Source organism: Bos javanicus, chromosome 7 (assembly GCF_032452875.1).
Source record: "Bos javanicus breed banteng chromosome 7, ARS-OSU_banteng_1.0, whole genome shotgun sequence".
NCBI lineage: Eukaryota > Metazoa > Chordata > Mammalia > Artiodactyla > Bovidae > Bos > Bos javanicus.
Genome location: NC_083874.1, coordinates 11,577,274 through 11,721,452, shown reverse-complemented (window position 1 = coordinate 11,721,452; position 144,179 = coordinate 11,577,274). Strand labels below are relative to the sequence as shown.

The following is a 144,179-nucleotide window of genomic DNA, read 5'->3' as shown; positions in this document are numbered from 1 at the left end:
AGCAGAAATATACAGCTCAGTGGCGTTAAGGACAGTCTTACACTTTCTGCCTCTATGACTCTGACTAATTTAGAGATCATATAAGCGGAATCATACAGTATTAGTCCTTTTGTATTTATTTCACTCAGTGTAATATCCTCAAGATTCATCCATGTCATGGCATGTGTCAGAATTTCCTTCCCTTTTAAGGCTGAATTAATACTTTACTACATGTATGCATCACATTTTTAAATCCACTCACCCATCGGTAAACACTTAGGCTGCTTCCACCTTTTGATTATTGTGGATAGTGCTGCGAGGAACATGGTATACAAACATCTCTTCAAGACCCAGATTTCAATTCTTATGGGTATATACTCGTAAGCACCAAAGAATTGATGCTTCCAAAGTGTGGTGCTGGAGAAGACTCTTGAGAATCCCTTGGACAGGAAGGAGAACAAACCAGTCAATCCTAAAGGACATCAACCCTGAATATTCATTGGAAGGACTGAAGCTGAAGCTCCAATACTTTGGCCACCTGATGCAAAGAGCTGACTTACTGGAAAAGACCCCAATGCTGGGAAAGATTGAGGGCAGGAGAAGAAGGGGGTGACAGAAGATGAGATGGTTGGATGACATCATCAACTCTATGGACATGAATCGGGCAAACTCCAGGAGATGGGGGAACCTGGCATACTGCAGTCCATGGGGTTGCAAAGAGTCGGACATGACTGAGCAACTGAACAACACAGCAACCAATGGTAATTCATTTAATGACTCTTGCTTCTTGGTTAACTCCTTTGCTCTAGTTCTCTATGCCTCTCACTCAGCACCCACAGTTACCAGAGATTGCCCTCTGCCCACTGGATAAAGTCAAAAGCCTTGATTTTATTTCTGTGTACCTGATCATTATCTTGCTGCATCCTTCTTGAACCATAAATTCTAGCCCAGAGATGTTGGTTGCCCATTAGAGTCTCCAGAACCTACCTTCTGAGAGTCTGTTTCGTTAGGTCGGCAGCATGGTCCTGGCATTGGCATTTTATTTTTTAAGATCCCCAGAACTTCAGATGAGCAGGCTTCTTGGAGAAGCATAGGCAGCTGTGCTCAGCCACTTTCCATTCCTCTAGTACTTAAGATCTGGAGAAGAAAACGGCAACCCACTCCAGTAATCTTGCCTGGAAAATCCCAAGGACAGAGAAGCCTGGCAGGGCGACAGTCCATGGGGTTGTAGAGTTGGACACGCTGAGCACAGCACAGCCGCAGCAGTTCCAAAGATGTATCGTACCTCTAGGCCTTTGGGTACCAATTTCCCTTCACCCTGGAAACCCGCTCTCTCCCTGAGTGTCTGATATGCACCAACCCATATCAAGAATCACACACTGGGACTTCCCTGGTGGTCCAGGGGTTAAGAATCTGCCTGCCAATGCAGGGGACATGGGTTCAGTCCCTGGCCTGGGAAGACTCCATCTGCCATGAAGCAGCTAAGGTTGGGTGCCACCGCTCCTGAAGCCCATGCAGCCTAAAGGCTGGGCTCTGCAATAAGAGAAGCTACCACAATGAGAAGCCCTTGAGCTGCAGGGAAGCACAGCCCCCACTGAGCCTAACTAGAGAAGGCCTGTGCACAGCAATGAAGACCCAGCTCAGCCAAAAATTAATGAATGAATGAATTTTAAAAAGAACCCCACACTTTATAAATTCTTTTCTAATAGTTCTCAAAAGAACCAACCAGTCGCCCCTGGAGTCCCTGTGTATCCCTATCTCACCATGGCTGCTTGCTCCGTCTAGAACGTAAGACTCCTGAGAGGACAGCTTGCGGCTTATCTTTTGCAGCCCCCTCCATCGGAACAGTTGCAGGCAAACAGGAGCCCCTCAGCCCAAAGTCACCTTATTAGCATACCAAAAGCACCCATCACTCTGAAGATCCCAGGGGTTTTAGAAGCTGTATTCTGGAACTGGGGACAAAGCCCAGATATTTTTTATTAATATGCCATGGGTTGAGGACCTCGTTCCAGCCCCAGAATGCAGCCATTCCTAAAATCCGACCTTATTTCAGTCCCTGGATACAAGCACTGAAGCCTTATTTTAAAGTTATCTGAATCAATAAAATTCACCAGTACCACCACTCTTTTTTTTTTAACCTGAGTCAGTTTGCATTGTGTTTCCACCTCTTACAACTAAAAGAATGATATGCTGTTTAGTCACTCAGCTGTGTTTGACTCTTTGCGGCCCCATGGATTGTAGCCCACAAGAGTCCTCTGTCCATGGGGATTCCCTAAGTAAGAATACTGGAGTGGGTTCCCATGCCCTCCTCCAGGGAATTTTTCCAACCCAGGGATTGAACCCTGGTATCCCGCATTGCGGGTGGATTCTTTACCATCTGAGCCACCAGGGATGCCCATGAATACTGGAGTGGGTAGCCTATTCCTTCTCCAGGGGATCTTCCCGACCCAGGAATCGAACCAGGGTCTGCTGCATTGCAGGCAGATTCTTTCCCAGCTGAGGTACCAGGGAAGCCTGAAAAAATGATAACTCTGGGTTTTCCTATCCATCTGGAATGCCCTCCCCAAGACCAACACATTTATCAGCCTAACAAACTTTAGCTGACCACTCAACGTTTCCTCCACTGGGTAAGCTTCCATGATTCCACAGAGCAAAGCTAGGGGGTTCCCACTGCACTCTGCATGTTCCCCACTGCAGCATTTGTCTGACACCGAGATGACTGTTGATCTGTGTTTCAGCCGCACTAGACTGCTCACTCTTGGCAAGAAAATATGAGGGCCTTTTTACGTTTATGTTCACAGTGCTGACCCCAGCGGCACCCAGTAAATAGCTGTTGTGTTGAATGAACAAGTAAATGAATGATTAAATAGTAAAAGTGTCACCTTCCTCTGACAATGGATTTATTTTTATAAAGGGAAAGAAAAACAAAGGCCGGATGGTGGCTTCAGGGCTCAGGCTTGCATTCTCTCCCCCAATTAAATAGCAGGCAAGGTGTGTGGGAAGGGAACAGAGGGACTGCGGAGACAGGCAGATAAAGGAGTGGGTGGCTCTTGCCAGCAGCCGGCCTTTCTTTCATCTTCTGCTGTGTGTCCAGCCTTGGCCCCCCGTGCCCACCTGCCAGGCTCAGCTCCTCTGGATCCCCAGAAACAATGAGAAATAATTTGTCTGAGGAGGGGGCGGGGGAGATCAGATGGAAAAAGGGAGGAAGATGTGTCTATTTCATTCCAGCTGGCTCCAACTCTCCACCACTGCTCCCTGAGCTAGCCAAATGCATCTTCTAATTTAGTTCATTCTTCTCTTCCCAGCCACTGGTAACAGACCCACACAGAATACTGTTGGAATTCAAGCACCCTTCCTCCCTATGAAAAGGAAAAGGGAGAAGGCACGCAAAAGAGAAATGGATGGAGGAAGAAAAGAAGGGAAAAGATAAAGGAGAAATGATCATGCTGCTGCTGCTGCTAAGTCGCTTCAGTCGTGTCCGACTCTGTGTGACCCCATAGACGGCAGCCCACCAGGCTCCCCCGTCCCTGGGATTCTCCAGGCAAGAACACTGGAATGGGTTGCCATTTCCTTCTCCAATGCATGAAAGTGAAAAGTGAAAGTGAAGTCGCTCAGTCGTGTCCGACTCTTAGGGACCCCATGGACTGCAGCCTACCAGGCTCCTCCATCCATGGGATTTTCCAGGCAAGAGTACTGGAGTGGGGTGCCATTGTCAGAGAACTAGATCTCACACTCTGCAACTAAAGAACCCGCATGCTGCAACAAAGACCCAGTACGGCCATATAAATAAAAATAGCTTTTTAAAAAAAGAATTGATATAAGCAAGGCACTCAGACCAGTGTCCAGCATACAGTAAGAACAACGAAAACACTTGCTATTATTGTCATAAGTCAATCAAATACAGGAAAGTTTCATAAAAATGTTTTTAGTTACAATTATAGCTGGGAAAATGACAATTGTCTATGGCAAAGAGTAAGAACACAGTGGGGGTTTCCATGTATTGAAGTTCAAAGATAGGTCAACTTAACCAATAGTAATAGAATAGAATAATGGGAGGCACTGGGAAGGGGCATTGAGGAGGCTTGCAGGGGCAGGGTTGTTCTACATCTGGATCGGAGTATGTTGGCATTGTTATACACCTTGGTAAAGATTAGAAATATCATATATTAATGCACATATATGGAATCTAGAAAAACGGTCCTGATGAACCTTGCAGGGCAGGAAGAGAGACAGACACAGAAGACAGACTTGTGGACACAACGGGGGAAGGAGAGGGTGGGACAAACGGAAAGAGTGGCGTTGGCATGTATACACTACCATGCGTGAACAGCTAATGGGACACTGCACAACGCAGGGGACTCAGCTCGGTACCCTGCGATGGCCAGAAGGGGTGGGATGGGGGGAGAGTGGGCGGGGGGCCCAAGACGGAGGCACATATGTGTACATATGGCTGATTCACATTGTTATATGGCAGATACTAACAGCACTGTAAAGCAACCATCCTCCAACTAAAAATAACAAAGAATTCAAGAAGCTATGAAGTTAAAGTATATATGCTTTGCACATTTCATTTTTTAAAAGACTTGTTCAATGCAATGACTAACTAAACAAACAAGTAAGTAAATAATAAGTAAGGGTGACGCTCAAGCTGGTTGCGGGCTGCTACTGGGAATTATGAGGGGCTAAAGCCCTAGGTTCAACCATGGCCCCAGGTTGCTAGTCCCGAGGAGGAATGAGTTAGTGCATCTTTGTCAGCTCCTTTTGCCATGGCAACAGGATGGCAGAGCACTGAGAGACACTGGCCTCAGCACTTTTTAATCTGAGAGCTTTGAAGAAAGGCTCTGAGTCGGGGGAGGAAAAGGAGAACATGGAAGAACTGGCTGGCAAGATGCTGGGGTGGTGGAAAAAAATGCTTCCAAGGCAAAAAGGATGAAGAACCAGCTTTTCTGGGCTCTGGATGCATTGCCTGGCAGGCTGGAGACATTCCCACCCATACCTGCTTCCTCTAGAGAAAAGAGTCAGGATGTTTAAGCTTCACCAGCAACTTCCCCTTCCCCCCACAGAAAATGATAATAGAGCTCACTTTAAAAAATATTTTTAAGCCCTCTAAAGAATATTTAGCCAGAAAGTGTTCCCAAGAAAACTGGGTACAAATACTAGGTCAACCTAACTAAAAAAATGCATGCGTATTTTGGGGCCCTGTGACTGTCTGGTTGGCAGCCTTGTATCAGGGCAGGTAATTTAGGGTCCAGACATCTAATCCTTAGATGTATCATCTAATCAGAAAAAAAAAAAAGGCAGATTTCTCTACATTTCACTTTTCAGGTGCTGTTATACTAAGATTTCGGGCAGGTAACTTGTTTTGCTCTTGGAAATGAGTCAAAAAGAAAACTTTAGGTTAAGTTAGGGAGGAAGACGTGATTATGAACACGATGCTATCCACCAGCGAACTGTGCACTTTACAAAAAAAGGTTGTCACGTTTTCATTCTCCATCAGTCACCTTTGCAGAAGAGATTAGTCATATTCACCAATCTCCTAGCATGAAGATGGACTACATTTCCCAGCTACCCTTGTGATTCAGTGTGGTCAAATGACCAGTGAAATGCATTCTGGACCTTAAGGAAAAGGACATCTCTTCCCATTTAGCTGTCACCTTTGGTGAGCCAGCAAATGACAATACCTAGAGGATGATGCTATCTAGGCTTGGGTTCCCCAAAAGGAGACCCTGAGACAAGGTTTCAAATGTAAATATTTATTTGTGAAGTGATCCCAGAAAAAAATACAGCAAGGGAGTGGGAAAGTAAGGCAGAGTAGGGGAGGCAGCCAGTTATCACCATGGGTGCCTGAGATTCAATCCTGCTAGAGTGCTAGAAGGCAGCAGAGAACACACACTTCAAAGCCATCCCATGCAAGGGGGAGGGAGTTGTATTTATCCACCAAGCCTCAGTGGTCATTGGCGGGAGTTGCTCCCTGGAGAGGGGAAGTTCTCCAGCACTTTAAGCTTACCTTACTTGTACACCCAGTGAGCTCCAGCTACCAGGAAAAGCTCTCAGACAAAGAGGTGCAGGTGCTGTCTGTTGAGAATGGTAATTGCAGGTGCAAAAGTGCCGGGGAGTTACGGGTGAAGCATCAGTTGCATCTACTCAATGGCAGAACCAGAAAATAGAAGGAACCTGGCCCCTGAATGATTGCCTGGAGCAGAGCCACACCACCAATCCAGTCTACAACAAAAGAGAGGATTAAACTCCTACCCTCTTTAAGTCACTGAATTAGTACTGGCCTCTTTGTTACAGCAGCCTTGCCTAACCTTATATTTGCCTTCTTTACATTGAGCTTGGGAGCTAAGAGATAAGATAAGAGCTTCAGAGATAAGAGCACCCAACGCTGAGGACCTGTGGTTTTCAGCAAATTTTGAAATTGTTTCAAAATTTTTGTTTGAAATTGTTTCAAAATTTTTGCATTGTTTCAGCAAATTTTCATAAGAACCCTAAGCCAGCTGCTATTGGACATCCCACCCATGACATCGCCCCTGGTGAGTTTTAAGAGAGGGAAGACAGACAGAAGTGCTGGGTGGCTAACATCCTGAGAAGTAATTAATGTCCTCAACCAACACCAGATGGGAACTGGTAGATAAATATGCTAGCTCTATCTCTACTTAAGCGGGATGACTCTGAAGAGCATGCTGTCTGCTGCCTCATGGAGGTCGCTGTTGGAACAGAGCCCCAGTTCCCACAGTGGTAACTGGTTTGATAACACCACCCACCAGCTAGTTCCTCTCCCTGTTTCCCTCCCCCTTTCTCTCCTAGTGTTTCCTGGGATCACCTTCCACATAAGATGTGCACTTAATTTTTTGCGATCTTTTTTTTAACCGACAAAGGTCCAGATAGTTAAAGCCATGGTTTTTCCAGTAGTCACTTACGGATATGAGAGTTGGACCATAAAGAAGGCTGAGCGCCACACAATTGATGCTTTTGAACTGTGGTGTTGAAGAGGCTCTTGAGAGTCCCTGGGACTGCAAGGAGATCCAACCAGTCCATCCTAAAGGAAATCAACTCTGAATATTCATTGGAAGGACTGATGCTGAAGCTGAAGCTCTAATACTTTGGCCACCTGATGCAAAGAGCCAGCTCATTGGAAAAGACCCTGATGCTGGGAAAGATTGAAGGCAGGAGGAGAAGGGGACAACACAGGATGAGATGGTTGGATGGCATCACTGACTCAATGGACATGAGTTTGAGCAAACTCCGGGAGATGGTAAAGGACAGGGAAGCCTGGCACACTGTAGTCCATGGGGTGGCAGAGTCAGACACAACTGAGCAACTGACCGACAACATGCAACATGTGGAAACTTGTTTCCCCCACCAAGGATCGAACCTGCATCCCTTGCATTGGAAGCACGGAGTCTTAACCACTGGACCACCAGAGAAGTCCTGCACTTGAATTCTTATCTTGGGATCTGCCTCCGGAGACCCCAAACTCAGCCAGAGGAGGAATTATTATCACCTCCAACTTACAGACCTGGAAACATAAAAAGCTCAAGGCCATTCCAGGTGACACAGTAAGGAGGTAACATGGATGAGCGCAAGATTCCACCTTTTAACCACATCACTGTCCAACAAGCTGCACCCCTCCAAAAGGGAGTACTCTTCTTGCAAGCTCATCGTGGGGGAAACCAGGCTCACCATCTTTTCCCCCCACAAACTTGGTTACTCTCCAGGCTTTAAATTTCAATTGGACAAACGTTTGTTGAGCACTCACAAAATGGCCATGTATGCACCGAAGCCACTGATAACTGATTTGTGGATCGCTGCTCTTAAATAGCTCAAGGTCTAATTGGGAAGTTAGTGTTTAAAAGAAGAAATCCCCAACTGGGAGGATATAATCGCAATTGTTGTTCACCCTTTGGGCTGTTACAACTGTGAAATACTTTTATTCCAGTTGATACATAACTACTATTTCTAGTCTCCCTGAGGGCCTACCATCTGCTGTCTGGGAGCTTCCTCCAAGCCATCCTGGACCTCCCCTTACACGAGCATTTAAAGGGGTGATTTCGGTACTTAAAGGAGACCCAGGGCCCTACACTAGGGTTACGAACTCTGACTGACTGACCCCAGTGCCCGATCTGATTATCACAGAGATGAGTCCTTGGTGGGGAAACTCACGTGTCATCAGCTTTATGTGAGCTGGTCAGGTAAGACCTGAGCTAAGTCATTCTGTTTTTATGTTGAACCCAAAAGACAATAGCCTAGAATGCATATGGGATTCTTAGGGAGATGATGAAAATGTTCTGGAATTAGATGTTAGTGATGGTTGAACAACCTTATGAATATTCTAAAAAGGCACTGAATTAAACACTTTAAAGGGGTGGATTTTATGGATGTGAATTCAAGAAAGTTGTTATTTAAACTCAGACTGAGAAAAACAAATACTGTAGGATATCACTTGTATATGAAATCTAAAAAAAATAATACAAATGAATGTATATGCAAAGCAAAAACAGACTCACAGATATGGAAAACAACTTGTGTTTACCAAAAGGGAGAGGTAAGAGGGAAAGGCAAAAGAGGTGCATGGGATTAACAGATACAAACTATTATGTATAAATATATACATAAACATATATGATATAGACATACATGTCTATAAACATATGATATATCTATATAAACAAATAGATAAACAACAAGGATATATTGCATAGCACAGGAATTAATAGCCATTATCTTGTCATAACTTATAATGGAATACAATCTGCAAAAATACTGAAACACTCTGCTGTACACCTGAAACTAATATAATATTGTAAATCACATTTTAAAAGCTGTTATTTAAAAGAAAGAAGGAGGGAGGAAGTTAGAAGGGAAGGGAGAGAATGAAGGAGGGAGGAAAGAAAGAAGTTAAGTGTTAGTCACTCAGTCACATCCAACTCTTTGTGACCCCATGGACTGTAGCCAGCTAAGCTCATCTGTCTGTGGAATTCTCCAGGCAAGAATAATGGAGTGGATTGCCATTCCCTTCTCTGGGGGATCTTCCCAACTCAGGGATCGAACCTGGGTCTCCTGCATTGCAGGCAGATTCTTGACTGTCTGAGCCACCAGGGCAGCCCTAAAAGGAAAAGTTGTTGTTGTTCAGTTGCTCAGTTGTGTCCAACTCTTTGCAAACCCATGGACACCCTGGCAACGCGCCAGGCCTCCCTGTCCCTCATTGTCTCCCAGAGTTTGCCCAAGTTCATATCCATTGCACTGGTGATGCCATCCAGCCATCTCATCCTCTGACACCCTCTTCTCCTTTTTCCATCAATCTTTCCCAGCGTCAGGGTCTTTTCCAGTGAGTCAATTGTTTGCATCAGATGACCAAAATGCTGGAACTTCAGCTTCAGCGTCAGTCCTTCCAATGAGTATTCAGGGTTGATTTCCCTTAAGATTGATTGGTTTGGTCTCCTTTCTGTCCAAGGGACTCTCAGAAGTCTTCTCCAGCACCACAGTTCAAAGGCATCAATTCTTCAGTGCTCTGCCTTCTTTACGGTCCAGCTCTCACAACCATATGTGACCAGTGGGAAAACCAAAGCCTTGACAATACAGACTTTCGTCAGCAGAGTAATGTCTCTGCTTTTTAACATATTGTCTAGGTTTGCCATAGCTTCCCTGCCAAGAAGCAATTGTCTTCTGATTTCACGGCTGCAGTCACCATCCGCAGTGATTTTAGAGCCCAAGAAGAGGAAATCTGCCACTACTTCTACCTTTTCCCCTTCTATTTGCCATGAAGTAATGGGGCCAGATGCCATGATGTTCGTTTTTTTAATATTTAGTTTTAAGCCGGCTCTTTCACTCTCCTCCTTCACCCTCATCAAGAGGCTCTTTAGTTCCTCTTGGCTTTCTGCCTTTAGAGTGGTATCATCTGCTTATCTGAGGTTGTTGATGGCTTCCCTGGTGGCTCAGAGGATAAAGCATCTGCCTGCAATGCAGGAGGCCTGGGTTCGATCCCTGGGTTGGGAAGATCCCCTGGAGAAGGAAAATGGCAACCCACTCCAGTATTCTTGCCTGGAGAATCCCATGGACAGAGGAGCCTGGTGGGCTACAGTCCATGGGGTCGCAAAGAGTTGGACATGACTGAGCGACTTCACTTCACTTCACCTCACCTTGATTCCAGCTTGTAACTCATCCAGCCCGGCATTTCTTGTGATGTGCTCAGCGTATAGGTTAAATAAACAGGGTGACAGCAGACACATGCCCTAGAGTCTGTGCTCTTCAACAAGAGAAGCCACCGCAATGAGAAGCCTGTGCACCGCAACTACGCTACCTGCCGCAACTAGAGAAAAAAAGCCCATGAAGCAATGAAGACACAGTGACCAAAAACAAAATAAAACTTTAAAAAAACACTAAAAAAAATAAAATGGTGGTATTTTGTTCATGAAGGATTTTTGCATTGATTTTTATGTTTTCAAATATTGCATTAAAATATGTATCTTGAAGACTGAGTTTTTGGGGTGCCTCTTAAATTCTGCATGCAAACCAAATGTCTCACTTGCCTCCCCTTGATCCAGGCAATCATTGTCTGGCATTTTCCATGATTTAAAGTTTGTGGCCAGTGGGTCCTCACCCACCTCTGCATATTCCTTCTCTGCCTTCCAAAGAGACATGTTCAGGCTGAGGAAGCTTAAAGAAACTGGTCTCTTTCTTATCTGCCCCTGCTGCCATCCTGGGGCTTCACCTCTCCCTTCCTCAAGGCTATTCTTTCTGCATCCCTCATTCCCCCTCAAAGATGTTTTGAGAGAGAAGCAAAATGATTAGACAGTGCAAATCAAAACTACAATGAAGTACCACCTCACGCCAGTCAGAATGGCCATCATTAAAAGTCTACAAATAAATGCTGGAGAGGGCGTGGAGAAAAGGGAACCCTCCTACACTGTTGGTGGGAATGTAAAGGGATTCAGCCGCTATGGAGAACAGTATGGAGGTTCCTCAAAAAAATAAAAATAGAGCTACCATATGATCCAGCAATTCCATTCTTGGGCCTATATCCAGACAAAACTCTATTTCAAAAGGATACATGCATCCCTTGTCCGCTGCAGCAGTATTCACAATACCCAAGACATGGAAGCAACCTAAATGTCTATTAATAGCTGAATAGATAAAGATGTGGTGCATGTACACAATGGAATATTACTTGGCCGTGAAAAAGAATGAAACAATGCCATCTGCAGCACCATGGATGGACCTAGAGATTATCATACCAGGTGAAGGAAGTCAGATACAGAAAGACAAATAGCATATGATATCACTTGCATGTGAGATCTAAAATACACACAAATATACACAAACGAACTTACCTTCAAAACAGACTCCCAGACACAGAGAACAGACTTGGTTGTCAAGGGGGAGGGGGTAGGAGAGAGATGGATTGGGAATTTGAGGTTAGCAGATGCAAACTATCATATATAGGATGGATAAACAAGAGGGTCCTTACTGTGTAGCACAGGGAACTGAATTCAATATCTTCTGATAAACCATAAAAAAAGAAAGCAAGTGGCAAGACTGATGCTGTCTCTGTCATCTCTCAAGTTGACCCCCTTGGCAATTTCAGCTCTGCCTTGTTCATCTACTTCTTATGTTTGCTTCTGAGGTGTGAAAGCCACTCTGAAGAAAGCCTTTATCCTTGGTCATTAGTATGTGGGAACCATGGCACTGGCCGTCTTGAGATGCAACGCTTTGGTGACACTTCGACCATTTCAAGACACACCAAAATCCTCCTGGCACATCAACCGTGTGAATGCAAGCCTGCTGAAGGCTGCCTGGGCTGGATCTCTCTGACCTTTCCACTGACCTTCAGCATCTTCCTAAGAACTGGGAGTCCCTGGTGGCTCTGACGATAAAGACTCCACCTGTGATGCAGGAGACCTGGGTCCAATTCCTGGGTCAGGAAGATCCCCTGGAGAAGGAAATGGCAACCCTCTCCAGTATCCTTGCCTGGAGAACTCCACGGAAAGAGGAGACTGGTGGGCTACAGTCCATGGAGTCGCAAAGAGTCAGACACAACTGAGTGACTAACACATACGCAAGAACTGGGGGAAGGGACAGAAGTGCTGGAGAGGAAGAGAAGAGGGAAGCCACTCAGGGGTGTAGGCACCATCCAAAGAGGTTATTTTGGAAACAGCTATTTTATTACCCATTTTTTCTGCACAAAGAAGAAATCTCAAATTACAGGGAAGGTTCAAACTTGACAGATCTAATAGTAGTGACAAGAATAGGAATATGAATAATTAGGGGCTTCCCTGGTGGTTCAGAGGTAAAGAATCCACCTGCCAATGCAGGAGACATGGGTTCGATCTCTGGTCCGGGAAGATCCCACATGCAGTGGAGCAATTAAGCCCATGCACCACCACTATTGAGCCTCTGCTCCAGAGCCCAGGAATCGCAACCACTGAAGCCCGTGTGCCCTAGAGCCTGTGCTCCACAAAAAGAGAAGGCACCGCAGTGAGAAGTCCATGTACTGTAACTAGAGAGCAGCCCCTGCTCGCTGCAGCTACAGAAAAGCCTGCACAGCAATGAAGACCCAGCACAGCCAAAAATAAATCAATAAATAAAAATGTTTTAAAAGATTAAATAGGAAGTACTTTCCTAGTGTTACCTACATACCAGGCACTTTACACATATTAACTCACCTTAACAAGGCAGATGTGATCACCATCCCACCCTACAGATAAGGAAACCCAGGCCCAGAGAGGTGAAGTGACTTGCCCAAAGTCACACAGCTTGTAAGTGGCGGAAGCAGGACTCGAACCCAGACCATTTGGGCCAACTGTCCAGTCTCTGAACTGCTATGTTACAGCTGCCCCCTGACTATTGTGGCTATAACAGTCTTAATGATTACTCTAATGATAATAACATTAATCATCAGGAATATTCATTACTAATAATTATTAGTTGATTCTAATAGCAATGTAACGCTGCCTCATTTGGAGAGAGTTTATTTACTGCACACAAGACACCCAAGCCAGAGTCTTCCCTAGGGTTCTTCTAACAAAACTGGGAGAGAGACTCTCTTGTCCCCATTCTTCAGATGTGGCAATGGGTTCACAGAGGCCAGGGACCTTGCTCAAGACACACAGCCAACCGTCCATCCTGCAGCTGGGCTTGGAGCCACAAAACCCTTGGACCACATCACAATTGCCCACGAAACAAGAAAGATCACACACTATTTTTAATTCTCTGCTCTTCCACTGCACACAGCAGCCTCCCTCTCAGGACAGCTGACATTTCCCCTCCGATGGATGTAGCAGCTCTCATTAGAGTCTTAGCCTTGGTAAGGCACTGAATGAGCCAAGCTGACTCCTTTGGCCATATTTTTAGGCTTTCTTCCACTTGAAAATTCAGAATTTCTGGATCCCTTCAGGGTGGAATCCAGTGCACATTAATGAACTATCTGGGTCACTCAATCAAAACACCAGTCAGAGAGGCAACAAATGAGCACCTGCTGTATGCCAAATGTTGTTCTAGTCTGAGGATACAGCTGTGAACAAAATAAATATCCCTGCCCTCAATGAGCTGATGTTCTAATAAAGAGATAAGGGTTATTGATCAGGCCACAAGTGTGTAAAGATAACTTCAGATATATGTATACATTTATGGGACTTCCCTGGTAGTCCAGTGGTGAGGACTCCATGCTTCCAATTCAGGGTGTTTCAGGTTCGATCCCAGGTCTGGGAACTAAGATCCCACATAGGCACGGGGTGTGGCAAAAAAAAAAAAAAAAAAAACTTTAAACTGGGATCTGAAGGAGATAGAGTGATTACAATTACCATGCCTCAGTTTCCTTATCTGTAAAATGGGACTGACAAGGCACAGTTGTGGGAAACATTGGTGATGGAGCGATGCAAAAGGTTTGGCCCAGTGACCAAAGGCATGACTACAATCCATGTTAAGGTCCTGGGAGCTCTACCCACTTCCTGCCCCAACACCGACTGGGCTCCAAGGCACTGGGATGCACTGGCTGCCTTTTTATTATTATCATTATTACTGGAGTACAATTGCTTTACAATGTTGTGTTAGTTTCTGCTACAACAAAGTGAATCAGCTATTTGTTGTTGTTCAGTTGCCAAGTCATGTCTGACTCTTTGCGACCTCACCGACTGCAGTATGCTAGGCTTCCCTGCCCTCACCACCTCCTGAAGATTGCCCAAGTTCATGTCCATTGAATTGATGATGCCATCCAACCATGTCATCCTCTGTCACCTTCTTCTCCTTCTGCCTTCAATCTTTCCCAGCACATATCCTCTCCCTCTTGAACCTCCCTCCCACCCCTTCATCCCACCCCTTTAGGTCATCACAGAGCACCGAGCTATCTTATGTGGTACTGCCTAGGTAGTCCCTCCTCCAGGCTCCTGCCCTGGCTCACCAGCTTTTTGGTTGGTTAAATTTAGCTCAGGTTACTCTGCGCTGAGTAAATTGCCTCACTGCAAAAAAAGTGGAAGACGACTAAACCTGTTTACAGTGTTTGAAACCCACTCACTAAAATATTTGCAACCATCACAATAATGACTTGGATTTCCATCTTGGTCGTCTCTTGGGAGCTCAGGTTGGTGCAAACCGTCTGTGATACCTGGTACAGGGGTTAAGAGGCTGCACGCTTGCGTCAAGCAGACATGAGTTCGATCCCAGCTCCTGTAACTGACCTGCCCAGCACTAGGGCATTCTGTTTCAGTGCACCTGTAAATGGTACTGATGATTTGTGCCTCATTGATGAAATGTTGGGGGCTGAGCACAACGGCTGGCAGTACTGATGACCAAGGGGCTGCCCAAGTGGCTCAGTGGTAAAGAATCCGCCTGGAGACAGATGCAGGACACGCAGGAGACCCGGGTTCAACCCCTGGGTCAAGAAGATCCCCTGAAGGAGGGAATGGTAACCCACTGCAGTATTCTTGCCTGGGAAATCCCATGGACAGAGGAGCCTGGTGAGTTATACTCCATAGGGTCACAGAGTCGGACACGACTCGGAAACTGAGCACACACGCATAACTGGAGACCAACAGCTCAGTGGTTACAAGGAACAAGAACTGGAGGCAGGCTGCTTGGGCTCAAGCGTCACATGAGCCCTGTGTGATCCAGGGCAAGTGACCTCACCTCTCTTTGCCTCAGAGTTCCCATGTGCAAAACGGGGCCAATGATACTACCTAACTCATGGAGTTGTCGTAAGATTTCTTTTTAAAGAAAACATCATTTATTTATTTTTGGCTGTGCTAGGTCTTCATAGCTGTGCGTAGGCTTCCTCTGCTTGCAGCAAGCGGGGGCTACTCTTTGTTGTGCGAAGGCTTCTCACTGCAGCGGCTTCTCCATAGGCTCTGGGCTCGGGGACTCAGTAGTTGTGGCATGCGAATTCTAGGGTGCGTGCAATTCAGTAGTTGCGACACACAGACACACAGCTCACAGGTTCTAGAGCTCGGGCTCAGTAGCTGGGGCACAGGGCTTAGTTGCTCTGAGGCATGTGAAATCTTCCCAGACCAGAGATCAAACCTGTGTCCCCTGAATTGGCAGGCGGATTCTTGTCTGCTGCACCACCAGGGAAGTCCTAAGATCCTTAAAGTTAATCCTTAGAAAACATTTTGGAAATTGGCCATGCTATACAATTCCAGGGGGCACCACTGCGTATTTAGCTTGTGTAAAGGGTGATCCAGGACTTGTGCAAAGCAGCAGCACATAGCTGCTATTGCTAATGCCTTTATCTGCTAGGATGTTGGTTGTGGGAAAAATTGTCAGTGACTACACTGGGTGTTTTGTATCTGTCACTCACTTTATCCTCCTAGGAACTCTATGAACAGGTGTCATTATTGATCTCCATTTCACAGATTAGGAAACTGAAGCTCAGAGAGGTTGAGTCATCGGTGAATAATCACACAGCTAGGAGTTGATGGATTAGGAATGCACACTCATGCTCATTTCAGGCAGTGGGTCAGAGCCCAGCCATCTAACTAGCTAATTTAGGTGGATTATGCAGTGGTTTAGTTGCTAAGTCATGTCCGACTCTTGAGACCCCATGGACTGTAGCCTGCAGGCTCCTCTGCCCAAGGGATTCTCCAGGCAAGAATACTGGAGTGGGTTGTCATTTCCTTCTCCAGGAGATCTTCCCAACCCAGGAATTCAATCAGGGTCTCCTTCACTGCAGTCAGATTCTTTACCGACTGAGCTATGAGCAAAGCCCTTAGGTGGATTATGGTCAACCATAATTTAAAAAGCTAAGATCATTGGCATCCAGTCCCATCATTTCATGGCAAATAGAAGGGGGAAAAGTGGAAGCAATGACAGATTTTATTTTCTTAGGCTCCAAAATCTCTGCAGACGGTGACTGCAGCCATGAAATTAAAAGATGCTTGTTTTGCCAACAAAGGTCCATATAGTCAAAAGTCCGTATATGATTTTTCCAGTAGTCGTATACTACTGGAAAGTACATGAGAGCCAGACCATAAAGAAGGCTGAGCACCAAAATATGATGCTTTCAAACTGTGCTGGAGAAGACTCTTGAGAGTCCCTTGGACTGCAAAGACATCAAACCAGTCAGTCCTAAAGGAAATCAATTCTATTCATTGGAAGAATTGATGCTGAAGCTGAAACTACAGTATGTTGGCCACCTGATGTGAAGAGCTGACTCACTGGAAAAGACCTGATGCTGGGAAAGATTGAGGGCAAAAGGAGAAAAGGGCGGCAGAGGATGAGATGCTTAGATAGCATCACTGACTCAATGGACATGAGTTTGAACAAACTCTGGGAGATAATGGAGGACAGAGAAACCTGGCATGCTATAGTCCATGGGGCTGCAAAGCATTGGACACAACTTAGTGACTGAATGACAACAACAATGGTCAACCATTGTTAGCAATTGGTTCATGGATGGGTGGCAGGGGACAGCAAGGATCAAAATGACCCAAGGAAAGATTTACAGCGCAGGAGGAGGCTCTGGTAAGGAAGCTTCTTCTTCTAAAGAGAGCATACCAGGAAGCCAGTCTTTCCTTCTTCCTAGATGTAAGCAAGGGCCTTGTTACCTGGGATAACAACCATTGTGCAAACCTGAGGGTAGCCAGCCTGGAAACAAAACCAGCTCTCAGGGAAGGTGAATGCTGAAAGAATAGCAGACAGATAAAACTGGATCCTTGATCAAACTCTGCCTGAAGCCCACATCCCACTAGACCTGTGGCTATGAGAATCAACAAAAGACAATAATAAATACGGGGTTTCCTTCTAGGGTGATGAAAATGTCTTGTGATCGTTGCACAGCATTGTGAATGTACCAAATGCCACTGAATTGCATATTTTTAAGTGACTAGTGGTTCATTTTATATTATATGAATTATACTTCAATTTAAAAAAATGTGAGTTGAGTTTTCTGTTACTCACAGCCAAAACTTCATAACCATGACCCCAAAACTGAGTTTTCCACTATCCTACCCTGAATCCTATGGACATGATTTCCTGTGTCCATATTTCTCAGACTTGTTTGCATTACCAACCTTCAGACTCTGTCTTCCTTATGCTAGCCCATATTCATCTTGTCTTTTTTTTTTCATCTTGTCTTTTATTAGCAAGTCTCTACCTAAAATTCCAGATAGAATTTTTTTTAATTTAAATTTATTTATTTTAATTGGAGGCTAATTACTTTACAATATTGTATTGGTTTTGCCATACATCAACATGAATCTGCCACGGGTGTACCCGTGTTCCCCATCCTAAACCCCCTCCCACCTCCCTCCCTGTACCATCCCTCTGGGTCATCCCAGTGCACCAGCCCCAAGCATCCTGTATCCTGCATCGAACCTGGACTGGCGATTCGTTTCTTATATGATATTATACATGTTTCAATGCCATTCTCCCAAATCATCCCACCCTCTCCCTCTCCCACAGAGTCCAAAAGACTGTTCTATACATCTGTGTCTCTTTTGCTGTCTCACATACAGAGTTATCGTTACCATCTTTCTAAATTCCATATATATGCGTTAGTATACTGTATTGGTGTTTTTCTTTCTGGCTTACTTCAATCTTCAGAAAAATTTAAGAAGAAGGTAGGATGAACTGAGAGAGTAGCATTGATATATATACACTACCATGCGTGAAATAGACAGGTTGTGTGAACCTGCTGTGTAGCCCAGGGAGCTCAGCTGGATGCTCTCCGACAACCTAGAAGGGTGCAGTGTGGGAGGGGGACACAGAGGATGGGGGATGTATGTACACATATAGCTGATTCATGTTGTTGCATAGCAGAAACTAACCAACATCGTAAAGCAATTATGTGCTGTGCGCTGTGCTTAGTCGCTCAGTCATGTCTGACTCTTTGTGACCCCATGGACTACGGCCTGTCAGGCTCCCCTGTTCATGGGAATTCTCCAGGCAAGAATACTGGATTGAGTTGCCATGCCCTCCTCCAAAGGATCTTCCCAACCCAGGGATCAAACCCAGGTCTCCCGCATTGCAAGCAGATTCTTTACCATCTGAGCCAATTATACTCCAAATTAAAGAAAAAAAATTTAAGACCTACATTCCTGGGAAGAAGCTGTGATTTCACTCATTCAATCAGCCTGCTTTTATTATGCAACTACTATATACTTTGCACTGCCAAGGCAATATGAGGGATTCAAAAGAAGTTCCACAAAAGTTCTCATTCTTTATTCATCGATCTGCTCATTCATTCAGAGATAGTGCTGAATACCTACTGACTCCTGGCACGGTTCTAGATGCTGAGAGACAGCAAACAGATAAAAGTCCTACCTAGGGAGGGCCGATGTTCTGGAATGTAAGTGGAGAGAAATGAACAATAAGCAGGATAAATAAGTAAAGTGTATAATAGATTGGGCAAACTGTTCGAGATTTGGGGGACTTCCCTAGTGGTCCACTCCAGTACTCTTGCCTGGAAAATCCCATGGATGGAGGAGCCTGGTAGGCTGCAGTCCATGGGGTTGCTAAGAGTCAGACACGACTGAGTGACTTCACTTTCACTTTCCACTTTCATGCATTGGAGAAGGAAATGGCAACCCACTCCAGTGTTCTTGCCTGGAGAATCCCATGGACGGAGAAGCCTGGTAGGCTGCAGTCCATGGGGTCGCACAGAGTCGGACACGACTGAAGTGACTTAGCAGCAGCAGCGGCAGCTAGTGGTCCAGTGGCTAAGACTCTGTGTTCCCAAAGCCGAGGGCCCCAGTTCAAACCCTGGTCAGAGAACTAGATCCCACGCCACATCTAAAGATTCCTCACACCGCAGCTAGAAGACGCCCCGAAGACGGTTGAAGATCCTGTGTGCCACAACTAAGAACCGGGGCAGCCAAATGAATAAATAAATTAATAAAAATAAATATTTAAAAAAAAAGAACTCTTCTACCTTAATAAAGAGAGAGAGGAAAGAAAAGATATTCAAAGGAATGGGGAATAGGGAAAATGCGTGGGCTCCTATTACAGACAGAGTAGCCGGAAAGGCCTCACTAGAAAGGTGACATCTGAAGAAAGCCTTGAAGGTGAGGGAGGAGCCATGAGAATATCTAGGGGAAAAGCATTTCAAGAAGAGGGAATAGAAACTTCCAAGTCCCAACATTCAAGAAGTTCTTGGTCTCCATGGTAAATGTCTTTTAGAGCCACCATAACGGAGCGCCACAGACCGGGCAACTTACACAGCAGAACTGTATTTCCTTACGGCTCAGGAGGCTGGAAGCCTGAGATCAGTATGTCTGAGGCCTTTCTCCTCGGTTGGCTGCTGGCATCGTCTCCCTGTGTCTTCAAGATCACCTTGCCTCGGGGCATGTCTGTCCTAGGCCCCTCTTCTTAAAAGGATCCCAGTCACGCTGGGGGAGGACCCACCCTAATGACTTCATTTTACATTAATTGCCTCTTTCAAGGCCCCATCTCCAAATTCAGCCACACTCTGAAGTTCTATGGGTTAGAAGTTCAGCATGTAAATTTGGGCGGGTGGGGGGGTGGGGAATATGATTCAGCCCCTAATAGTGAAATAAGACTAACCTATGAAACTGGCCAAAACTCCGCAGCAAACAACCAGCTGTTAAATAGTGATGGAGGGACTGTAAGCATTATGAGCATGAAAAGGAGGCTTCACCCAACCTAAATGTCCGTTGACAGAGGAATGGATAAAGAAGATGTGGTACATATATGCAATGGAATATTACTCAGCCATAAAAAAGAATGAAATGATGCCATCCGAAGAAACATGGATGGATCTAGAGATGATCATATCAAGCGAAGTAAGTCAGACAGGGAAAGGCAAATACCATACGATATCACTTGTATGTGGAATCTAAAATCCGATACAAGTGAGTTTATCTATGAAACAGAAACAGACGTAGAGAACAGAGTTGTGTTTGTGGGGGCAGGGGGCGGGATAAACAGCAGATACACACTCCTGTATGTAAAACAGATAAACAGCAAGGTCCTACTGTATAGCACAGAGAACTACATTCAATGAAAGGGAAAGAAAAGTGAGTCGCTCAGTCGTGTCTGACTCTTTGTGACCCCATGGAGTATACAGTCCATGGAATTCTCCAGCCCGGAATACTGGAGTGGGTAGCTGTTCCTTTCTCCAGTGGATCTTCCTGACCCAGGAATTGGACTGGGATCTCCTGCATTACAGGTGAATTCTTTACCAGCTGAGCTACCAGTTCAGTTCAGTTCACTTCACTTCAGTCGCTCAGTCGTGTCCAACTCTTCGCGACTCTATGGACTGCAGCACACCAGGCTTCCCTGTCCATCACCAACTCCTGGAGTTTACTCAAACTCATGTCCATTGAGTAGGTGATGCCATCCAACCATCTCATCCTCTGTCATACCCTTCTCCTCCCGCCTTCAATCTTTCCCAGCATCAGGGTCTTTTCAAATGAGTCAGCTCTTTGCATCAGGTGGCCAAAGTATTGGAGGTTCAGCTTCAATATTCCAATGAATATTTAAGACTGATCTCCTTTAGGACGGACTGGTTGGATCTCCTTGCAGTCCAAGGGACTCACAAGAGTCTTCTCCAACACCACAGTTCAAAAGCATCAATTCTTCAGTGCTCGGCTTTCTCTGTAGTCCAACTCTCACATCCATACATGACCACTGGAAAAACCATAGCCTTGACAAGATAGACCTTTGTTTGCAAAGTAATGTCTCTGCTTTTCAATATGATATCTAGGTTGGTCATAACTTTCCTTTCAAGGAGTAAGCATCTTTTAATTTCATGGCTGCAGTCACCATCTGCAGTGATTTTGGAGCCCAAAAAAATAGTTTGACACTGTTTCCACTGTTTCCCCACCTATGTGCCATCAAGTGATGGGACCAGATGCCATGATCTTAGTTTTCTGAATGTTGAGCTTTAAGCCAACTTTTTCACTCTCCTCTTTCACTTTCATCAAGAGGCTCTTCACTTTCTGCCATAAGGGTGGTGTCATCTGCATATCTGAGGTTATTGATATTTCTCCTGGTAATCTTGATTCCAGCTTGTGCTTCATCCAGCCCAGCGTTTCTCATGATGTACTCTGCATATAAGTTAAATAAGCAGGGTGACAATATACAGCCTTGACGTACTCTTTTCCCTATTTGGAACCAGTCTGTTGTTCCATGTCCAGTTCTAACTGTTGCTTACTGACCTGCATACAGATTTCTCAAGAGGCAGGTCAGGTGGTCTGGTATTCCCATCAGGGAAACCCTATATTCAATATCCTGTAATAAACCATAATAGAAAAGAATATGAAAAAGAATATACATATATATATATTTATAACTGAATCACTTTGCTGTACCAGAAACCAACACAACATTGTGAATCAACTATACTTCAATTTTCAAGAAAGAAGGCTTCACTGAAACTGTTTTTTAAACAGTGATAGGAAGGAAATGGCAACCCACTCCAGTGTTCTTGCCTGGAGAATCCCAGGGACAGAGGAGCCTAGTGGGCTACTGTCTATGGGGTCGCACAGAGTCGGACAGGACTGAAGCGACTTAGCAGCAGCAGCAGGATTTGGAAAGGAATCAGAAGTGAAGGGAAGGGAAGGTCCGGTGGTAAAGATTTCACCTTCCAATGCAGGGAGTGGGGGTTCAATCCCTGGTCTGGAAGCTAAGATCCCACAGGCCTCCTGGCCAAAATACCAGAACATAAACAACAAAAGGAATATCACAACAGATTCAATAAAGACTTGAAAAATGATCCACATAAAACAAAAATCTTAAGAAGAAAAAGAAACAAAAGGAAGAATGGGGTCATAATAGTAAAGGAGAAACCAGCATGCAATATCTAGGTGATTCACAAATGCTATGACCAAAGGATTGCCCAATTTCACCACTATAACAAAGAATTCCAAGTCCCAGGGACTTAACAAAACAAATGTTTCATTTTTCCCCTGCTTCATTCCCAACAGAGGAGATAGGAGGTTATAACTTGGATCCAGGATGACAGAAGTTCCATCTCATCACGGCAGGAAAAAGGGAATGTGGCATGTCACACGCTGGCTTTTAAAACTCCCACCTAGAAATGACTCAAGTCACTTTCACTTACATCTTACTAACCAGAGCAAGTCATGTGGTCATATCTATCCTCCACATAGAAGAATCAGAGGGCCAGAAATAACACCAATGATAATATTCAGTGAATATCACTAGCGATAAATATCACCAATAACTAGGTTCATCATCACTTCCCTAATTGCTCTTCCCATCAGACTGTAGACTGCTCATGAGTAAGAACCTCATTCAAGTTGACTTTGCAAAGTTAGGTGCTCAATAAATGGTAACAATGGCTATATTGAACCCCCATCCCAATGTCTGGAACAACATAGGAGCAGAGTAAATGTCTGATGATAAATCAAATGCGAAGGTTTGGCAGCAAATGAAAGTGCAGCACACTGAAAAAGTACAAATGATACATGGATGGAGGAGGCAGAAGTTTGACAAAATAGTGAAGAGGTTGGTCCATTCACTGGCACAGAAGTTATGAAGAACAGAACTTGGTGTTGGAAGTGGGGTTCTTCGATACCCACCAATGGTGGATGAGCAAGACATTTCAAAGCAAGAATGGAAAGTGCTCGATGACACACTGATTACCAAAACTGAAAGGAAGAGATGAGTCAAAACCTGACTCCTACATCCTGATGCTCAGTGATTAGGAAAAGAATGTACAGCTCACCCAAGTCCCTCTCCACTCCCATGAGTCAACCATCTGGTTTTCAGCCATTGCTCACCTGGAAATCCCCCACTCGGCCAATACCTGACTCCTTCCCAGTCTCTCTACTTGTCTCTTTGTTGGATCTGACCCTGAGGACCCCATTCTCCTCAAAACACTACCTTCCCTTGCTTTTCGTGATCTGATTGTGATCTCTTTAGCTGGTTCTTCTAGGTAGCATCTATGATCTTTCTTGTTCTGTTCTGGAGTTGATTTCCTGATTTGGGTCTTGATTGTGGAGTCCTTTAGAAAGCTGTGACTAAAGAAGATGGGGTACCTATATACAATGAAATATTATTTAGCCATAAAAAAGGAAATGATGCCATTTGCAGCAATACTAGACCTCGAGATTATCATCCTGAGTGAAGTAAGTCAGAGAAACAAATACCATATGATATTGCTTATATGTGGAATCTTAAAAAAAAAAGGGGGGAAATGAGCTTATTTACAAAACATAAACAGAGTCACAGACATTGAAAACAATCTTATAGTTACTAGGGGTGAGGGGGAAGGATAAACTTGGGGATTGGGACTGACATATACACACTACAAAAAGAATAGGTAAATAATAAGGATCTATTGTATAGCACAGATAACTCTACTCAATACTCTGTAATGACCTATATGGAAAAAAATCTAAAAAAGAGTAGATATAGGTATACGTATAATGCATTCATCTTGCTGTACACCTGGAACTCACATAACATTGTAAATCAACTATACTCCTACAAAAAAATTTTAATAAAAATAAATTTAAAAAGCTGTGACTAATTTCTCGATTATACCTCTCTGAAAGCATTTACTTCACTGGAACAGTCACACAATGTGTGACATAGCCAAAAAAAGAAAAAAGAATGCTTAAAAAAAAAGATCCTGTCCTGATCACATTTCACCCGTCACCCTGTTTTATTGTCACTTATCACTTTCTAAAATTATTCCATTATCTATTTACTTACATATCATCTGTCTCCCCTTAGGGAATTTAAACCCCATCAAAGTAGGGTCTTTGTCTGGTTTGTCCTCTATCTCAAAGTATCCAATGAATACGCGTTGAATGAGTGATTAATGAATAAACATCCACTTCCGTTCTTTTTAATAATAATGGCTATGTCTATAGAGTGCTTACTGGGGACTTCCCTAGTGGCTCAGTAGTAAAGAATACACCTGCCAATACAGGAGACACAGGAGATGCAAGTTTTATCCCTGGGTTGGGAAGATCCCATGGAGGAAAAAATGGCAACCCACTCCAATATTCTTGTCTGAAGAATCCCATTGACAGAGGAGCCTGCTGGGCTACAGTCCACGGCATCACAAAAAGTCAGACATGACTGAGTGACTAAGCATGTATGTACAGTACTTATTATGTGCCAAGAATTTACAGTACTTGTTTGCCAAATGCTTTGCATGTATGAATTCACTCATTTGACACTGTACTACCTCTAGAAGGTAGGTGGTACAATTATCACCCCATGTTACAGTTGGGTAAACTGAGGCACAAGAGGTTGAGCCAGTAGTGCATATACAAGCCCGTGGAGTCTAGATTTGGCACCAGAAGTGGAGTGCTGTTGAACACACTATGATTATAAAGCTGATAAGAAATTGGATCAGAATTTGAACCCAGGCACTCAGGCTCCCAAGCCCATGGGTTTAACCACTATGCTCTCTCCTGTAATTTCTGACAGGTTGCTGGGTAACTCCACCATGATCTTCCCCAGAGTTCCCTCTGAACCTACCTCTTCCTTCACTTCCAAGACGAAGTGGTACTGAACTTGTTTTTAATTCGAGGAGTCTGTGACTTTGGTTGGGAAAAAAAAAAGTCACATCTTAATTTTCACTACCTCTAGCCAAAACTATGAATGGGGGTAACAAATCACAGTCGTATTAACAGTGTTAGCAGCACCTGTGACTCTGTCATAGACAGAAAGTGTCTGTTTATGTTGCATTACAATCACTGTAGGTGTCTTAAAATATCATGGCTTCTCATCACTACTTGAAATTGTTGGGCCTGTCATCAGGTCTTATTTCTCACGGGTTATTAAAGAAGCACATTAGTTACGTATGCAAATCCACCACTTAAAGATATTTTGATAATGAATTTTCAATATAATTGGTCTTATTTGTGTTTGATTTTATGCATTTAAACACAATTCTGGGGACTTCCCTGATGGTCCAGTGGTTAAGACTCTGCACTTCCAAATGCATGGGGTCAAGGGATTGATCCCTGGTTGGGGAACCAAGATCCTGGATGCTGCATGGCATGGCCAAAAAAAAAAAAAAAAATCCACAAATTCTGGGAAAGGGTTCCTGGGCTTCGTTGGACTCCAAAGGGCTCCATCGTGTCCGACTCTTTGCAACCCCTTGGACTATACAGTCCATGGAACTCTCCAGGCCAGAATACTGGAGTGGGTAGCCTTTCCCTTCTCCAGGGGATTTTCCCAACCCGGGGATAGAACCCAGGTCTCCCACATTGCAGGTGGATTCTTTACCAGCTGATCCACAAGGGAAGCCCCCATAGGGCTCCATGACTCAGCAAATGTGAAGGATCTCTGCCCTAGTCAATGATACTGATCCTCCATCTGAAATGTTTCTGGGTCTTTCCAATCTTTGCTCCCCACACTACTGTCCCAGTTCAGATCCACCTTATCTTCACTGTCACAAGGCATCTCCTCCTTCTAGGTCTCCCTCTGGCTCACCTTGCCTTCCAGTTTTACGAACCCTTGGGAAATTAATAACTAGTATCTAGAGTACTAGGTTTTATGGCAGATGCTAAAGAGAGCTCACAAAAACATCCTTGGTCTACCTACATCTTAAGACATAAATACAAGGACAATCAGGAGATTACACATAAAGATGGAATTTTTGCCTCTTCTCATAAAATCAGTAGGTTTAGCCACACTGAGCCATATCCCCATCTGGCATCAACCAGCTTCTTTCAAATGACGACCGTATCCTTGGGGAGGGGGAGAGGGGGCAGGGCTGGAGCTTTCCAACTGGCCACAGGCCTCACCATTCCCTGTTGTCTGGGATGGAAGCTGAGAATTCACTCAAACGTCTCACCTTAAATCAAGCCTGCTCCAATCCTTTGTTACTTGACAACTAAGTCTGGCAATGCTGGTTTACAAAATGTTCTACAAATACTTCCTTATTTAATCCTTATAAAAGCCCCATAGGGCTTCCCAAGTGGTGCTAGTGGTAAAGAACCTGCCTGTCAATGTAGAAGATGTTGAAATGCAGGTTCAATCCCTGAGTCGGGAAGATCCCCTGGAGGACAAAATGGCAACCCACTCCAGTACTCTGGCCTGGAAAATTCCATGAACAGAGGAACCTGGCAGGCTACAGTCTATGGGGCCACAAAGAGTTGGACACGACTGAACACATTACATTAAAATCCCCACAGGATGGAGAGAGTAGCATGGAAACATATACACTTAACATATGTAAGATAGATGGCCAGTGGAAATTTGCTGTATGACTCTCTTCCAACACGGAACATCTTTCTGTTACAGAAAGCTGTGGTCTCCTGCCTCAGAAGAGACAAAAAAGCTTTGAAGTCAACACCTTCCTTGTCTCTTACGAAATACTGAACTCACTGAGGAACTTACATTAGCTGTGCCCAAAGGTCCCCAGATGCCTTGAAGGGTCAGCAAGTAGAAGACCTGGAGGTTGGGGGATTCCCCATGAGCAAAATGTTCCCAAAGAGCAGAAGGATGCATGGAGTATCCAGGGTGGCTAGGCCCTCATGAAAAGTTCTAGGCAACCCCAAAGATCCCTAGGTCCCCAACTTGTCTCAGAAGCCAATGAATCTCCAACTTGAAGGAGTCCTGCATTCTGGGATGTGGGAAGGTCTCAAAGGTAACCAGTGAGGACTGATGATTCAAGGGGCTTCTGGATGCTTTGATACTGCCCCAAGATACCCATGCCCCAAGAGGGAAAAATGATGACTGAGGTTACAGTGTGTGTGTGTGTGTGTGTGTGTGTGTGTTGCTCAGTTGTGTCTGACTCTTTGTGACCCCATGGACTGTAGGCTGTCAGGCTCCTCTGTCCATGAAATTCTCCAGGCAAGAATACTGGAGTGGGTTGCCATTCCCTTCTCCAGCAGATGTTCCTGACCCAGGGACTGAATCTGAATCTCCTTCATTGTAGGCAGATTCTTTACCATCTGAGCCACCAAGGAAGGCCAAGGTTATATTACCTATATCCAAAAATGAAAAAAAAAAATACTGCAGAAGGCAGCTTCTAAGACAGCACCAATGGACTCCACCTGCTTGTTCTCACGGCTCTGCAGAGTTCTCTTTCCTGAAGAGGTTGTTTCTGACCAATGGAATATCTCAGCATTGAGACGATGTCACTTTACTGAAGTTGAGCTGATTTACATTATTGTGCCATCTGCTGTACAGCAAAGTGACTCAGTTTTACACGTGTAGACTGAGCGACTAACACACACTTTATACATTCTTTAATATTCTCTTCCATTATGCTTTATCCCAGGAGACTGGATATAATTCCCTGTACTATACAGCAGGACTTTGTCGTTTATCCATGCTCAATGTAATAGCTTGCATCTACCAACCCCAATTCTAAAGCTGAAACTCCAGTACTTTGGCCACCTCATGCAAAGAGTTGACTCATTGGAAAAGACCCTAACGCTGGGAGGGATTGGGGGCAGGAGGAGAAGGGGACGATAGAGGATGAGATGGCTGGATGGCATCACCGACTCGGTGGACGTGAGTTTGAGTGAACTCCGGGAGTTGGCGATGGACAGGGAGGCCTGGCGTGCTGCGATTCATGGAGCTGCAAAGAGTTGGACACGACTGAGTGACCAAACTGAACTGAACTGAACTGAACCAACCCCAAATTCCCAGTCCATCCTTCTCCCTACCCCATCCCCTTGGCAACCACACATCTGACCTCTACGTCTGTGAGTCTGTTTCTGCTTTGTAGATAAGTTCATTTCTGCCATATTTTAGATTCCACATATAAGTGATATCATATGGTATTTGTCTTTCTCTGTCTGACTTACTTCACTTAGTATGATAATATCTAATTGCATCTGTGTTCCTGCAAATGGCATTATTTTGGTTTTTTTGTGGCTGAGCAGTATTCCATTGTGTGCTTCCCTAGTGGTTCAGACAGTAAAGAATCTGCCTGCAATGAGGAGACCTGGGTTCAATCCCTGGGTCAGGAAGATCCTCTGGAGAAGGAAATGGCAACCCACTCCAGTATCCCCTGCCTGGAGAATTCCATGGACAGAGGAGCCTAGCAGGCTCCAGTCCATGGGATCTCAAAGAGTCTGAGACAACTGGAGTGATAAACACAAGACAACAACAGTATTCCATTGTATCCATGTATCAAAAAGATGTTACTTTTGTAATTAGGCTGCAAAACATTCCAGCTTGTCTTGCTAGCAGACTCTCTATATTGACTTTGACAAAGCAAGCTGCCATATTGGGGATGAGCTGAGGGTGGCCTCTGTCCAACAATTAGGAACTGAGGCCTTTAGTTCAACAGTTTGCAAGGACTGAACATTGCCAACAACCAGGTGTGGCTTGAAGGCAGATCCTTCCCCAGTTGAGCCTTTGAATGAGACCCAACTCTGTCCAACACTCTGATTATAGCCTTGTGAGTGATCCAAAAGCAGAGGGTCCAGTGAGGTAACATGGAGATCCCTGATCCATAAGAACTGTGAGATAATAAACATGTGTTATTTAAAGCCACTACAGGGACTTTCCTGGTGGTCCAATGGTTAAGACTCTGCACTTCCAAGGCACAGGACACAGGTTCGATCTCTGGTCAGGGAACTAAGATCCTGTGCATGCCACATGGCCTGGCCACACACACACACAAAAAGGTCACTAAGTTTGTGGGAATTTGTTACATGGTTTATGGCCATTTGTTACCCAGCGCTAGATAACTAATACAAACACAAGGACTTCAGTTCAGTTCAGTTCAGTCACTCAGTCGCATCCGACTCTTTGCGACCCCATGAATCGCAGCACGCCAGGCCTCCCTGTCCATCACCAACTCCCGGAGTTCACTCAAACTCATGTCCATTGAGTCAGTGATGCCATCCAGCCATCTCATCCTCTATCGTCCCCTTCTCCTCCTGCCCCCAGTCCCTCCCAGCATCAGAGTCTTTTCCAATGAGTCAACTCTTCGCATGAGGTAGCCAAAGTATTGGAGTTTCAGCTTCAGCATCAGTCCTTCCAATGAACGCCCAGGACTGATCTCCTTTAAGATGGACTGGTTGGATCTCCTTGCAGTCCAAGGGACTCTCAAGAGTCTTCTCCAACACCACACTTCAAAAGCATCAATTCTTCGGCACTCAGCTTTCTTCACAGTCCAACTCTTACATCCATACATGACCACTGGAAAAACCATAGCCTTGACTAGACGGACCTTTGTTGGCAAAGCAATGTCTCTGCTTTTGAATATGCTATCTAGGTTGGTCATAACTTCCTTCCAAGGAGTAAGCATCTTTTAATTTCATGGCTGCAATCACCATCTGCAGTGATTTTGGAGCCCCCAAAAATAAAGTCTGACACTGTTTCCACTGTTTCCCCATCTATTTGCCATGAAGTGATGGGACCAGATGCCATGATCTTAGTTTTCTGAATGTTGAGCTTTAAGCCAACTTTTTCACTCTCCTCATTCACTTTTATCAAGAGGCTCTTTAGTTCCTCTTCACTTTCTGCCATAAGGGTGGTGTCATCTGCATATCTGAGGTTATTGATATTTCTCCTGGCAATCTTGATTCTAGCTTGTGCTTCTTCCAGCCCAGCATTTCTCATGATGTACTCTGCATATAAGTTAAATAAGCAGGGTGACAATATACAGCCTTGACGTACTCCTTTCCCTATTTGGAACCAGTCTGTTGTTCCATGTCCAGCTCTAACTGTTGTTTCCTGACCTGCATATAGGTTTCACAAGAGGCAGGTCAGGTGGTCTGGTATTCCCATCTCTTTCAGAATTTTCCACAGTTAATTGTGATCCACACAGTTAAAGGCTTTGCCATAATCAATAAAGCAGAAATAGCTAGCACTTAAATGATGATAACTACAGAGCAGGTCCCATTCTAAGACCTGTCCATGCATTAATTCATTTGAGCTTCACCCAAACCATAGAGGGAAACTGAAGCACAGAGAGGTTAGAGGACTTCCCCAGCAGGTCAAGACCACAGCCAGGACTGGAATCAGCACCACCCCCTCTCCAAACATAAAGGCACTTTCATGCATTCCTGAGTTTGCAAACCCACCTTCTACCTATTCCAGATACCCCTTTGCTCAGACAAAAAAAAAAAAAACCAGCTAAAAATATAGAGATGGGCAAACAGGTCAAATGCACTGTGTAGAAATTCAGAATACTTAATGACCAGCAAGAGGTATCACCCTTGGAATGTAGATTACCAGGAGGCATAGGAGAACCCAGGAAGGGACGTGACTGGAGGTGGAACTGACTCGGGGGCTCCAGACAATAGCTACTAACCAGTACGGTTTTTCCAGTGGTCATGTGTGGGTGTGAGAGTTGGACTGTGAAGAAAGCTGAGCGCCGAAGAATTGATGCTTTTGAACTGTGGTGTTGGAGAAGACTCTTGAGAGTCCCTTGGACTGCAAGGAGATCCAACCAGTCCATTCTAGAGGAGATAGGTCCTGGGTGTTCTTTGGAAGGACTGATGCTGAAGCTGAAACTCCAGTACTTTGGCCACCTCATGCAAAGAGTTGACTCATTGGAAAAGACCCTGATGCTGGGAGGGATTGAGGGCAGGAGGAAAAGGGGACGACAGAGGATGACATGGCTGGATGGCATCACCGACTTGATGGACATGAGTTTGAGTGAACTCCGGGAGTTGGTGATGGACAGGGAGCCCTGGTGTGCTGCAGTTCATAGGGTCGCAAAGAGTCGGACACGACTGAGCGACTGACTGAACTGAACCAGTATGGAACTATGCTAGTATTTGAACAGTCAGCTGTACCAATGTTTCCCAGCTGAACATCTCTACTGAATACACAAAGAGGAGATCACTGAAGCCAAAAGAGTAAGAATCCAAGCCACAAATCAGAGGAGAATAATCCACATTGAGGAATGGATTAGTACACTAGGATTTTTTTTTTTGATCCCCCCAGCAGATTTTTAATTTGCTAGTTGTGTGTAAACCTGGGAGCTTCCTGTGAGTGTATCATGAGCAAAGTGAAGAGTGACGACCCACCCTTTGGTTCTCAAGCGTAATAGCCAATGAGAATCACCTGGAAACTTTCAAACTGCCCATGCTTGGACTCCACCCCAGAGAGAGATTTAATGGGGGTACCACCTGGGTATTGGGAATTTTTAAAAACATTTCAGGTAACCTTTTTTAAAAAATATTTTTTTATTTAGGGCTTCCCAAGGGGATTTCCCAACTGGCTCAGTGGTGAAGAATTTGCCGGCCAAGTCAGGAGACGTGGGTTCTATCACTGGTTCGGATAGATTCCCTTGGAGAAGGGAAAGGAAACCCACTCCAGCATTCTTGCCTGGGAAATCCCACGGACAGAGGAGCCCGGTGGGCTACAGTACATGGGGTCGTAAAGAGTCAGACACGACTTAGTGACTGAATGACAACAACAACATTCATTTATTTATTTGACTGTGCCGGACCCTGCTTGCAGCACACAAGATCTTTTTTTAATTTTTTTTTTAGTTGCAGTATGCAATCTCTTAGTTGTGGCATGTGGGATCTAGTTCCCTCACCAGGGATTGAACCCCTGCATTGGGAGTGTGGAGTCTTAGCTGCTGGACACCAGGCAAGTCCCTTTCCTGGGTAATCTTCATGTGCATTTAAGTTGGAAACTACTTAATGAAATACTTGCTTCTCAAAATGTGCTCCCTGGACCAGCAGTAGCATCACCTGGAAACTTGTAAGAAGTACAGATGCTCAGGCCCCCGAACTGCTGAATCAAAACCTCCAAGTGGGCCCTGCAATACCTGTGGTCTGTTTGTTTGTTTTAATTTATTTATTTGGCTGTGCTGGGTCTTTGTTGCTGTGCATAGGCTTTCTCTGGTTGTGGCGTGCAGGGACTACTCTAGCTGTGATGTGAGGGCTTTTCCTTGCAGTGGCTTCTCCTCTTGCAGAGCATGGGCTGTAGGCCTGAAGGCTCAGTACTTGTGAAACACACGAGCTTAGTTGCTCCATGGCATGTGGGATCTTCTCGGACCAGGGATGGAACCTGTGTCCCCTGCATTTGTGGGCAGATTCTTAACCACTGGACCACCGGGGAAGCCCCATACCTGAGTTTTTTTCACAGTCCCTCTAAAGAGTATGGATGTGAGAGTTGTACCATAAAGAAGGCTAAGTGCTGAAGAATTGATGCTTTCGAATGCTGGTGCTGGAGAAGACTCTTGAGAGTCCCTTGGACAGCAAGGAGATCAAACCAGTCAATCCTAAAGGAAAGAAACCCTGAATATTCATTGGAGGAACTGATGCTGAGGCTGAAGCTCCAATACTTTGGCCATCTGATGCAAAGAGTCGACTCATTGGAAAAGACCCTGATGCTGGGAAAGATTGAAGGCAGGACGAGAAGGGGATGACAGAGGACGAGATGGTTGGATGGCATCACCGACTCAATGGACATGAGTTTGAGCAGACTCCGGGAGATGGTGAAGGACAGCAAAGCCTGGCATGCTGCAGTCCATGGGGTCGCAAAGAGTTGGACACGACTTACTGACTGAACAACAACAAAAGGGTGCTTAGAGCTGTGAAGGCTGCCAGAATTAAAACATTTCTACTGATTATCCTGCAGGACAGCCAAAGCCACACGGATGCACTGTCACCAAAAACCCTTTTCCACCACAAAGAAATCCAAGACTCTGCCATGCTGCTAACCTGCTGAGATCAGCTGGAGTCCAGTACACATACCCAACTCAGGACCGGAGATTTCAGACACAGATCTAAAGAGTTGGCAGCACTTACAGGAACTAATTCATGGCTAAGAAACCAAATCAGCTCTCCAGTATGGCCTCATTTGATGAAACCTCTTTTAAATGGGGACTTCTTATTCAGAAGCAAGAACTGAAGAGTTCCAGAATGTTCCAATAGGCCGATCAATAGGCCCAATGCACAGGCAGGCTCCACACCAATTTGTAAGGAATTTCAACCACACAGCTGCAGAAAAACTCAACACATTCAGGGACTTCCCTGGTGGTGTAGTGCCTGAGACTCCGTGCTCCCAACGCTCAGAGAGGTGGGGTCACTTGTCCAAGGTCACACAGCAAATAGGAGAACCAGAGCATAAATCCAGCCAGGCTAACTCCAGAACCCCTAAGCTGTGTGGGTCTCTTATTCAGCACCCCTTGAGCCAAGATGCAAATTGGAGGAGCTACATGGTGGTCCACAGACTAGAAAGGGGGAAAGACGAGAGTGAATTTTCCTCCAAAACCCTGTGATCTGAGCCCTGCCTCATCAATGCACTCCCGAGACCAGGAACTTTTGTAACCTCCCCCAGCACTCAGAGAGGCTGTGGCATTTGCTCAGGATCACCCAGCTCTAATGGGATGGTCTCAGATTGGAAGGCAGCTCCTTTTGCTTTCCAATCTCTTCTTTGTCCCACATTTGGGGCCCTCCAGAAAAGCAGTACTATTATCGCTCTCATTTTTGGCCAAGGCTCACTAGACACTTTGCTGTTCTTGGTATTTGCACGTGCTTGCTCACCCCAGGACCTTTGCACTGGCTCTTCCCAGACCTGCAGTGATTTTGTCATGGCTGGCCTAAACTTGCCGTCCAATCTCAGCACAGATGTTACCTCATACAGAGCACACACCCACACCCACTGCCCCAAGGATCAGATCTCTCTGGTTATTATCTACAAGTAGGTATTTTCTCCTATGTTAAGACTGCCAGCAACTTGAAGACAGGATTTCTTTTGGTCTTTCTTGTCCACTACTGTGTCCCCAGTGCTATGCCCAGTGCATAGAAGGCAACAATGTTTGTTGTGCTCAGTCGCTCAGTTGTGTCCAACTCTTTGTGACCCCATGAACTGTAGCCCGCCATGGTCCTCTATCCATGGGATTTTCCAGGCAAGAATACTGGAGTGGGTTGCCATTTCCGTCTCCAGGGAATGTTTGTTGAGTGAATAACTAGCCAATCCCGGGGAACCTGAATATCTGTACTGATGCTCTTTCTATGTCTCTGGCTTAGAGAGCTGACCTGAAAATTGCTTAAGATAAGTGAACTCCATTTTCTCTTTAGTTCTCTGCCCAGGGCATTCTCTGGTTCCAAGTCCTGTGTGATTTACTTCAGAGGGTCTGCCTGGAGGAGTCCAGAAAACCTTTAAACAGGCAAGAATAGCCTTCTTGGAAGCCCACAGAACACATTGGCTTTGCAAAGTGGCATTTCAAGGAGATGGTGGAATTATTTTTGAACTGCACTGTTGTTGATCTGCTCTGTGGCTCTGGGCTCATCTGAGGGTTATAAGGCCTGCCCCTATCCAAAGGAGCTTTGAAACATTGGAAATGTTAGAAGGTAAGAAGTTATATCATTTTATCCCAATTTGGCCTTCATCAGGCTCATTCTAGTGGCCAGGATTTAGAGAATGAGTCATGCCTTCAGGATTTTATAGATTTCATTCTGAAACCATCTCAGACTTGACACGATCAAGTTCAACAGATATTGTGTGCCTTCTACCCACAAGCTCTGTGCCAACAATTCCAAAGATTCAAGGATCAATAGAGAAAGGCTTTGCCTCTGTGGATTTGAGTACCTAAAATGCAGGGGGAAACTTAATGATTACACTTCATTCATGCATTCCACTGTGTGCCAAGTGTTTCCAAATTCATGATCATGTAAGGAGAGAAATCAAGAACCTGGGTTCTGGACTTGAACAGATCTGGTTCCAAGGTTGGTTCTGCCCTACTGGATTCATTATTTTTCTTTCTGTGCCTCAGTTGCCTCCTCTGTGAAATGGGTGCTGGGGGAAGGACGTCTTGAGCCCATACCTTAAGCCCGTCAGCCCAAGGCTGGCCTTTTGGCAGTTGTGGGATAAACAGAGACTGGTCCCAGTGTACTGGAGACTGTGGGCAATCACTAGTCTGCTTGTCTGTCTCCTCTTCCAGGCAGACCCCCTTGAGTAGAGCATGCAGAACTTGGAACCAGAGGATGCCCCGGGCAGAGAACTAAAAAAAGAAAATTGGGTTCACTTGTTTTAAGGGGCTTTTGGGTCTCTAAGCCAGAGACATAGAAAGATCATCAATACAGATGTTCAGGTTCCCAAGGATTGATTGGCTATTCACTCAACAAACACCTAATGCAAAGAGCCGACTCATCGGAAAAGACCCTGATGCTGGGAAAGATTGAGGGCAGGAGGAGGAGAAGCGGGTAACAGAGGATGAGATGGTTGGATGGCATCACCAAATCAATGGACAAGAGTTTGAGCAAGCTCCAGGAGATAGTGAAGGACAGGGAAGCCTGATGTGCTGCAGTCCATGGGGTCTCAAAGAGTCAGACATGACTTAGCGACTGAGCAACAACAAACACTGGCCCCTTCTATGCTCTGGGCACTTTCCCAAGCCCTGGGGACACAGTAGTGGACAAGAAAGATCAAAAGAAAACCTGCCCTCAAGTTGCTGGCAGTCTAATAATGTAAGAGAAAATACCTAACGGTAATGAACAGAGTGATGTGATCCCTGGGAGGGGGAGGGGGCAGCTTTACGTGAGGTGACATCTGTGCTGAGATTGGAAGGCAAGCTGGAGCCAGCCATGGCAAAAGCACTGCAGGTCAGGGAAGAGCCAGTGCAAAGGTCCTGAGGTGAGCAGCACTTGCAAACACAGAGAACAGCAAAGTGTCTAGTGAGCCCTGGCCAAAAGTGAGAATAATAATAGTAAAAGCGTAGGCAGAGATGAAGCCGATAGAGCCCCCTGGGTGGAAGCGGTTGCGAGAGCCTGGAGCGAAAGTGCACAGACACCATCAAAAGAGCCTTGCAGGGTTTTAAGGACAGACTTTCGGAGTGATGGTGGCAGAATAAAAGATGGCGGCAGCGGTAAGCAGGATGGTGACTCTGGGAGGATCGCACCAGCTGCTTGGGTTCCAAAGACCCAAGTAGAAAATCTGATAGATCAAAAAGGACGCCATCTCTGGGGGGCAGGGTGGCTTCCCCAGGCCCTCCACCGCTAGCTGCAGCCAAAGCTTCTAATTCAAAGGACAAAAGGAGGGTCTTTCTGCACTAAAACCAGACAGCAGCACTGAAAAAGAAGCTCCCTGGGACCAGACCTATTTTTTTTTTTTAATATCAACTAGGCTAGAATTGTCCAACTGCCTCCCTGAAAAGAGAAGGAAAAAAAAAAAAAAGGTGCTCTGATTCTCAAGCAGGTCTTCTTTAAAGGCCAGGTTTCAGTTTTGATGTCTTCACAACCTGCTGTTCTTTCTTCTTTGTAACTGTGTGTTAACTTAGGCTTCCAGAAGCTTAAAGGCCTACCCTTCTCCAGACCATAGCAAATGGTTATCAAGGCTTACTATACACCTGCACTGTTCTAAACGCTTGCTATCTAATAATGCATTGAATTTCATCTTTGTCAGAAGCCCAAAAGCGGGTGTTACTGTTGTCCCCATTTTACAGATGAGGAAACTGAGGCAAAGCAGAGAATAATCCCAGAGTCAGGGAGGGCCAGAGCTGCGATTTGAACCCCTGCTATCTGGCTCCTCGGAGAAGGCAATGGCAACCCACTCCAGTACTCTCGCCTGGAAAATCCCATGGACGGAGGAGCCTGGTAGGCTGCGGTCCATGGGGTCGCTAGGAGTCGGACACCGACTGAGCAACTTCACTTTCACTTTTCACTTTCATGCATTGGAGAAGGAAATGGAAACCCACTCCAGTGTTCTTGCCTGGAGAATTCCAGGGACGGGGGAGCCTGGTGGGCTGCCGTCTATGGGATCGCACAGAGTCGGACACGACTGAAGTGACTTAGCAGTATCTGGCTCCTAGTCCAGGAATTCAACCACAACCCAGAACAAAGACAGCTGGGCCCCACACTTGACCCCAGGACCCACCTGAAACCTTTTAGCGCTTCTGGAAGCTAATCAAGCCCTGAGTCCTCTCAATGCGTCTTTACCAAGCACTTTGTGTGTGGAAAAGAAATCGCCATATATGGAACGATTGAGTACTAGCTGATGAAAACTGGATTCTTGATTTGGGGCTGTCTTCTCTATGGGGTCGCACAGAGTCGGACACGACTGAAGCGACTTAGCAGCAGCAGCAGTCCATTTCTCAGACCACCAAGAGCAGGAAGGATGAAGCCAGGAAATAGGTACTGTGGAAGGTTCGCGGACCGCTTCCAGCACCTCGCTTCTGTTCTGTGCTCTCCAGACGCGGAAGCCACAGCGCCACCTGGTGGCAGCCGCAAGTGAAAAGGGGTGAACCCAGGGGAGAGTAGGGTCCCCCGGCATCCTTCTCCCCACGCAATGACCAAAGCTGGTTGCTTACAGAACACTTACTCTGTGCCAGGCGCTGTTCCAGCCCAGTCGTGTTCAATTCTTTGCGACCCCCACGGACTCCTGCCAGGCTCCTCTGTCCATGGGACTATCTAGGCAAGAATACTGGAGTGGGTTATCATTCCCTTCTCCAGGGCATCTTTCTGACCCTGGGGATAAAACTGGGCCTCCTGCATTGCAGAAGGATTCTTTATCATCTGAGCCACCAGGGAAGCCCCACAACGAAGATCAAAGAACAGCCAAAATAATAATAATAAATTCACAATAAAAAAATAATAACAGCAAAAATGCCTGCCCTGGATGCTTCATGAGACTGTTATGTGCTTGCAGCCAGATATGAAACTTAGAAATGCTTAGGAAAACAATAGCATGCTGCCCAATCTTATTTATAACAATGGGGATGAGGACTAAATGAGTTAATATAAAGGGCTTGGAACTGTGCCCTGCAGATATTAAGTCCTCCACAAATATTTGTTATCATCGTTATCATCACAGCACGAGTATTATTCATGATACTCTTTGCAGTTTGCTTAGCTCTTCTCTCCCTGCCCTCCATTCTCCCACCCACATCCTCTGTTTGATGATAATGATAATGATGGCTCAGAATTGGCTACTCAGACTACTGTCCACAGTCAACAGCACTGATTCCAGCTGGGAGACTCTTAGAAAGAAACACAGAGTCTCAGGCCCTGGCCCAGATTTGCTGAGTCAGAATCTGCATTTAACAAGACCCTCCAGTTCAGTTCAGTTCAGTCGCTCAGTCGTGTCCGACTCTTTGCGACCCCATGAATCGCAGCATGCCAGGCCTCCCTGTCCATCACCAACTCCCGGAGTTCACCCAGACTCACGTCCATCGAGTCAGTGATGCCATCCAGCCATCTCATCCTCTGTCGTCCCCTTCTCCTGCCCCCAATCCCTCCCAGCATCAGAGTCTTTTTCCAATGAGTCAACTCTTCGCATGAGGTAGCCAAAGTACTGGAGTTTCAGCTTTAGCATCATTCCTTCCAAAAAAATCCCTCTATAGAGGTTCAAAAGTATAGTCAAGTGTGAGAAGAACTAGCCTGGAAATTTCTTCCTGGGGACACTCCCCAGGCTCCTCCCAGACTCTTATACAGCCCCTTTCTGGGCACTCTTCCTGCTTGTCACCATTTGCTTCATGCTGGATTTTCCTGCTGACTGCAGAGTGTCATTTTGGAAAGAGCTGACTGTTGACTGATGCATCCCCAAGGCCCCTCACTGAGCTGAGCATGGTGGTGTCCTAAATACTGGTGGAGGGAGAGAGGGGAGGAAGGCAGGGAGAGGTGAAGGGGTGAGGAAAGGAGATGGGGTGAGTGGAGGGGAGAAGGGAGGAGGGAGGAGGGGAGAGAAGGGAGGAGGGCTGGGATGGAGAGGAGAGGGGAGGAGGGAAGGGTGGAGAGAAGGGAGGAGGGAGGGTGTGGAGAGGAGAAGGGAGGAGGGGATGGATAGGAGGGAGGCAGAGAGAGGGTGCTGTAGTAAAGAAGGACGAAGAGATGTGGGGCTGAGAAAAAGAGATGGAGTGGTAGAGGGAAGAAGGGAGGGAGGAGCCAGCGAGACGAAAGGAGGGAGCAATGAAGGAGAGAAGGGAAAACACAGTGGGAGAGGAGGAGGGGGAGTGAGCCTCTTTGCAATTAACTCTGGGTCTAAGAACCTCCAGAGTGGATCAGGGCCACCCCAGAGAGGACATCTGTGAATGTGTAGAACCAAATACTCAAACTTCCATGTCTGCTATTGTTTCATCTGAAACAAAGCGTTGCACTTTCTTAATCCTGCATGTATGGTGGACCAAATCCACATGTCGGAGCTCAACCTCCGCTCACTCATTCTTATCTGGTGCTTTCACTCAACAGATATTTCCTGAGCACCTGTGAGTGCCAGCCTCAGTCTCAGGTACTGAGGACCCAGACAACCATCCCTTCCGTGGACATTCTATTGCGCAAGACAAACTAGAAACAAGATAAATAACCGTGTTGTGGCAATACACTTCATTTTCCTTCGTGCTCTTGTGCTCAAAGAGCCATGTCTGACTCTTTGTGACCCTATGGACTGTAGCCTGCCAGGCTCCTCTGTCCATGGGATTTTTCAGGCAAGAGTACTAGAGTGCGTTGCTGTGCCTTCCTCCGGGGGACCTTCCTGACCCAGTGATAGAACCCACGTCTCTTACGTCTCCTGCATTGACAAGCAGGTTCTTTACCACTAGCGCCCCCTGGGAAGCCCATAGAATTGTATCATCCAGCAATTCCCATTCTGTGTACAACAGACCCAGAGGAGCTGAAAGTAGAGTCTCAAAGATACAAATATAGGGGACTTCCCTGGTGGCCCAGTGGTTAAGAATCCACCTTAGAGTGCAGGGGACTCGGATTTGATTCCTGGTCAAGAAACTGGCATTCTACATGCCTCAGGGCAGCTGGGCCTGTGTGCTGCAGTTAGGGAAGCCCATATGCCACAACACATGCCTCAACTAAGCCAGATGCAGTCAAATAAATAAACGTTTGAAAAAAAAAGTCTATAGCATTACCATGAGTGTGTGCTCAGTCACTCAGTTGTGTCTGACTCTTCTGAGACCCCATGGACTGTAACCCACCAGGTTCCTCTGTTCATCGGAACTTTCCAGGCAAGAATACTGGAGTCAGGTGCCATTTTCTCTTCCAGGGAATCTTCCCACCTCAGGGATCAAACCTGCCTCTCCTGTAGCTCCTGCACTGGCCGGCATTCTTTACCACTGAGCCACCTAGGAAGCCCATATGATTCAGAATTACCATATGATCCAGCAATTCCCATTCTGTGTACCAGACCCAGTGGAGCTGAAAGCAGGGTCTCAAAGAGAGATATAGATATATACGTATTTTCACAGCAGCATTGTTCATAATCACCAAAAGGCAGAAAGAACCCAAGTGTCCATCAGTGGACGAATGGATAAACAAAATGCAGTTCATTCATACAGTGGAATAGTACTCAGCCTCAAAAAAGAACTAAGTTCTGACACGTGTGACATGGATGAACCTTGAGGACATTATGCTAAAAGGCAAATGCTGTATGATTCCACATATGAGGTCCCCAGAACAGCCACATTCATAGAGACAGAAAGTAGAATGGTGGTTGCCTAAAGAAGGGGGAGAGGGATGGGAGCTAGTACTTAATGGGGACAGAGTTTCAGCTTTGCAAAATGAATAGAGTTCTAGAGATGAATGGCGGTGGTGGCTGCATAAAAATATGAATGTACTGAACGTCACCATTTCAGAGTGGTGAAAATGGCAAATTTTATATTATGTCTATTTCACTACAGTTTGTAAAAAGAGATATGACTACCAAATGTAAGAGACAGACTTTCTCGATTCAAAGAAACTGACTGTAAAAAGACAAGCAGGAAAATCCGAATGTGGACTGTAAATTAGATGACATTTAAAAATCATTGTTAATTTTGTCAGTGTGATAGCAGTAAGAAAATACGTGTGTGCTTTTAAGAGATGTAGATGGAAGTTTGTAAAATCATATGAGGTCTGGAATTTGCTTTAAAGTAGCTCAAAAATAAAGAGAAAAATGGACTTATAAGTCTAAATGCTGATAATTATATTTGGGTAATGGGTATGTGGGGTTCTCTCTACTCTTAGTGTATTTGAATATTTTCAGAATAAGCTCGTGCGTGCGTGCTCAGTCGTGCCCGACTCTTTTCCACCCCGTGGACTGCAGCATTCCAGGCTCCTTTGTCCATGGGATTCTCTAGACAAGAACACTGGAGTGGCTTGCCATTTCCTCCTCCCAGAGATTGAGCTCCATGTCCTGTGTCTCCCGCATTGTTAGGCAGATTCTTTACCACTGTGACACCTGGGAAGCCCTTAAAAGCTCTTACAAAACACAGGATAACTTTCAAAAATTAAAGCCACTTAAAAATGTTTATCTCATTGGTGTTCACCTTTTTAACATTTTGATTTTTGTAGATTTTATAGTGCATGTAATAATTTTAGTGGAATATTTATATAAACACATAAATTAAAATATGTTAATGGAAAGATGTTCAAAATCACTAATTATTAGTGAAATACAAATCAAAACTACAATGAAGTATCACCCCACACTGGTCAGAAATGACCATTATTAAAAAGTCTACAAATAAGAAGTGCCATAGAGGGTGTGGAGAAAGGGGAACCCTCCCACACTGTTGATGGGAATGTGAGGAAGAGCCACTATGGAGAACCATACGGAGGTTCCTCAGTGAACCAGAAACAGAGTTGCCATGTGCTCCAGCAGTGCCACTCCTGGGCGTTTATCTGGGCAAACCCAATTTGAAAAGATACATGCACCCCACGGTTCACAGCAGCACTGTCCACCATAGCCGGAACACGGGACCACCCTCAAACGTCCATCAACAGGGGACTAGATAAAGAAGACATGGTGCACAAATACAGCGGAAGGGCACTCAGCTAGAAAAAGAAAAAGACACTGCCATTTGCAGCAACACTGGTAAACCCAGAGATTGTCATACTGAGTGAAGTAAGTCAAACAAAGACAAATCTAAGATATTGCTTATATGTGGAATCTAAGAAAGGGTACAGATGAACTTATCTACAAAGCAAACAGAGTTACAGATGTAGAGAACAAACTCATGGTTACCAGGGGTAAGGGGGCAAATGATAAATTGGGAGATAGGGATTGACATATATACAATACTATATACATATATATATTAAATAGATAACTAATAAATATCCACTGTATAGCATAAGGAACTCTACTCAACACGCTGTAATGGCCTATACAGGAAAAGAATCTAAAAAAGAGTGGATATATGTATATGCATAACTGATTCACTTTGCCTTACAGCAGAAACTAACACAACACTGCAACTCAACTATACTCCAAGAAAGCTGTGGTACATATACACAATGGAGTATTACTCAGCCATTAAAAAGAATACATTTGAATCAGTTCTAATGAGGTGGATGAAACTGGAGCCTATTATACAGAGTGAAGTAAGCCAGAAAGAAAAACACCAATACAGTATACTAACGCATATATATGGAATTTAGAAAGATGGTAACAATAACCCTGTGTACGAGACAGCAAAAGAGACACTGATGTATAGATCAGTCTTATGGACTCTGTGGGAGAGGGAGAGGGTGGGAAGATTTGGGAGAATGGCATTGAAACATGTATAATACCATGTATGAAACTAGTCGCCAGTCCAGGTTCGATGCACGATACTGGATGCTTGGGGCTGGTGCACTGGGATGACCCAGAGGGATGGTATGGGGAGGGAGGAGGGAGGAGGGTTCAGGATGGGGAACACAGGTATACCTGTGGCGGATTCATTTCGATATTTGGCAAAACTAATACAATATTGTAAAGTTTAAAAATAAAATAAAATTAAAAAAAAATTTTTTTTAATAAAAAAATCCTATAGTTTAAAAAGAAAAGATATATGCACCCCTATGTTTATATCAGCACTATTCACGATGGCCAGGACATGGAGACAACCTACACGTCCATTGACCACTGAATGAATAAACATGTACACATATACAATGGAATATTACTCAGTCGTGAAAAGTGAAATAATGCCAGCACTTGCAGCCACATGAATAGACCTAGAGATGATCACACTAAGTGAATCAACTCAGAAAGAGAAAGACAAATACAATATGATATCACTTACACGTGGGATCTAAAAAAAGACACAAATGAACTTACAAAACAGAAACACACTCAAAGACATAAAGAACAGACCTATGGTTGCCGAGCTGGAGGGGAGGTGAAGAGGGAAGGACTGGGAGTTTGGGATTAGCAGAAGCAAGCTACTGTACACAGAACAGATAAACGACACGGTTCTACTACATGGCACAGGGAACTATGTTCAATATCCTATAATAAACCATAATGGAAAAGAAAAATAGGCAATAAACAACAAAAATAAAGCTGAAAAAATATGTACACGTGCTGAAAATGTGTTGGCTTTGCTGGCAGAGGTAGGCGTTCAGAAGTTTGGAGATTATGGCTAGAAAGATTCTCCAGGACTATTTTATGGTCCCAGAAAGAGACTGGGGGAAAGCGATGGCAAGCTAAGGCAGAAGTTAACCATCCAGTGAGGCTGTGGTAGACGAGACACCTAATCCCATGGTTCTTCTGTCTTTCTCCCTGATGTGATTGACTTTCTTTGTTTTCTGAGTTAGCGGAAAGCAAATCTTTGCCACTTACTATTTGGCAAGTAAAAACTCTTTGGCCAAATGATAAAGAGCTTGAGTTTCAGAGTCTGACAGGCCGGAGTTCGAATCTCAGTTCTGCCACTTTCTAGCAAGTTACTTTGCCTATCCCACCCTCTCTGGTTTCATCTGTAATGTACAGATAATGCAGAATCTACAGCGGACAGAGGTATGACAAGAAGTATCAAGCAGGGCTTCCCTGGTAGCTCAGTGGCAAAGAATCTGCCTGCCAATGCAGGAGACACGGGTTCAATCCCTGATCCGGGGAGATCCCACGGCCGCGGAGCAACTAAGCCTATGCGCCACCACTATTGAGCCTGTACTCTGGCGCCTGGGCACCACAATGACTCAAGCCCATGCACCCTAGAGCCTGTGCTCTGCAACAAGAGAAGCCACAGGAATGAGAAGCCCAAGCACCACGACTCAGGAGTAGCCCTCGCTCACCACAACTAGAGAAAAGCCCACGCAGCAACGAAGACCCAGCACAGCCATAAATACACATTTTTTAAAAAAGTGTCTGGCATACAGTAGGTGGCCAATAAACATTAGCTGTCATTATTGTTAGAAATTATAGTTATCATTTCCCTTGAGCAACGGGTTTTTTAATTCTTTAATTCACTGACACTTTTCCTTATCCCAAAAATCTCTTTTCTGCAGGTCATCTGATATAACTCATTCTAACCCCTTAAAGAAGCTTCGCTGTTTCTTTGAGAGTTAATCAAATTTCTTTTTCAATAAAAAATAAAACAAGAGGAGAATGGAAATAAATGGGAAAAGAGAGGAGAGAGCAGGTGAATCCTAGAGAGGGGATAATGAAAGTGAAAAAGTGAAAGTTGCTCAGTCATGTCTGACTCTTTTCGAACCCATGGACTATACAGTCCATGAAATTCTCTGGGCCAGAATATTGGAGTGGGTAGCTGTTCCCTTCTCCAGGGCATCTTCCCAACCCAGGGATTGAACCCAGGTCTCTGGCATTGCAATCAAATTCTTCATCATCTGAGCCACCAGGGAAGCCCAGAGAGGGGATAATAGAGGAGCGGTATTTAGCGTTGCAGCTGCATTTATTAGATGCACCATTTCCTTGCTGGATCAGACAGTAAAGAATTTGCTTGCAATGCAGGAGACGTGGGTTCAATCCCTGGGTCAGGAAGATCCCCTGGAGAAAGGAATGGCTACCCACTCCAGTATTCTTGCCTGGAGAATTCCTTGGGCAGAGGAACCTGGTGGGCTACAGTGCATGGGATTGCAAAGAGTCAGAAACAACTGAGCAACAAACACTTTAGGGCTTCCCTGGTGGCTCAGTAGGTAAAGAATCCACCTGCAATGCAGATGTGGGTTCAGTGCCTGAGTCAGGAAAATTCCCTGGAGAAGGAAATGGCAACCCACTCCAGTATGTTTGCCTGGGAAATCCCATGGACAGAAGAGCCTGGTGGGTTATACAGTCCATGGGGTCACAAGAGTCAGACAGGACTTAGCGACTAAAACACTGGTTATTTATGAAATATGAAATGATAGGTGGGTGGATGGATGGATGTACTGAGGAATAGAAGGATAGGTAGAGAGATGGAAGACTAGACAGAGATATAGATCAGTGGGTATATGAATGGCATACGATGGGTGAACAAATGGAAGATGGATGGGTGGGTGAGAGGTTGGATGAATAGAAACAGGGAAGGCCAATGGATGAATGAGTGGATGGGAGGAAAGACAGGGAGATGATGAATTGATAGACGCATAAAAAGATGGGTGAGTAAATGGATGGATGGATGGATGGATGGATGGATAGAAATATGTGTAGGTAAAGGGAGGGAGGGGTGGGGAGATGGATAAATGGATAGATGGATAGGAAGATTGCTGCGTGGATGGATGGATGGGTGGATGGATGAATGGAGGATGGACGGTCCAGTAGGAAGGTGGGTGGGCGGGTGGCTAGATGTATGGATGGAGAGGAGCGAATGTCAAAAGGAAGACAGCATGGGCTAAAAAAAACAGTTTGGTTACACCATTTCCTATTATATGTGATGCCCAAACATGCCACCAGATGTCAGTCTAACCTCAGGAAACCATGTCAGAGTCCACACTGGAGCCACCTTTTTCACTTTACCTGAAGCCCTCTGATTCAAAACAAACACTGGCTCATTTTGATAATAATCAAACCAGTCAATCCTAAAGAAAATCAACCCTGAATACTCAGTGGAAGGACTGATGCTTCAGCTAAAGCTCCAAGCTCCATAACTTTGGCCATATGATAAGAAGATCCGACTCATTGGAAAAGACCCTGATGTTGGGAAAGACTGAAGGCAGGAGGAGAAGGAGACGACAGAGAATGAGATGGTTGGATGGCATCACTGATTCAATGGATGGGAGTTTGAGCAAGCTCCGGGAGATAGTGAAGGACAGGGAAGCCTGGTGTGCTGCAGTGCATGGGGTCGAAAAGAGTTGGGACACAACTGAGCAACTGAAAATTTTGATAATACAGTTTTCATTGCATTCTGTAATTATACTTCCCTCATCACTACAGCCAGAACCCAACTGGCATTATAACCCAGTTCCCTATTCAAGGAGACAGAAAATGGGGATGAGGGGCACGAGGTGGGGGAGGCCGGAGCCTAAGCCCAGTGATGAAGTTGCTAGTTTCCAAGAGGTCAGACCTGGAGGTGGGAGGTGGGTGGGAGAAGGGATTTCTGGGGCTACAAGAGTGATTAGCAACCCTGACAGCCTCAGCTCCAATAGCCTTGAGTTCATATTCACATCCCACTTGCCTGCTGTCTGCCCAAGAATCCCCCCAGCTCTAAGCCTTGGCCAAAGCAGCTCTTGAGAAAAAGAGAAAGAAAAAAAGCACCGGCTCTCCCTCCATATGGGGGACTGAACCTTCTTCACACAAACCGCTTTTAATCTTCAAACAGCCTGGAAAGATTTCACTGTGGAGAGCGAGCCCCCGGAGCCATTTCTAACCCCACTCGTCCATCCAACGATGGCTCCCAGGAGAAGACCCACTTTCAGGGTCACTGGCCAAGAGAAAGGGAACCCGGGATCAGAATCACATCCTCCCAAACCCCCACCCCCACTCCCACACCACTTTTCAGGTTTAGACTGAAGCCTTGAGGTAACAGTGTGATTTCCTCTTTCCACCCCTCACCTGCCCACCCCATCCCCCCACCTCACCCCCACCCCCACCCCCGAGAAAGGAGCATTTCTCAGCCTGGTTCGGGAATGTCCATCCCATGGGAAATATTTGCCGACCCCTCTGAGTGGACACTCACAGAGCAGGATCCTGAGCACGCCCTGCCACGCCCACAATTAACCCCTTTGCTGCTGCACCGTGTGTGCCCCGGGGGTTCACCGAAGGGACTCAAGGCAAAGGCTATGCGATCAACTGGTAGGAAAGGAATTGGAGACTTCAGCAACCAGCCATACGAATGGCCCCCCCTCCCCCGCCCCAGAAGCTTGTCAGAAATAGGCGTTTCCTGACCCCAAGAGACCCCGGTTTACTGCTGCTCCCCATCCCGGGATGCTGGGGGTCGGTCGCCCGCCTCGTGCATACTCACTCCCATTCTTTCCTTCTGGCCTGCGGGGTGCTGTGGATTTTGTGCGCCTGGTGGGCCAAGATGACATCGCGGTGGTCGACCACGCCGCCCCGTCGCTTCAGAGGGGGGCCCTCGCAGCTGCCGCCGCTCATCAGGTGGGACCGCGCGTCCGGCGGGACGCGGGCTGTGCCCGCGGGGGCGCCGTCCGGACCTGAGGGGCCCAAGCCGCGGTCGTACAGGGCATCATAGTAACTGCGGGGCGAGAACATGGGGTCCAGGACCCGGGAGGACTTCGACATCCATGGGCCTCACTCAGAAATCCCAGGGTCTTCTGCCTCCAGCCCGGGAGGAAACTAGAGGAGGAGACAGGAGAGAGCAAGAAAGAGGAAGAGTGAGGGAGATGCAGAGACAAGGGCGCTCAGGGGACCAGGACCGCACAGGCGACCAACCTCCTTCACAGGAAGTCAAAAAACACCCCAGGACCGGCCCAACGGGAATTAGTATTTCCTTGGCAACTCAGGCCTGGGAAGCCAGTTCTTAGGAGCTGCCCGGCAACCAAGGCAGCACCGTGGCGCAAAAGACCGCGGAGGCTGTGTCGCAGGACACTCGCTCCACTTCCCAGGTGCCGGCCACCGAGGGCGGTTCTGGTGATTTCTCAGCATCTCAGCGTTCTCTGCAAAATGGGCCGCCAGGAGCCTACTTGTTCACTCTCCTCTGGTCCCTGGATCCTCTGAGCTCCAGAGAGTCACTTAGAAAACTAAAAGGGGGAGTTTATGGGTTGGCTTTAAAACCCACACAGGATATGGCCATCTGTGAGTGAGCCCTGCCCTTTGCCACCTTGGCTGGTTTTTTAAAAAGAGAAAATGGGGACTTCCCTGGGGTGGACACTTCCACTGCAGCGGATGTGGGTTCGATCCCTGGTCTGGGAACTCAGATCCCACATGCTGTGAGGCATAGCCAAAAAAATAAATTTAAAAAATTTTAATAAAAGAGAAAAGGGACAGAGTTCTTGTCCTTTATGAATGCATCAGGTGGTTAAACCCCAGAGGGTCTGAGAGCTGGGAAAAAGCTTTGTCTCCATCTCATTCACTTATTCACTCAACAAACGCCGAGTGAGCAGCCGCTGCATGCAGGTCTTGCGCTGGCTGCCGGGGACACAGTGTGGATGAGACAAACAAATGTCACCCTTATGCTGGAATGGAGGTTCTAGAGGGGGAGGCAGCCTGTGGAGAAAATAAATACCTCATGTGGAGCCTGAGAGTTGAAAAGTGCTGTGGAGGGACTTCCCTGGTGGCCCAGCGGATATGAATCTGCCCTTGAATGTGGGGGGACACCTGTTCGATCCCTGGTCTGGGAAGACTCCACATGCAGCGGAGCCACTAAGCCCATGTGCCCCAACTACTGAACCTGTGCTCTAGAGCCCGGGAGCTGCAAATACCGAGCCCAGTGTCTGCAGCTATGGAGACCCACACACCCAGAGCTCAAGCTCCAAAGCAAGAGAAGCCTCAAACAGCGTGAAGCCCAAGCGCCACAACTAAAGAGTAGCCCCCTGCTTGCCGCAACCAGAGAAAAGCCCAAGCAGCGACGGAGACCCAGCACAGCCATATGAATAAATAAAAATTGTTTAAAGTGCCATGGAGGGCAATTCAGCAGGAGAGGTATATTCATTTGCTGGAGTTGCCGTAACAAAGTACCACATGCAGGGTGCCTTAAACAACAGCAATCTATTTCCTCCCAGTTCTGAAGGCTACAGTTGGAGATCAAGGGGTCAGCAAGGCTGGTTTCTTCGGAGGCCTCTCTCCTTGGCTCGTAGACTGCCGTCTTCTCCCTGTGTCTTCTCATGGTCTCCCCTCGGGGTATGTGTGTGTCTTAATGTCCTTCTAATTTTACTTTGCATGCATGCCTGCTAAACTGCTTCAGTCGTGCCCGACTTCTTGCAACCCTATGGACTGTAGCCCACCAGGCTGCTCTGTCCATGGGATCCCCCAAGCAATACTGGAGTGGGTTGTCATGCGCTCCTCCAGGGAATCTTCCCAACCCAGGGGTCAAACCCGAGTCTCTTACATTTCCTGTATTGGCAGCCGGGTTCTTTACCACTAGCATCATCTGGGAAGCCCCTAATTGCCTCTTTTTTCTTCTCTCATTTTTTTTCTTTTTTCTTTCCCACTCCAAATGATAGGAGAACTTAATTTTAATTAAAAAAAAAATCCTCTTTTTAACCTGGTCCTTTGCCCCACCAATAGAAAGCAGGTTTATTGCTAAAAACAATTCATTTATTTGAGCATATTCTTTTTAGGCAATTTTTACTTTTTCCACCGTCGTAGTACCACTCGGTATTTCTGTCAGTCTTCTCTTCAAACACTTTTTTTTTTCCAGGAGAATCTGCATCACCATCTCTATTTCTGCTTATTTATCCTCTCCCATTAGAAGAACCAGTGTATCTCCCACTTTCAACCTTTTTCTCGTCTTCCATAATTTTTCCCCTATTCAGCCTGAGTCCACCTTTGGAGCGTTCACTTATTTCTTCCACTATCTGGGTCTGGCTTCAGGATAACATCCTATGGAAAAGACTACACCACTTTCACCTAATAAAGATTGCCTCTGACCACCCTGGGTTTGTCCTCGGGCTTCTCTTCTTGCTCACTCATCTCATTTATGGTCACACTCTTCATCAGAGTCCCCTTCATCTTCTGATTTTTTTCATCATCTTTTTAGTAGATTTCTTAGAGTTTATATGACTTTTGAGTCTTTCGGAAAGTGGGAATATAGATTCTGAAGATATTAAAAGCCTTGGGGGAACTTCCCTGGTGGTCTAGTGGTTAAGACTGTCTTCCAAGGTAGGAGGTGTGGGTTCAATCCCTAGTCAGTGAGTTAAAATCCCACATGTTTCGCAACCAAAAATTAAAATAAAATAGTACAGAAGCAATACTGTAACAAATTCAATAAAGACTTTTAAAAAAACATGGTCCACATCAAAAAAAAATTCTTAAAAAAACTAAAAAAAAAGTGAACATAAAAGCCCTGGAGATCTCAGTGAGATGATGTTATAAAAGAGTATTTTATGGGAATTCCCTGGTGGTCCAGTGGTTAGGAATCCACACTTCCTGTACTTCCACTGCAGGAGGCCTGGTTTCCATCCCTGGTTGGGGAACCAAGATCCTGCAAGCTTTGACATGTGGCAAAAAAGAAAAAAAAAGTTTTATAATATTATGCATTTAACTTGATGCTAGAAAAATAGAAGTATCAGTTACAGGAAAGCACAGTGTCTGTGTGAAGGTGTCTGCAGTCTCCAATCCAGGCATCTGGCTTTCTTAAAATACTGCTGGGCAATCTGACACTAGTCATACCCGTGGTGCATATGACCTTCCCAGGTCCTCAAAGTCAAGAGAAACTGAACACCAGCATCCTTGGGCTTTTGACCTGGATCTCCAGCCAGCAGGAGCAGCCAGGCAGTCCAGGGGGCAGACAGCCTCAGCCCACCAGGTTCCTACGGCCCTACAGCACCCACCTCCAGGGTCTACAGGGCATCCCAAGCTGATCAGGCCAAGGCAGGACACGAGGGATTCATGTGGAGGCCTAGCAGGAATGCAGCCAGGGGAGAGGAGCCTTAATTATGTCTGTAAAGGCTCTATCTCCAAATATGGTCCCATGCTGGGACTTCCCTGGCAGTCTTACTGGTTAAGACTTTGCCTTCCAACGCAGGGCAGGGCGGGTTCCATCCCTGGTCAGGGAGCTAAGATCCCACATACCGTGGGGCCAAAAAACCAAAACATAAAACAGAAGCAATATTGTAACAAATTCAATAAAGACTTTAAAAATGGCCCATGTCAAAAGAAAAAAAAAATCTTTAAGAAAAAATACAGTCACATGCTACTGCAGGTTAGAACTGTACCACATGAATTTGGGGGCAGGAGACACAATTCTGCTCACCACAGGATGACAGGAAGTGGTGGGTGGGCTATTGTATTAAATAAGGGTCGGAGATGGCCTCTCTGAGGAAGTGACATCTGAACCTTGAAGCAGTAGCCATGCTGGGTATGAGAGAAGAGCATTCCAGGCAGAGAACAGCATGTGCAAAGGTCCTGAGGCAGGGCTGTGTGTGATTTGCTCAAGGAACAATGAGGAGGCCTGAGTGGCTGTGAGAGGAGAAGCGTAATAGGGTTGAGGGTGGGGAGGTAATGGAGCAGATCACACAGGACCTTGCGGGCCATGGGAAGAAAATTTTTCTTGTTCCTTCTAGGAGTGAGATGGCCCATGGTGTTCAGATCCACAGCTTACCCAACAACATATTTTCAACCCAAACTGAGTTTTTCCACCTAACAGCCCCCCATCACTAGCCTCCCAGTGTCTGTCCAAGAAAAGGAAATCCACAGGAAGGCCAGCCTGAATGACACAGAATTAGGAGCCTAAATCCCATGCATAAACATTGCAAGAGTCACCTCAACACCCAGAGGCGTTAGAAGATGGTGCAAAGAAACGGGAGTGGGAGTGGAGGCTTATCTCCCTGCTGACTATTTCTTCTTGCTCTGCTTGAAGGCTTCCAAGAAGTAAGAACGTTCCCTCTCCTAAGTAAGCCTCTCCTAAGTAGATCAACTCAATATCAGTTTAATGAACGCTGTTTCCCTCCGGGGAGGTTTCTTTTTTCAAATCTTATAACTAATGGAGTTTAATAGGCCTATCTTCATGACGCCTTTAAGGTTCAATTTACTCCCATGAAAACTTACTCTTAATCGCCTACAATCGTGAATTTATAAAGCCTTTTGTGTTTTTCTAAATACATTCCCTTCGCATTGAAAAAAAAAAAAGCCTTTTATTCCTTTTATAAGCACTTATGCCTCAAAGGCATTTTCCTTCCCATTTTATAGAAATAAAACTGAAGACTGGGACTTCCCAGGTGGTCCAGTGGCTAAGACTCCCCGCTCCCAATGCAAGGGGCCTGGGTTTGATCCCTGGTCAGGGAACTAGATCCCACATGCCAGATCTGAAAAAGAAGAGTTTGCATGCTGCAACTAAAAAAGATCCTGCATGTTTCAACTAAGACCTGGTGCAGCCAAAATAAATATATGTGTGTGTATACACACACACACACACACACACACTTTTAAAAAACTAAGGATAAAAGGAAGGTTCAAGTGTCTTGCTACCTGTTCCATTCCTACTTCCTGGAGTCGCCCCTCCCATTCCCCAAAATGTGCTTACTGTGTCAATATTAAAGAAAGAATTCACCACAGGGAACTATATTCACTATTTTTGTGATAACCTATAAGAGAAAAGAATCTGGAAAGGAATAGATATAGACACAGATTATAAAACTGAATCACTGGGCTGTATACCTGAAACTGAGGTAGAAATTGCTAGGCAGTCAGTGTGAGACTGAGACCTCAGTCTTTTTTTCAGTAAACATCTCACTCTACTAACCTAAAGCTATATCCTTTGTTCCAGTTTCCTGACTTTCAGAGGAATGCATCCTTGGTCTGGTAGATCATCAACACCCAGATGCAGGACAGGACAACCATTAACTCCTGGCCCTCTTATCTAAAAGAAAAGCAACATGTAGACCATCAACTTTTGGCCCATATCTGATCCTCTGTGAAATGGCCAGGGCTCGTAAGACAGGGTCACACGATGGTGACTGAAAGTGTGAGACTTAGAAACTGGGGATCAAAAGAAGCCATAAAGATGCCAAGTTAAACACTGTAACCTTTAAACTGATTGGCTAGAAATGACATACGTTAAGGACAAGAGCCAACCAAAAAAGTACAGATCGATACTAGAAAGGATATAATGCTGTTAAGTGCTGTAAGCATTTTAATTATAAATGCTGTAAGTCCCACATTTGGGGGCACTTCAGTGTCTCTCAGTGTCTGTGCTGAGAGCTTTGTTCTTTTCGTCTCTTTAAAATAAATCCTATGTGCTTGCTACTGTGATTGATTGCATGTTTGTTAAGTTCATTCTTCAGCTCTGTGAACATGAATTCAGATTCCTGTTTCAATACTAACACAACATTGAAAATCAATCATACTTTAAAATTTTTGAAAAATGAAAAGAACCTAGCTTACAACTTGGATGTTCCGTGTAGTATCCCCAATGCAACTAAAACCCCAGAGCCAAGGCGTGATGGAAAAAGCTTCAGGCACCTAGAGAAGGGAGGTTTGTACCTGGGAAGATGGGAGACGGAGTGGGAAAGACAAAAACCTAAGGCACAGGCCCAAGTGCCATCTTTTGAGACATCCACCTGCTGGTCCCACAGGCTCAAGACAGAAACCTCCCTTCCCTGCTCCTTCTCTACAGCCCTTTGCTCCCAATATCCCCCATCTCATCACAGGCCTCCCAATTTAACTTGGTGCCCAAATCACATGGTTCTCCCTTTCCCTTCACTCTCTGATTGAAAGCCATCAGCTGGTGCCATCCATTCACCTCCAAAATAGATCCCATATGCAATCACTTTCCTCCATGGCAAAGCCTCCCTCGCTGCTGGCCTGGACTTGGGCAGTTGCCTCTCCTGGGCCAGCTGGCTTTCTCACTCCCCACGTCCAGCCTGCATTCTGCTCTGCAGTCAGTGGGGAAGCTTCTGAAAAGAGCCAGTCACTCTTTTGCTCTTAGAGAAATAAAAGCCACTCCCTACAGGCTGCCCCAACCCCTCCCCTTCCCCCTCTTGCCTCTAAGCTCCAGAGTCACTGGCCTGGCCACTCCTGGTCTCTGCCAAGCTCATTCCATCTTTGCAATTGCTGTTCCCTCTTCCTAGTGGAGCAGCGCTAAACAATTTGCCTGCCAGTGCAGAAGACACAAGAGCTGCAAGAGACACGGGTTCGAACCCTGGGTCTGGAAGACCCCCTGGAGTAGGAAACGGCAACCCACTCTAGTATATCTTGTGTGGAAAATCCCACGGACAGAGGAGACTGGTGGGCTAGAGTCCATGGGGTCACAAAGAGTCGGACATGACTGAGCAAGCATGCAGACAGGCCACTTCCTAGAATGCTCTTCCCCTCGTCTGTGACGGGTCGGCTCCCTCTCATTATTCAGGCTGCGGTCGGATGTAGGCACTCCTCATCACATCCTCCAATGAGGTCTTCCTCGTGGCCTTTTGGTGTCCCCTGTAGGATGTCAGTGTTATGCATACAAGGATCTTGATCTATGTTGCTTGCCACTGGGTCCCTGACAACTTGGGCTTCCCAGGTGGCTCGATGGTAAAGGATGTATGTGCCAACTTGGGTGATGCTGGTTCCATTCCTAGGTCGGGAAGATCTGTAGACCACCAGTCCATAAGGTTGCAAAGAGTCAGACACAACTGAGCGACTGAGCCTGCATGCATTCTGAATGGATGAATGATCTTAAGGATGAGTCTACCCAAGAAAACATCACCAAACACATAGAACACTGCTCCCTGGGGTCTAGGGCAGGGAAGGGATAAATTGTGGTGGGAAAGATTTATTCCAGAGCCAGGCCCATCAGACTCCAGCACACAATCAACTAGCTGTGTGTTCCCCAACATTATTTAATCCTCTGAGTCTCTTTCTCCTGCACAAGGTGGGGATAAGGATAAGTAGTACAGGGAGCCATAGTGAAGGGTCAGTGGGCGCCTGTCAGAGCTCTGATCACAGCGCCAGGCCATGGAAAGCGCTTGGTCAACACTGGCTCTCAGGTTGACATTGTGGCAGGTGGGTGGAGCCTGGAAGCTGGATGGGTCGGGGCAGGGTAGGGGGCGATGGGGACGGCTGCTCAAGCAACACCATGGAGCTCACTCTGCAAAGCCATCACGCGGGCTTCCAACAACAGAGCCCCAGCTGCCCCGTGTGTACACACAAGAAGCAAACACATCCCCAGCCAACGGGCGCTTCCAGCCGGGGGTCCATTCCTGGCGCCTGCGGGGCCTTGTGACCAGGTGTGCTGCTCCCTCTCTGTTTGCTCAACCACAGCACAGAGGAAATGGCAAAGCGCGTGGGGTTTGCATCCCTTAGAAAGCGGCCAGGTTTCACGAACAGACAGTGCAAAGAGATGACAATGGAGGTAAAGCAAATAGAAGAAAAGAAGCGGCATTAAGCCTGAGACCACAAAAAAATCTTACTGTTAATGTAATCAGAACAGGACTTCCTCAAAGCACCAGGTATCGTGTGTATCTATTTCCCTGAATCCAAATTGGAACTGCAGCCGAGATGGGGGTTGACCCCCACTGCCAAGCCTGGACCAGCCTGAGTTGCCATAGCAACCAGATGGCACCTGGAGATGCTCCTGATGAATATAGCTGGTTGAGGAGCTATGGGAGGGGGAGCAGGGAGGCAGGGACTGCAAGGCAGTCTGCGTGGCTTCTGTGCACCACCCCCACTTGGACAGGGACAGTTACATGGCTGTGCTGGGCACCAGGATTCACCATCCATGGGTTAAACAAGTACCAATTAACTCCTGAAGCAGCCTTCTCTCTCCTAAAAATCAGTAAAAGATATGGCCCCTAAAATTAGAGGACTTGAGGCTACCAAAGGGGAAACGTAGAGGGGAGGGGAGGGATAAATTAGGAGTTTGAGAGTAACATACAACACCAGATAATCAACAGGAACCTACTGTATAGAACAGGGATCTATACTCAGTATTTTGTAATAACCTATACAGGAAAAGAATCTGAAAAGGTATTTGGCCACCATACAAAGAGCCGATTCACTGAAAATAGAGCCTGAAGCTGGGAAAGATTGAGGGCAGGAGGAGAAGGGGGGCGACAGAGGACAGATGGTTGGATAGCATCACCGACTCAATAGACGTGAGTTTGAACAAACTCCGGGACATGGTGAAGGACAGAGAAGCCCAGAGTACCACAGGGTCTAAAGAGTCAGACACAGCTTAGTGACTGAAGGACATGTTCCTGAATCACTGTGAAACTGTATCACTTTTCTGCATACCTGAAACTAACATAACATTGTAAATCAATTATACTTCAATTACAAAATTGAAAATAAAATTAAAAGTAGAGAAAAAACATTCTCTAAAGCTTCACGGGCTCCTTAGACCCATTAGAGAAGATGGAAACTCAAAATGCGCACAAGGTCCTTCATTCAGGAAATAAAAATAAGACCAGCCTGGGGGCTGGAATGTAACCTACAAGACTTCAATTTATTCACTGGTGTGGGAGGATGTCTTTTTCTCCCATCTGGGAGGAAAATTTTTAAACTAAAAATGGCCAGTAGTTTCGCTCCTAAGTGCATCTAGCCACTGAAAGTCAGGTTCACAAAGCTCTATTTTTAGTAGGTTAAAACTAGAAGCAACCCAAAGGTCTATTAACAAGAAAATAGGAAGATTGTGGTGTATCCGTATAGTGGAACACTACACATCAATGAAAAAGAAAGCATTACAGGCACCAGCGTGGATGAATCTCACAGAACAACACAGAGGAGGACCCACTGTGTGATTCTACTGATAGGAAGTTCAAAATCTATTCACTGTGTATCTGAAATTCAAATTTAACTACGTGTTCTCTATATTTTTTAATTTGTTTAAACTGACAGCCCACTGAGGGTTAGAAATTCCTTAACTCTTTACGTGGTTCCTGGTAGGAACATAGTATAGCAGATCAGATCAGATCAGTCGCTCAGTCGTGTCCGACTCTTTGCGACCCCATGAATCGCAGCACGCCAGGCCTCCCTGTCCATCACCAACTCACGGAGTTCACTCAGACTCACGTCCATCGAGTCGATGATGCCATCCAGCCATCTCATCCTCTGTCGTCCCCTTCTCCTCCTGCCCCCAATCCCTCCCAGCATCCGAGTCTTTTCCAATGAGTCAACTCTTCACATGAAGTGGCCAAAGTACTGGAGTTTCAGCTTTAGCATCATTCCTTCCAAAGAAATCCCAGGGCTGATCTCCTTCAGAATGGACTGGTTTGATCTCCTTGCAGTCCAAGGGACTCTCAAGAGTCTTCTCCAACACCACAGTTCAAAAGCATCAATTCTTCGGCACTCAGCCTTCTTCACAGTCCAACTCTCACATCCATACATGACCACAGGAAAAAACATAGCCTTGACTAGACGAACCTTTGTTGGCAAAGTAATGTCTCTGCTTTTGAATATGCTATCCAGGTTGGTCATAACTTTCTTTCCAAGGAGTAAGCGTCTTTTAATTTCATGGCTGCAGTCACCATCTGTAGTGATTTTGGAGCCCAGAAAAATAAAGTCTGACACTCTGTGTAAAAATTCATTTGTGCATTTTTCGGCATGTTTGTTGAAATTAAAAGACGCTTGCTCCTTGGAAGAAAAGCTATGACAAACCTAGACGGTGTATTAAAAAGCAGAGATATCCGTGTAGTTAGAGCTATGGTTTTTCCAGTAGTCGTGTACGGATGTGAGAGTTGGACCATAAAGAGGGCTGCTGCTAAGTCACGTCAGTATGTCCAACTCTGTGCGACCCCATAGACGGCAGCCCACCAGGCTGCCCCGTCCCTGGGATTCTCCAGGCAAGAACACTGGAGTGGGTTGATGCGAAGAGCCAACTCATTGGAAAAGACCCTGATGCTGGGAAAGATTGAGGGCAGGAGGAAAAGGGGCAAAAGAGAATAAGATGATTTGATGGCATCACTGAATCAATGGACATGAGTTTAAGCAAACTCCGGGAGATAGTGAAGGACAGGGAAGCCTGGTGTGCAGCAGTCCATAGGGGTCACAAAGAGTCAGACAGGAAGTGACTGAACAACAATACCAACAAATATTTTTAAAGGCAAAATAATCATATTAAATTCACTAAGAGCAAGTAGATATGCCCTTCCTCCCTACAATTAAGCTTTGATTTGGGCAGAAAAAGGGATATTAGCCAAATCTCCCCACCCAAACACAAGCCCCAGAGGAAGTGGGAAATCTACTCCCTTGTGTTATAGATAAGACTGAGGTTCAGAGGTGCAACCACTCACCAAAGGTCCCACGGCATGGAACAAACAGGCCAGGGATACAAATCTAGGTTTCTCGGGGTTCCTAACACCTCTCTCTGAGGTCCAACCCAGAGTCTGACACTAAGCCTTTTTCTTACCAAGAACACTTCTCCCGAAACATAATCTGTAGTAGGCAAGAGTGTGTCCCCCATGATCTTGGCACCTGAGTATGTTATATTACATGGTGAAAGAAACTGGTCCTAGGTTACACACTTTAAAATAGGGAGGATATCCTGGGTTATTCCCGTGGGCCCAAGCTCATCACACAGGTCTTTAAAAGAAGAGGCAGGACATCCCTGGTGGCCTAGGGGTTAAGAATCCACCTGCCAATGCAGGGGACACAGGTTTGTTCCCTGGTCCAGGAAGATTCAGCATACCGAGGGGGAACTGAGCCTGTGAGCCATAACTACTGAGGCTGCACTCTAGAGCCCACGCTCCCCAACAGGAGAAACCGCCACAGTGAGAAGCCCAAGCATTGCAACCAGAGAGTAGCCCCCCACTCACCACAACTCAAACAAAAGCAGTAATGAAGATCCAGCTGAAAATAAATTAAATTTTTTTAAAAAGTAAAAGAGGTCAGAGTTTCAGAAGTAGCAGAGAAGCTCCCTCGCTGCGATGTATTGAAAGTCAGCCCTCAACACCAGGCTGAAAATAAACCGAAAAAAAAAAAAAAGAGAGAGAGACAGAGACAGAGAAAAGGGAAAAAAAAGAAAAGAAAAAAAGTAAGAGGGAGGCAGAAGAATAGGCCAGCAATGCAACAGAAGATGAGGCAGGAGAGATTTGAAGCATGGGAGAGAGAGGGACTTGACCCTGGGTCATTACTTCTGAGATGAAGGAGCCACAGGCCAAGGAATGCTGGTACTCTCAAGAAGCTAAGAACAACGTCCAGCTGCCAGCCAGCAAGGAAACAGAACCCCAGGTCAGTTGCAAGAGCTTGAAGCCAACTTCTGCCAACAGCCTGAATGAACAAGGAAACAGACTCTCCCTAGTGTCCAGAAAAGCACGCAGCCCACCAACACCTTGACTGCAACCCAGTCAAGCCTATCAGACCTCCAACCCATGGAAACGGCATGCTGTTGGTAAGCCACTCAATTTGTGGTAATTAGATATGGCAGCATAGAAAAAATACTACACAATCCCATATGTGTACAAAAAGAACTGTACAAGCATTTGTTAAAAAAAAAAAAAAAGTGAGATTTTAAAAAAAAGGAAATTCCCTGCCAGTCCACTGGTTAGGACTCCATGCTTCCACTGCAGGGGCCAAGGTTCAATCCCTGGTCAGGGAACTAAGATCCGCCATGTCACGTGGCTTAGCCAAAAAAAAGTGAAATTATATATATATATATACACACATATGTGGGTGCTCCCCAGGTGGTACAATGGTAAAGAATCCACCTGCCAATGCAGAAGACATAGAGACTCTGGTTCAATCACTGAGACAGGAAGATCCCCTGGAAGAGGGCATGCCAATCCACACCAGTGTTCTTGCCTGGAGAATGCCATGGATGGAGGAGCCCGGTGGGTCAGCTACAGTCCATGGGGTCACAAAGAGTCGGGCCCAACTGACCACACATATACATATATATACAGATATTCACATATACACATAGTTGTCTATATAGACACATACATATATGTTTTATGTATGTGTATATACATAAAAGTCTGAATTTTTTTGCACTTAATATTATATCTTAAACAACATTCTACACCAGTTCCTATAGTTTTCCACGAACCCATAGAATTTATCTAGTGTGGACATCTGGATCTTTTCATTTTTTCTATTCCTCAAAATGTTATAGCCATCATTTTATATATAAATCCCCATGAAGCTGCTGCAAGTATTTCTTTTATTAACTTCTTTACTTTTCTTATTTATTTTTATTTCTTGGCCATGTCATGCAGCATGCAGGACCCAGTTCCCTGACCAGGGATTGAACCCGTGCCCCCTGCATTGGAAGTGCAGAGTCTTAACCATTGGACCATCAGGGAAGTCCATGCTACAAGTATTTCTGTAGAATGAATTCTAGAAGAAGCATTGCTGTTTCAAAGATTGTGTGCATTTTAAATTTTGACAGAAGGGCTTCCCTGGTGGTTCAGTGATAAAGAATTTGCCTGCCAATACAGGAGACGCAGGTTCCATCCCTGATCCAGGAAGATCCCTCGTGGTACAGAGCAACTAAGCCCGTGCACGACAGCTATTGTGCCTGTGCCCCAGAGTCCGTGAGCCACAGCTACTGAAGCCTGGGAGACCCAAGCTTGTGTTCTGCAGAAAAGAAGCCACCGCAGTGAGAAGCCCGTGTACCTCAACTAGAGAGTAGCCACCACTTGCCACAACCGGAGAGCCAGCATGCACCAATGAAGACCCAGTGCAGCCAAAAATCAATCAACCAATCAAATGGTAAAAGAAAAGAAAATTTGACAGATATTGCAACCAAAATCGAGGCACCACCCTGGGGAATAAACAGTGGCCAAGGACTACGTTCCCAGCTCCTCTTGAATTGGTGTGGCCATGTGACTCATCTTCACCCATGGAATGTGAGCAGCAGTGAAAAGTGTCACCCTGGGTCAAAGCTTTAAGGAGCAGGCACGCCCTCAACAAGTTCCTTTTCTCCTCTGCTGGCTAGACATGGGAGACAGTAAGGGCCCTGTGCGTGCTGGAGCCATGAAAAGGTGGGGACCTGGGTCCTTGAGTCACCATGTGGAGGAGGAGAGTCATCCACTGACCAGAAACAGCCTTCCAGGGTAATCAGGTGAGTTAGAAACAAACTTCTTCCTTTAACTTTCCACCCAACTGGGGGCCTATTTGTTACTGTAGGATTCCTGTCTTAGCTTGGCTGCTATAATAAAATACCGTAGACTGAGTGGCTTAAATAACAAACGTTTATTTTCTCGCAGTTTGGGAAGCTGGAAGTCCAAGACCAGGTCAGTTCCTGAGGAGGGTTTTCTTCCTGGTGTATAGATGACCACCTTCTCTCTGTGTCCTTACATGGAGGAGAAAGAAAGAGACTGCGTGCTCTGGTGTCTCTTCTTATATGGGCAGTAATTCCTGGAGAAGGAAATGGCAACCTACTCAAGTACTCTTGCTGGGAAAATCCCATGGACAGAGGACCCTGGTTGGCTACAGTCCATAGGGTCACAGAGTCAGACACGACTTAGCAACTGAACAGCAACAATCCCATCACGAGGGCCCCAACCTCCTGATCTCACTTAAACCTCATGACCTCCCATCTCCAAATAGCATCCCGTTGGAAGTTAGAGACTTCAAGATATGAATTTAGGGGGACATAAGCCAGTACATAGCATTTCCCTAATGGTAAAGAATCTGCCTGCAATATAGGAGACCTGGGTCAAGAAGATCCCCTGGAGAAGGAAATGGCAACCCACTCCAATATTCTTACCCGGAGAATTCCATGGACAGAAGAGCCTGGTAGGCTACAGTCAATGGGGTCACAAAGAGCCAGACACGACTGAGTGACTAACACACACAACTGATACACTACTTCATAGAAGCAACACTGGTTTCATTCAATGAATGTTTTTCTCATGCCTTGAAAGCTTTGCATTCAAGGAGAATCCACACAGGTGTGGAGTCGTTGAGAACACCAAAGTGTTCATTAAAAAGACAGCTAAAGATAGCATCTCTGCACAAAACCATTTGCTCTCACCTCTTCCCTCTTGTCCTCTCTCTCAGCCTTCATTCTCTCTCTTCCACTTGCTGTTTGAGCTCTCTTAGGTAGTTTCATGCCTTCCTGTATTGCTCTGTGTGCTAAGATCTCTGTTAATAAGGCATCTTAACTAGCCCCAGGCTAAACAAGTGTTGCTAAGACCTATGGAAAAAATGGTATCTCTTCCTGAGTTCTAGGCTGAAGAGTATGAAAGTCAACAGACTGTGGATTCTAACAGCCAGGACAAAGCTAATTCAAATGTCATTTTCAACCGCCCTTCAAATGCATTCATCGCTTTCTAGATGTTTTACTTGGCTGATAGTAAAAGTGATTTCTTGGAGAAGGCAATGGCAACCCACTCCAGTACTCTTGCCTGGAAAATCCCATGGACAGAGGAGCCTGGTAGGCTGCAGTCCATGGGGTCGCTAAGAGTTGGACACGACTGAGCAACTTCACTTTCACTTTTCACTTTCATGCATTGGAGAAGGAAATGGCAACCCACTCCACTGTTCTTGCCTGGAGAATCCCAGGGCTGGGGGAGCCTGGTGGGCTGTGGTCTATGGGGTCGCACAGAGTCAGACACGACTGAAGCGACTTAGCAGCAGCAAAAGTGATTTCTGGATCCTAAACAATCTCTGGAACAGGTAAGGGACAAGTGCAGGGTTCTACCCAGAAGTAAAAACTTATAACAAAAAAAAGGACTTCCCTGGCAGTCCAGTGGTTAAGACTCCACACTTCCAATGCAGAGGGCATGGGTTTGAAGCCTGGTCAGGAAAGATCCCACATGCCACGAGGTGAGGCCAAAAAAAAAAAAAAAAAGATGAAGGAGGTTCAAGGGGTAGGGGACATATGTATACCTAGGGCTGATTCATGTTGATGTATGGCACAAACCAACACAATATTGTAAAGCAATTATCCTTCAATTAAAACTTTTTTAAAATGGGAAGAAAAAAAGACTTAAAAATAATTCTTCAAATTAAAAAAAATAGGGAGTAACAAAAACAAAAATCAATAAGTGGGACTGCATCAAACTAAAAAGATTTTGTACAGCAAAAGGACCATCAACAAAACAAAAGGGCAGTCTACAGAAAGGGAGCAGATACTTGCAAGTTATGCATCGGATGTGAGTGCTAAGTCGCTTCAGTTGTGTCCAACTCTGCGCGACCCTAAGGACTGTAGCCCACCAGGTGCCTCTGTCCACGGGATTCTCCAGGCAAGAATACTGGAGTGAGTTGCCATTTCCTTTTCCAGGGGCTCGTCTGGACCCAGGGATGGAACCTGGGTCTCTAAAATCTACCTGCATAGGTAGGTGGATTTTTTACCACCAGCACCACTTGGGGGAAGCCCCATATATCAGATACAGGGTTGGTATCCAAAATCTGTAAAGAACTCATACAACTCAGTAGCTTAAAAAAAACTGATTGTCTGGCTGAATCCCTTTGCTGTCTACCTGAAACTATCACAACACTGTTCATCAGCCATACTCCAATACAAAATAAAAATTTTAATTAAAAAACTTGGCAGAGGGGATTTCTCTGGTGGTCCAGTGATTAAGACTTCAACATTCCACTGCAGGGGGCATGGGTTTGATCCCTGGTTAGGGAATGAAGATGCCCCATGCTTTGCAGTGCAGTCAAAACATAGTTTAAAAAAAAAATAAATGGAGGCACTAAATAGACATTTTTCTAAAAGAGACATCCAAATGGCCAATAGTCAAATGAAAATGTGCTCAACCTCACCAATTCTCAGGGAGATGCAAATCAAAACCACAATGAGATACTGTTTCACGCTATTTAGAATCACTACCATCAAAAAGACAAGAGGGCTTCCCAGGCAGCTCAGTGGTAAAGAATCCTTCTACCAACGCAGGAGACATGGGTGGGACCCTTGATACAGGACGATACCGCCTGCCGACAGGCAACTAACCCCATATGCCACAACTACTGAGCCTGTGCTGCAGAGCCCGGGACTCGCACCTACTAAGCCCATGTGCCTCTGCTACTGAAACTCTCCCGCCCTTGAGCCCATGCTCCACAATGAAAAGCCACCACAAGGAGAAGTCTGCACCACTAGAGAATAGCCCCTGCTCACCCCAACTAGAGAAAAGCCTGAGCAGCCACGAAGACCCAGCACAACCAGTAAATAAATAAATAAAATTATTTTAAAAGGATAAAAGATGACAAGTGATGGCAAGGATACAGAGAAAAGCGAACCTTCGTGCATGTTGGTGGAAGAGCTGAAAGGTAACAGGGAAATAATCCAAATGTCCATCGATAGATGAAGACAAACGAAATATCCAATGGCATGTTTTTTGGCTTTGAGAAGGAAGGAAATCCAGTCACATGCTACAATATGAATGCACCTTGAGAGTATTATGCTCAATGAAAGAGACTAGTTACAAGAGGACAGTGCTGTATGATTCCACTTCAGTTCAGTTCAGTTCAGTTGCTCAGTCGTGTCCGACTCTTTGCGACCCCATGAATCGCAGCACGCCAGGCCTCCCTGTCCATCACCAACTCCCAGAGTTCACCCAACTCACGTCCATCGAATCAGTGATGTCATCAAGCCATCTCACCCTCTGTCATCCCCTTCTCCTGCCCCCAATCACTCCCAGCATCAGAGTCTTTTCCAATGAGTCAACCCTTTGTATGAGGTGGCCAAAGTATTGGAGTTTCAGCCTCAGCATCAATCCTTCCAATGGACACCCAGGACTGGTCTCCTTTAGGATGGACTGGTTAGATCTCCTTGCAGTCCAAGGGACTCTCAAGAGTCTTCTCCACACACCACAGTTCAAAAGCATCAATTCTTCGGCGCTCAGCTTTCTTCACAGTGCAACTCTCACATCCATACATGACCGCTGGAAAAACCATAGCCTTGACTAGATGGACCTTTGTTGGCAAAGTAATGTCTCTGCTTTTTAATATGCTATCGAGGTTGGTCATAACCCTCCTTCCAAGGAGTAAGCGTCTTTTAATTTCATGGCTGCAATCACCATCTGCAGTGATTTTGGAGCCCCCAAAAATAAAGTCTGACACTGTTTCCACTGTTTCCCCACCTATTTCCCATGAAGTGATGGGGTCAGATGTCATGATCTTAGTTTTCTGAATGTTGAGTTTTAAGCCAACTTTTTCACTCTCCTCTTTCACTTTCATCAAGAGACTTTTGAGTTCCTCTTCACTTTCTGCCATAAGGGTGGTGTCATCTGCGTATCTGAGGTTATTGATATTTCTCCCAGCTATCTTGATTCCAGCTTGTGCTTCTTCCAGCCCAGCATTTCTCATGATGTACTCTGCATAGAAGTTAAATAAGCAGGGTGACAATATACAGCCGTGATGTACTCCTTTTCCTATTTGGAACCAGTCTGTTGTTCCATGTCCAGTTCTAACTGTTGCTTCCTGACCTGCATATAGGTTTCTCAATAGGCAGGTCAGGTGGTCTGGTATTCCCATCTCTTTCAGAATTTTCCACAGTTTATTGTGATTCCACTTATATGAGGCCAAATTATAGAGACAGAAAGTAGAATGGTGGGTTGCCAGGGGCTGGGAGGAGGACAAATGGGATTTAATGTTTCATGGGGACAGAGTTTCCACTTGAGAAGATGAAGAAGAGTCCTGGAGATGAATAGCGATGATGCAAAATATTATGAATGTACATAATTCCCTGATAGCTCAGTTGGTAAAAAATCCACCTGCAATGTAGTAGACCCTGGTTCGATTCCTGGGTAGGGAAGATCCGCTGGAGAAGGCATAGGCTACCCACTCCAGTATTCCTGGGCTTCCCTTGTGGCTCAGCTGATAAAGAATCTGCCTGCAATGCGGGATACCTGGGTTCGATCCTTGGGCTTGGAAGATCCCCTGGAGAAGGGAAAGGGTACCCACTCCAGTACTCTGGCCTGGAGAATTCCATGGACTGTATAGTCTATGGGGTGGCAAAGAGCTGGACATGACTGAGTGACTTTCACTTTCACATAAGACCACCGAAAAATTGTTAAACTGGTAAATGATATGTTATGTCTATCTTACCCCCAAAAAAACGTATAGGAAAAAACTCTTTAACAGGTGGTCAAAAAACATCCACTCATCTTCTTGGAGGTACTTAACTATTCACAGTTGCCCCAGCATTTCAGCCTTCTTGTCTTGTCAAATGCCCACTTATGGGACTTACCTGTGGTCCAGTGGTTAAGAATCTGGCTGCTGGTGCAGGGGACCCGGGTTCAAACCCTGGTCCAGGAGGATCCCACACGTGCCACAACTATTGAGCCAGCACTCTAGAGCCCTTGAGTTGCAACCGCTGAGTCCACATGCTGCAATTACTGAAGCCAGCCTGCCTAGAGCCAGTGCTCCGAAACAAGAGAAGCAACCACAGAGAGAAGCCGCCCATCGCTGCAACTGGAGAAAGTCTGAGCACAGCAACAAAGACCCAGCACAATCAAAAATAAATAAATTTTTAAAAATACCCTGTTTTTTAAACTTTTTCTTTTATATTGGAGTATAGCTGATTAACAATGTGTTGGTTTCGGGTGTACAGCAAAGTCATTCAGTTATACATATACATATGTCTCTTCTTTTTCAAACTCTTTCCTCATTTAGGTTGTTACATAATAAGGAGCGGAGTGAGCTGAGTTCCCTGTGTTGTACAGTAGGTACTTGCTGGTTATCCATTTTAAATATGGCAGTGCAGACATCCACTTATTGAGGGCACCAATAAGTAGATCTAGACATAGATCAGAGCTTTCATGCTAATTCAGACAACCCAAAGCCACTCTGTCTAAGGCAGAGTGAATTCACCCCATACCCCACCTACGCCAAGAGAAGCTAAGAGAAAGGTGAAATGAAAAAAACCAGGGCCAATAAGAGCTCTTGTCACTTGGGGCCAAACTCCAGAATTGCCCCGCATACACGAGAACAGAGCTACAGAAAATGCCAAGCCAGATGGCAAAGGCTGAAGGCTAGGCTGAGACCAGCACGCCAGCATAGCCCTGAGTACAGCTGCAAAGGTCCCTCCCCTGGTGAGAAGAAACTATGTCGCAGCTGGGCTTGGTTTTCACCTGCTTGCTCAGTTGCCCATCACAGTGCAGGGAGACACACACTCCCTCCCACCAGGATGAACAGATTCCCTGGGATTGCTGGATGATTTTTCACAGCAGCCTCTGGACACCGATTGGGCTTTAGGAAGGAGAAAGGAGGGGAAACCCTTGCGGTGCAGGCTTCTGGGCAACATCCAGGTGAACCACTGATATTTATTTATTTATGGCTGCATCAGGTCGTACTTTCAGGACATGGGCTTCCCTCCAGTTGTGGTGCTCGGACTCCAGAGTGCACAGCCTCCGTAGTTGCAGCAAGCAGCCTCTCTAGCTGAGGCTGGCAGGCTTAGCTGCCCCGCAGCATGTGGGATCTTAATTCCCCAATCAGGGATCGAACCCACATCCCCTGCAATGGGAGGTGGATTCTTAACCACTTGACCACCAGGGAAATACCGCAAGCTGAATTCTTCCTCCCAATTATAGTTTCATGGCTCCATTATCCTTTCCATCATTCATTCATTCATCTAGCCAGTGATATTTATTGAGCACCTACTATGTGTCTATCGTAGGGGACCCAGCAGTAATCAAAGGAGAATATGTAAACAAAAGGGAGTATGGATTCCCTGCCCTCATGGAACTGACATTCTAGTAAGCGAGACAGACAAGAAGCAAGATAAACAAGTAAAAGTATGCAGACAGAGGAAAGAAAACAGAAGAGGAGGAAAAGGAAGGGGAAGCGGAATGTCATTTACAGAAGGTAGGATTTCCCGGGTGGTCCAGCGGTTAAGAATCCGCTTTCCAATGCAGGGGAAGCGGGTTCCATCTATGGTTGGGGAACTAAGATCCCACATTGCTGTGGGGCAACTCAGTCTGCCTGTCGCAATTATTGAGCCAGAGACCATGCTCCACAATTAGAGAAGCCCACATGTAGCAAAAAAAGACCTTGCACAGCCAAAATAAAAAAAAAATAATAATTTAAAAAAGAAGAAGAAGGTAGTCAGAAAGGACCCTTGTGGGAAAGATCCATTTGAGCAAAGATCTCAAGGAGGTAAGGGAGGAGCCATGAGGGTGGGGGGAGGAGAGGGAGAGAGAGGTCCAGGCAGAGGGAACAGCCCGTGCAAAGGCCCCATGGCTGGAGCATGCCTGATGAGTTCAAGGAAAAACAAGGAGGCCCGTGTGGCTGGAGTAGAGTGAGCGAGTGAGCTGAGAGAGGACGGTGACAGAGATAGATGGTAGAGAGCCTTCTGGATTACAGAGAGGACATAGGATTTTGCTGTTGTTGTTTTTGTTGTTTTTTATGAAAAGGAAAGAGGAGAGTGAAAAAGTTGGCTTAAAACTCAACATTCAAAGAACTAAGATCATGGCATTCAGTCCCATCACTTCATGTCAAATAGTAGGGAAACAATGGAAACAGTGACAGACTTTATTTTGGGGAGTTCCAAAATCACTGCAGATGGTGACTGTAGCCATGAAATTAAAAGACGCTTACTCCTTGGAAGAAAAGTTATGACCAACTTAGACAGCATATTAAAAAGCAGAGACATTACTTTGCCAACAAAGGTCCGTCTAGTCAAGGCTATGGTTTTTCCAGTAGTCATGTATGAATGTGAGAGTTGGACTACAAAGAAAGCTGAGCACCGAAGAACTGATGCTTTTGAACTGTTGGAGAAGACTCTTGAGAGTCCCCTTGGACTGCAAGGAGATCCAACCAGTCCATCCTAAAGGAAATCAGTCCTGAATATTCACTGGAAGGACTGATGGTGAAGCTGAAACTCCAACACTTTGGCCAGCTGATGTAAAGAACTGACTCGTTGGAAAAGACCCTGATGCTGGGAAAGATTGAAGGTGGGAAGAGAAAGGGATGACAGAGGATGAGATGGTTGGATGGCATCACCAATTCAAAGGACATGAGTTTGAGTAAACTCCAGGAGTGGGTGATGGACAGGGAGGCCTGGTGTGCTGTGGTCCATGGGGTCACAAAGAGTTGGACACGATTGAGCGACTGAACTGATTTGACTGAAGATGGGAGCCATGGAAGATTCTAAGCAGAGGAGGGACATGACCTGACTCAGGTGTTCTCAGGCGTTCCCTGGAGGTCAGATTTGTAAGAAACCCAAAAAGTCGTAGAAGTGATCACCCAACCATTGTGGGGCTCCCTCTCTCCCTGCTTCACCCCACATTCTACTCATCATCAGGGCTACTAACTCTGCCTCATACTTCACTTTCACTTGCCAAGGTTCAGACCCTCATTCGATCCATGCTGAGGGACTGTAATCTTTTCCTCTGTGTTCTGAGCCCTAACTCTCCCTTCAATTCATCATAGCCTATCAGGTTATCTGTTGGCCAATCCCCAAAAGACTTCCCACTGCCAATCCTGAACACATCCTAACTTCCACACCTCTTTGCCTCCATCCTGAATATCCTTCTATCTCCCCACCTCCAAAGTCCAGCTCAAAAGACGTTTCTGCGGATCTTTCCTGGCAGTCCAGTGGTAAGACTGCACGCTTCCAGTGCTAGAGGACATAGGTTTGATCCCTGGTCAAGGAACTAAGATCTTCCATGCCCCTGGGCACAGCCAAAATAAATAAATAAAAGGGGAATTGTAGTTGTTTTTGTTTTTTTTTTAAGATGTTTCTGGGGCTTCCCTGGTGGTCTAGTGGTTAATGAGTGGCAATTGAGGGCAGGAGGAGAAGAGGCCAACAAAGGATGAAATGGTTGGATGGCATCATCAACTCAATGGACATGAGTTTGAGCAAACTCCAGGGGATAGTGAAGGACAGGGAAGCCTGGCGTGCTGCAGTCCATGGGGTTGCAGAGTCAGACACAACTGAGCAACTGAACAACAATGACAAATTGTGGTTAAGAAAACACCAGCCCATGCAGGGGACACACATTTGATCCCTGGTCCGGGAGAATCCCACATGCCTCAGAGAGACAAAGCCTTTGGGCCACAACCACTGAAGCCTGCGAACTGAGAACCTGTGCTCTGCAACAGGAGAAACCACTGCAGTGAGAAGCCCGAGCATCGCAACAAAGTGTAGCCCCTGATTACCACAACTCAAGAAAGCCTTCAGGCAGAAATGAAGACCCAGAACAGCCAAAAATAAATGAATCTTAAAAAAAAAAAAAGATTATTCTGCTATGAAGCCTCCAAGAGAATTTACCAGCGCCCAAATCCTTCACCTGCTCACGTGTCCATGGCTCTCTACCTCCAGCATCTGCCACTCCCTGCATGGGGCTAGCTCTGGCTGCAGGATCGAAGGACAGGCCAGAGGTTCTGCGAAGTTAATACCCTTGGAATATTCCTCAACTAATGATCGATGAGAGTTGGTGGAGAAATGCCCCCAGCTTTGCAACCAGCCTGCTTGGTTCCTGGATCAGTGCCTTCCTGCTGTGTGACCTTGGGCAGGCCACTTCACCTCTCTGAGCTAGTTTCCCCATCTGTAGAATGAGGATGATGAGAGCACAGACTTCATCAAGCTCTTGTGAAGATGAAATCATTTCATTCTACGTAATGTGCTTGCAACAGTGACCCACACATGGTAATTTCCTACATGTGAGGAGTGCACGCATGCTCAGTTGTGTCTGGACTGTAGTCCGCCAGGCTCCTCTGTCCGTGGGATTTCCCAGCCAAGAATACTGGAGTGGGTTGCCATTTCCTGTTCCAGGGGATATTCTCAACCCAAGATTCGAACCTGGGTCTCCTGCATTGTAGGCAGGTTCTTTACCGTCTGAGCCACCAGGGAAACCCAAGATCCCACAAGTTGTGTGGCAAAAAAAACAAGGCAGATCCTCTTGTGCAGAGCAATATCACAACTGGAGTCATGCTCCAGACGACTGACTCCACTTGTCATCCTTTATTGTCGCTTTCTCTCTTAAACTTACTTGAATCCATTGGAACCGGAAGGTTAAATGGAAAAAAAAATAGACTGCCAGGAAAAAATAAAATAGAACTCCTCCCAGGAGAGAATGAGGCTCTAATGTTGTTCCCTTAAACTAAACATTTAAGGGACATTTGCTGTCCTCTGTGTTCTCAGGGTTAGGGGCACAGTTTTGCCTACAAACTGCATCTTTGGAATCCTTTGCCTTCAATACATGGGTTTTATTCATTTATTTGCTTGCACCGGGGCTTAGCTGCAGCACACAGAATGTTTAGTTGCAGCATTCAAACTCTTAGTTGCAGCATGCAGGATTTAGTTCCCTGACCAGGGATGGAACCCAGGCCCCCTGCATTAGGAGCACGGAGTCTTAGCCACTGGAGCTCCAGGGAAGTCCCCAGTACATGTGTTTTTGACTTGGCATTTAGCATTAATAGGAACTTCATGATCTCCCTCCTTCATTCTGCCCCTTTGACCAGCCAGCGGCTGTGGATGGTTATCAACATATTACTACGTGAAGACATGAATCCAACATGACAGTAATCATCAGTGCTGACATACATCGTTTGTTCAGCAAATATTTACTGAGTACCAACTCTGTGGCACTGTGACTCAATTATTCCACACCTTGAGAGCTTAAAACTCTCAAGATATCATCTAGAAACAGCCTCCCCATTGGAGCTGAAAGAAATTGTAGTGATGGTTTTGGCTGGAGGGAAAGAGCTGGATACCAAAATCGGAATCACTTTTAGAAAAAGAAAAAGTGAGTTGTCTGGGTGTCCAGTCCTGAAAAAAGAATATTTGAAGACTGAGCCTCCCTACATTGTTCTTGCTCACTAAGAATGAACGTGGGACTGTTGGTGGGAATGTAAATTGGTGCATCCACTATGGAGAACAGGACGGAGGTTCTTTAAGGAAACCAAAACTAGAACTACTATATGACCCTGCAATCTCACTCCAGGGCATATATCCAGAGAAAAACATGATCCGAAGGGATATGTGCACTCCAACGTTCTTTCAGAACTATTTACAACAGCCAAGGCATGGAAGCAACCCAAATGTCCATTGACAGAGGAATAGATGAAGATGTGGATACACGATGGAATATCACTCAGCCATTAAAAGAATGAAATAATGCCATTCATGGCAACACGGATGTACCTAGAGAGTGTCATATTGAGTGAAGCAATTCAGACAGAGAATAAGAAATAGCGTATGATATCTATTATTTGTGGAATCTAAAAAGAAATGATACAAATGAACTTACTTACAAAATAGAAAGAGACTCACAGACTTAGAAAACAGACTTACGGTTGCTGGGGCAGGGGAGGAAGGGATAGAGAGTTTGAGACAGTCATGTACACACTGTTGTATTTAAAATGGATAATCAACAAGAACGTATTGTATAGCACAGGGAACTCTGCTCAATGTGGTGTGGCAGCCTGGATGGGAAGGGATTTGGGAAGAATGGATACATGTATGTGTATGGCTGAGTCCCTTCATTGCTCACCGGAAACTATCACAACATTAATCGGCTCTACGCCAATTTTTAAAAAAAGTTCAAAATAAAAAAGAATGAATGTGTGAAATAATAGGGTTTAGGATATGTTTCCAATACTCATCTGACCTGTATGCTCTAAGGGAGGGGTGGGTGGGACACGTGAAACAAAGGGAAAGTTGAAGTCTGAGCTACAAAAGAAATCAGAAGTGAAAAGAAGCCAGACACATTTCTATGAAGTACGGAGAAGAGGGAAATCCATAAAGAGAGAAAGCCGGTAGGTGGTTGCCAGGTGCCAGGGGATTGAGGAATGAGAGCAACTGTTTCATGGTAGAGAGTTTCCCTTTGAAATGAACAGAAAATTTTGGAACTATTAATAAATAGAGTTAATGGTGGCACAACATTACAAATATACTAATATTGCTTAACTGGTGAAATTAAAATGGTAAAAACAGTAAACTTTATGTTGGGTGTATTTTAAATTAGAAAAGAAACTGGATACACATCCTTGCTCTGGAGAGAAATTTAAAAGTAGCCAAAATTAGCACAGAGAAGGGTGATCAATATCTTGTAATAACCTACAGTGGAAAAGAATCTGAGAAAGAAAATATATACATACATATGCTGTGCTGTGTTTAGTTACTCAGTCGTGTCTGACTCTTTGAGACCCCCTGGACTATAACCTACCCGGCTCCTCTGTCCATGGGGATTTTCCAGGCAAGAATACTAGAATGGGATGCCATGACCTCCTCCAGGGATCTTCCCAACTCAGAGATCAAACCCGGGTCTCCCACATTGAAGGTGGATAATTACCAGCTGAGCCATTAGGGAAGCCCAAGAATACTGGAGTGGGTAGCCTATCACTTCTCCAGGGAATCTTCCCGACCCCAGAATTCAAACCAGGGTCTCCTGCATTGTGTGTGTGTATATATAAATTACTTTGCTGTACGCCTAAAACTAACACAACATTAAATTAACAACACTGTAAAATAACTATACTTCAATTTTTTAATGATTAGAAAGGTAATAAATAAGTTTGTGCTAAGTCGTTCATTCTGGCTCTGAGTGAGAGACTATATCCTTGTGTTATCTGGGTCATTAAGATCTTTTTTGTACAGCCAGACATTCTGGAGTGTGAAGTCAAGCGGGCCTTAGGAAGCACTGCTGCCAATAAAGCTATTGGAGGTGCCGGAATTCCAGCAGAGCTATTTAAAATCCTAAAAGATGATGCTATTAAAGTGCTGCACTCAATACGTCTGCAAATCGGAAAACCCAGCAGTGGCCATAGGACTGGAAAAGTTCAGACCGCATCCCAGTTCCCAAGAAGGGCAGTATCAAAGAATTTTCACACCATCGGACAATTGTACTCATCTCCCATGCTAGAAAGGTCATGCTCAATATCCTGCATGCTACACTTCAGCATTATGTGCACCAAGAGCGTCCATATGTCCAAGCTGGGTTTAGAAAAGACACAGGAACCAGAGATCAAATTGCCAACATTTGCTGGATCATAGAGAAACCAGGGGAATTCTAGAAAAACATCGACTTCTGTTTCATTGACTACACTAAAGCCTTTGATTGTGTGGATCATAACAAACTGTGGAAAATTCTTAAAGAGACGGGAATACCAGACCATATTACCTGTCTTCCTAGAAACCTGTATGCGGGCCAAGAAGCAACAGTTAGAATTCTATACGGAACTGACTGGTTCAGGATTGAGAAAGGAGTACGACAAGGCTGTTTATTGTCACCCTGTTTATTTAACTTATATGCAGAGAACATCATGGGAAATGCTGAGCTGGATGAGTTACAAGCTGGAATCAAGATTGCCAGGAGAAATGTCAACAACCTCAGATACATGGATTATACCACTCTAATGGCAGAAAATGAAGAGGAACTAAAGAGCCTCTTGATAAGGGTGAAGGAGGAGAGTGAAAAATCCGGCTTAAAACTCCATATTAAACTAAGATCATGGCATCCAGTCCCATCACTTCATTGCAAATAGAAGGGGAAAAGGTGTAAGCAATGATAGATTTCCTGTTCTTGAGTTCTAAAATCACTGTGGATGGTGCATGCGGCCATGAAATTAGAAGACGGTTGCTTATTGGCAGGAAAGCTATCACAAACCTAGACAGTGTGCTCAAAAGCAAAGACATCACTTTGCTGACAAATGTCCACATAGTCAAGGCTATGGTCTTTTCACAGTCTTGTACGGATGTGAGAGCTGGACAATAAAGAAGGTAGAGCATTGAAGAACCGATGCCTTTGAACTGTGGTGCTAGAGAAGACTCTTGAGAGTCCCTTGAAAAGCAAGGATATCAAACCAGTCAATCCAAAAGGAAGTCAACCCTGAATACTCTTCGGAAGGATTAATGCTGAAGCTGCAATACTTTGGCTACCTGAGGAGAACAGCTGACTCACTGGAAAAGACCCTGATGCTGGGTAGATTGAAGGCAGAAAGAGAAGAGGGTGACAGACAATGAGATGGTTGGATGGCATCACCAATTCAATGGACATGAACTTGGGCAAACTCTGGGAGATGGTGAGGGACAGGGAAGCCTGGGGTGCTGCAGTCCATGGGGTAGTGAAGAATCGAACACAACTTCGCAACTGAACAACAAGTCGGTCATTCAGTAGTGTCCAACTCTTTGTGACTCCATGGACTGTAGCCCACCGGGCTCTTCAGTCCATGGGATTTCCCAAGCAAGAATATTGGAGTGGGTTGCCATTTCCTCCTCCAGGGGATCTTCCTGACCCACAGACTGAAACTGCATCTCCTACATCTCCTGCATTGGCAGACAGATTCTTTCACTGAGCCACCTAGGAAGCCCATAATAAATGAAACTTTACAAAACCACATTACATTCATTAATCAATTCTTGCAAGAATATCAACAACAAACAAGTAGCCAAGATTTAGTGAGCACTTACTGTGTGCCCAGCACTGAGCATCACCTGGCCTGGTCTCCCATGACCTCTACTATTGGGATGCCACAATTGGCCTGTCAACTAGGAACACTGATGAACAGACTTATGCCCCCAGTTTCTAAGAAACTGATTCTGCCCTGGAAACCAGCTGAAATGCAGATTCTAACTCAATAGGCCTGGGTGGGGCCTGAGACTCTGCATTCGAAGAGTATGCTGTCAGTCCAGGGTCTGCACTTTGAGATGAAGGTCTGGGGATTCTGACCAGCTCCCTTCCCCTCCTCCGCTCAGTCAAGTCAGTCTCGCTGACCGCCATCAGACAGGCTTGGCCTTGCCGGGAGGGGGTTAGGAGAGCATGCCAAGAGCCCTCGCCTGTCACTGTGAAGACAGTTGGCTTGAAAGATCCTGGAATAAGATTTTCTCTCACTTGCCCTCGGCCACTAAGGGCCCTCTTGTCCTGTAAGCTAGCATTTTGAAAGAAAACAAGTAAGTCAAACCTTCTGCTGGTGCTATGATGTTCAAGAGCTGCACTTGGCATTACTTTGCAGGTCATTTACCCAGTAATTTGTTCAATGTCAAATCCACCCTTGGGGGACTTCCCTGGCGGTCCAGTGGTTAAGACTCTACATGTCCATTGCAGGGGACATGGGTTTGATCCCTGCTGGGAGAACTAAGATCCCATATGCCAGTGCTGCCCACCTCCCCCGACTCCACCCCACCCCAAAAAACACACGTTAAGAAAAAAAATCTGCCCTTTGCCTCCAAAACCTTAGTTCTGATCTTTCCACTTACTTTGGGGGAGCAAGAGGGGCAGCACTGAAGTAATCTAGTCTTATCTAGAGGGATGATGGCATTTGCCTCAAGTAATATCTTTATGTGCTCAATGACTTGGTCGTTTCGGACTCTTTGCAACCCCAAGGACTATATAGCCCGCCAGGCTTCCCTGTCCGTGGAATTCTCCAGTCAAGAATACTGGAGTGGGTTTCCATTTCCTTTTACAAAAAGCAGAGTTAGGCACCATACATTGGGTGGAATACCTTTATGCGTGCCTGTATATCCCAGTGTTTTAGAGGAAAACACCAATGGGATAGTCAGCTACTAAGACCTCTGGAGCTGGGAGCTTTCCTGCAACCCCGGGCTTGGATTTCGAAAGTCTAGAAGCCAAGTTGGGGGTGAAGGGCCAGAGTCAGCCATAACAACAGGAGACTGCCTTTCTCCCCACCTCCCCACCGCCCCCGCATCCCTCCTCCATCCCCCAGAGACCTAAGACTGTCCCTGAAAGACCCCGCAGGGGAAATGGCAGGTCAGACTCTGAACAGGAAACTCAGGATGGAGCCGGAATACCTAGTGGAGATCCCTACCCCACTCCCACCCCCGCACCTAGGAGCTAAGGAATGAGGCAGCGGCCCAGGGAAGAGCGCCCCCTCTTGTCTGTTCACCACGGCGGAGGCCACTGCCTCTTGGAAGCTATTTGGTCCTCCTGTTTACATTTCCTTTTGATTCCTTCTTCCAGCTCAGTCCCTCAGGAACCCTCAAAGCCCGAGCCCCGGGAAAAGGCAGAGAAGCCCAGCCCGCGGGGTGCTTCCCCCTCCCGCCCCCACCAGCCACGTGTTCTCAGAAGCTGTCAGCGGGCGAGAGCCAGAAAGGAGAGTGATTTCTCTCATTTCTTGAGAAATAAAAGCCACCCGGAGAGTCAGCTCTGTCCAAACATTTCCTAAAGGGAGGGGTTGGTCTAGAGGGGTGCCAAGCACTGTCTCTGCTTTTCATTTGGAGCAAGGGAGGGCAGAATATTAAATATTAAACAGAACAAGAGGTTGCCTAAGACGGCGCAATTATCCTCAACAGCCATCTGCCATCTCCCTTTTTCCAAACGCATTCACGCTGCTTAGAGCACAGCAAACAAGGACCGGCGACACGGGCGATGTGAACTTTTGTTTCCGGGACCACCACCCCGTCCCCCCACCCCACAACAAAGTCGTAGGCGATGGGGGAGGGGAAGGCGCGGAAGATTCTAAGCTCGTCACTTAGTCCAGCCTGCCTGGATCTTAAAGCAAAAAGAGACTAATTTAGACTTGAGTGATGGCCGGGGGCGGGGTGGAGGACAGGAGACGGGGTTGGGGGAGACATTTAAAAAAAAGTAGAATTAGACTTAGCTTAGAAACTATCAATATTGGGGAAATGTCACAGGCCCAGAGCAGGTGGCAGAGACATCAAGTAGTACACGAGGGCTAAGGGCAGTCGAGAGAAAATGAATATTTCAGCAAGAAGTAAAAGCTGGAAATCAGGGGGTCTGCCCCCAGCAAGAGAAACTGCGGAGAGAAATAAACTGCCCACCCCCAAAGAAAAGCTATTCAGAGGAAAGAGGGAGTCATTGGGTTCTTACCTTTGCCTATACAGGTAAGGTTGCAAAAAGGAAATAAAGATTAGACTCCCTGCAAAACTCTGCCCCCCAGATTTTATCGCTCACTCACCTGTGTGGCATGGGCTCTGGCGCTCAGGCTGTTTGGTTAGTGGGCAGCGCAGCGAGTCCTCTGGCTGTCCCGAGGGTCCCACCTTGTCAGCGCCCAGGGGTCCAAGCCAGCAGATGCCCACGCATCCATTGCCTGCCCAATGGAAAGGAAAAGGGGGCCCCGGAGAAAGGAGAGAGAAAGGGGATGCCAAGAGCAGCCAAGCTCGGAGCTGAGGGCTCCCCACAAAGGCAGGTGCCAAATGGGGCTTCTGTGCCAGCTGACAGGGGGGAAAGGGAGAAGGAAGAGGAGGAGGTTTCCCTAATGTTGGGAGGAGACAGGGGAGGACTAACGTGTCATCAGCCCCTGATCATCTTCAGCAAAGTACTTAGTGCTCGGGAACCCAACACAGGGAGACTATCCAGCCTCCCATCCACAGTGCTCCTCAGGGGAAAATAAAAGGGAATTCTTACTCTCCTCTCTCTGCCCCTTAACACTGGACCGCGACCTCCCAGCACGGGGCAGGACTCTCTGGAAGGATGCTGTGTATCACCCCTCTACCTTCTTCCAGAGCAGCTTCTTTTAAGGAGCCAGAAAAGGCTCTGTCTCTCCTACTTAGTGGGTTTGCGGAAGGGGCGTGTGTAGCAGGCGGGAAGCAGCATGGATGTGGAATCACACTTATAATTTAACCATCTCCCCTCCGCCAGATTACCTAAATTATTGATGCCCTTACAAAAACACTAATTAGAGGACAGCTGCTAACCCCACCCCACCCCCAGCCTCTTCTGTTCTCTGGCGAAATAGCTTTTCTTTGAGCTCCCTCCCACCCCCTTAAGGCAAAGGCAGTTGTATGATTTGAATACAAAGGCAGCAAGAAGAAAAATTGAGTCTTTGGATGCAAAAAGGCAATTGATGGCAAGCTTCACAGGTTTGTTTGCTGCATGCGTAGACTTAGGTTTCCAAAACCGGGGTGACCCCCTTTCTCCTTTTAAAGGAAGCTCCTTTTAAAGATGAGCTGTATGTCTTATAAGAGGCATCTAGGGCAGAGAGAAGCCTCATGTTTTTCGTAAGGTGGAATCAAAATGGGAGGATTTACCTCGCTGGGGAAAGAAGCATTGTTTAGACAGGAGCAATTAAACCTGGGCTGGGTGTTAAGGAATATTAAAGCATTAGTGTTCTTTTTGTAAAGTTTCTTAGTAGTATTTTGATTGTGCTCAGTCCTGTCTGACTCTTTGCTGCCCCATGGACTGTAGCCCGCCAGGCTCATCTGACCATGGGATTTTCCAGGCAAGAATACTGTACTGGGTTGCCACTTCCTATTCCAGGGGATCTTCCCTACCCAGGGATCAAACTCATATCCCTTGTGTCTCCTGCATTGGCAGGTGGATTCTTTACCACTGTTACCACCAGGGAATCCCAGTATTTTGATTATGTTGTTTTTTAAAGTCTTTATGTATTAGGGATGCATATTGAAGTATTTATGCTTAAGGTGATAGGTCGTTTCCAGGAGTAATGAATGCATAAACAAAATTTCAGATCCTCTGTAACAGGGGAGAAGAAATGCGACTCCATATTGAATCTTTTACTTTAACCTTTGTAGTCTATTGCTTTTGCTACAATAATGTTGCCTATAGCCTGAAATATACTGGATAGCCCATTTTCAAGCCTCTGACCTTTAAAGGTATAACATTTTACCATTCACATAGAAATAACAAGTTGCAGAATGTGGAGAAGGAAATGGCAACCCTCTCCAGCATTGTTGCCTGGGAAGTTCCATTCATAGAGGAGCCTGGTGGGTTACAGCCCATAGGGTTGCAAAGAGTAGAACACGGCTTAGTGACTAAACAACAATTGCAACAAGATGGGTTGACGTTGCTGATGGGAATCACAGGATGTGCAGATTTGGCTTCTTGAAAATGCTGATTCCTCCTGCCTTCCTACAATTTCCTCTTTTTGTGGGGGGAGAGCAAATTAGCCAAGATGGCGTGGTCATGCTCTCTTGCCCCACAGCCTCTCGCTCTTGCCCCCTGTTTTATAAATGATTATGTAACAGCTGTTTCAGAGGGCAGCTGGCACATTCTGCTGAATATGTGCTTGGGTTCCTCCGACTGAACTTGCTTGGTTTGGATACACATACCAGCTCGCCCTGACCGGAGTCAGTACTGGGTACGCTTCTAGCCATTGGTTCTCATGCTCTGCTGGAAAGACCCCCTGTTGAGTGCCTGCCCCAAACAGTGTACTCTGGCCAAACGTCCATGGATTTTCCCCCTTGTAGCCACAGATGTACTGTGTTTACCAATGTTTGCTGTTTAAATGTTTTTTTCTAATTCCACGTGTTTTCCAATCTCTTTTTATAAGCCCTAGACTACAATAATGGAGAAGGCCATGGCACCCCACTCCAGTACTCCTGCCTGGAAAATCCCATGGATGGAGGAGCCTGGTAGGCTGCAGTCCATGGGGTCGCTAAGGGTCAGGCATGACTGAGCGACTTCACTTTCACTTTTCACTTTCATGCATTGGAGAAGGAAATGGCAACCCACTCCAGTGTTCTTGCCTGGAGAATCCCAGGGCTGGGGGAGCCTGGTGGGCTGCCGTCTATGGGGTCACACAGAGTCGGACACGACTGAAGTGACTTAGCAGCAGACTACAATAAACAGTTTGCACCCCCCGCAAAGTTGCAGAACAGAGAATGACATTTGTCTTGCTGGAGGTTTACTTGAACATGGTGACCTGACCTACCCAGACAGCTGCACGAACAAAGGATTCTTGACATCAAGAAGTTTGCAGCAACCAACCACACCTCCTCCCCTTTCAGTATCAAAGAAGCCTGAATTCTAACTCAGGGAAGATGGTTCTTTGGAATATTAGCCCACCATCTTCTCAGTTTGCTGGCTTTCCAAATAAAGTCGATATTGCTTACCCCACAACTTGTTTCTTGATTTATTGGCCTGTTGTGCAGCAAGCAGTAGGAGCTTGGATTCAGTAACACCTCTGTACAGTGGAATATTGTTCAGTCATTAAAAATAATGGTTCCCTGATTGGTGATGGACAGGGAGGCCTGGCGTGCTGCGATTCATGGGGTAGCAAAGAGTTGGACACGACTGAGTGACTGATCTGACTTGATCTGATCTGATGGCTCAGACTGTAAAAAATCTGCTTGAAATGTGGGAGAATCAGGTTCAATCCCTGGTCAGAAAGATCTGATGGAGAAGGGAATGGCAACCCACTCCAGTATCCTTGCCTGGGGAATTCCATGGACAGAGGAGCCTGGAGGGGTACAGTCCATGGGATCTCAAAGAGTCAGACATGACTGAATGATTAACGCACACACATTAAAGGTAAAGAAGCACTGAGACATACTACAACATGGCTGAACCTCGAAAACATGATGCTGAGTGAAAGAAGCCAGACACAAAATGTCATGTAGTGTATGATTCCCTTTATATGAAATATCCAAAATAGGCAAATCCACGGAGACAGAAAGTAGATTGGCAGTTGCCAGGAGCAGGGGGATGGGGAGATAGGGGGTGCCTGCTAGTGGGTATAGGGTTGCATTTTGAGGTGATGGAAATGTTCTAAAATGAGATAGAAAAGTGGCATGATACTGTGAATGTACTAAATGCTCTGAATTGTTCTCTTTGAAAGGGTTAGAGACTTCCCTGGTGGTCCAGTGGTTAAAACTTTGCCTTCCAGGGCAGGAGGTTCAAACCAGCCAGGTTCAATCCCTGGCTGGTCAAGGAGCCAAAAAACAAACAAAAACCCCCATAAAACAGAAGCAATATTGTAACAAACTCAATAAAGACTTTAAAAACGATCCACATCAAAAAAATCTTTAGGAACTTCCCTGGTGGTCCAGCGGCTAAGGCTCCAGAGTCCCAGTGGAGAGGGCCTGAAGTTCAATCCCTGGTCAGGGAATTGGATCCCACATGCCACAACTAAGACCTGGCACAGCCAGAAAAAAAAAAAATTGTAAATAAATAAAAAGGTTAATTTCATGTGAAAGGAATTTCCCACCAATTTTTTTTTTAATGCAGTGCAAAAGGGAGGGGAAAATAAACATGACCAACACAACATTGCTCACTGAAGAAGCTGGATTCTGGGGACAAGGGAGTCCACTGTTATTTTCATTGTGTTCTCTTTGCTTTGTGCTTAAAATGTTCTTTTTTTAAAGAGATGGAGGTAAACATTAATTAGGAAAAATGCAGCCCTTGAAGGTGGGTTTGGACCAACAGAAGTGGGGTAGAGGGGGATTCTCTGTGGGAGACTGGAACCTCAGTTCAGCAACTAGGTGAACCCCCAGGCTTCAAAGTAACTCAAAGAAAAGCCAGAGTGTGGAGGACAGAGCTGAACTGTGGCAAGCTGTGTGACCCTGAGCAAGTCACTTAAGCCTCCATCACCTCCTGTTCAAAACTAGGATAATAACACTTGAGGAGGACTGTTTTGGGTATAAAATGAGACATATGATATGAAAAGGCATTGTGTGCTGTAAAATGCTCTGCAATGTAAGATGTTATTATTGTTATGCCAGAAGCCAGAAGTCTATGCAATTAGCATTGAATTTTCCTATTTTTAAATCACATGACTTGTATGAGTCACTTGATGATGAACATAAATAGCCATCCTGGTTTCTTTAAAAGTCCTTTGAAAATGTCAAAAAGTTCTGCTTTTTCCTTTATGCAAATGAGGCCATCCTGAGTCAACCAACTTTTAAACTCTTGTGCCTTTTGCAAGAGTTGGTGAATAATAGGTTGGCCTCAATTATTCACTCCTTCCTGTATCCCTCTTCGTCACAGCTTATTGTGAGTGTCATGTATTTCCTCAACCCTTGACTTTGGACTTGCTTTGATCAACAGCATGTGGGCAGAAGTGGCAATAAGCCAGTTCCAAGCCTGGGTCTAAAGAGACCTCCCATGCCCCACCTGCCCTCTTGCTTCTCAAAAGAGTTGTCAGCATGAGCACAACTATCCCAGAATAAAGATAAAAGACCAATGGAGCTGAGTCAACCAGTCGAGCCCTATCCAGATTGGCCAACCCAGCAGACTCAGAGGTGCATGGGTATATATGTCTATTGCTTTAAGCCACTGAGCTTTAGGTTTCCCTGGTGGCTCAGATGGTAAAGAATCCACTGGCAATGTGGGAGACCCAGATTCAATCCCTGGGTCAGGAAGATCCCCTGGAGAAGAGAATGACTACTACTCTAGTATTCTTGCCTGGAGAATCCCATGGACAGAGTCACCTGGCAGGCTACATTCCATGCGGTCAAAGAGTCGGACATGGCTGAGCAACAAACACTTCACTTCTCTTCACTTCACTTCACTGAGCTTTGGGGTAGTTTGTAATGCAGCACAATTGCAACAATCTCTTGAGAGTCCCATGGACTGCAAGATCAAACCAGTCAATCCTAAAGGAAATTAACCCTGAATAGTCACTGCGAAGACTGCTGCTGAAGCTGAAGCTCCAATACTTTGGCCACCTGATACAAAGAGCTGACTCATTGAAAAAGACCCTGATGCTGGGAAAGATGGAGGGCAGGAGGAGAAGGGGCGACAGAGGATGAGATGGTTGGCATTGAGTTGGCAACACCAACTCAATGGACATGAGTTGAAGGAACTCCAGGAGAAGGTGTAGGACAGGGAAGCCTGGCATGCTGCAGTCCATAGGGTCGCAAAGAGTTGGGCATGATTGAGCAACTGAACAACAACATCTGATCCACTGGCCCAGAGAAGAAGCCCAAAGCCTGTGAAATTCAAGCACAATGAGACTGAATTAAAAATACTTCTGGTGCCCCACTTCTGCATTGTCCCTTCTAATGCTCTGTAGAACTCGCTTTTGTCCCAAATCCCTTGTAAAGAGGGCTGTGCTGCTTGTTATCCCAATCCATGGATTGTTGTCTCTTTAATGAAGGATGTAAAAGCAATGACTATATTTTTGGCAACAAAGTGAGACCCACAGAAAGTTGCTGAATCCTGTGAAGACAGCTCCTAGACATAGGATCTGTGGGTAAAAGAATTTAATGAAGATAGACTTTCACTGTATTTCAGCTTTAGCCTTTCAGATTTGCTCCTCCCTCTGAATCTTATAGGCTTCCTGGTGACTCAGACAGTAAAGCATCTGCCTGCAGTGCAGGGGACCCGGGTTCCATCCCTGGGTTGGGAAGATCCCCTGGAGAAGGAAATGGCAACCCACTCCAGTGCTCTTGCCTGGAAAATTCCATGGACTGAGAGGCTATTCAGAGCCTGGTAGGCTACAGCCCATGGATACAACTGAGTGACTTCACTTCACTTCACTGAGTCTTAAGACCAGAGATCAAGCCTTGAGCCTTTTGAGTGGGAGCACTGACTCCAAGACCCTAGACTACCAGAGAACTAACCCTAGGGAGGATCAAATAGTGAGAACTCATACAAACGAAACCACTTGAATACAAGACCTGGCATCACCCAACTACCAGTAGCACCCTGTGCAGCACACCTCATCTAAACAACAAACAAAACAAAAATACAAACCAAATCATCAGCAGACAGGATCACCACCTCACTCAATGCTGCACATCAGAGGAAAACAAACAAACAAACAAAACCTCAGCACAAATCTCACCCTATATAAAACTTACACAAACCACAGGACCAAGCTTCAGTTCAGTTCAGTCGCTCAGTCGTGTCCGACTCTTTGCGACCCCATGAATCGCAGCATGCCAGGCCTCCCTGTCCATCACCAACTCCCAGAGTTCACTCAGACTCACGTCCATCAAGTCAGTGATGCCATCCAGCCATCTCATCCTCTGTAGTCCCCTTCTCCTCCTGCCCCCAATCCCTCCCAGTATCAGAGTCTTTTCCAGTGAGTCAACTCTTCGCATGAGGTGGCCAAAGTATTGGAGTTTCAGCTTTAGCATCATTCCTTCCAAAGAAATCCTGGGGCTGATCTCCTTCAGAATGGACTGGTTGGATCTCCTTGCAGTTCAAGGGACTCTCAAGAGTCTTCTCCAACACCACAGTTCAAAAGCATCAATTCTTCGGCACTCAGCTTTCTTCACAGTCCAACTCTCACATCCATACATGACCACAGGAAAAACCATAGCCTTGACTAGACGGACCTTTGTTGGCAAAGTAATGTCTCTGCTTTTGAATATGCTATCTAGGTTGGACATAACTTTCCTTCCAAGGAGTAAGCGTCTTTTAATTTCATGGCTGTAGTCACCATCTGTAGTGATTTTGGAGCCCCCCAAAATAAAGTCTGACACTGTTTCCACTGTTTCCCCATCTATTTCCCATGAAGTGATGGGACCGGATGCCATGATCTTCGTTTTCTGAATGTTGAGCTTTAAGCCAACTTTTTCACTCTCCACTTTCACTTTCATCAAGAGGCTTTTTAGTTCCTCTTCACTTTCTGCCATAAGGGTGGTGTCATCTGCATATCTGAGGTTATTGATATTTCTCCTGGCAATCTTGATTCCAGGAAAATTGTGTTTCTTCCAGCCCAGCGTTTCTCATGATGTACTCTGCATATAAGTTAAATAAGCAGGGTGACAATATACAGCCTTGGCGTACTCCTTTTCCTATTTGGAGCCAGTCTGTTGTTCCATGTCGAAGCTTAGGAGGGCAGAAACCAAAAGGAATAAAGAATTCAAATTTGAAGCCTGGGAAAAGGAGACTGCAAACACAGTAAGTTTAAAAAAATAACAATGAAAAGGAACAAACTAGAAACACATAAGTGCAAATAAATGAAGAGTAAATAGGCAAACTACCTGAAAAAGAATTCAGAATAATGATAGTAAAGATGATCAAAAACCTTGAAAACAGAATGGAGAAGAAGCAAGAATCAATTAACAAAGACCTAGAAGAATTAAAGAATAAACATACAGAGACAAACAACACAATTACTGAAATTAAAAATACTCTAGAAGGAATCAATAACAGAATATCTGAAGCAGAAGAATGAGTCAGTGGGCTGGAAGATAAAATGCTGGAAATAACTTCTGAAGAGCAGAATAGAGTAGAAAGAATGAAAAGAACTGAGGATAGTCTCCAAGACCTCTGGGATATTATCAAATGCACCAACATTTGAATTATAGAAGTTTCAGAAAAAGAAGAGAAAAATAAAGGGTATAGGAAAATTTTTAAGAGATTATAGTTGAAAATTTCCGCAACATGGAAATGGAAATAGTCAATCAAGTCCAAGAGGAACAGAGTCCCATACAGGATAAACCCAAGGAGAAACACACCAAGACACTAATCAAACTAATAAAGACTAAACACAAAGAAAGAATATTAAAAGTAGCAAGGGAAAAGCAACAAGTAACATACAAGAGAAACCCCAAAGATTTAACAGCTGATCCTTCAGCAGAAATTCTGCAGGCCAGAAGGGAATGGCAGGATATATTTAAAGTACTGAAAGGGAAAAACCTACAACTAAGATTACTGTACCCGGGAAGGATCTCATTCAAAATTGATGGAGGAATAAAAAGCTTTTCAGACAAGCAGAAGTTAAGAGAATTCAGTATCACCAAACCAGCTTTACAACAAATGTTAAATGGGCTTATATAGACAAGAAATACAAGAGAAGAAAAAAGTTCTACAAAATCAATCTCAAACAATTAAAAAAATGGCAATAGGAATATACATATCAATAATTACTTTAAATATAAATGGATTAAATGTTCCAACCAAAGGACACTGACTGGCTGAATGGTTACAAAAACAAGACCCATGTATATGCTGTCTACAAGAAACCCACTTCAGGCTTAAAGACACATATAGACTGAAAGTGAGAGGATGGGAAAATATATTCCATGCAAATGGGAAGCAAAAGAAAGCTGGAGAAGAACACCTCATATCAGACAAAATAGACCTTAAAATAAAGAAGATTACAAGAGATAAGGAAGGACACTACATAATGATCAAAGGATCAATCCAAGAGAAAGACATAACAATTGTAAATATCTATGCACCCAACATAGGAGCACCTCAATACATAAGACAAACACTAACAGACATATAAGGAGAAACTGACAGTAACACAATAATAGTAGGAGACTTTAACACCTGTCACACCAATGGACAGATCATCAAAACAGAAAATTAATAAGGAAACACAAGTCTTAAATGATACACAAGTCTTAGATGATATCTTCAGGACATTCCATCCAAATGCAGAAGAATACACCTTCTTCTCAAGTGCACGTGGAACGTTTTCCAGAATAGACCACATCTTAGGTCACAAACCAAACCTCAGTAAATTAAAGAAAATTGAAATCACATCAAGCATCTTCTCCAACCACAATGCTATGAGACTAGATATCAATTACAAGAAAAAATTGTAAGAAACACAAACACATGGAGATTAAACAATACATTTCTAAATAACGAATAGGTTACTAGAGAAATCAAAGGGAAGTAAAAAAATTTCTAGAAACAAATGACAATGAAAACATGACAACTCAAAAACCTATGCTGCTGCTGCTGCTAAGTCACTTCAGTCATGTCCGACTCTGTGCACCCCAGAGACAGCAGCCCACCAGGCTTCCCTGTCCCTGGGATTCTCCAGGCAAGAACACTGGAGTGGGTTGCCATTTCCTTCTCCAATGCATGAAAGTGAAAAGTGAAAGTGAAGTCGCTCAGTTGTGTCCGACTCTTCACGACCCCATGGACTGCAGCCTACCAGGCTCTTCCATCCATGGGATTTTCCAGGCAAGAGTACTAGAGTGGGGTGCCACATTCCAAGAGGGAAGTTTATAGTAATACAATCCTACCTCAAGAAACAAGAAAAACATCGAACAGACAACCTAACTTTATACCTAAAACAACTGGAAAAAGAACCAAACACACACCCACACACCAAAATTAGTAGAAGGAAAGAAATAATACAGATCAGAGCAGAAATAAATGAAAAAGAAATGAAAGAAACAATAGTAAACATTAATAAAATTGAAAGCTGGTTCTTTGAGAAAATAAACAAAATTGACAAACCTTTAGCCAGACACATCAAGAAAAAAAGAGAGAAGAATCAAATCAACAAAATTAGAAATGAAAAAGGAGAGATTAAAACAGACAATGAAGAAATACAAAGGATTATAGAGACTATTAAGAACAACTATATGGCAATAAAATGGATAAACTGAAAAAAGTGGACAGATTCTTAGAAAAATTCAATCTTCCAAGACTGAACCAGGAAGAAATAGAAGTTATGGACAACCCAATGATAAGTACTAAAATTGAAGCTGTGATCAAAATTCTCCCAAAAAACAAAAGCCCAGGACCAGATGGCTTCAAGGGAGAATTCTATCAAACATTTAGAGAAGAGCCAATGCCTATCCTTCTAAAATTCTTTCAAAAAATTGCAGAGGAAGGAGCACTTCCAAACTCATTCTACAAGGCCACCATTCATCCTGATATCAAAACCAGACAAAGACAACACACAAAAAAGAAAACTACAGGCCAACATCACTGATGAGCATAGATGCAAAAATCCTCAACACAATTTTTGCAAACAGAATTCAGCAACACATGAAAAAGCTCATACACCATGATCAACTTGGATTTGTTCCAGGGATGCAAGGATTCCTAAATGTATGCAAGTCAATCAATGTGATACACCATATTAATAAATTGAAAGATAAAAATCATATGATAATCTCAATAGATGCAGAAGAAGCCTTTGACAAAATTTAGCACCCATTTATGGTTGAAACTCTTCAAAAAATGGGCATAAAAGGAACCTACCTCAACATAGTAAAACCCATATATGATAAGCCTACAGCAAACATTATTCTCAATGGTGAAAAACTGAAAGCATTCCCCCTAAGATCAGGAACAAGACAAGGGTGTCCACTTTCTCCACTATTATTCAATATAATTCTGGAAGTCCCAGCTACAGCAATCAGAGAAGAAAAAAAATAAAAGGATTCCAGATCAGAAAAGAAGAAGTAAGCCTCTCTCTCTTTGCAGATGACATGATACTGTATATAGAAAACCCTAAAGATAGTGTCAGAAAATTACTAGAGCTAATCAGTGAATTTAGCAAAGTTACAGGATACAAAATCAATACACAGAAATCACTTGCATTTCTATATACTAACAATGAAAAATCAGAAAGAGAAATTAAGGAATCATTCCCATTCACCATTGCAACAAAAAGAATTAAATATCTAGAATAAACTTACCTCAGGAGACAAAAGAACTGTACACAGAAAATTATAAGACACTAATGAAAGAAATCAAAGATGACACAAACAGATGGAGAGATATTCCATGCTCCTGGGTAGGAAGAATCAATATTGTGAAAATGACTATACTACCAAATGCAATCTACAGATTCAATGAGATACCTATCAAATTACCAATGACATTTTTCACAGAACTAGAACAAAAAATTTCACAATTCACATGGAAACACAAATGATCCCGAATAGCCAAAGCGATCTGGAAAAAGAAGAATGGAGCTGGAGGAATCAACCTTCCTGACTTCAGATTATACTATAAAGCTACAGTCAACGAGACAGTATGGTGCTGTCACAAAAACAGAAATATTGACCAACAGAACAAGATAGAAAGCCCAGAAATAAATCCACGCACCTATGAGTATCTTTTTTTTTTTAACTTTTAAGGACAAACTTGATTTAAATCTTGTGTCATATTAGTATACTTCTAAATTCAGAGTATTAGTCAAACTGGAACAGCAAAGCTTCAGAAACAAAACAAAAATTTTGTAGGAGTTACTGCTAACAAAGCCATCCCCCCAAGTAGTATCATATAATATGCTTGTCAGAAACCTATAATTTTCTATCTTAAACACTATTATTCAGAAGAAACCAAAATACCCTTTTTTTTTTTTTTGCAATGTGAGTAATGTGTTAGCAAACTGTTTAGCAAAATAAATCCTCCCAACTGATTAGAAAGACGACATATTTAAAGGGAGAGGAAACATCTCACCTCCACATATACAGAAACAGCACTATAAATACACCACACAGGCAGTCTAAGATCTGTTTTGTTTTCAACACAAAGTTTTCAAAAATGACAATTTCTCGTGTCTACACCTCTCAATTTTCTCAAATATTTTTGTTGGTCTGGTAAAGATGGCACTTATTGCAGAGCAGCTTTGGACTGACTGATCACACGTGCAGATCCACAGTTAAATCTCTGTCATCTCCAGGCCTCTTTTCTCAGATGGACTCTTATCCAATTTGGGTGTACCGTTCCAGACATCTCAGTGTTCACCACCTCCTCTATGCCATTTGAAAGGTCCAAAACCTTTGTGCCCTCTTCAGTTATTTCCAAAATCTCACATTTAGACCACGTGTTTCTGAGACTTGACCACACAACACATTTGGATCTGACAGTAAATCCATTCAGAGTGTACATGTTCTCTGGTTGAGCCATCCGCGCTAACTGGTAAGACCTGTCGGCTGGGCCAACCACTCAGGGTTGCTCCACTGTGCAGGCATTTGCAGCGCAAGGTGCCCTCATGGGTACCTTATTGTTGACAAAGGAGACAAGTATACGCAATGGGGCAAAGACAGCCTCTTCAATAAACGGTGCTAGGAACTGGACAGCTACATGTAAAAGAAAGAAATTACAACACTTCCTAACATCAAACACAAAGATAAACTCCAAATGCATTAAAGACCTAAATGTAAGACCCAAAACTATAAAACTCTCAGAGGAAAACACAGGCAGAACACTCGATGACATGAATCAAAGCAAGATCCTCCATGACCCCCCTCCTACAGTAACGGAAATAAAAACAAAAGTAAACAAGTGGGACATGATTAAACTTAAAAGCTTTTGCACAGCAAAGGAAACTACAAGCAAGGTGAAAAGACAACCCTCGGAATGGGAGAAAATAATAGCAAATGAAACAGCTGACAAAGGATTAATTTCCAAAATATACAAGCAGCTCATACAACTCAATACCAGAAAAACAAACAACCCAATCAAAAAGTAGGAAAAAGACCTAAACAGACATTTTGCCAAAGAAGACATACAGATGGCTAACAAACACATGAAAAGATACTCAACATCACTCATTATTAGAAAAATGCAAATCAAAACCACAATGAGATGTCACCTCACACCAGTCAGAATGGCCATCATCAAAACGTTTACAAACAATAAATGCCGGAGAGGGTGTGGAGAAAAGGGAAAGCTCTTGCACTGTCAGTGGGAATGTAAATTGATACAGCCACTATGGGAGATGGTATGGAGAGTCCTTAAAAAAATAGGAATAAAACCACCATATGACCCAGCAGTCCCACTCCTAGGCATATACTCTGAGGGAACCAAAATTGAAAAAGACACATGTATCCCATTGTTCATTGCAGCACTATTTACAATAGCTAGAACATGGAAGCAACCTAGATGTCCATCAACAGGTGAATGGATAAAGAAGTTGTGGTACACATACACAATGGAAAATTACTCAGCCATAAAAAGGAATGCATTTGAGTCAGTTCTGATGAGGTGGATGGACCTGGAACCTATTATACAGAGTGAAGTAAGTCAGAAAGAGAAAGATAAATATCGTATTCTAATGCATATATATAGAATCTATAAAAATGGTACTGAAGAATTTATTTACAGGGCAGCAGTGGAGAAACAGACATAGAGAACAGACTTATGGACATGGGGAGAGGGGTGGAGAGGGTGAGATGTATGGAAAGAGTAACATGGAAACTCATATTAGCATGTGTAAAATATATAGCCAACAGGAATTTGCTGTATAGCTCAGGAAACTCAAACAGGGCTTCTGTATCAATCTAGAGAGGTGGGATGGGGAGGGACATGGGAGGGAGGTTCAAAAAGGAGGGGATATATGTGTACCTATGGCTGATTCATGTTGTTGTATGGCAGAAACCCACACAAAACTGTAAAAATTTTACAAACAAAAAAATAATTAATTAAAGAAATTTACTTCTTCAGAAAAAAAATTACTTTTAATTTTCTTTTTACTGCTTACAAGTAAAAAGAAAGATGCTTCCCATTGATTTGTTGTGACAGTTTCTCCATGCTATGAGCAGTTATATGCATGGGGTAAAACAATGTACATTGAGAAGGAGTAACCATTTCATCTCTTTCGCATGGTCTAGATATTGCTTCCATGTCTAAACATTCTATATAAGCAGCGTATAATCAAGGCACCTAGAGTGAATTTTTACGTGGACTTATTAAAGTATAGATGAGTCAGTTGAACTGAGGTGGATTAACCTAGAGCTTGTTATACAGAGTGAAGTAAGTTATAAAGAGAAAAACAAATATCGTATATTAATGCACACACATACACATATATATACAGAATCTAGAAAAATGGTGGTGATGAAACTATCTGCAGGGCAGGAATAGAGATGCAGATGCAGAAAATGGACTTGAGAACACAGCAGGGAAAGGAGAAAGTGGGACTAATTGAGGCAGTAGCATTGACATATATACACTACTATGTGTAAAATAGGGCTTCCCTAGTGGCTCAGACGGTAAAGCATCTGTCTGCAATGCAGGAGACCTGGGTTCGATCCCTGGGTTAGGAAGATCCCCTGGAGAAGGAAATGGCAGCCCACTCCAGTATTCTTGCCTGGAAAATCCCATAGACCGAGGAGCCTGGTAGGCTACCGTCCATGGGGTCGCAAAGATTCGGACACGACTGAGTGACTTCACTCACTCATGTGTAAAATAGATAAGTAGTGGGAAGCTGCTATATAACACAGGGAGCCCAGTCTGGCACTCTGTGACCACCTAGAGGGGTAGGATGGGGGTGGGGTGGGAGGGATTCGAGAGGGAGGGGATATATATTCTTATGGCTGATTCGCATTGTTGTACAGCAGAAACCAACACAACACTGTAAAACAATTATCCTCCAATTAAAAAGTTTAAAACAGAATTTCAAAGGAATAAAGATGAAAGTCACTCAGTTTTATCCAACTCTTTGTGACCCCATCGACTATACAGGCCAGGGAATTCTCCAGGCCAGAATATTGGAGTGGGTAGCCATTCCCTTCTCCAGCAGATATTCCCAATCCAGGAATTGAACTGGGTCTCCTGCATTGGAGGCAGATTCTTTACCAACTGAGCTATCAAGGAAGCCCAAAGAAAGATGAAGTTGGCCCAACAGATAAAGTCTGGGTACCTTCTCAACAATTTCCACTGCTTTTCCAATTCTGCCCACAAAAATGATGACCGAAGACGTTTTAGAAGGCAGTGTAACGTGCTGAGCCAATCAGAAGACTGGGAGGATAATGGTCAGCCAGTTCAGACATATCCAGGATGGTACTTCATTTAATTCCCACTTAAATCAGCTGCACCCACTGCAAGAAAGGCTGGAGAATGTATTCTAGCTGCATCCCTGAGAAGAAGAGGGGGTGGATTTTGGTAAATGCTCAGCAGTCATTGCTGGAATGATTTAATGTGTGGTGAGATCAGTTAATAAACTTTCTGCGAGATGCTAAGGTGTTCAATAAACGTGTTCTCCCCACTGAACATTTAGCCAAAAAACTAGGCCTCAGGGGCTTCATACCAGCTGTTCCCTCTGCCTAAAATTCCCTTGTCTCAGGGAACCCACAAGCTCACCCCATCACTTGTTCAGGTCTCTGATATAATACTGTAATGGAGTGGGACCCTATGGTCCTTCCCACCATGTCCTCCACCTGCCTTTTGTGAAAAAACTTTACCCACAGAGTAAGTTTAATCAGAGAAGCAAGAAAACGCAGAAACAAAGACAAGCAGTCAAACAAGACTACACAACAATAGTTTAGTCAGTAACCAAAGTCCAGGCCCTTTAGTTCCTTCCCAAGGGCTACAGATAATATTCTGAGCCACATTCTGTGAGCTGTCTGGTAGATACTGAAACCCCCACCAGGTGGAAGAAGTTAACGACATGATGACCAAACTTTAGCCGTGACATAAGCTTCCACAGTTCCAAGAACTGGCCTCAAGGAAATGGGGACAAACTGACCCTGGAACTGAAGATTAACTCGACTAAAAACAATCAAGATGGGGGAATTCCTTAGCAGTCCAGTGGTTAGGATGCTGCGCTTTCTCTCCTGGGGTCCCAAGTTCAATCACTGGGCAGGGAACTAAGATCCCACAAGCTGTGAGGCAGGGCCAAAAAAAAAATCAAGATGACATTTGTCAGACTGCGTGAGCAATTTCAAGATGATTGTCAGAGCTGACTGTGCTTTTTCTGCATGTATTCCCCTCCCTCCATCTATAAAAGCTCTTGCCCGCTGATTGTCAGTGGCCTTCCCAGGGCGGGGACCGTGTGAGAGGGGAAAAGCGGGGCTCAGGTGGAAAGTGGTGGAGTGCAGAAGGGGGAGGTCAGCCTTTGGACCCACCTCCCCGACCCACTTCAGTTGCCAACATCCCAGATAAAGTAAACTTTGCCTTCCACCGACTTTGCCCCTTTATGCACTTGTGAGCAGTGAGCAGCTGGACCCCCACTTTCATTAACAATATCACTCACTCAGAGAGGTCATTTCTGTACCTAACCTGAAAACCAGCGTCTTTTAATTTAATGGCTACAGTCACCATCCACAGTGATTTTGGAGCCCAAGAAAATAAAATCTGTCACTGTTTCCACTTTTTCCCCTTCTATTTGCCATGAAGTGATGGGACTGGATGCCATGATCTTAGTTTTTCAAACATTGACTTTTAAGCCAGCTTTTTCACTCTCCTGTTTTACCCTCGTCAAGAGGCTCTTTAATCAAGCCATGGTTTTTCCAGTAGTCATGTATGGACTATAAAGAAGGCTCAGTGCCGAAGAATTGATGCTTTCAAACTGTGGTGCTGGAGAAGACTCCAGAGTCCCTTGGACTGCAAGGAGATCAAACCCGTCAAAGGAAATCAGTCCTGAATATTCATTGGAAGGACTGATGCTGCAGCTAAAGCTCCAATACTTTGACCACCTGATGTGAAGAGCCAACTCAACTGGAAAAGATCCTGATGCTGGGGAAAACTGGGGGCAAGAGGAGAAGGGGGTGACAGAGGATGAGATGGTTGGATGGCATCACGGACTCAATGGACATGAGTTTGAGCAAACTCCAGGAGATAGTGAAGGACAGGAAAGCCTGGCATGCTGCAGTCCATGGGGTTGCAAAGAATCGGACATGGCTTAGCGACTGAACAACAACCACATTGGTTGTTACTCAGGAGAACACTCACCAGTACGCCAGGAGACAATAAAACCCAGTGATGTCATTCTTACTGGTTAGCCTCCAACGGCACAGAACAAGGTGGAAAACAGGAGAGAGTGGAACCGGATGGCAAATGGAGTTTTAACGAGTTTTTTGTTGCCAGAGCACCATCAGTTACTTTCTGAATCCCTGTGATTCAGGTCATTTTTCTTAGCAGTGTGCTTGACCTGATTTTTTTTTTCTTCACTGGCTACCAAAGGGAACAGATACAAAAGGGAAAATACATTCTCCAAGGAATCCCCAGTAAACCATTTTTATTGGCATGTAGTTGCTCTGCAATGTTGTGTTCGTTTCCGTTACACAGCAAAGTGAAGCCACAAGTGTCTATATATATCCCCTCTTCCTTGGATTTCCTTCCCATTTAGGTCCCCACAGAGCACTGAGTAGAGTTCCCTGTGCTATACAGTAGGTTCCATTAATTATCTATTTTATATATAGCAGTGTATATATATCGATCCCAATCTCCTAATCCATCCCACTCACCCCCAATAAATCTTAAGAACTGTTCCACATACACATTTACATCTATAGTGATCTCTCTCGTTAAGCCAGCTCTCCCAAAGGAAGAGGGTCATTACTCTGTTTATGTTCTCCCAATCATGTTTCCTTTGGCCGAAAGAGCAGGCAGCTGGCCAAACATATCATGCCCTCCAGCATGGTGGAGGTCACTCTCTGAGTCCCATAGCTGAAACTGCACACACGGAGCTGCTGGGAAATACGACACTCTGACACCATCCACCGCCCACACGGCGAATGTCTTTGCCAGCCACCCAGGCTGGAGAATTGCTGCTTATAAATCCTGAGCAAAGTCCAATCTCTCTGTAAAGTGAGGGGGAGGCAATCAGGAGAGAGGAAAGCAAGAGATCAAAATGCTAGATGAAATGCCCCCGTCCCTTACTCGTGTGAGCCAATCATTTAACCAAGAAAGGACACAGTGAAAGCGATCAAACTCTGGAATTGAATCTGTGGTCAGACCCCCAGCTTTGGCACATCCTATCTTAATAATTTATATATATATATACACACACATATATATATACATGTATATATATATACATGTACATATGTGTGTGTGAGTATGTATGTGGTATAATTAATTTTATTGGATATAGTTGATTTACAATGATGTGTTGGTTTCTGCTGTATAACAAAGTGAACCCTAAGTTGCTGTTTTAGTTTTCTAGGTCAGCCAGGATGAACTACAATTGGCCCTCGGCATATGTGGGTTCTAGGGATTCCAGGGATTCAACCAATCCTCAGATCTGGGGACCCATGAATTCATAAATCCAACTGTAAGGGATTTGAACATCCCTGAGTTTTGGTACCCGTGGGGGTGCTGAAAAGAATGCCCCACAGATACTGAAGGAAGACTGGGACATTTAAACAATCAAACTGTTCACTCATGGTGCTGGAGACTAAAAGTCCAAACTCAAGCCGGCAACAGCACTGGTCCTTTCTGAGAGCTGTGAGGGAAGAGTCCGCTCCCGCCTCTCTCCTTGGCTTCTAGATGGCTGTCTTCATGCTCACATGGCATTCTCCCTATTGGCATGGCTGTGACTGTGCTTCCCATTTTTTACAAGGACATCAATCATATTGGATTAGAGTCCACTCTAATGACCTCATTTTAACCAGTTACATCTGCAATGACCCTATTTCCAAATAAGGTCAGGTTCCCATGTTCTGGGAGATAGGGCTTCAAGGTAAGACTTTCAAGTATGCTATGGACTGAATGTATTCCTCCAAAAGTCATATGTTGAAATCCTAACCCCAGTGTGATGGAATTGCCGGTAGGGGATCTTTGGGTGGCAATCGGGCTATCAGGGTGGAGCCTTCTAGAGTGGGATTCAGATTCATGTCCTTTTTTGTTGTAGATTTATTTATTTATTGGCTGTGTTGGGTGTTCATTGCTACATGTTAGCTTTCTTCAGTTCAGCAAGCAAGGGCACTATTCACAGCCACGCGCAGCCTTCTCACTGCAACGGCTTCTCTTGTTGTGCAGCGTGAGCTCTAGGGTGCGCAGGCTTCAGTAGCTGTAGTACATGGGCTCAGTGGTTGCAGCTTCCAAGCTCTAGAGTGCTGGCTCAGTAGCTGTGGCACATGGGCTTAGTTGCTCTGCAACATGTGGGATCTTAGTTCCTGGGCCAGAGGTTGAACCAGTGTCCCTTGCATTGCAAGGTGGATTCTTAACCACTGGACCACCAGGGAAGTCCTGATTCATGTCCTTTTAAGAAGAGATCCTAGAGGGCTCCCTCATCCCTTCTGCCACCTGAGAACACAAGGAGAAGTTGGCCATCTAGGAAGCAGGCCCTCAACAGGTACTGAATCTATAAGTGCCTTGATCTTGAACTTCCCAACCTCCACAACTGGGAGAAATAAATTCTGTTGTTTTTAAGCCATCCAGACTATCATATTCTGTTATAGCAGCCTGAAGGGTCTAAGACTGTGGGGAAAAATTATTCAATCCATAACAGTTACTATGAAGCCTTATAAAATTAAAAATCTTGAATGGATAATCATGATGAAGGGATTATTAAATAAGAAAGCACTTTATGGGGCTTGCCTGGTGGCTCAGTGATAAAGAATTTGCCTGCCAATGCAGGAGACACAGGTTCCATCCCTGATCCGGGAAGATCCTACATGCCGCAGAGCAACTAAGCTTGTTGGCCACACCTATCTAGCCTGTGCTCGAGAACCCAGAAGTCGCAACTATTGAAGCCCACACACCTAGAGCCCATATTCTGCAACAAGAGTTGTCACTGCGATGAGAAGCCTGCACATCACAACCAGAGAGCAACCCCAGCTGGTCTCAACTAGAAAGTCCATGCGCAGCAATGAAGACCCAGCACAGCCAAAAATAAATAAATAAATACAATTATTTTTAAAAAGACATCACTTTACTGTCCCCCACAAAGTGGGTCCTTAAAAACAGTTGGTCTGGCAAAAGATATGCTGAAGACCTCCAGGTGGAGTCTGATGGAGAAAACCCTGACAATATATTGAGTCCTTACCAGATAACACAGAACACACTGTAATCAATGTTATGGAGATAGAAATTGCCTACAATACAATGCATCCATCTGATGTATACAGTTTGATGCGTTTTTACTAGCGCACACCACCTGTAATCACCACCAACACCATCAACATTCAGAACATTTCCATCACCCCAAAAGTTCCCTCTTGCCCCTTTATTATCAACACCCTATCCCTGCCTCCAAGTCACCACCAATCTGTTCTCTGTCACTGTAGAGTAAACTCATCTATTCTATAATTTTACACAAATGAACTCCTCTTTTGTGTCCGGCTCCTTTCACGAAACATAATGCTTTTGAGATTCATCCACATTGGTCTGTGTACCAGTTTCTGTTCCTTTGTATTATATGCCATTGTATGGCTGGACCACGGTTTGTCTGCTCACCTGTTGATAGACATTTGGCTTGCTGCTAATGTTTGCCTATTACAAACAGAGCTGCTGTGAACGATCACATACAAGCTCTGGTGTGGACATGTGTTTTCATTTATCCTGGGTAAGTACTCAGCTTCGGAAATACCATCTGGTGAGCATACATTTAACTCCATAAAAAAGCTTCTACCATACTGCTTTCCATCAGCAGTGGGCACGATACTCCCCAGCCTTGCCAGCAATTGGCATCATCCATCCTTTGGATGATAGTCATTCTGGTGAGTGTGTAGTCAAATCTTGCTGGGGTTCTCATTTGCATTTCCCTAATGTTCAATGATGCCATACAAATAGACACGTGTGTGTCTCTGCATTCGTGTTTAGTCATATCTGACTCTGTGACCCTATGGACTATAGCCCACCAGGCTCCTCTGTCCGTGGAATTATCCAGGCAAGAATACTGGAGTGGATTGTCATTTCCTCCTCTAGGGGATCTTCCCGACCCAGGGATTGAACCAGAGTCTCCTGTGGCTCCTGCATTGGCAGGCAGATTCTTTACCACTGAGCCACCTGGGAAGCCCCATACACGCACAAGTGAGCTTTAAAGTAATAAAAGAGACATCCCTGGTGGTCCAGCGGTTGAGAATTCACCTGCCAGTACAGGAGACATGGGTTCGATTCCTGGTCTGGGAAGATCCCACATGCCAAGGGGCAACTAAATCCATGTGCCACAGCCACTGAAGCCTGCATGCTCTAGAGCCCATGCTCCACCACGAGAGAAGCTGCCATGATGAGAAGCCCTCGCACCGCGACTAGAGAGTAACCCACCTCGCCGCAACTAGAGAAAGCCCTTTCACAGCAACAGAGGCCTGGTGCAGCCAAAAATAAACAATAAACAAAACGTTTAAAAGAAATAAAAGGTTTCCCAGAAGTCAGAAAAGAGACAGCTGAGAGGCAGGAGGTAAGCATGCAACATGGCACCAAGAAAGCTTGTAGAGCATAATATAGAGGAAGTATTAGGGGCTTTACTGACTCTGCAAGGCAAGAGATGGGGCCTCATGTCCTGAGTGAACAGATAAATAGCAATTGACATTTTCCACATAGAGCTGGAACTCCGGTGGGACTAGGTAGTACCCTAGGGAATGGGTACCAGGAGAACTTTATCTACCAGCCCGGAGAAAATAAAAGGAAGCTTGTCTCTTCCCTGTACATTAAAAAAAAAAAAAACTGAAGGACTTCCCTGGTGGTCCAGTGGCTAAGACTCCACGCTCCCAATGCAGGGGGCCCAGGGTTAGATCCCTGGTCAGGGAACTAAGATCCTGGACACTGCAACTAAAGATCTTGCATGCTGCAACTGAGACCTAGCACAGTCAAATTAATAAATAAATATTTTTTTAAACAAAAAGTAAATTAAAAATTTTTTTAATTGGTAATATCTAGTGTGGGCTAGGATGTGGAAAGACAGACATTAATTTATGCTGTTGTGGGAGTAAACATTGTTATAAACTGTTGGGAGGGCAAGGTTATATTAATATTATTTATTACATTTATATTACAGAAATATTATTTAAAACCTAAATATGCATCTTATGTTTATTTATTTTTTAGAAGTTCTTAGCATAAGCTAAATAAAGGTAGCTTAAGCAAAATTATGATTATGGTGATAATGATGTTAAAAGGGAAGGACATGCCTTACCGCATATAATGCAGAACAAATTTTCTTCTCACAGGAACTAGGACCTGTCCTAAAAAATCATCACAACGTAGTAGATCTTCAATACCTGCACGTTAGCTTCAGTCTTCTCACTCTGCACCATCCCTATTGCTGTTGCTCAGTCACTAAGTCATGTCCAACTCTTTGTGACACCATGGACTACAGCACACCAGGCTCCCCTGTTCTTCACTATTTCCCAAAGTTGGCTCAAACTCACGTGCATTGAGTCGGTGATGAAGTGTGGTCCTCTGGAGAAGGGAATGGCAAACCACTCCAGTATTCTTGCCTCAAGAACCCCATGAACAGTATGAAAAGGCAAAAAAGATACGACACCGGAAGATGAGCCCCCCAGGTGGGTAGATGTCCATATGCCACTGGGGAAGAGCGGAGAAATAGCTCCAGAAAGAGTGAAGAGGCTGGGCAAAAACAGAAACAATGCCCAGTTGTGGATGTGTCTGGTGGTGAAAGTAAAGTCTGATGCTGTAAATAACAATACTGCATGGGAACCTGGAATATTAGGTCCATGAATCAAAGTAAACTGGATGTGATCAGGCAAGAGATGGCAAGAGTGAATACTGATATTTTAGGAATCAGTTGAACTAAAATGGACAGAAAGGAAAAATTTAATTCAGATGACCATTATACCTACTATTGTGGTCAAGAATCCCTCAGAAGAAATGGAGTAGCCCACATAGTCAACAAAAGAATTCGAAATGCAGTACTTGGGTGCAACCTCACAAACGACAGAATGATCTTGGTTTGTTTCCAAGGCAAACCATTCAGCATCATAGTAATCCAAGTCTATGCCCCAATCACTAATGCCAAAGAAGCTGAAGTTGAACAATTCTATGCAGACCTACAGGACCTGCTAGAATTAACACCAAAAAAGATTCCATCCCTTCATTCATGTTCAAATGTTTATTGACCACCTGCCACGTGCTGGCAGAATACACGGCACTGTGGTTGGCTATGTGAAAGGCAGATCTGTCTCTGCTTCTTTCTGACACATGCTCTTGGGCAAAGTATTTAATCTAAGTCTCAGTTTTCTCATCTGTAAATTGGGAATGACCATGGGACTTGAATAATAGGGCTAGTGTGAGAAAATTAGATAATAAACGCAGAATGACTGGAACCCAGTAATCACTCCCTGTGGTTGGTGATTCTTTTCTTACATGCAGTATGTTGGGAATGAAATAAAAATAATCCCCTTTCCATGGTGCTTTCCAATCAATGGACAAGCGTACATTAAACCAAAAAATCTTTTAGTCCCAATTACAAAGGAGAGTTAAGGCTTTAAAACAGTTTGGGTGAGATACACTTCCAAATCTAATCAACTGTGTCTGGAATTTAGGAGGAAAGAGCAATCACATTGCACCAACATGGCTTCCTGAACCATTCCTTTGGATGGGAGAATGATTCCCAGAGAGAGGGGGTGGAGGTTAGAGGATTGTGGACAAGTAGATACTCCAAAAGGTATCCACTATGATATCCAATTTCTTAACATTTCACTTCTGACATTAACCCTAACCCAGAGAGATAATTGTAAAAATGTTCAGAACAACCTTGTATCAGTTACCTATTTCTATGATGATATTCTGTAACAAATAAACACAAAATATCAGTGGCATCAGTTCAGTCGTTCAGTCGTGTGCGACTCTGCAACCCCATGGACTGCAGCACGCCAGGCTTCCCTGTCCATCACCAACTCCTGGAGCTTGCTCAAACTCATGTCCATAGAGTCAGTGATGCCATCCAACCATTTCATCCTCTGTCATCCCCTTCTCCTCATGCCTTCAATCTTTCCCAGCATCAGGGTCTTTTCCAGTGAGTCAGTTCTTCACATCAGCTGGCCAAAGTATTGAAGATTCACCTTCAACATTAGTCCTTCCAATGAATATTCAAGACTGATTTCCTTTAGGATTGACTGGTTTGCTCTCCTTGCAGTCTAAGGGACTCTCAAGAGTCTTCTCCAACACCACAGTTCAATTCTTTGGTGCTCAGCTTTCTTTATGGTCCAACTTTCACATCCATTTATGACTACTGGAAAAACCATAGCTTTGACTAGATGGACCTTTGTTGGCAAAGTAACATCTCTGCTTTTTAATATCCTGTCTAGGTTTGTCATAGCTTTTCTTCCAAGGAACAAGTTCCTTTTAATTTCAAGGCTGCAATCACCATCTGTAGTGATTTTGGAGTCCAAGGAAATAAAGTCTGTCACTGTTTCCATTGTTTCCCCATCTATTTGCCATGAAGTGATGGTGCCATATGCCATGACCTTTGATTTTTTGAATGTTGAGTTCATATATATATATATTTGGCTGCATCAGGTCCTAGTTGCAGCATATGCGATCTAGTTCCCTGACCAGGGATCAAACCCAGGCCCCCTGCATTGGGAGCTTGGAGTCTTCACCACTGGACCATCAGGGAAGTCCCTGAATGTTGAGTTTTAAGCCAGCTTTTTCACTCTTCTCTTTCACTTTCATCAAGAGGCTCTTTATTACTCTTGGCTTTCTCCTATAAGGGTGGTATCATCTGCATATCTTAGGTTATTGATATTTCTCCCAGCAATCTTGATTTCAGCTTTGCTTCATCCAGCCTGGCATTTCGCATGATGTACTCTGCATATAAGTTAAAAAAGCAGGGTGGCAGTATACAGCCTTGATGTATTCCTTTCCTCCATGTCCGATTCTTTTTTTTTTTTTCCCATGTCCGATTCTAACTGTTGCTTCTTGACCTGCATACAGATTTCTCAGGAGGCAGGTAAGGTGGTCTGGTATCCCCATCTCTTGCAGAATTTTCCACTGTTTGTTGTGATCCACGCAGTGAAGGCTTTGGCATAGTCAGTGAAGCAAAAGCAGATGTTTTTCTCGAACTCTTGCTTTTCTATGATCCAATGGATGTAGGCGATTTGATCTCTGGTTCCTCTGCCTTTTCTAACTCGAGCTTGAACATCTGGAAGTTCAAGGTATACATACTGTTGAAAACTCACTTGGAGAATTTTGAGCATTACTTTGCTAGTGTGTGAGATGAGTGCAATTGTGCAGTAGTTTGAGCATTCTTTGGCATTGCCCTTCTTTGGGACTGGAATGAAAACTGACCTTTTCCAATCCTGTGACCACTGCTGAGTTTTCCAAATTTGCTGACATATTGAGTGCAGCATTTTAACAGCATCATCTTTTAGGATTTGAAATAGCTCATCTGGAATTCCATCACTCCACTAGTTTTGTTTGTAGTGATGCTTCCTAAGGCCCACTTGACTTCACACTCCAGGATGTCTGGTTCTAGGTGAATGATCACATTATTGTGGTTATCTTGGTCATTAAGATCTTTTTTGTATAGTTTTTATGTGTATTCTTTCCACCTTTTCTTAATATCTTCTGCTTCTGTTAGTCCATACCATTTCTGTCCTTTATTGTGCCCATCTTTGCATGAAATGTTCCCTTGGTATCTCTAATTTTCTTGAAGAGTCTTTCCCATTCTATTGTTTTCCTCTATTTCTTTTCATTGATCACTTAGGAAGGTTTTCTCATCTCTCCTTGCTATTCTTTGGAACTCTGCATTCAGATGGGTATATCTTTCCTTTTCTCCTTTGCCTCTTCCAACAACACAAGAGATGACTCTACACATGGACATCACAAGATGGTCAATACAGAAATCAGGTTGATTATAATCTTTGCAGCCGAAGATGGAGAAGCTCTATACAGTCAGCAAAAACAAGACCTGGTGCAGACTGCGGCTCTGATCATGAACTCCTTATTGCAAAAGTCAGAATTAAATTGAAGAAAGCAGGGAAAACTACTAGACCATTCAGGTTTGACCTAAATCAAATCCCTTACAATTATACAGTGGAAGTAACAAATAGATTCAAGGGATTAGGTCTGATGGAGTGCCTGAAGAACTCTGGACAGAGGTTTGTGACATTGTACAGGAGGCAGTGATCAAGATCATCCCCAAGAAAAAGAAATGCAAAAAGGCAAAATGGTTGTCTGAGGAGGCCTTACAAAATAGCTGAGAAAAGAAGAGAAGCTAAAGGCAAAGGAGAAAAGGTTTACCTATCTGAATGCAGAGCTCCTAAGAATAGCAAGGAGAGATAAGAAAGTCTGCGTCGTGATCAATGGCATACGACAGTAAATTTGTTGCACATATGTCTGGGGTCAGTGGAGGATCAAATGGTTTTGCTGATCTTAGCTCTTTTTGCTCACATGACTGATGGTTAGCTGGCTGACCGTGGAGTGACAAGAGCAACTTGGCTCTGTGCCGCACGTCTCTCACTCTCCTGAAGGCGATCCCCAGTGTGTCCTCGTGGTGATGTCAGTGGTGCAAGAGTTAGCCTAGTCACGTAGGGACCTTTCAAGCATGTTCCTACCCAAAGCAAGTCATAGTAAACCCACAGTAAAAGCAGTAGGATGCTAGGACTTGCCTGGTAGTCTAGTGATTGAGAATCCACCTGCCAAAGCAGGGAAAACAGGTTTGATCCCTGGTCTGGGAACTTTCCATGTGCCTCAGAGCAACTGAGACCATGTGCCATAACTACTGAGCCCAAGCTCTAAAGCCAGCAAACCACTGAGCAGCTCACATTCCCAGGGCTTTCCCCAACAAGAGAAGCCGCTGCAATGGGAAGCTCCTGAACCACAACAGAGAGCAGCCCCCACTCACCACAACTAGAGAAAGCCCTTGTGCAGCAACGAAGAGTCAGTGCAACCGAAAATAAATTAATAAATAATTTTTAATTAAAATTCAAAAATAATAAAATGCTACAAAGTGACTGGCAAAAGAGAAGTGTGAAGAATTGATACCATTTTGGCAATCTACCATGTGCATCATTTGTAATTGCCAAAGAAACAAAAACAAACAAACACGGGCTGATTTGTGTTGAGGTTTGACAGAAAACAGCAAAATTCTGTAAAACAATTATCCTTCTAAACAAACAAACCACAAAATAAAATAACCTTTTTTAAGTAACCTAAATGACATCAGTAGGAAATTGGTTAGATAAATTAAGCCACAACATGGAACAGCATCTGTATTAGTTTCTTCTCACTGCTCTAACAAACATGCATTAACTCAGTTGCTTAAAATAGCACAACTGTATTGTCTGAAATGGGTTCCACTGTTGTTGCTGTTCAGTTGCTCAGTCGTGTCTGACTCTTTGCGACCCCACGCACTGCATCACCCCGAGCTTGCCTGTCCTTCACTATCTCCCAGAGTATGCTCAAACTCATGTCCATTTAGTTGATCCTACCATCCAACCATTCTCTGCCCTCCCCCTTCTCCTCCTGCCCTCCATCTTTCCCAGCATCAGGGTCTTTTGCACAGAGTCACTCTTTGCATCAGGTGGCCAAAGTAATGGAGCTTCAGCCTCAGCACCAGTACTTCCAATGAACATTCAGGGTTGATTTCCTTTAGGATTGGCTAACTTGATCTCCTTGCTGTCCAAAGGACTTTCAAGAGTAGTTTCCCACACCATAGTTTAAAAGCATTAATTCTTCAGTGCTCATTCTTCTTTATGGTCCAGCTCTCACATCCATACATGACCAGTGGAAAATCCATAGCTTTGACTACATGGACTTTTGTTGGTAAAGTGATGTCTCTGCTTTTTAATATGCTGTCTAGGTTCATCATAATTTTTCTTCCAAGGAGCAAGCATCTTTTAACTTCACAGCTGGGTTCCACTGACCTGAAACCAAAGTGTTGGTAGGCCTGTGCTTGATGTCTCTGGAAGCTCTAGAAGAGAACATACTTCCTCGACTTTTCCAGGTTCTAGAGATGCATTTCTTGTATCCCTTGATTCATCCCCTTCCTCCATCTTCAAAGGCAGCAGTGTAGTATCTTCAGGTACCTTTCTCCCCGATCTTCCATCATCACATTGCCTCTGATCTCCTGCCCCTTGTTAATATAAAGACACCTGTGATTACATTGGACTTCCCTAGTGACTCAGCAATAAAGAATCTGCCTGCAATGCAGGAGACCCAGATTTGATCCCTGGATTGGGAAGATCCCCTGGAGGAGGGCATGACACCCACTCCAGTATTGCCTGGAGAATCCCATGGACAGAGGAGCCTGGTGCGCTACAGTTCATGGGATTGCAAAGAGTTGGACACGACTAAAGCAATGGAGCATGCACGTGATTACATTTGGAACCACTTGGATAATCCAGGATGTCTCTTTGTGGTGGGGGTAGGGCAGGGCTGTCTTGTTCTCTGTAAGATGTTTCCATCTAATAGCATATTCAGCCTCCACCCCCAAGATACCATGGACACGACCACCCTCAAATGTTATCACCAAATGTCCCCTGGGGGACAACTCTCCCCCATTGAGAAACACTGACCAGAGGCAAAAATTAAAAGACATCCTGTCTCTGGACTTCCCTGGTGGTGCAGTGGATAAGAATCCACCTGTCAGTGCAGAGGACACAGATTTGATCCCTGGTCTGGGAGGATTGCGCATGCCAAGAAGCAGCTGGGCCCTTGAGCACCACAGCTCCTGAGCTTGCTCTCTAGAGCCCATGAGCCGCAAGTACTGAGCCCACGAGCTGTAACTACTGAAACCTGCACACCTAGAGCCTGTTTCCTCAACAAGAGAAGCCTCTGCAATGAGAAGCCCACGCACCGCAACAAAGAGTAGCCCCTGCTCCCAACTACTAGAGAAAGCCCACGTGCAACGAGAATCCAGAGCAACCAAAAATATGCAATTAATTAATTACCAAATCACTAGACAGCCAATATATCTTATCAAGTAAATAAATCAGATAGAACAGAATGTACAACATGTTCTGACTTTGAAAATTGGCATTTTTAATAAATGTTTGAGAGGATTAATTGCAAATCACTAATATGGTTTTTCCAGTAGTCATGAACAGATGTGAGAGTTGGACCATAAAGAAGGCTGAGCGCTGAAGAATTGATGCTTTCTAATTGTAGTGCTGGAGAAGACTCTTGACAGTCCCATGGACAGCAAGGAGATCAAGCCAGTCAATCCTAAAGGGAATCAACCCTGAATATTCACAGGAAGAACTGGTGCTGTGGAGAAGGCAATGGCACCCCACTCCAGTACTCTTGCCTGGAGAATCCCAGGGACGGGGGAGACTGGTGGGCTGCCGTCTATGGGGTCACATAGAGTAGGACACGACTGAAGCGACTTAGCAGCAGCAGCAACAGCAGAACTGGTGCTGAAGCTGAAGCTTCAATACTTTGGCCACCTGATGCAAAGAACTGACTCATTGGAAAAGACTCTGACACTGGGAAAGATTGAAGGCAAAAGGAGAAGGGGGTGGCAGAGGATGAGATGGTTGGATGGTATCACCAACTCAATGGACATGGGTTTGAGCAAACCCTGGGAGATAGTGACAGACAGGGGACACTGTCGTGCTGTAGTACATGGGGTTACAAAGAGTCGGACATGACTTAGCCACTGAACAACAGCTACAAATATGGGTGAGCTCTCCATGAGAGATTAATGGAGGTCATCAGTTTCCAGTTTTTGCATTTGTGAAGTGTATAGCTTTTACAGCTATACAAATTCAAAAGAAGATGAAATAGTGCTCTTTTAATCAGCTTTATTCAGAACAGTGTTGTCTTTAGCCAGTTGAGGTCAAGATTATGAACCTTTGCTATTCTCAAAAAGACAGGAGATAACAAGTATTGGCAATGATGTAGAGAAAAGCAACACTTGTGCACTGTTGGAGGAAATACAAATTGGTGCAGCCATCACAGAAAACAGTATGGAGGTTTCTCAAGAAATTAAAAATAGAACTACCCTGTGAGACAGCAATCCCACTTCAGGGTGTATATCCAAAGAAAAAGAAATCTGGGTCTTGATGAGATATCTGAGGCTCACATGTTCATTGCAGTATTATTCACAATGACCAAGATATGAAAACAAGCTAAATGTCCATCAATAAATAAACAGATAAAGAAAATGTGAAGTGACGTAAGTGGCCCGAAACCTAGTGACAGCAGCCCTGAGCTGTGAGTCAAAGCTTCCCTGATTTAATGTCTTTTTGGAGACTGCAAAATCAACTGACGAAAATTACACTGGAAATCCAGGTACGCAGGAAGGAAGGGGATAAATGCAAACCAGATTTGGCAGTCATGAGTATCTAAGAGCTATCTGGTGCCAAAAGGCTGGATGTGCTCCCCTAGGGAGGTGGGGAGGAGAGGAAAAGCAGGTGAATGGGGAGGGATGGGGTAAAGAAGAAACTGAGGACAGTCAAAGGCAGAGCAGGAAAGAGCAGCATCGAGAAAGCTGCAGGCTGGAGGAGACAGAGCTGTGGTGTGAGCATCTGAGATGCCAAGTGGGAAAGAAAGAATGAAAGACAGTGAGAGAGAGAGAGGGAGGGAAAGAGAGAATGAAAGAGAGAGAAAAAGAAAGAAGGAGGGACTTCCCTGGTGGTCCAATGCCTAAAACTCCCTGATCCCAATACAGGAGGACTGGGCTTGACCCTCGGGCAGGGAACAAGATCCCACATGCCGCAACTAAGAGTCTGTGTGCCCCAACAAAAGATTCTGTGTGCTGCGGCTAAAATACCTTACCTGCTATAACTAGGACCCAGTGTAGCCAAATAAATAAATAAATAACCTTGACCCTGAGGGATGGGATGGGGAAGGAGGTGGGAAGGAGGGTCAGGATGGGGAACACATGTACACCCATGGCTGATTCATGTGAATGTATGGCAACAATCACCACAATATTGTAATTAGCCTCCAATTAAAATTTTTAAAAAACATTTTTAAAAATTGAGATTGTTTCTTGAAAAAAATTAAAAAAGAAAGGAAAGAAGGGGAGGGAGGGAGGAGCGAAAGGAAGGAAAAAAGGAAGAAAGAAAAAAGGTCAAGGAAGTGAGAGCTGAAAATTAACCACGGGCTTGAGCAAATATGCGGTCACTAATGACCTCGACAAGAACAATTTGAGAGGACTGGTGGGCTAGAAAGCAATCAGTAGCAGGTTTAGAAGGACGCGGCATTGCAAAGTGCAGATAGGCTCAAAACAGTTGGCTGAAAAAATGAATAATCATGCCTGATTGTTGCCGGGTTGTCATGACAACCAGCTAAGACAATGATGATGAACGCTCTTTCTTTACGTGACCTTTTCTATTGAGGCTTAATTTACATCCAGCCAAATTCACCCTTGATTAGTGTACAGTCCTATGAGTTTTGAAAAATGCACGCAGCTGTGGAACCATCTCCAAAATCAAGATATAGAACAGTTTCATCAACCCCAAGCAGTTCCCTCAAGACCCTTTGTAATTAACTCCTCCCGGCATCTTCAGCCCATAGCAATCTGTCCCTACAGTTTTGTCATTACCGGGAGATCATATACATGGAAGTACAGTGTATGTCCCCTTCATGGATTACAGCCTTGTCGTGGCGAAGGGGCTTGTGGAACTCAATGAAGCTATGAGCCATGCTGTGCAGGGCCACCCAAGATGGGCGGGTCATGGTGGAGAGCTCTAACAAAACATAGTCCACTGGAGGAGGGAATGGCAAACCCCTCTAGTATTCTTGCCGCAAGAACCCAATGAACAGCATAAAAAAGCAAAAAGTCGCCAGTTCAGGTTCAATGCATGGTACTGGATGCTTGGGGCTGGTGCACTGGGACGACCCAGAGGGAGGGTAGGGGAGGGAGGAGGGAGGAGGGTTCAGGATGGGGAACGCGGGTATACCTGTGGCGGATTCATTTCGATATTTGGCAAAACTAATACAATATTGTAAAGTTTAAAAATAAAATAAAAGTTAAAAAAAAAAAGCAAAAAGATATGACACCGAAAAGTGAGCCCCCCATGTTGGAAAATGTCCAATATGCTACCAGCGAAGAGTGGAGGGCAATTACTAATAGCCCCAGAAAGAATGAAGCGGATGGGCCAAAGTGGAAATGACAGTTGGGGATGTATCTGGTGATGAAAGTAAAGTCCAATGCTGTGAAGAAGAATATCGCGTAGGTACCTGGAATGTTAGGTCCATAAATCAAGGTAAATTGAATGTGATCAAGCAGGAGATGGCAAGAGTGAACACTGACATCTTAGGAATCAGTGAACTAAAATGAATGGGAATGGGTGAATTTAATTCAGACGACCGTTATATCTACTGCTGTGGGCAAGGATCCCTTAGAAGAAAGGAAGTAGCCCTCAAAGTCAACAAAAGAGTCCAAAGTGCAAGTAAATGCAAGTTTTGCATTTACTTGCAAAACCCAATGCATGGTACTTGGGTGCAATCTCCAAAACAACAGAATGATCTTGGTTTGTTTCCAAGGCAAACCATTCAATATCACAGTACTCCAAATCTATGCCCCAACCACTGATGCCAAAGAAGCTGAAGCTGGCCAGTTCTATGAAGACCTACAAGATCTTCCAGAACTAACACACACACAAAAAAGATGTCCTTTTCATCATAGGGCACTGGAATGCAAAAGCAAGAAGTCAAGAGACACTTGGCTACTACTGCTAAGTCGCTTCAGTCGTGTTCAACTCTGTGCGATCCCATAGACGGCAGCCCACCAGGCTCCCCGTCCATGGGATTTTCCAGGCAAGAGTACTGGAGTGGGTTGCCATTGCCTTCTCCAATGCGTGAAAGTGAAAAGTGAAAGTGAAGTTGATCAGTCGTGTCCGACTCCTAGCGACCCCATGGACTGCAGCCCACCAGGCCCCTCCGTCCATGGGATTTTCCAGGCAAGAGTACTGAAGTGGGTTGCCATTGCCTTCTCAGAGAGACACTTGGAGTAACAGGAAAATTTGGCCTTGGTGTACAAAATGAAGCAGAGCAAAAGCTAATAGAATTTTGCCAACAGAACACACTGGTCATAGCAAACACCCTTTTTCAACAACACAAGAGATGGCTCTACACATGAGCATCACCAAACGGTCAATATCGAAATCAGATTGATCATGTTTTTGCAGCTGAAGATGGAGAAGCTCTAAGTTGTTTTGTGGTCATCAAAAACAACACTGGAAGCTGACTGTGGTTCAGATCATCAGCTCCTTATTGCAAAATTCAGGTTTAAATTGAAGAAAGTAGGGAAAACCGGTAGGCCATTCAGGAGTGACCTGAATCAAATCCCTATGATTATACAGTGGAAGTGACAAATAGATTCAAGGGATTAGATATGATAGAGTGCCTGAAGAACTATGGATGGAGGATCGTAACATTGTAAAGGAGGCAGTGACCAAAACCATCCCCACAAAAAAGAAATGCAAGAGGGCAAAGTGATTGTCTGGTAAGGCTTTACTAATAGCCAAGGAAAGAAGAGAAGTAAAAAGCAAGAGAGAATGGGAAAGATACACCCATCTGAATGCAGAGTTCCAGAAAATAGCAAGGAGCGAGAAGAAAGCCTTCTTAAGTGAACAGTCCAAAGAAATAGAGGAAAACAACAGAATTGGAAAGACTAGAGATCTCTTCAAGAAAATTAGAGATACCAAGGGAACATTTCATGCAAGGATGAAGCAAGCACAATAAAGAACAAAAATGGTAAGGACCTAACAGAAGCAGAAGAAATTAAAAGGAAAAGGTGGTGGCAAGAATACACAGAACTGTACAAAAAAAGATCTTAATGACCAGGATGCTCATGACAGTCTCATCACTCACCTAGAGCCAGACATCCTGGAGTGTGAAGTCGTTTGCCTTAGGAAGCACTACTACAAACTACTACAAACAAAGCTGAGCTATTTCAAATCCTAAAAGATGATGCTGTTCAAGTGCTTCACTCAATGTCAGCAAATTTGGAAAACTCAGCAGTGGCCACCAGACTGGAAAAGGTCAGTTTTCATTTCAATGCCAACCACTTTAAAAGTGGTTCCAGGCAACCTTGATGGCTTTCCCCATTGGCTCAGCAGGTAAAGAATCTGATTCCAATGCAGGAGACACAAGAGATGCAGGTTCAATCCCTGGGTCAGGAAGATTCCCTGGAGAAGGAAATGGCACCCCACTCCAGTATTCTTGCCTGGAAAATCCCACAGGCAGAGGAACTTGGCTGGCTACAGTCCATGGGGCCCCAAAGAGTCAGACACGACTGAGTGACTGAGCACAGCTCAGCAGAGCTGGCCTTTGGAAGTTGGGCCAGGGTGTAATGACTGACAGTGAGAAGGAAAAAACTGGGCATTGACAGCACCTACAACAGAGCAGATCAACAGTCAGATCCTGAACTATCTTCTCTTAATTTTCATCTCTTTCTTGAGCTGTAAATATCAAATATTTTTATAGCAACCCAAGATGCTTTGCATGAAGACCTTCTAAATCATCTTTACATTCTCTAATTGGGCTTGTCACTCACAGCTAATATTGCTCTATTTATAATTACTCTCCCCATTTAGGGTCTGAAGGTTTATTTTTGTTATTTCTGAGACAGGCATGCATATCCCAAGTATGCATGCTCCTATCACTATTTATCTATCTCTTTAGAAAAACAGGGTTATCATTTCTCTCTTTTTTCCTCACCTTGCTGTGCCTACCTCTGACCCTTGGTCTGGCAGCCTTCTTGTTTATTTTATTTGCTTATTTTTCTGACCCAAACACGAAGCATGCAGGATCCCAGTTCCAGACTAGGGATTGGACGCACAGCCCCTGCATTGGAAGCATGAATTCTTAACCACTGGACTGCCAGGGAAGTCCTCCAACCTTCTTGTTAATTTTAATTAATATCTTCCATGAACTTTATATTATTCCAAATATTCACAAATTTATTGTTTCACTTAATCTCCGTGGTGGATGATGACAAGGACCTCCTGCTTTTAAACATTCTGCAGATGAGAAAACTGAGGCTCAGACTTACTAAAAATCACTTAAGTTTCCACTGCATTGTTTAGGATACTCCTGGTTGTGACTAAAATCTCAAACTGAATTGGACATAGCATTAGCTGCCATGGACCAAAGTGCATCCTTTTAAAATTCATATGCTAAAGCCCTAACCCCCAACTTGACTGTATTTGGATTAGGGCTTTTAGGAGGCAATTATGGTAAAGAATATGCCGGCAAAGGAAGAGGCCTGATTTCGATCTCTAGGTTGGGAACATCCCCTAGAGAAAGAGAATGACTATCTAGTCCAGTATTCTTCTGTTCCATGTATTTTATGCATAGAATTCTAAGTATTCTATGACTTCTAGTCCAATATTGGACTCTCTATTCCAGAATTCTGGAGAATTCCATGGACAGAGGAGCCTGATGGGCTGCAAGTTTGTGGGTGGCAAAGAGTTGGATGTGACTGAATGACTAACATTTTTCACTTCCAAGGCTAAATAAGGCCATAAAGGTCGGGCCTAATTCAGTAAAGCTGCAGTCCTGATACAAAGAGAGGGACTTCTCTGGTGGTCTAGTGATTAAGAATCTGCCTGCCAATGCAGTGCAGGGGACAAAGATTCAATCCCTGGTCCAGGAAGATCCCACTTGCCATACAGCAACTAAGCCTGTATGCTGCAATTCTGGAACCCGTGTTCCCTAGAGCCCACGCTCCACAATGAGAGAAGCCACCACAATAAGAAGCCCACACACCTCAGCTAGGGAGTAGCCCCCACTCACCACAACCAGAGAAAGCCTGTGCAGCAATGAAGACCCAGCACAGACAAAAGTAATAAATAAATAAAACATTTTTAAAAGAGGAAGAGAGAGAAATCACACTGTCTCTATGTTCTTGAAAAGACCCTGATGCTGGGAAAGATTGAAGGCAGGAGGAGAAGAGGGCAATAGAAAATGAGATGGTTGGATGGCATCATTGACTCAATGGATCTGAGTTTGAGCAAACTCCGGGAGATGGTGAAGGATAGGGAAGCCTATCATGCTGCAGTCTATAGAGTTGCAAAGAGTGGGACATGACAGAGTGACCGAACAACCATGTTCCTGAACCAAGGAAAGGCCATGTGCAGATATAGCAAGAAGGAGACCATCGGAAAATCAAAAACAGAGCTCTCACTAGAAACCTGATTGACTGGAACACTGATGTTGGTTTCTTAGCCTCCAGAACTGTAAGAATTAAATGTCTGTTATTTAAGTCACCCAGTGGATGATACACCCAAGCAGACATCATAAATGAAAAAGTAAGATGTGTTTTTAAGAACGACTTGGTATTCTGGCTCAGTGATGTGATCAATAATTTAGTTTCTTCCCGTCTCTCTGCTGTGCGCTTCACGATGTTGGCTTCAAACTATGGTTGGCCAACCCTATGGTCAAAAGCTCTCTGCCAGTAGCCCTGAAGCTTCAAACTTCAGGGAAGGAGATAGAAATTCTTTGTTCTGAGATGCACTCTGATTGGTCCAGCCTTTATCACATGACCACCTCTGAGCAAATCACAGTAGACAGATAGTAGATACCTTAAGGCCCGCAGTTGGTTGAGTGTTTAAGAGTTGAATTGGACAGTTTTCCATGAACTATAATTTGTTGGAAAAAACTGACAGTCTATGAGGTTTCAACTTGGGTTCTGGCAGAAATTTTCTCAAAAATGAATGAAATGAACTTGCTGGTTCAAGGAAAACAACTGACAGTGTTTGTTGCCAGTGGTAAAATTTGAGCTTCAAGGGAAAATTTTAATTTTGGAAGACACGTGTTTGTCACCATGTTTGACAATGTTCCAACGCTGAAAGACTTTTCTGAGATTGGTGGTGATATTAACAAATGGAGTTTTTAAAATATTATGTAATGAAATGCGTCGATGTTTGGAAGATCTGTATGACTTAGTGAAGTAATATTATTCAAAAGACCAATGAACGAGTCATAAAAAGTGCAAGGTAGGACTTGTCCTTTCAGTCTAGTGATTAAGACACTGTGCTTCCAATGCAGGGGGCATGGATTTGATCCCTGGTCAGGGAATTAAGATCCCACATGTCTGTGATATTGAGAAAAAAAAGAAATACATGAAAAGTGCAAGGTAGACAAATGGATTTTAATAAAATAGAACTCACTGAAATGGAGAGTCCCCACTACAACTAACCTTGACTAAATTACCAGTTTTTCAAGTTTTAGTATAGCATTAAAGAAGAATTCAGCCATGAAATTAAAAGACGCTTACTCCTTGGAAGGAAAGTTATGACCAACCTAGATAGTATATTCAAAAGCAGAGGCATTACTTTGCCAACAAAGGTTCATCTAGTCAAGGCTATGGTTTTTCCTGTGGTCATGTATGGATGTGAGAGTTGGACTGTGAAGAAGGCTGAGCGCCGAAGAATTGATGCTTTTGAACTGTGGTGTTGGAGAAGACTCTTGAGAGTCCCTTGAACTGCAAGAAGATCCAACCAGTCCATTCTGAAGGACATCAGCCCTGGGATTTCTTTGGAAGGAATGATGCTGAAGCTGAAACTCCAGTACTTTGGCCACCTCATGCCAAGAGTTGACTCATTGGAAAAGACTCTGATGCTGGGAGGGATTGGGGGCAGGAGGAGAAGGGGACGACAGAGGATGAGATGGCTGGATGGCATCACTGACTCGATGGACGTGAGTCTGAGTGAACTCTGGGAGTTGGTGTTGGACAGGGAGGCCTGGCATGCTGCGATTCATGGGGTTGCAAAAAGTCGGACACAACTGAGCGACTGATCTGATCTGATCTGAAAGAAGAATTCTTGAGTTCCTGAGAAGTCTATTGAAATACTTTTTTCAGCTAGATGCTTGTAGGTTTTCTTCATAGACTTGGACTAAAATGACATTTAACAACAGAGTAATAAGGTAGTCTCACAAATGAGAATACAACTGTCTTCTAGGAGATTTGCAAATATTTAAAGCAATGCTATTCTTCTAACTAACTGAATTTTTTGGTTTGGAAAATATAATAAAATATGTTGTTCATGTTACCATTCAATGGGTTTTATTGTTATTTTAAGTAAATTTTAAATGCACATTGTAAATTTTCTCAATTTTAATGTTTAAACAGTAAGTATTGATAGCTACAACTTACATTTAAGAAAGCTGTGTAGGGTCCTCAGTAACTTTAAGAGTGAAGAGGGGGGCCTGAGACCAAAAAGTTTAAGAATTAGTGCTCTAATAATAATGTTTTTTTCTTTTCTTTAATTGAAGTATAGTTGACTTACAATATCATTTTAGTTTAAGGTGTACAGCACAGTGATTCAGTCACATATATATTGGAGTAAGAAATGGAAACCCACTCCAGGTCTTGCCTGGAAAATTCCATGGACAGAGGAACCTGGCAGGCTCCAGTCCTTGGGGTCACAAAGAGTCGGGCATGGCTGAGCGCACATGGCAGATACATACATATATCTATCTCAGTAATCTGATAAAAGAACACACACACACATATATGTATGTATGCTTGTGTGTGTGTGTGCGTGTGTGTGTGTTTTCAGCTGCTCATTCACGTCTGACTCTTTGCAACTCCATGAACTGTAGGCTGCCAGACTTCTCTGTCCATGGGATTTTCCCGGGCAGAAATACTGGAGTGGGGTGCCATTTCCTACTCCAGGGGATCCTCCCAACCTAAGGATTGAACCCACGTCTCCTGCATCTCCTTCACTGGCAGGTGGATTCTTTACCACTGCACCACTTGGGAAGCCCCATATATAAGTGATATCATATGGCTTTTGTTTTTCTTTCTGGCTTCACTTCAGCTAGCCATTCTGAACATTAAATTTCTTCCTGATGCCCTTCACTCTCTCCTAACTCTATGAGGACAGCTTTCTCCTAACTCTAGGAACTGATCATCTCTTCTGCCTGAAGTGCTCCCATGACAACCACAGAGTATCTCTCAGAATCCCACGGCTGAGTGTCTTTCCAGCGGCAGAACATCACAGAATTTCAGCATCACATGTACTAAGAAATTGAACAGCCTTAGACACTAGTGATCAGCCCAGGCACACATGGTACCTCTGAAAGTGAAAGTCACTCAGTTGTGTCCAACTCTTTGAGACCGCATGGACTGTAGCCTGCCAGCCTCCTCTGTCCATGGAATTCTCCAGGCCAGAATACTGGAATGGGTAGCTGTTCCCTTCTCCAGGGCATCTTCCCAACCCAGGAATCGAACCCAGGCCTCCCACATTGCAGGTGGATTCTTTACCATCTGAGCCACCAGAGATGCCAATCCAAACATCTAGTCTCAATTTAGGAAGCCAGTTGGCTACAGCTGGGAACTTTTGCTCCCATCTGGATCATGGGATTTTCCAAGTGACACATTGCCCGCAAGGACATAGACCTGAAGGATACATAAGCAAGGTGGAGTTCTTTTTTTAATAGTAATTCTTCCATTATAGAAACTGTCTTAGTCTGTTTGGGCTGCTATAACAGAATATCTCAGATTGGCTGACTCTTTAAAAAATTGTATTGTGGCAGTATATGCTGTATAGTAAAAGTGATTCAGTTACACACACATTTCTGTTATGGTTTATCACAGAATATCGAATATTGTTCCCTGTGCTATAGTGTTATTTGCTCGGTCGGGTCTGACTTTGTGGCCCTGTGGAGTACAGCCCACCAGGGCTGTAGCCCTCCAGGCTCTTCTGCCCATGGAATTCTCCAGGCAAGAATACTGGAGTGGGTAGCCATTCCCTTCTCCAGGGCGTCTTCCCAGCCCAGGGATCAAACCCAGGTTTCCCACATTGCAGGTGGATTCTTCACCATCTGAGCCCCCAGGGCAGCCTGTCATCTTGGGGCTAATTAGTTTTAATCAGTTTTTGTTGTATCCTCAGTGATTACATCATTCTTTTAAAGGCTGTGTCTGCCCCCTTCCCTCCTGTCTCATTTCCACTAGATGTTAAGGCAGATTTTAAGCACTGAAGCACATTGCTTCAGGGAAATATTTTTGAGAATTTATTATGGAGCAATAGAAAAGAAAGGTAGAAATGTTTCCCTCAGGGGCATTATTCAAAATCTGTGTTGTACACATATCAGTATAAGGCGTTTGGTGTTTTGTTTTTCTCATGTCCTGGACAATTAAACTGCCAATGAAGTGACATGAAATCAGAGAGAACTTTAACCTCGCTGCCATGGAGACCACGTTTCTCACTCATGGGGGTAAAGAGAGTTTACACAAGGATTTCCTAAGGTGATAAGGCAGCTGGCCATCGACAATTCCAGATACTTTATGGACAGGCAGAAAATCATGGGAATTTCCTGGGATTGACAAGTCAAGAAAGGGAAGCTTGAGATCTGTGATATTGTGATTTATAATAAGAAATACATATATTTGCGACTTCCCTGATGGTCCAGTGGTTAAGAATCTGCCTGCCAATGCAGGGGACATGGGCTCAATCCCTGGTCCAGGAAGATCCACATGGTTTGGAGCAACTAAGCCCATGTGCCACAGCTACTGAGCCCACTCTCTAGGGCCCTGCTCCGCAACAAGAGAAGTCACCACAGTGAGAAGCCCGCGCACTGCAACCAGAGAGTAGCCCCCACTCTCCGCAACTAGAGAAAGCCCAAGCACAGCAACGAAGACCCAGCACATCAAAACTAAAATAAAGAAATAAAAAGAAATATATATATTTGGTCTTCATCCTTGTTTCTATCATACAGCTCTTAAAACCTTGGAATTTCTGTGATAAGAGTGATGAATGTGTCTTGTTCTGCTAGGGAAAGCACACAGAGATGTGGGTGGGTTGCCGTTGGAACCAGCTTTGTCATTAGAGGGTTGAAAATTTCACTCCCACTTCCCAACCTCTGGGGTGATTGAGTTCAATCACCAGTGATCAAGGACTTAATCAATCATGTCTATGTAATGAAGCTTCCATAAAAACTCAAAGATTGGGGTCCAGAGAACTTCTAGGTTGGTGAACCAGAACACTTTCAGAAGTTCCTTTGTTCAGGATCTTGCCTGTGTATCTCTCTGCATCTGGCTGTTGAGTCTCACTGTAATAAACAAATGATGTAGTGAGTAAACTCTAGTATTCTGAGTTCAGTGAGCCACTGTAGGAAATTAATCAAACCCAAGAAGGGGGTCACGGTGATCTCAGGTGGCCTCGTCCTGCAGTGCCTTGAAGCAGGGTTTCAGTTCCCCGCCAGAGATTGGGATGGGGTCATAACGGTGAGAGCAGCAAATCCTAGCCGCTAGACCAGAGGCCAGTGACAAGACCCTGGCTCTTCAACTTTGCAGAAGAAGAATTCCCACAAAGACAGAAGTAGTGAAACAAGTGGGGCTTCCTGGTGGCTCAGCAGGTAAAGAATTCACCAGCGATGCAGGAGACCCGAGTTCCATCCCTGGGTCAGGAAGATGCCCTGAAGAAGAGTATGGCAACCCACTCCAGTATTCTTGCCTGGAGGATTCCACGGACAGAGGAGCCTGGCGGACTACAGTCTATGGGGTTACAAAGAGCCAGACATGACTGAAGCAACTTAGCACAGCACACAGCGAAACAAGTGTTTACTAGGAGGAAGAAAAGAGTATAGTACATGTGGATAGTCTCGTGGGCAGACTCAGAGAGAGAGTCACCCCTTTCTGGTAGTCAATTACTTTTAAGGGGCATTCGTTCCGGGGTTTCCTTTGGCCAATCATTTTGATTCACCTGCTTCTGAGTCTATATGTGGTATATCTCAGGATCCCCCTATGTGTATATGAACATCTGTCAGTCAAGATATATTCCACCGAAGAGGCCAAGAGGGTGTGTGACACCCCCTCCATTTTTTTACCTCCAAGGAGCTTTCTAATCAAGAGAGTTTCCTTGACTTCGAGAATGGGAAATACGTGGTGCTTTTATCTTCGATCTGGGCAGGGCTTAGCCTCCTCCCTCGACTGTCCTACTATTTTCTTCTTAGAGAATCGGTCCACAGAGAACCAACTCTAACTGTTTCCTCCGGGGCTCATCCATCTCCTGACTCAATGGGAACCTCTGATTTATACCCAGTTGGTCAGAAACACAGGTAACAACCTGGAACTGTGCTTGGCATCTGCAGTGGGGGTAGTCATATGGGACCGAGTCCTTAACCTGTGGACCCTGATGCTATCTGCAGGTTGTGTCAAAACTGAGTGGAAATGCAAGACACCCAGTACGTTGGAAAATTGCTTGGTGGTATAGGGGGAGAAGGGGAAGCCACACATTGGAATTAGTATCAGAATCATCAGAATCAAAATTCCTCTTTGGAGAGAGGCTTACTTTATCTCCTCATTCTAAACCAGGTCCTCTGATTCTATTCCATCATTGCTCTATTTTTTTTTTTTTTGGCTGCACCTCACAACATGTAAGACCTTAGTTCCCCTGCCAGGGATTGAACTCATGTCCCCTGCAGTGGAAACTTGGGAGTCCTAACCACTGGACTGACAGGGAATTCCCAGAAATATAATTAATTTACAATGTTGTGTTAGTTTCAAGTGTATAGCAAACTGATATGTATGGGTTTGAACTAATCTTTCTAACTGAGGGGTCTCCGTGTGGATTCTGGGAGGAGTTTGGCTTCATTTGTTGGGGGGGAAGATGAGGGGAAAGAGAAAGAGTCCTTTATAAGGAATGGATGAAAATTTAGGTGGTGTCCATTCCCTGGGACAGTGATCTGCTGACTTTCCTTAAAGGGCCAAGTGGTCAGTATCATTAGTTTGGGGGCCAGACCGTCTCCGTCTTGAACTCTGTCTTTTTTGTGTCTGTGTCCTTTTTTTTTCTTTTCTTTTCTTTTTTTTTTTTTTCTAGTCAGCAGAACGAGGAGTTCGATCTGTAACTGACTGTGAACAATCAATTGAGATAACTCACTACCTTCAGACCAGCCTTGAACTCTGTCTTGTACTCTGTCTTGGTAGCTTGAAAGGGGCCATAGACAAAATGGAAACAAATGGGAGTAGCTGTGGTTCAGAAAAACTCTGTAGACACTGAATTTTCAGATTTATATCATTCTCACCATGGACTATTCTTCACTTAACTTTTTAAAATGATTTTAAAAGGTAAAAATCATTCTTAGTTCACAGGCTATATAAAGAGGCAGGGAGCCATACTTGGGAAGCCCCACCCTGCATCGGGCGTAGTTTTTCAACCCTTACCTAGATGTATTTGTCCAGGCAAGTCTGTCTTTAAAAAGCTACACAAGGCAATCTAGAAAAACGGTACAGATGAACTTATTTGCAAAGCTGAAATAGAGTCACAGATTTAGAGGACAAATTGAGGGTTACCATGGGGGAAGAGGAGATGGGATGAATTGGGAGATTGGGATCGACATATATACACCACTATGTATAAAATAGATAACAAATGAAAACCTACCGTATAGCACAGGAAACTCTACTCAGTGCTCTGTGGTGACCTAAATGGGAAGGAATTCTTAAAAAACAGAGTGGGTACGCGTATGCGTATAACTGATTCACTTTGTTGCATAGCAGAAACTAAGACAGCACTGTAAAGCAACTGTACTCCAATCAAAATTAATAAAACCAAAAAGTCTCCACAAGAAAAGAGGCACTGATACCTGGTACAGTGTGGATGAGCCTCAAAAACATTTTGCTGAGTGAAAGTAGCCACTCAGAAAAGGTCACATATTGAGTGATTCCATGTATTGAAACATTCAGGATAAATCCATAGGGACAGAAAGCTGATGAGTGGTTGACAGGAATGGGGGGAGGGAAGAACTGGGGAGGGAGTGCTAAATCGTATGGAGCTTCCTCTTGGGGTGATGAAAATGTTTTGGAACTAGATGGAGGTGAGAGCTGCAGAACACCATGAAACTAGTAAATGCCACTGCATTGTATGCACTTTAAAATGGTATATGACACGTAGTTGACTACAACTTAATGTGTTTAATTTAAAAAAATATGTGAGCCTTTTGCCTCATTGCAGTCAAGAAAGCAACGTGGGTCACCAGCAGCTCTACTGGGGCCATTTGAGAAAATTCAGCGAAGGTTCTCGCTCTTGCCGGGTCTGCTCAAACAGGCACGGTCTGATCCGGAAACACTGCCTCAATATGGGCCACCAGTACATGAAGGACGTTGGCTTTGTTAAATCAGACTAACTGAAGTTCCTCGAATAGATCATTCAGCACATCTACCTTATGTGGAAACAATATTAGCTCTTTGCATAGAAAATGAAAGTTTAAAAACTACCCCCCCCCAAAAAAAATCCATGAGTGGTTTGGATGCACAGACAAGAGAGGACTTCCTGTCACCTGAGGTTATATTCCTGGCTGTTGGAGGGGCATTCCTGAATGAGCCAAGGTCCTTGGGGAGAGGATCCTCCTACCCATTTGGGGAGACATACACTGACATTTGAGGGCTTCCCTGGTGGCTCAGCTGGTAAAGAATCAGCCTGCAGTGCAGGAGACCTGGGTTCGATCCCTGGGTTGGGAAGATCCCCTGGAGGAGGGCTAGGCAACCCACTCCAGTATTCTTGACTGAAGAATGCCCATCCACAGAGGAACCTAGTGGCTACAGTCCATGCGGTTGCAAAGAGTCAGACACAATGGAGCAACTAACCCCACTGATGAAAGCAGGACAAGGCTTTCCAGGGAGGTAAACATGGGAGGCTGGAGAAACCAATGGGTGAGAGAGTCCAGCTCTACAAAACCCCTCAAATGTGTCTCTGAGAGCACAGCTATACTGAAGACTTTATAAAATGAGATGGAGAATTCTGGGTTGAATTGTGTCCCCCTGCCAAAAAAAAAAAAAAAAAGGCAAATTAGCAGACTTCCATTTTGGTCCATTGGTTTAAACTCTGTGCTCCCAATGCAGGGAACCTGGGTTTGGTCCCTGGTCAGGGAATTAGATCCTTCATGCCGCAACTAAAGAGACTGCAAGCTGCAAGGACGACTCCCCACGTGGCAATGAAGACCCTGAGTGCTGTAACTTAAGACTTGGAGCATCCAAATAAAAAATAAACGAACTTTTTAAATTAAAAAAAAAAAAAAAGATATGCTGGAGTCCTAACCCCCAATACTTCAGAATGGGAACTTGTTTGGAAATAGGGTCACAGCAGATTTGATTAAAGTCCTACTGGACTAGTGTGTTAATCGCTCAGTCGTGTCCAACTCTTTGCGTCCCCACAGACTGTGGTCCGCCAGACTCCTCTGTTCATGGGATTCTCCAGGCAAGAATACTGGAGTGGGTTGCCATTTCCTGCTCCAGGGGATCTTCCTGACCCAGGGATCAAAGCCGTGTCACTTTCACCTCCTGCACTGCAAGCAGATTCTTTACTGTTTGAGCCACCAGGGAAGCCCCCATACTGAACTAGGGTGGGCTCCTAATCCAATATGACCGGTGTCCTTAGAAAAGGGAGAAATTTGGACAGACACACACACCCATACAAACACACTCAAGAGGAACACCATTATGAAGATGAAGGCAGAGATTGGGGAGATGCTTCTACAAGTCAAGGAACACCAAAGATTGCTAGCCAGTCACTAAAAGTAAGGCGAGAGACATGAGACAGATTCTCCTTCATGACCTGCAGGAAGAATCAGCGCTGGGCTTGCCTGGTTGGCTCAGTAGTAAAGAATCCGCCTGTCAATGCAGAAGACACCCGTTCCATCCCTGGCCAGGGAAGATCCCATATGCCTGGAAGTAACTAATTCTGCGCCACAACTACTGAGCCTGTGCTCTAGAGCCTGGGAACCACAACTCCTGAAGCCCATGAGCCCTAGAGCCACCACAAAGAGAAGCCCCTGCCACGAGAGAGTAACCCCACTTGCTGCAACTAGAGAAAAAAAAGTGCCCAGAAATGAAGACCCACCACAGCCAAAACTAAAGAAATAAAATTATTAGAAAGAAAAAAGAACCCGCTGACACCTTGATCCCAGATTTCAGCCTCTAGAACTATGAGACGATAAATCCCCGCTGTTAAGCCCCTGAGCTTATGGCACTTTGTTACGGCAATCCTAGCAAACAAACACAACCACACAGGAAATTTGAAGCACATGTTTGCCAAGCCTTGTCTAACATCTGTAATGAACATTTTGGAACAACTGGAAAAATAACTGTCAAGTGACCTCTCAAAACACAGTCACTCCACTCTCATCTTCTCTCTCCATTTCTCTTTTTCTCTGGGTGATTTGCTTTCATCATTTATTATCATATCCTGAAGCCTAAAGTTTTGAGCTCATATCACATCAGAGAACCGGCTTACAGGAGGAGGTATGCTTATTTTTCCCTCATAATCTCTGGGAAGAAGAAATGCTCTTGAATTTCACTCAGCAACCAATAGCAAACATTAAAAAAAAAAAAATCCCATCTGGGGTTTATTTTTCAAACACATATCCTCAGTTATAAAATGTGACTTAGGGAACTCCCTGGTGGTCCAGTGGTTAGGACTTTAAGCTCCCAATGTGGGGGCCCGGGGCCCGCAACTAAGCCCATGTGCCACAACCAAAGATTCCATATGCTGCAACTATGACTCCGCATGGCCACATAAATTTAAAAAAATAAAATATGACTTTATTGGCATTGCTGCCGAAACTTGGCCTCTGTTCACAGGTGCCGAACAGAAACACACAGAGGGAGTTTGGGGTGAAGTAGCAAAGAGCAGCTTTTATTCCTTTGCCAGGCACAGGGGGCCACAGTGGGCTGCTGCTGCTGCTGCTGCTAAGTCGCTTCAGTCGTGTCCGACTCTGTGCGACCCCACACACAGCAGCCCACCAGGCTCCCCCGTCCCTGGGATTCTCCAGGCAAGAATACTGGAGTGGGTTTCCATTTCCTCCTCCAATGCATGAAAGTGAAAAGTGAAAGTGAAGTCGCTCAGTGGTGTCCGACTCTTCACGACCCCATGGACTGCAGCCCACCAGGCTCCTCCGTCCATGGGATTTTCCAGGCAAGAGTACTGGAGTGGGGTGCCATCGCCTTCTCCACAGTGGGCCAATGCCCTCAAGATCATGTGACCCACCTTGGAGGGGGTAGCAAGGAGTTTTATAGTGTTCAAGGAGCAGGGGCATGATAAGCTCATGGACAGTTCATGGATTGGTTGGCATCAAGGTGAAGTTTCAAGCCTCATCAACCTTCTGGTTTCATCCAGTCTGGGGTCGGTGTTCTTGTCGTAAGCAGTTTTCATCTGGTCTGCTTCCTGTAAAAACAACTTAGGACTGTGTGCCAGGCCTTTATCTGTATCTTTCAGGGAACTGGGAATTCAGTGATTCTGCTATGCAGCGGAATTATTGTCTAAATTGTTACCAGTTCCCTAGCCCAACAGTTATTCTTTGTTTCTACACCTTCACATTTCCCACTCATTCGCTCTTGAGTCAGCATTTTACTTCAAAAGACAAAGACACAGGGGCTTGTACAAGGTTTCAGCATGTGCAGGTTAGAATTTCTTTCAGAGTATGGTCTTGCGACACCTGTGCTATGCTGTGCTTAGTTGCTCAGTCATGTCCGACTCTTCCGTGGGGATGCTCCAGGCAAGAGTACTGGAGTGGATTGCCCTGCAATCCACTGCAAGGGATCTTCCCAACCCAGGGATTGAACCTAGGTGTCCCACATTGCAGGAGGATTCTTTACCAGCTGAGCTACCAGGGAAGCCCCTTGAGACACCTCAGTCAGTTCAGTTCAGTCACTCAGTCATGTCCGACTCTGTGACCCCATGAATAGCAGCATGCCAGGCCTCCCTGTCCATCACCAACTCCCGGAGTTCACTCAGACTCAACATCCATCGAGTCAGTGATGCCATCCAGTCATCTCATCCTCTGTCGTCCCCTTCTCCTCCTGCCCCCAATCCCTCCCAGCATCAGAGTCTTTTCCAATGAGTCAACTCTTCGCATGAGGTGGCCAAAGTACTGGAGTTTCAGCTTTAGCATCATTCCTTCCAAAAGTACAAATCCCTTGATTCTTAAGGGAGACTTCACCTAAGGCTTCAGGCTTGGCTGGATGCATGTGTTCAAACAGTGTCAGGAATCTGTTTGTCCATTCCCAGCCCTGCTTCCCTTTCTGTTGTCTCCATTAGCTGTCTGGTTCTCCCTGCTGTAGGCAGTTTCATTCTCCAAGCTTAGCAACTATGGCAGAAATCCTGGAAGCAAGTCTCATCACCTTGAGATATGTGCTCATGGCTGAACTATGAGCAAAGAGATGTCATACACTGAATGGCCAGTCTTGGTTCTAGGCCCAGTTCTAAAGCTGGCCCTTCTCAAGTCACATGGATAAGAATGGGACAATGGGGACTTCCCTGGTGGCCCAGTGGTTAAGACTCCACACTCACAATGCAGAGGAGCCTGGGTTCGACCCCTGGTCAGGGAACTAAGATCCCACATGCTGCAATTAAGAGCCTGCATGCCACAACAGAAGATCCTCATGGCGAAGCAAAGATCCTGCATGTGCCAACAAAGATTCCCTGTGCCACAGCTAAGACCTGGTGCAGCCAAATAAATTAAAAAAAAATATATAGAATGAGACAATGATTCCCCAAAAGAAAATCAGAAGAAACATATTAACAGAAGAAAGAGAAATGTATGTTGGACAGGCAAACCCAACAGATATCCATTATGCCTATATATGCTAAGTGAGTCATTGAGGTTTACTAAAACATAGTGTTCATAAATTTAAAATAGCAAGTCACTACAGCTAACTGAGCATTTTTATTTGGTATTCCACCTAGAAGTCTGGCTGCCAAGTAATAACCCACAGTATCACACACACATGTATACACCAATAGTAGGAATTTCCATAATTCCCTGAAGGAACATTTTGCCTTTGTATTCTCTTGAGTTGGCCATGGTTTTTGAATGCTGTTCTTTTTGCTTAGCTAATGATAAATTACTGTGGGCTTAGCTTGTTATTATCAGTTTAATTTGTCGTGGGTTGTTTGGCAAATCCTACAGTATTTAATAACACTCATTTGCATCAGTAGTACTTTTGGCCTATAATTTTTCAATAAGTAGACTTTAAGTCATATATGTATGGAATGAAAAGAGGAGCTCTGCTCTTACTGCTAAAGCATATGTACACACTATTACCCAAGTTTTAGGATGTGTTCAGGATGAGGTGTCTTCTTAACCATCCAACTGTCATCCACTGGATGGTGGGAAGAGGTGGGGTCTTGATTCTCTCCTGGGGGACAAAAAATTTTTAGAGATAATGGATTTAAAGGGCTTTATGCTGCCTGCCAAGTCGCTTCAGTCGTGTCCGACTCTGTGCGACCCCATGGACTGCAGCCTACCAGGCTTCTCTGTCCATGGGATTCTCCAGGCAAGAACACTGGAGTGGGTTGCCATTTCCCTCTCCAATGCATGAAAGTGGAAAGTGAAAGTGAAGTCACTCAGTCATGTCTGACTCTTCTCGACCCCATGGACTGCAGCCTACCAGGCTCCTCCACCCATGGGATTTTCCAGGCAACAGTACTGGAGTGGGGTGCCATTGCCTTCTCCAAAGGGCTTTATGGATATCATTTATTTTTAATTTTTCAGTTGAAGCATAGTTGATTTAAATGTCTTAATTTATGATATACAGCAAAGTGATTGAGTTATACATACATATATTCCTTTTTAATATCCATTATGGTTTATCACCGGCTTCCCTGGTGGCTCAGATGTTAAAAAAATCTGCCTGCAATGCAGGAGACCCAGGTTCGATCTCTGAGTTGAGAAGATCCCCTGGGGAAGGGAATGGCTCCCCACTCCAGTGTTCTTGTTGCTGTTGTTGTTCAGTCACTCAGTCGTGTCCAACTCTTTGTGACCCGATGCACTGCAGCACGGAGAAGGAAATGGCAACCCACTCCAGTGTTCTTTCCTGGAGAATCCCAGGGATGGGCTGCCGTCTATGGGGTCGCACAGAGTCGGACAAGACTGAAGCGACTTAGCAGCAGCAGCAGCAGCACTGCAGCACACCAGGCTTCCCTCTCCTTCACCATCTCCCGGAGCTAGCTCAAACTCATGTCCATTGAGTCAGTGATGCTGTCCAACCATCTTGTCCTCTGTTATCCCCTTCTCCTCCTGTCTTCAATCTTTCCCAGCATCAGGTTCTTTTCTAATGACAATGATTCCCCAAAAAGAAAATCAGAAGAACTATATTAACAGAAGAAAGAGAAATGTATGTTGGACAGGCTCCTTACATCAGGTGGACAAAGTATTGGAGCTTCAGCTTCAGCATCAGTCCTTTTAATAAATATTCAGGATTGATTTCTTTTAGGGTTGACTGGTTTGATCTCCTTGCAGTTCAAGGGACTCTCAAGAGTCTTCTCCAACACCACAGTTCAAAAGCATCAAGTCTTCAGCACTCAGCCTTCTTTATGGTCCAGCTCTCACATCCATACATGACTCCTGGAAAAACCATAACTTTGACTAGATGGATCTTTGTTGGCAAAGCAATGTCTCTGCTTTTTAATACACTGTCTAGGTTTGTCATAGCTTTTCCTCCAAGGAGCAAGTGTCTTTTAATTTTGTGGCTGCAGTCATCATCTGCTGTGATTTTGGAACCCAAGAAAGTAAAGTCTATCACTGTTTCCATTGTTTCCCCATCTATTTGCCATGAAGTGATGGGACCAGATGCCATGATCTTTGTTGTTTGAATGTTGAGCTTTAAGCCAGCCTTTTCACTCTCCTCTTTCACTTTCATCAAGTGGCTCTTCAGTTCCTCTTCACTTTCTGCCATAAGGGTAGTGTCATCAGCGTATTTGAGGTTATTGATATTTCTCCCAGAAATCTTGATTCCAGCTTGTGCTTCTTCCAGCCCAGCATTTCTCATGATGTGCTCTGCATATAAGTTAAATAAGCAAGGTGACAATATACATCCTTGACATACTCCTTTCCCAATTTTGAACCAGTGTGTTCTGTGTCCAGTTCTAACTGTTGCTTCTTGACCTGCATACAGGTTTCACAGGAACCTGGTGAATTCCATGGACAGAGAAGCCTGGTAGGCTACAGTCCATGGGGTGACAGAGTCAGACATAACTGGCTAACACAAGGCCTTCTTACCATTTATCGCAGCATATTGAATATGGTTCCCTGTGCTATATAGTAGGACCTTGTTGTTTATCCATTCTGTGTATAATAGTTTGCATCGGTTAACCCCAAACTCCCAGTGCTCCTTCCTCCACCCTCTTCTCCCTGGCAACCACAAATCTGATCTCTGTATCTGTGGGGCTGTTTCTGTTTCAAAGATAAATCCATTTGTGTCATATTTTAGATTCCATTACTTATGGAATGGATATCTAAAATATGATATGTAAGTGTGATATCACTTACATAGTGATATCACATGATATTTGTCTTTCTCCCTCTGACTTACTTCGCTTAGTATGATAATCTCTAGTCCCATCTGTGTTGCTGACAATGACACTATTTTATTCTTTTCTATAGCTGAGTAGTACTCTGTCATATACATGCTCCACATCTTCTCTATCCAGTCACCTGTCAGTGGACATTGAGGTTGCTTCCATGTCTTGCCACTTGTGAATAGTGCTGCTCTGAACATAGGAAGTACCTATGTTGCAGATACTAGTTTTAATATATTGGAAAGTTTAGGTGGAAGAGTACTGGAGTATATGTTTGAAAAACTGGTCTTAAATTGTAGAGGATCTGAAAGCTTGATCCAGACTGGGGTTGGCAAACTCCTGTAAAGGACCAGATGATAAATATTCTGGGCTTTGCAGATTGTACAGTCTCTATCGAGGTGACTTAAATCTAACTTTTTAGCATTAAAAACAGCCATAGGTAACTTCCCTGGTGACCCAGTGGTTAAGAATCCACCTGCCAATACAGGGGACATGGGTTCGATCCATGGTCCAGGAAGATCCCACATGACTTGGGGAGACTAACCCCCTGTGTCACTGCTTAACCTGTGCTCTAGAGCCCACACGCTGCCACTACTGAAGTCCACACACCCCAGAGCCCATGCTGTGCAGCCAGAGAAGCCACCACAATAAGAAGCCTGCACACCGCAACTAGGGAAAGCCCACGCGCAGCAACAAAGATGCAACACAGCCATAAATAAATAAATGTTAACTGTTATTTTAAAAAACAGCCATAAACAGTAGGTATATGAATGGGTGTGGCTGTGTGTCAGTAAAACTTTATTTACGAAAATAGGTAGCCGGCAAATTTGGCTGGTGAGCGGTAGTTTGCCAACACCTGATCTGGGAGTTTGTTAACACTTCGTTCTGTTGAACCCTTGAGGATGTTGCTTATGTCAATTTCAGTGCCCAATTTACATACCTGAGAGATGTTAATTGTTTTTTGGTAACAATTTGGTGGCTCAGATGGTAAAGAATGTGTTCAATCCCTGGGTCAGGAAGATCCCCTGGAGAAGGGAATGGCAGTCAATTCCAGTATTCTTGCCTGAAAAATCTCATGGACAGAGGAGCCTATGGGTTACAGACCATGGAATCACAACACACAACTAAGCAACTAGCACTTTTACTTTCATGACTAGTTCCAACCCTTATTCTGTGCAATGGGAAACTTCATCTCAGACAATTTAGGGTTCTCTTCTGCTTGGTGGGGTGCTTTTTCTTGGTGCCATAATGCTGCATCTTAATTTTTTGGGCCTCACATGGTGCCTAGGATGGGGATGAGGCACAGAGAAAGGAAGGATAAGTTGCCAAGTCACTGTCTCTCTGTGATGGCCACATTGAAAGGTGCCTTATCATTTTCGTTCTTGATTCCTGGCTGCTATGGATTGAATTGTGATCCTCAACAACAACAACAAAATGTTTAAGTCTTAAACTGTTGGGAGCCACGTTAGGCATTACTGACAAAATGGAGGCATGGCCCCAGCCCCCTCTCCTCATTCCGCAGGCACGGACCCGGGATGAAGGAGTTAGGCCTTGTAATTCTGACTTGTTTTTTCCTCTCCTCATCTGAGTTGACTGAAAAGGAATATTAAGGTGCTTATTGCTCTTGAGAGGAGCATGAGAAGGCACAAAGCCTATTCTTCTGCAGCTGTGCTCAGAGAATAATTCATAAAGTTAATCATTGATATTTGTTTAAGGACTTTTACAAAAGAGTGTTCCAGGATGAGCACATAGGCCTCAGCTTGAGGCCATGGGAGGGATTGCTATCTGAAGCCTATTTGTGAGGAAAATGTTTATGGCAAAGGAGTTTACTGAATTTAGGGGTTGCTGCTGCTGCTAAGTCACTTCAGTCATGTCCGACTCTGTGCGACCCCATAGACGGCAGCCCACCAGGCTCCCCCGTCCCTGGGATTCTCCAGGCAAGAACACTGGAGTGGGTTGCCATTTCCTTCTCCAATCCATGAAAGTGAAATGTGAAAAGGAAGTCGCTCAGTCAAGTCTGACTCTTGGCGACCCCGTGGACTGCAGCCCACCAGGCTCCTCCATCCATGGGACTTGCCAGGCAAGAGTACTGGAGTGGGGTGCCATTGCCTTCTCCGGAATTTAGGGGTTAAAAATAATTAAAATAGTTAGAAGTTAAAGATTTAAGGAATGTTGTAAAGTTAGCATATTTTACTACAGCTTATAGAAATTAGGAATTTTTAGAAACACTATAGCTAGAAGCCTTTTTAAGAGATAGTGAGCTCAGGATGTTAGGGGCAAACAGGATTTAGGAAGATAAGTAGTAAACTGAGGAATGTAGCATGAGTTACAAAGTAACCACAAGTTAACTATAGGACACATTAGAGGAAGTAGGTAATAGACGGTAAGGCTGATCCTGAGAGAATCACTGAAGCAGGAACTCTGTTTGAAGAGCAACAGTGATTTATGGACATAATAAATCTGGATGAGGGGGGAACTGAAAATGTCAAACCTCTGACCTAATGCTTTTGTAAAAGTATAAAAGAGAATCTTAAAGTTGAAATAAATAGGCAGTCCAAGAAAACTGAGAGGCTGTCTCATCGCTGACACCGTTCATCTCTTCAGGTTGAATCCCTGGCTGCTGGAGCTGAACACTAAACCTCAGTACCTCAAATTATGACCTTATTAGGATCATTGTAGATATGACTCTTGCCCATTTTTAAAGATTTTTTTTAATGTGGACCATTGTTTAAGTCTTTATTGAATCTGTTACAATATTGCTTCTGTTTTATGTTTTGTTTTTTTGTCCTCTAGGCATGTGGGATCTTAGTTCCCCAACCAGGGATTGAAACCATACTCCCTGCCTTGGAAGGCAAAGTCTTGACCACAGGACCACCAGGGAAGTCCCTGGTGTCCTTCTAAAAAGAGAAGAGGATGGAGCTCCCCTGGTAAAGAATCCACCTGCCAATGCAAGAGACTCAGATTTGATCCCTGGTCTGGGAAGATTCCACATGCCACTGAGCAGTTAAGCCTAAGCACTACAAGTATTTAGCCAATGCTCTAGAGCCTGGGAAGCACAACTACTGGGCCCTTATGCAACAGCTGCTCAAGCCTGCATGCCCTAGAGCTTGTGCTCCACAACAAGAGGAGCCACCACAGTGAGAAGCCCACACACTGAAGCCCACACACACAAAAACAAAACATAAAACAGAAGCAATATTGTAACAGATTCAATAAAGACTTTAACAATGGTCCACATTAAAAAAAAATCTTAAAAAATGGGAGAGTAGCCATTAGAGAGTAGCCCCTGCTCTCCCCAGCTAGAGAAAAGCCCAAGCAGCAGTGAACACTCAGCTCAGGCAAAACATAAATAAATGTAACCATATGAAAAAGAATAGGATTGCCAAGTGTTTACAAAAAATAAATAAAAAGAAGGAGGAGAGAGAAGACACTGAGACACAAGAACATCACATAGCAAGGAGGCAGAGATTGAAGTGGTATAGCTGCAAGTCAAGGAATGCCAAGGTTTATTGCAGACAAACCACTGAAAGCTGGGAAAAGACAAACAGTTTCTCCCCTACAAGTTTTAGAGGGATTGTGGCCCCACCAACATCTTAATTTTAGACTTCTAGCCACCAGAACTAGGAGGAAATACATTTTATTGTTTTAAGTGACCCAATTTGTGGCAAGCCTTGGAAATTAATACATTGGCCAGTGCCAGTCACTGCCAGAGCCAGCTCTACCAGCCCACTTGTTTTCTGAACCCCATCCTTTGTCCCAAATCCTCTTCTTCCAAAGCAACAGAATGGTAGCCAGGGACTTCCCAGGTGGCTCAGTGGATGGGAATCTGCCTGCCAATGCAGGGGACATGGGTTCCATCCCAGGTCCCAGAAGATTCCATGCCACAGAGCAGCTAAGCCAGTTGGCCACAATTACTGAGCCTGTGCTCTACAGCCTGGGAGCCATGACTACTAAGCCCACATGCCGCGAGTCTGTGCTCCACAACTAGAGAAGCCACCATAATGAGAAGCCCAAGCATGGCAACGAAGAGTGGCCCCCCACTCACTGCAACTAGAGAAAGCCTGTGCAAAGCAGCAAAGACCCAGGACAGCCAAAAAATAAATAAGTAAAATTATTTTTAAAAAATAAATAAAGAATGGTAGCCAGGAACATAACTGCCCAGTTAGACATTTCCCAGCCTCCCTTGCAGCTAGGTGAGGCCATGTGACTGAGTTCCCACCAATGGGGCATGAGAGGAAGTGACATATTTCACTCCCTGGCTTGAATCTTATGGATAACACACACATTTCCTGTGTGCTTTCTTTCTCCTTCCTACTGGCTGGAACTGAGATGTAATGGTGACCTGGTGTTGATCAGAGGAATACACCAGTGCTACAGGACAGTGGGTCATAAACACGGCTATACATTAAATCTCCTGGGGAGCTTTAAAAAAAACCTGTGCCCAGATCCCACTGCAGACCAATTAATTCAGATCTCTAATGGCAGGGTCAGGGATCCATATATTTTTATACCTAACCCTAAGCTTAACCCTAACTGTGAACATCAAAGACTGAGGGAAGATCTTGAAAGCAGCCAGAGAAAAAGTACCTTTCCAGGTGATTTCAGTGTGTGGTCAGGATGGGAACTAATGCCTTAGGGAGGATGAAGCAGAAGAGGAATCTGGGAACCTGAGTGACCACTGGGAACTGCCTTGCCAACCTGAACCATTCCATTGGGTGAGGGACTCTGATTTCTGCATGAAACATCACTCATATGGCATTGATATCATTCACCTTCGAAACCAGAGTAATTTTGATAAATTTAAAGACTTCATGTTAATTTATGAGTAACTGAGACAGGGGAGCTATCTGATATAGCAGGGCTTTATTTCAGGGCACTGGAAGAGCTCTCACTCCTTTCCCCAACCATCCTTTCCTCTTGCATTTCCCAGCTTCTCTGTCCTGCTACCTCTGTTCCATTTTCAAACATGTAACCCAATTTTCACTCCTTTGAATAATATCATTGCATTCTTAGCATAATAGATTTAATCCTCAGTGATATGAACATCATTATCCCTACATTTACAGATGGGGAAACTTAAGCCCAGAGGTGCAATGCAGCCAAGTTCCATTTGGGGCATAGCCTGTGCCTTTAGTTATATTATCCTTTATTCCTTGTGAATTTTATTAACAAATTTTGTTAGTAAAATGTCACACTTATATGCTCATATGCCTGCAGAAATATTACAAGCCATACATATTAAATATGGAAACCAATGAATTTTAAACTTGAAAGGACTGTACAGCCAATTTGTTTAACTTAACTCCTTTATTTTAAGGTGAGAAAACCAAGACTGCATTCATCCACTTATCATTCATTCAATAAATGAGTATTGGTATAAACAAAGTGTCACCCTAATGAGGAGTAAGTATGTGTCAGGCACTGTTGTAAACCCTTTGCAGTTATCAACTCATGAAACTCAGAAACACCCTTATGAGATACCCCTACTCACCCCATTTTTGGATAGGGAGCCGAGACACAGAAAAGTAGCATTCACAATGCTAGCAGGTGGCAAAGAAATGATTCAGTCCCAGGAGTCTTATACACAGGCACAGCACTAGATGAGTAATTTAAAATTCATACTTTTAATTTCAAAATTTTAAAAAGTCCAAAGCCGTGAGAAACCGCTCTGCCCCAAAGATTGGAGAAATAATCAGCAACAGACTTGAACCCCTTTCCAAGGCCCTCAGATACTGGAATTGTCAGGTACAAAGGCAACAACAGGTGAAATAGTAAAAATAAAATTAAGGATGCAGTAACAAAGATCAAACAACAAGAAAGTTGAGGGGGAAATGGAGTTTTTTAAATAAAATCTGTAAAAATAAAAAAATATAAAACTCAACTAATTAAAAGCAGCTTAAACACAACCCAAGAGAAAATGAGTGAACTGGGAGAATAGCTGAGGAAATAAACTGGACTGTAACACACACAAAAAGATAAGATATAGAATAAGAATAAGAGAAACGAAGAATAAAATGATTAAACCCAAGGCACATCTAATCAAAGACCCAGGAGGGTCAAAAACAGAAAATGGAGGAAAGGCAACACTTAATGAGATCAAGAACTACAAATTTTCTAGAACGTATAAAAAATTAATCCTCTGATTCAAGAAGCATAACATAGCCCAAACAGAATAAATAAAAAGAAATATATAGCTAAGCTTATCTTGGTGAAACTGGAGACACCAAAGACAGTGCCTGCCATGGAAGGAAGGGGATGAGAGCATGCTGGGATTTACTTACATTTGTCTTTACTAACAGTAATAATATAGCTAATATTTACATATGCTATGCCAGGCACCATTCTGAGTATTGGGTTGGCCAAAAAATTCTTTTGAGTTTCCACAAGATGTTATGGGAAAATCCAAACTAACTTTTTGACCAACCCAATATTTTATTTGTATTAATTCATTTAATCTTCAACTCTATGAAGTAGTTACTATTGTTAATCTCATTTTATAAACAAAAAAATAAAGGTCTAGAAAGACTAAGTGATGGGACCAGTGACCCACAGCCGGTAAGTAGCATAGCTGAAGTTTTAAAACTCTAGCTGAAAATCTTAAGAAAATCCATTTCCAAACATTACTTTGTGTTTATCTGCAAAGTAATTCTTTGGGGGACTAGTAAGGACATTCCTAAGACTGTGAACAAGAAAGCTAGCAAAGCAACAAGTTGCAGTTTAGTACTAAGAAGCCAAACTCTTATTGAATATAGAGGGGGAAAAAAATTTCCCTGGTTCATCTCTAGAGGCAAATGCTTTGAGAGAACATAATCCATTTGCTGCTGGGATGAAGTCAGAGCAGTTTCAATCTCAGGGTTTAATCTTTTCACCAAATGTGGGCTCTATTACAAATTTCCTTGGATAGAAATTTTCAGGATCCGGAGAACACGCCTTCCTGGTCCCTAACATACAGATGCGGAGAGCAAATATTTGTCTCCTGGGAACCTTGGCGGGGAAAAATCCAGAGAACAGCTTTTCTGCCACCAAGCCACTTGGGAAATTAAGATCATTAAACGCTAATAGCAGCTGTTAGGTACTTGGCAAATATAGCTAATCAGCCACCCACACATGGGGAAGTATCCTAAATCCACCAAGGCTGCTAAATCCCCTGGTGACTTCAGGACTATTCATCTCCCTTCTGACCAGGTAATTAGAAAGAAGTGGATAATTACCTCCTCCAAATAGCAGAGGCAGTGATATATCACAACCTGTGATGTTACCACAGTCGTGTTGCAGGATCAAAGGTCCAAAGTGCTTCTCAGCTCAGAAACATCACAGTAAAAAAAAATAATGCAACAGCAGAGGCTGAAATTCATCAAGCTAGACTCTGTGGGAAGACTCTGATGCAGGTGCTGTGGAGGTGTCTAGAGAGGGCTCAGGGGTGCTCAGATTGAAGACTACATTTCTCTGCCTCCCCTGGAGCTGGGTGTGGCCATATGAGTAAGATCTTGCCAATGAAATGTGAGCCAAAGTGATGAGTGGCTTGTCCAAGAATTGGAATGTAGATGCGCCTATAATCCAGTCTGAATCTATCCGATGAAGACAATGCCATAAGGAATGGCAGAGCAACAAGAAGGGGAAGAAGCAGGATCCTGGAAATGATGGTGTGTGGAACAGGTCTGCCCTGACAAGACGGCTCATGAAAGACTGCCATGGGAAAGACAAACCCTGGTCTGTGCTCTCTTAAGCTACTGTACTGGGGGATCCTTGTTGTTATAGCATCTTAACCTTTACCGTAATCCAATAGGCTAGTTCATTTAATCCTCACAACCATCCAGTGAGTTGGCTACTTTTATCAGTCCCATGTTGCAGATAAAGAAAATGACACTCAGGACTTCCACTGGTCCAGTGGTTAAGAATCTGCCTGCCCATGGACCTCGCAGTTTGCTGTAAAAGGAACAGGCTTTGGTATCATCAAGCAAACACAGATTCACATCCCAGTTTTGTCTGTTACTGGCTATGTGACTTTGGGCTAGCTATTTGATTCTCTGTGTACTTTGGTTTATTCATCTGTAAAATGGGAATAATAATAATAATAATGTGAGAATTAAGGATTTAAAAAAGAAGAAGAAGAAGAAGAATCTGCCTGCCAGTGCAGAGGACATGTGTTCAATGCATGGTCTGGGAACTAAGATTCAGCATGCCACAGGGCAACTAAGCCCGTGTGCCACAACTACTGAGCCCACGCTCTACAGACCATGCTGCAAAACAAGAGAAGCCACCGCAAGGAGAAGCCCACTCACTGCAACTAGAGAAAGCCCTTGAGCTGCAACAAAGACCCAGGCCAGCCAAAATTAATTTTTTTAATAATAATAACTAAATATATAATTTGCCCCAACTCCTGAGATCAATAAGTGGTGCAAACAGAATTGGAAGCCAGGATTATCATGCTCCGAAAGCCCATGCAGAAGGTTCTGATTTCATAAGTCCGGGGCAAAGGTGGAGTTTTCAAGTTTCTAGAAAGTTACCAGGTGGTACTGATGCTGCTAAGCCATGAATCACAATTTGTGGAGCAAGGATTTCAACCACTCCACTCCTCTGCCTCCCCTAGGATTTAGGAGCTAAACTTCCAGATCCCAGAATTCTAGTCTCAGATCTCCAAATGATAATGAAGAGCATCCTAAAAAAAATGTTTCCCTTTCTGTGCTGTTCTCCACTCCTGGATATTAGTTGGATTCATCAATTCAGGTTGTTTTAATAGGCAAATTTTCTTTCGAGCATCAGATTTCTCGTAGGAAGTTGTCATGCTTCACAGAGCACGCGTGCATGGTAAGTCACTTTGGTCACGTCCAACTCTTTGCGACCCCATGGACTATAGCCTGCCAGGCTCCTCTGTCCGTGGTATTCTCCAGGCAAGCATACTGGAGTGGGTTGCCATGCCTTCTTTCAGGGCACTGTGAAGTGAAATATGATGCCACTTTCTGGAGATCTTGTGACAGCTGTCTTACCTTCTGTCTTTTCTTACTTTAGCTCTCTAACTCAAAATAACATTCATCGGGGCTGTTGGAAAAGGTGGCACAAGTTGTTATGTGCTCATTTCCCCAGGAAACATCGACTACATGAAGGTAGAAACACCCTCAGCCTGGAGGGATGTTATAATCAACAGCAAAAACCATTTCAACACCCAAAACACTTGGGAACTGTCTCCCTATGCAAGTCCAGCTCCAGCTTGAAAAATCAGCACATTGCCAAAGTAAGCTAAATTCAGTTCACCAAAGAGAAATATAAATGGCCACTCCTTGTGTGGAGACATTCAATACTACTGGTAAATAAATGAAGTTTAAACCAGGTATACCATTCTTCACTGGAAAATTGGAAAAAACTAAAAAGAAATATTAACACCCAGTGCTGTTGTTGTTGTCTAGGTGGGCTTCCCAGGAGGCGCTAGTGATAAAGAACCCACCTGCCAATGAAGGAGACATAAGAGATGCAGGTTCGGTCCCTGGGTCTGGAAGATCCCCTGGTGGAGGGCTCCACTCCAGTATTCTTGCCTAGAGAATCCCACGGACAGAGAAGCCTGGGGGGCTAGAGTCCATAGGTCACAGAGAATCAGACACTACTGAAGCCACTTAGCACGCAGGCTGTAGTTGGTAAGAAGAAATGAGCACTCTAATTTACTGTAAAGAGAGTACCTACCTACTGGGAATCATGTGGTTGCAGGTGACAAGATCCTGATTCAAAACTTTTTAATCGGGGACTTCCCTGGTGGTCCAATGGTTAAGACTTCACCTTTCTATGCAGAGGGTGCAGGTTCGATTCCTGATCAGAGAACTAAAAGCCCCACATGCCTCACAGCTAAAAAAAAAAAAAAACAAAACACAAGAGTCAGTATTGTAACCAATTTCATAAAGATTTTTAAAATGGTCCATATCAAAAAAATCTTTTTTAAAAATCATTTAATCAAAATGGGAATTGGGAGTCCAGGATTTCTCGCGTCCCCACAGGTCCCTCATGCAGGAAAGAGGTGTTTGCTGTCTCTGGGGTTCACCCCAAGCGTGGTGGACCTACACCACCTCAGCCAGGGTCAAGGGTGAGGGGTGAGGTCAGGACCCACTTGCCAAGAAGCGACACCAGGACACTGCAGACTCCGGAGGAAGCTGCCTGCGTGGAGCTCATGCCTGGCCTATCACCAGGCTCCCTCTCTAGCCACTCACGATACCGATGGGAAAACCCCCAGCAAAGGACGGCAGGACTCAGACAGGACGACGCACCACAGTCAGGAGCACGTGCTGAGGAGGATGGCCACTCCCACAGCCTGGTGCTGTACAGACCAAAGCCCTTGTTTTAGGGGAACTAGGTCCTGGGGCATAGAAGCAGCCTGCAGGGTTGTGTGCAAACACACATCTGCGACCAAGGGGAAGGAAAAGTGAGTTGGAGCGTCTGCAAAACAAGGTCAGAATCAGGAGTCAGTCGAGGCCATGAGGGCTGCTGGCCAGAGGGGAGCCAGAGGGAGCTTTACTGGAATACAATATTCCACCATCACGTGGTTACTTCATCCACTATTTGCTTGCTAACCAAGAGCCATCCAGTCTGGAAGGAAAAAAATCTTCTTCTTTTCTGCTTCTGTTTTTGGCCTCTGGTCAGATAGCAGTCCACATTCCTGTTTGTTTTCCCCAGAGCATCTGAATAAAAGGATTCCATAAAACCTGAAAGAATTCCCTACCTCAACGTGTGACTCACCGTCTAATCTGGATGATAACAGCTAGTCTTCATGTACGTGAGTTCTAGCTTCTTTACCAAATAAATGGCGAGATATTCTTTCGGGATGTTAAGATATAGAATTATTGGGTTTTCTTTCCTTTTAAATAAATTGTACTTCTTGATCACCCTTTAAAAAAGGGGGGTGGGGGGTGGGGGAAGTGCAGAATTTTCTGGCAGTCTAGTAGTTTAGGACTCCGGCTCTCACTGCTGAAAATCTGAGTTCAGTCCCTGGACAGGGAACTAAGATCCCACAAGTCGCGTGGCATGGCCAAAAAATAGGGAAGGGGGGAAGTGGCAGGGATGGTTATTTATTGGTGACTCTGGGAAGTCCAAAGACGTATCAGGCTCCCAGCATGACTAGGACCAGCATTGTCAAAGTTGTCATCAGAACTCACTTTTTCTCTCAGATCTGCTGCCCACTGGAGAAGTACCACCCTCCCTCGCTCCCATAATCTAACCATGACAGCTCTGGGTAGGTGTGATGAATTTCTAGAAATGCAACGCATCTAGACCCCTTGCATGTAAAAATGCAACGTCCTGCCTCATAGGTAGAATGTATTTCCCTATTACATTGATATTGGGCTTGACCATATGACCTGCTTTGGCCAATGGAATGTTAGCAGATGTGAACAAAGGATTTAAATGTGTCTGCGTGATTTAGTGTAGCTCTTGTTATTTTGTTAGGGGAATAGCATGCACCAGAAGTTGCTTCCCTTTTCTCCTGGGTCACAGATTGTGTGTGTGTGTGTGTGTGCGTAGCAAAGTTTTATTAAAGTATAAAACTTTAGAGTGTAAAAAGTTTTATTAAAGTATAAAAGAGATAGTGAAAGCTTCTGACATAGACATCAGAAGGAGACAGAAAGAGTGCCCCTTGCTAGTTTTTAGCAAGGAGTCATTTACCTATAAGCAAGCTGCTAACTGGAGAAGGAAATGACGACCCACTCCGGTATTCTTGCCTGGAGAATCTAAGCAAGAGGAGTCTGGTGGGCTACTGTTCATAGCATCACAAAGAGTTGGACATGACTAAGTGACTAACCACAAGCTGCTAATTAGAGCAAGGAAATGCCTCAAAACTGAGAGAGTTGCACCAGGCCCCTCACCCACAACACACATTTTGAGATAGCATTGTGGACCACAGATTTGACAAATGCGGATCAGAGTAAAGACAACCCTCCCCATCTGAGCCCAACCAATCCACAACTTGAAGCAAGGTCAGCCAGCCACGCCTTGAACAGATCAATTCTGAACCAATCTTTACGTGCAGACACATAAGCATAAGAATAAAAGTTTGTTTCAGAGAATGAAATAATGCCATTTGCAGAACATGCATGAACTTAGAGATTGTCATACTAAGTGAAATCAAGAGAAAGATATCATATGATATCACTTATATGTGGAATATAAAATTTGACACAAATGAAGTTATACACAAAACTGAAACAGACTTATGGATGCAGTGGGGGAGGAATAGACTGGGAGTTTGGGATTAGCAGATGCAAATTTATATGCAGAATGGATAAACAACGAAGTCTTACTATTTAGCACAGGGAACTATATTCAATATCCTATGATAGATTACAATGGAAAAGAATATGAAAAAAATACATGTATATTTAGGTATATCTGAACCACTGAGCTATATAGCAGTGTATGTGTGTTAGTCACTCGGTCGTGTCCAACTCTATGTGACCCCACGGAATGTAGGCCAACAGGCTCCTCTGTTCATGGGATTCTCCAGGCAAGAATACCAGAGTGGGTAGCCATTCCCATCTCCAGGGGATCTTCCTGACTCAGGGATCAAACCTGGATCTCCTGCATTGCCAGGCAGATTCTTTACCATCTGAGTCACCAGGGAAGCTCGCTATACAGCAGAAATTAACACAATGGTGTCCATCAACTATACTTCAATAAAAGACATTCTTTAAAAAAATAATGAACACTTACTTGGAATAAGCCACTAAGTTTTGGGCAGCTTGTTATATTGCATCATGGTACTAATAGCTGATTGATACAAAAAGTATGGCTTCAGCATCCAGGAGCCACATGGCAACTGAGTCATTATCCACAACCACCTACCTTTCAATTCCAAGAGTATTATTCATCATCTGCACCCACAACTGATACCAGCAAAAGAAACAAAACCTCATTTTTAAATGCACCACAAGAGAAAGTAAAAAGTATATGGCTACACTCATCAACAGTACCCCAGAGTTCACTTTGCAAATTTATCTAGGAACTAATTCATTGTTGCAGCCTACTGCCTGTAATTCAGTGGTTTATAATTTCTGGAGTCACAGTTCCTTTGGAAATCTGAGAGCTATGATTCCTTCCTTTCAAAAGGTACATCTTTTCACATAAACATTCTTTATTTTAATGCAATGGAAACTAATTTCCTTCATGGTATAAAAAAAGAACAGTATAAAGTCATAAGTCTTTCTCATCTACTTTTACAGGCAAATATTTTTTATTAAAGAATAGTTGATTTACAATGTTGTGCTACTCTCCAATGTACAGCAAAGTGATTCAGTTATACACATATATATTCTTTTAAAGATTATTTTCCATTATAGGTTATTACAAGATATTAAATATAGTTCCCTGTGCTAATATAGTAGGACCTGTTGGTTATCTATTTTATATAAAGTAATGTGTATCTGTTAATCCCAAACTCCTAATTTTTCCTCCCCCCCCCCCACTTTCTCCTTTGGTAACCATAAATTTATTTTCTGTGTCTGTGTTTACAGGCAAGTATTAATGAATGCTTCCTAAAATGTTTTGAAATTAATTCCAAACTGAGCAGTACAGTGACTATATAACCACTAAAGAATTACTTTTTCACACAGAACCTCACTATCTTTATCCATAAAATGCCAATTGTTAATAGCACCTACCTTGCAGGTTTGTCGTGAGTGATAAATGAATTAATAACAAGTAAAGTGCTTATCACAGTACCAGGACATATGTTCTTTATTGCAACTCTTTTGAGTCAGAATTTTCAGTACTCATTACTCTCAAATTAAAAGTTGGAATGGAACAATGGCTAACCAACAAGGACCTACTGTATAGCACTGGGAACTCTACTCAATATTCTGTGATGAACTTAATGAGAAAAGAATCCAAAAAAGAATGGAGATATGTATATATCTATAGACAGATAGACAGATAGATAGATATGTATATGCATAACTGAATCATTTTGCTTTTCACCTGAAACTAACACAACATTGTAAAGCAAATATACTCCAAAAAATATATTTTAAAAAACATAAAAATAAATAAAATTGGAGTGGGGACTTCCCTGGTGGTCCAGTGATTAAGAATCTGCCTCGCATTTCAGGGGAGACAGGTTCGATCCCTTGTCAGAGAACTAAGGTCCCGCTTGCTACAGAACAACTAAGCCTGCACACCCTGGAGCTCATGTGCCACAATTACCGGAGCCCACAGGCTCTGGAGTCTGCTTCTCTGTCCCTGGGATTTTCCAGGCAAGAATACTGGAGTGGGTTGCCATTTCCTCCTCCAGGGGATCTTTCCAACCCATGAATCAAACCCACATCTCCTGTATCTCCTGCATTACAAGAGGATCCTTTACCCTCTGAGCCATCAGGGAAGCCCAAAGACCAGGAATCAAACCCAGATCCCTGCAGTGACAGCCCAGAGTGCCAACCAATGGACCACCAGGGAATTCCCCAAGTTTCACTCTCTTAATAGGGTCTTTTGATGAAGAGAATTTCTTAATCTTAATGAAGTCTAATTTGTCAGTATTTTCTTTGATGTTTAGTGTCTTTGGGGTCTAATTCAGCTTTTTATTCAAACCAAATAATAAACCTTCTCATTGAAATTTACAAAAACACATTCAAATTTTAATTTCATTAGTGAAATTTCAGAAGCTTCAGAAGCATTTATTGACTTTTGCCTGAAATGTGAGGGAGACATTTTCTGTCATTAATTATTTCTCTGTAATGAAAGTAAGAATCTGCAACTCATGTTGATGACACCTTCCTGAAAGATTTTCAAAGGCAATTTGGGTCATATGCGATGTTTAATTTTTTTACTGCCTTCAGAACCTGTGCTGTGCTCAGTCACTCGTCATGTCCAGCACTTTTCGATCTTATGGACTGTAGCCAACTGTAAGCTCCTCTGTCCAGGGAATTTTACAGGCAAGAATACTGGAGTGGCCGTTCCCTACTCCAGGGGATATTCCTGACCAAGAGATCAAAACCGTGCTTCTCATGTCTCTTGCATTGACAGGCAGATTTTTTTTTAATACCAGTGCCACCTGAGAAGCCCTTCAGAACCTAAGCCCTGTATAAGGTGCAACTCCACGGTAAGAACAAACTGTGGTTCCCCACATATCCCATGTGCTTTTCTACATTTCCCAACATCCCTTGCAGTTTGACTAGGGTCATGTGACTAGTTTTGGCCAATGGACTGTGAGCAGAAATGATGCAAGTCATTTTCA

General features: G+C 44.4%; 1 protein-coding gene, 1 non-coding gene and 1 pseudogene across 2 annotated transcripts; 1 reads left to right on the top strand and 2 right to left on the bottom strand.

Annotated features, from left to right (window-relative positions):
* Positions 1-48,964: 48,964 nt before the first annotated feature.
* LOC133251874 (mitochondrial transcription rescue factor 1-like) lies at positions 48,965-109,376 on the bottom strand (annotated as a pseudogene).
* Positions 60,167-60,239, bottom strand: TRNAG-UCC (transfer RNA glycine (anticodon UCC)). Its single transcript has one exon. It is a non-coding gene; the product is annotated as a tRNA-Gly (tRNA).
* Positions 109,377-109,855: 479 nt separating the features above from the next.
* On the top strand, positions 109,856-121,811 carry LOC133251873 (small ribosomal subunit protein uS14-like). The gene is made up of 2 exons (XM_061424627.1): positions 109,856-109,905; positions 121,640-121,811. Exons 1-2 carry the CDS (start codon positions 109,856-109,858, stop codon positions 121,809-121,811), a joined length of 222 nt encoding a protein of 73 aa, XP_061280611.1.
* The last annotated feature ends 22,368 nt before the right edge of the window (positions 121,812-144,179 follow it).

Excerpts from the sequence above, each read along its gene's own strand:
- LOC133251873 (XM_061424627.1), top strand. The coding sequence starts at position 109,856 with ATGTATCTGGTGATGAAAGTAAAGTCCAATGCTGTGAAGAAGAATATC. Across the intron at positions 109,906-121,639 it reads GCTGTGAAGAAGAATATCGC|TCAAGAAAGCAACGTGGGTC; the intron begins GTAGGTACCTGG and ends GCCTCATTGCAG.